Below are 144,179 nucleotides of genomic sequence, written 5' to 3' on the forward strand. Positions count from 1 at the left end.
GTCTTATATAATATACTGTTTATATAGTTGAGATGACTTCTATTAAGTTGGAGTTTATAGCTAAGCAGGGAGGAGTGTTGTGTATTTAATACTTTAGCAATATTTGAGTAATCTTGTATATTTATTGTTTGATTAAACGTTCTTGTTCGTTTAAATAATTACGAATTATATGTAAAAATGCATGAATAGCATGCGTCATCTTGCTACCATGTGATACGTGCGTGCCTCGCTTAAAGTAAACACAAAGTCAGACTCACATTTCAGATTTCTGTTTTATAACTTCGGACACCTAAGTTACAAAACATAGCACCATCTAACTGAGCACTTGCAGTCTCTGCGACAAGATAAATGATTAAAATCATCTTTACACTTAATTACATAGGTCCATGCTTTATTTAGGTGCAGAGGGAAGTGACAGTACATGTCTGGCATTTCATACAGTCTGCTAAGTGCTAGAACCAGATGTACTAAAATATGACTAGGTACATTGAGTCAGCTGCAGAATGTTTGGCCCATTATACGTGCACATTATGTCAAATCAGTGCAGCTTAGAACAGCAAAGGAGGAAATTGAACATCATTTAACAGGGAAACACAACTAAATCAAATACAGAAAGTATTAAAATTCTCCCAGGAGTTTAATAAATCTCAAAAGATTTCTGAAGGATCTAGTGGTCACAAAAGGCAACCAACTTTAACATTTGAATTAGCTGCCATTGTAATTAAAATGTGTTTCCTGAAGCTATTGAGTCACAGTGAAGAACTGTGTAAGTTTAAGGAAATCATTTCATGCCCTCCTGACATTCCAAGGAGTACTGGGTTAAAGAATTGTTCTGAAGCATGGTCCATGTATTATGAACAAATGCATCAGATGAATTGGGTACAATGAGATTCCATGAGCAAGTGTCAAATGGCCAGTCCCTACTTGTCTGTATTGCTTATTAAAGCACAACTGTGGAAAGGATACTAGGAAAGACTCCCTTTAAAATAGCACAATTGAATTATCCTTCTAATCAACTGAATAGATGGATCATCATTTTAATGTCTCATCTGCAAGGCAAACTATACACTGCATGAACATCAAATAAGCGAAAATCTGCAGATGCTAGAAATCCGAGCAACATGCACAAAATGCTGGAGGAACTCAGCAAGCCAGGCAGCATCTGTGGGGGAAAAAAAGGTACAGTCGACGTTTTGGGCCGAACCCCTTCAGCAGGACTGGAGGAAAAAAGATGCTGAATAGAGCTAAAAGGTGGAGTGATGGAAGAGAGAAACACAAGGTGATAGGTGAAATTGGGAGTACTTTACTCCTAATCTCTTTTCTCCAGTCCTGCTGAAGGGTCTTGGCCTGAAACATTGATGGTACCTCTCAGGTTCACCTATCAACTTGTGTTTCTCTCTCCCCTCACCTTCTAACTCTACTCCTAATCTTTGTTTTCTCCAGTCCTATGAAGGGTCCTGGCCCAAAATGTCAACTGTACTCTTTTCCAAAGATGCTGCCTGGCCTGCAGAACTCCCTCTCACCTTATCTCCTTGCCTACCCATCTCTGGTGCTCCTCCCCACTTTTGTTTCTTCCATGGCTTTCTGTCCTCTCCTGTTAGATTCCCCCTTCTCCAGCCCTGTATCTCTTTCACCAATCAACTTTCCAGGTCTTTACTTCACCCCTCCCCTCCTGGTTTCACCTATCACCTTGTGTTTCTCCCTTCCTTCCCCCCACCTTTTAACTCTACTCCTCATCTTTTTTTCTCCAGTCCTGCTGAAGAGTTTCCGCCTGAAACGTTAACTGTACTCTTTTTCCATTGATGCTGCCTGGCCTGCTGAGTTCCTCCAGCATTTTGTGTGTGTTGACTGCATGAACATCAATTAGCCAATCAGTCTTTCAGGCCTTCTTTGCCATTCGATTCAGTTGAGGCTGAGCTATATATTCACTCAATGGCCACTTTATTAGGTACAGGAGTGGAACTCCATGTGGTCTTCTGCTAACGTACCCCATCCACTTCAAGGTTCAAGGTGTTCTGTGTTCAGAGATGCTGTTCTGCACACCACTGTTGTAATGTATGTTTATCTGAGTTACTGTCACCTTCCTGTCAGCTTGAACCAATCTGGCCATTCTCCTCTGACCTCTCTCATTAACAAGGTGTTTTTCACCCACAGAACTGCAACTCACTGGATGTTTTTTTTTGTTTCTCACTCCATTCTCTGTAAACTCTAGAGAGAACGTTGTGCATGAAAATACCAGATCAGCAGATATTGAGATACCCGTCTGGCACCAACAACCATTCCACGGTCAAAGTCACTTAGATCACATTTCTTCCCCCATTCTGATGTTTGATCTGTACAACAACTGAATCTCTTTGATCATGTCTTCATGGTTTTATGCATTGAGTTGCTGCCACATGATTGGCTGATTAGTTATTTGCATTAACAAGCAATTGTACAGGTGTACCTAATAAAGTGGCCACTGAGTGTAGCTCTGCAATGCATTGCGCATCTCAATGTTCACATCCAATTTCTAACTTAATTTTCAGTGGAATAGTATCTGGACATTTTAAGGTAGAAAGTTCAAATTTTCACAGCCAGTTCTGTGCAATAACTAGTTCTTTGTTTCATTCCTAAATCCTTTTATTCCATATTCCTCCTTCAGAGGAAATAACTTCCCCACACACCTGATTTAATCCTTTAATCTTTTAGAACAACTGAATTAGATGATATCACTGGCTATAACCTCACTTTTATGTCTTGGTATTTTTAATTTCTCTACTGAAATAGGACATAGATTACTTATTAAAGTTCCACTGCCTTCTGTCCAGGGCCTTTCTCCAAACATTCTGTGCCTAACTTATTGAGAATTAACAACTCTATTGCGATTTTAGAAGATTAAATGGGACGTTATTGAATGGGTATAAAAATAACGTCTTTTGCCTGTCTGGTCATCTTTTCCCACTGACAGATCTTGGAAGGGTGTCTCCACCTTGGGAGTCTAGTGTCATAGGGGCAGCTGACTCCTCAGAACCTCTCCAATTCAAATGGTGATGAGGCAGAAGGAATAGTTGGGGAGAATATTGTTGGTGTTTGGTCATAATGTCGCTCTATCATGGTGAGCAGTAGCCTCTGAGTGATCCTGGTCTTTTCCTGCCAATTAATTTTGCATTCTTGTATAGAAGTGACTGATATATATGATAGAACATACCTTACATTTTATACTGTGGATATTAATTCACGTTGGGGTGCAACACTGTGGTGCCTTGGTGCTCTTCCTGTGACAACATGGGTACTGTATATTAGCTTCTTTCCACGTTCCAAAGATGTGCTGGTGTATGGATCAGCTATTGTAAATTGTCCCTTGTGTAGATCTCAGAACAGGAGAAAATCTGCATATGCTAGAAATCCAAAGCAGTACTGTATGCACAAAATGCCGCAGGAACTCAGCAGGCTGGGCAGCAGCTATAGAAAAGAGTAAACAGTTGACGTTTTGGGCCGAGAGCCTTCACCAGGACCCAGCTCTTTACTTCACTCCCCCTCTCCCGGTCTCACCTATCATCTACAGCCTTGTGCTTCTTCCTCTCCTCCCTCCACCTTCTTATTCTCACAACACACTGGAGAAACTCAGCAGGTCGGGCAGCATCCGTGGAAACGATGAGTCGACGTTTCGGGCCAGAACCCTTCGTCAGGACGGTTCCGGCCCGAAACATCGACTCATCGTTTCCACGGATGCTGCCTGACCTGCTGAGTTCCTCCAGCATTTTGTGTGTGTTCCCTTGTGTAGATGATTGACAAGAGGATCAATAAGGAATCTGATGGGTGAGCGATACAAGATGGGTCCCCAATCTGGGGTCCATGGATTCCTTGCTATTGGTTCATGGCATAAAAAAAGATTGGCATCCCTTGGGTTACAGGGAAATAAGGGGTTAATATGAATGCTCAGAGCTGGCATAGACTCAATGGGCTGAACGGCATCCTTCACATCAAAAGGGAATTAAGCAATATTTTCGAATGGAAGGATACAATTTTACAAATACATTAATCGAAGCTTCATTATTTTTTGTAGCTGGCACTAATTTAATTTAGGCATTGAATGGCTGAATTTAAACGTTGCAATGGTTAAGTGATTAAGGGTTCAGACTCTCAATCATATGCAGTGCTTTCTGCTAGTAAAGAATACAAACCTGGGAATTTTCAAGCTGAATCCTCCACTTGAATACAATTTGATTTTCAGCTGGAACGAGTCAGGGATGTAACTGCTAAGCATTGAATGGTGGTCTTGCGAGGAATTTAAAATGCCTGTGAATTAATGGACCTTTATTATTATGACCATTGCACAAATCCTGGTTAGTTTGCTGTATTTGTAGTTCATTCCAGTTATAATTGTTAATGCTCTTCATCTTTCATGCAGTCTATAGAATATAATTTGAGACTGAGATCACTTAATCAAGATTACTTGTGTGGGCTGTGTACCATGGCCCTAGGAATGGTTCCTGTCAAATTTATGTGTATAATACATGTGCTTATGCAAACTGAAATTTATCAAACTAAAATCCACAAAGTAGGAACAGTTGCAAACTTCCTGCTCCCACTTCTTTGTTGAGTGAATAGTCGGGTCTGGTCAAAGTTTGGTTTTCTGATGGGCTTCGATCACTTCTAACACGTTACAACCTATTCTCTGGTGCACAAGTCGGCACCCTTAGGTTGAGCACGGGGGACACCAGCACGGCAGCCAAAATAAATAGACTGAGTTGTAACAAGGCACATGCGTGTATACCGCCAGGGTCTCGGAGGTTGGATTTGTTCGGCACTGTTGCGTGTTTGCTGATTGCCAGATTCCATAGCTGGTTTGGAATGGAAATGTGTTGTACTACCTAACACCAATCTCTCCCAACTTTGACTCAAACAAATTTAAAGCATTAATGGCAAAATACTGCAATCCATTTGCCTCATGCAAAAAAAGACGTGGCCTTGGCAGTTGGATCTGTCAGTGATAAACTGGTATTGTCTATAAATTGTTGAATTACTGCTATATTGTGTCACTATTGTGCAACTAGCTAGTACTAGAATACCCGCAATGATTTAATTTATGGATTTACAGCTGAGTTAATTCTGGGCTCCAGATTGAAGAATTATATGAATACAACAATTAGTTGTATAACAATGCAAATTTTACTCTATTTTGAAAAGAATACAATGGGATTTCCTCTGGTTGGGGGGGGTGCAACTGTTACAATATTTATTAGGATGCCTACTAAAGATATTGCTGCAATGTAATGATTTTATCACATGTTGCTAACAAAGAGTTGAGGGACGTGAGTCGAAGGAAATTTATTTTCTTACTGCAGTCGCTGAATAGCAGCATTGAGCTTTATAACACTTTCAAATGCAGAGCAGATCCTTCTTTGCCAAGCTATGAATCAGCAACCTTATTACATCAATGTAACATTTCTCCCACTTTCCAGACCAGCAGCCCTGGGGTCTGAGTGATGATTGTCAATCAGCACTGTTCTGTGCTGTGGTTTGTACTCGGCAGAAACTGCATTGAGAATGCTTATATTCATTTCACATAGAACTCTTGCAGTCGACAGACAAAGGAGACTTTCATTACATCAGTCCACAGTAGATTTGAACTCGAAACCAAATGGCAAAAAGCCAGTGATTAAAACACTGCACCACCTTGTTTCCTGTCTGCAATTTCTTCTTGATTTCCTTGATTTCATGATTAGATTCACTTGTTGGTTACAAAATTCTGTAAGAGGTTAAGGGTGAATAAAACACTGAAAATATTTCACATAACAGAAGTTTAAACTGTGAAAAGATGTGCCTGCTTTTAACAGGACTATTGTCCACTGTTTCATTAGAATCAAAGCTATTAACAGGTCTTGTACAAATGTATTTGACATGCAAGACCCTAGTCATGTCTTCACTGTGAGCTGATAATTTGTGAGCGAAAATTTTACAACAGCATTTGATGAAAATCACCAGCTCTGTGTTTATGGATTGGCACGTGGTAAGCAGAATATATCTCTGATCGATCTTAAGATCCTTCTTTCCGTTATAATCTTGCTAATCATACCTTATTCAGGCTTGCAATAGATTTGGCAATTATTACCATCCCGAGATTTTCTTTTAGCTGTGAATCCTGACACTGTCAGTTATGTCAGCCTTGTACTTATGGGCCATAAGCTGCATGCACTGTCCAGTCTGATTACAAGCGACCACTGGCCAACGTCTCAATGGATTATAGGTTTTAAAGCAAGTCAAAAATTGTATAAATTCAAGATTCGCTCATAAATGTGGCTAAACCCAATGAACCAGAAGATAACCTGTGACGAAAACCTACTTCCTAAACCTGCCGCTTGACTGCTTGTCTTTTGCAGTATTTGTTTCAGTAGGGCTTTCGTTGCCTAGGAAACCAGTACATTGGCTATGCGTAAAAACAGTTAAAGAACAGTGCAATCAAAAGGCTGAGAATAAAAGAGTAAATCTGTGAAGCAAGATGGTCTTTTCAGGTTTGATTACCACTTCCATTTCTTGGGGGAAAAAAGATCATGATCTAGATTCTGTTACACTGCAGGAATAGTGGTTTCACTTAACGAGACGGACTCTCGAATTCTGTCATTGAATCTTTTATTGTTTGCGCGATTTGTTTTATTTTCTCTGCACATTGGGTGTTGGACTTTTTTTAATGGGTTCTTTTGAATTTCTTTGTAAGGAGACTAATCTCAAAGTTGTAAAACGTAGACATACTTTGATAAAAAATGTACTTTGAACGTTGAATCTAGTAACCTCTGGTACCTTGAGGGATTCTACCAAAAAGAGAAATCTAAGATTCAGAAAGGAGAGAAATATTTCTGGGGACGTTCTCACAATAAGTTGTTTTAGGTGATAATGCAGACTGGTTATTTCCCTCCTGGCACTGCATTGCTATTCTGAGACATATTTGTATTCTACTCCAAGCTTTCTCCCATTTTAACAGAATCACACCTCAACATCTACAGTACCTGTGCATGTAAGAACTTGCCTTGTATGTCATCATTGGAGCTGAAGATCAAACACAAAGAACAGTTCGCTCCATTTTACAAGTTATTAACTGAGGCTTACAATTCAGAAAACAGAATCTGGACCCATGTATCATGTCTCTGAGATTCTGGGAGTAACAGGCTTTTTTAACCATGTTAGTGGAAAACCAGGGCTTCTAGAAAGACCAAAAATGTGTATTTCTTGATCTCTGACTGTAAGGTAGGTGAATTTAATTTTTTTTAAGCATAACATCTTTTCAGAAGCACTATCTATAACTGGTTTTAAAAGGCAACAAGTAAAGGAAACCTAAGATGGAGAACAGATAGAAAAATAGGGACAAAGTGAATGGCACTTGGAGGGCTAGCACAGACACAATGGACCAAATGTCCTGTACTGTAAGACACCTAAATTCTCTTAAAGCAGCTATTGGCCTAAATTATTCTTGGATTTTCAGAATTCCACAGATTGTTTGAGAATCCATGATACATTTTCCAACTTTAAACTGGGTTACTAGGCTGGAATTTACCTTAGATTTGGAGACAGCAGTGTTGAAAGCATCTCACTATGTGCAAGTGAAAAACCATTTAACAAAAGCTAGTTAACACTCACTGGCACAGCAGATAATTCACTCTTTCTTCGAAACAACATATTTAATCACAAACTGGTTTGTTTTTAAATGCAAACACCTAGAATATAACACTCAGACAAGAGGACTTGCTGTGGCACCCAGATACAAACAACAGAAGTGGTCCATTTAAATGATGAACAAGTCAAATGTTTTCCTATTTTGGGGGCTACAGAGTTCAGATGATTCCTTCATCGAGCAGTTTGTTGACGCCATGACAGATTTTCTGCAGCGACTCTTTGTATACGCCATTGGGATTGTACAATTCAGAGAGAAATTCCACGTCTGCAAAGAGTCTGAACACGTGATCGATGCGGCTGTGGGATTTGGGGGTGAGGTGACGCTCAATCAGTTCGTGCAGTAAGTCCTTGCATTCGTTCAACAGCTCCGCCAGAATGCTTCTGTCAAACGTGAACTCAACCTCATAGAAGCTCACTGCTGTCATGGCAGCCTGGTTCAGCTTCTTCTTGAACTTATCCACAATCTCCACTTCGTCCTGGTTAAACTGATTGTTCCTGTAGAGGATCCCGATTTTCAAAGCAATCTTGATCAAGTCCTTCAAGACCTTGTGGGCTTCCTTCTTGTCGTTTGTGTACTCTCTGGTTACCTTGTACAGCTCGTCCAAGATGTCGCTGCTAGTGTCGTCAATGAGCATGTTGGCCACCACCTTGGTGGCCATTTTGGTGAGGATTTTCTTCTGAGCTTGTAAGGCCAAGCTTTTGGAATTAAAGAATTCAGTTCCTGCTGTGAAAATAAAGGATAAACAGAATGTTGATCACAAAGGATTTTCATCAGGCAGTTATATGCAAATCCCCAGCACAATAACAGGCTGTCAGACACCCTGTCCCCATTACACTCATCCTGTCTCAGCTTACTTTACTCTGACAGCAAATCATTTTACTTCCTCTTTTGCATACTAATGTGGATTCCCTTTGTAAAGATATTTAGCTCAATAATACCGTAGTAACAGATTATATCTTACTGGATATGTTTGCATCTGAATGTTGAAAAGTAGAGAGTTCAAGAACAGAGTGTAGAGCTGACGGCAAAGGTCTAGTTCAGGGGTTCCCAACCCGGGGTCCACGGACTCCTTGCTTAATGGTATTGGCCCATGTAATAAAAAAGGTGAACCCATGGTCTAGTCGGACACACCGCCGCAGTATTGAGGCTTTGTCTTCTAGATAACTGGTTAACTGAGGGAACGTTAGCTTGCAAGGACTGCAGTGGTCCATATAAATATTATTTTGAACAGCAGCAAAGATGCATCCTTAGTAACTGATATAATATTACTAAGTCGGGTAATCTAGTTGTTTATGGGAGTTGCTGTGTACACTGTCTCCCAATTTCCTATGATACAATAGTAATGACATTTCAAAGCTATTGCAAAGCACTTTGGGGTGGTCTTAAAAAGATAAGAGAGGTTCCTGTATAAAGTTGGGTTCTTTCTATTAAATATATTAGACTGATGAGTCATTTAGATAGTTGTGGATCAAGAGGCTCTTATCATGTTCAAATTGAAAAGAAAAGACGATTGTTCTGCACAACAACTCTTCATCATCATTCCAGGCACCCTTCCACAGCCTCAAACATGTCTTGAATTGTCCCTCTCTATTTCCACTACCCAATCTGGAGATATAGGCACTTTCATGATATCAGTCCAAAATTGGTCAGTTTAAACCTATGACTCCACGGCCAATTCTGCCCTTAAAGTCCACTGTAGCCTTAAATAGCATTTATAGTTGTTCTTTTCATATACTGTAGAAGACCCACAATGAATCTCACAATGCTAATGACTGTGATCTTTAGTCACTGTTTCTAACTACTAGAGAAAGAGAAACCCAAACATGATGGAAGACCGAAATAGAACAAATAATCGCCAGAAATAGCACAATAATTTAGTTCCAGCTGCTGAGGGTTCGAGCCCACACCAGGGACCGAAGCATAACAAAGGGCACTCATGAGGATGTAGCACTGTTTAGGGGAAGATGCCATTGCCTGTTATTTGGGAATGTAAAAGTTTCCATATCATGTCACAGAAGGGCAAACAAATTATTTAATTAGGATCTGTATTTCAAGACATAGACGAAAAATATTGATATTTAGAAAAACAGATTTAGTATAAAATAAAGGAGAGTGGTTCATTCCCATTCTAGTCTAAATGAATAGAAAGGGAAAGGGGAGCATCTGATGATTCATTTTCTGCCTGGTACTGTGCCATATTAGTCAAATGGTGAGGAAGTCATTGCAGTTCCAGCTTTAACAATTTAATGTGCTGGGAGCCTCTGGTTCGCAAATGAATCAATGCAATAGCTTAGATTTATATCCTCCTTTTTTCAGGAATCTACATGCGAGCAGCACTTGGTGAAGCATTGCTGGCCTATGAACAAATGCTATTGCCCTCCCGAAAAAGTTCAGTGTTTCAAAAAAAAAATGGTAGGAGTGTGATCATTCTAGTTGAGTGTGATGTTCTTCTAAAAGGTTGTCTGTTGGGTCTTCAGATGGCCATGGAGACTGACATGAGATCCTCAAAAATGGAGAATGCCTGTGTGTGATTTTGCTTCACATGGGAAGGCTGACACACAGGTGGTGCCTGGCAGACCAGGGTCAGGTTCCATTGGCATAGAATGCAAGACAACTGGGGGCCCTTCACTGCTGCAGCCTTCCTCAGTCTTCACTGACATTGAGATGAGTCATCATCCTCCACCAGGTCCATCACTGAAGTCTTGGTCGGATCATTCCTTGCCTAGAACCTCCTTCTTGACCTTAGTGCCATGGGTGACCGTACTAGGAACTAAGTGCCTGATGGCTAAACTCCAGGTGACATCACTCTCGGGATCTCAGGAGCTCACAAGACCCACGTCGAGATGGCAATCTTCAGAGAAGACTTCCATCTATTACCTTCCAGCTTCTGGTGCTATTTCCCTCCCTCATTGGCCTATCACCCTTCTTCATCTGGATTGGGATCCACCTACCACTTGCTAGCTCTTAATGCACGCTTTCCATCCACCCTTTTATATCATCTGTGTCCTTTCTCTCTGCCTTTCAGTCTAGATGAAGGATCTTGACCCAACTCATCAACTGACGATTTCTTATTTGATCATTCATAGGGAAAGCTGATATTTCCTGTCCATCTCCAACTCCAACCTATCAAATGTGTGTCAACATTCATTTTCAGTCAGATGGAATTAGGATGATAGATTTCCTTCCATCAATTAATGATGATGATTATGAAGACACGTAGTCCTCTTTTATTGTCATTTAGTAATGCATGCATTAAGAAATGATACATTATTTCCTCCGGTGTGATATCACAAAACGCAGGACAAACCAAGACTGAAAAAAACTGACAAAACCACATAATTATAACATATAGTTACAAACAGTGTAACAATACCATAACTTGATGAAGAATGAGCATTCTTCTTTCAACAATTCAGTTATTTCATTACTATCTTAACTATTTGCTTAATTCTAGCTGTATTTAATTATCCACTTGCCAAGATGGAATTTGAACTCCGGCCTTCTGAACAATGTCCCAGACCTCTTGCTTGAGTGATAGGGAACTCCAGAATTTCCTGTGTTAAGTGATGATGAGCTAACTTCGAAAGCTGCTTCATCAAAACAGTCCATTTATAACCTGTCACCAGTCATTTTAATTTTCATACGTATTTACTTCCTGCTTTTGGATGCTCATTTGCTTAGTGCCAATGAGATATGGGATGGGAGTGCTGAGAGATAGGGTGATGGATATAAAGTCCAGACAAGGTAAGCCATTTCACTTATCACCATACAGCCATTGGCTCCCTGTTATAAAGAAAACTTTTGGTACATTGGCCTTCATAAATCAAAATATTGAGTACAGGAGATGGGATGTTAAGTTGATGTTATATGAGACATTTGTGAGGCCTTATTGGAGTATCGCTTGTAGTTTTGGTCACCTACCCACAGGAACGATCTAAATAAGGTTGAAAGAGAACAGAGAAACTTTACAAGGATGTTACTGAGCCTGGAGGACTAGAGTTATAAGGAAAGATTAAATAGGTTAGGACTATATTACTTGGAACGTAGAAGATTGAGGGGAGATTTGATAGAGGTAAACAAAATTATGAGGGGTTAGACAGGGTTGATGCAAGCAGGCTTTTCCCACCAAGGTTGGGTGGGACTACAACTAGAGGTCATGGGTTAAGTGTGAAAGGTGAAAAGTTTAAGGGGAACATGAGTGGAAACTTCTTCACTCAGAGCATCGTGAGAGTGTGGAACGAGCTGTCAGTACAAGTGATTTCAATGTTTCAGAGAAATTTGGATAGGTACATGGATGGTTGGGGTACGGAGGGCTGTGGTCCTAGTGCAGGTCGATGTGAGGAGGCAGTTTAAGTGGTTCGGTGCAGACTAGACAGGCCAAAGGGCCTGTTGCTGTACTGTACTTCTCTAAGACTCTATGACAGCTCCCAGAAGACCACCTCCATCAGTCACTCTCCCTCTTTTAATTTCTCTGTGGTTCTGAAACCTCTACAGTCGCATGCCCTTCAATTCCCTTCTGATTCCTTTCTCTCATCTGCACTAAGGGATAATTTACAGTAACCCCAGTCAAGGTGCCAGTATATCTTTGGCTTGTGTCTGGAAATCGGTGCATTTGACAGAAACCGACACAATCACAGGGAGAACATAAAAATCCAATGCAAACAGCTTCAAACCGTGAATTTTAGAACCGTCAAGTGCAGCACTAACTCTGCCATCCCATGCCCAGACATGTCAGCTCTCTGAAGAAATGAGGCCTTAGTTGAATATCAATTGTGTGGAATCACATACCAGCCACAGTAATCAACTCATCCCATGTCTACCGGCACACTAAACTTCTCAGGAAGAATGAGGGCTACAGCTCAGGAGCTTGGAGTGCTTCACCAACTGTCTCCAGCTCTCCTCTATGCAAAGTCAACGCATTTAAAGATGTTTAATAGTGTACCGTGCATCATGCCTGAGACATACAAGGTCACCTGTCTCCCTGATCACTGCTGCAGGTTTTGCTTTTCACCCATAAGTCAGTAAAGGTTGCAAAAGAAAAAGCCGTACTTAAAAGTGACATTAAGTCACTTTGAAAAAGGTCAGCTTGGACAGAGCGAGGAAGGAGAAGTGACTTAGGGCGGTGTGTAGGGTTGCCAACTGTCCCGTATTAGCCGGGACATCCCGTATATTGGGCTAAATTGGTTTGTCCCATATGGGACTTCCCTTGTCCCATATTTCCCCCGCTAAGGTAGAGCGTTCCTATGAAACCGTTCGTAAGCCGAAATGGTGTAAAACGCAGGAGCAATTACTATTAATTTATATGGGAACATTTTTTTGAGTGTTCCCAGACCCAAAATATAACCTACCAATAACACATAAAACCTAAAATAACACTAACATATAGTAAAAGCAGGAATGATATGATAAATACACAGCCTATATAAAGTAGAAATAATGTATGTACAGTGTATCAGAATCGGGAAAATTAGGCCAAAACCGATTTGTAGAAAAAAAATCGGCACGTACATGCATGTGCACATCACTCATACACACACAGGTGCCCGCGCAAGGCGTCATGGTAGTCTTTCTCGGGGTAAACACAAGTGTCCCGTAAAACTGCTACTTTTGTCCCTTATTTGGGAGTGAGAAAGTTGGCAACCCTCGTGGTGTGGTAGCTTAGTGGTTAACACAAGGCTATTACAGTGCCAGCAATCCGCGTTCAATTCCACCACAGTCTGTAAGGACTTTCCCCTCGTGACTGTGTGGGTTTCATCCACCCGGATTCCAAAGACATACAGGTTACTAGGGTTAATTGGTCACATGGGTGTAATTGGGCAGAACAGGCCTGCTAGGTCGAGTAGGCCTGTTACCGTGCTGTATTGCTAAATACAAATAAATAAACAAATCAGGTTAGTCTCAGATCAGAAAGCACCCTCTTCCTTAATAGACTCCCTTTAAGTGCTTTTTCTCACCCAATGCTCCCATATGTAAAAATTCCTCAATGCTTTACTGAGAGTTTATGCAGAAGCTCACAACTTTACTTGCTGGTGGTGTAATGTGTCTCACGGGGCTCCTTAGCAACACTGCTACACTTACTGTACGTTTCCTAGGCTGATTCCACATCGTACTCAACAACATGTTACCAGTCTTGTGAAATACCTGCACATTGCTCTATACTGTTTTGTACACAATGCATATAAATTTCCTAAACAATCCACAGCAAGTAATTCAAATGTGGTCTCTGGATCGTTCAACAAAATGAGAATAACCATTGTTTAGATTCACATTCTATCAAAGCTGAGTAAATCCCTAATCTATCTATTTTTGTCATATTTTCTTGGACATGGGAGAAGGCCTTTCAGCCCATAGCTCTCAGAGAGATCCAATTTCCTTACTGCTTTGCCACGTTAAACAAAGTAATGCACAGCCGTTCTTCCATTAAGGGAATCCACCCTAACATCCCAGATTAAGTACTGTGGCGGTCAGCAAGTGGTGATGGGGACAGGATTGTAAATTCTGGGAGCCCCTCAAAATATGAAGATCGTAGATCTGCCTCTACAGCTACCTGAACACCCACCAATAGACAACGCCTTAACGTGCTCGACTCGAGAAATCACACTAATTGATGGAAGTGACAAAAGGTTTAAAGGGTCTGATTGAATCACAGAGCAGTTGCAAAGTGCCTGATGCTTCTGGTTCTTATGTCAATCTCTCTTAGTGATGTTGTTTGCAGGAGAAGTCTTGACCATTCTGGGTGAGCACTGCAGTTGATCCTGCATGTAAGTGGAAAACAGTGTTGTTTTAGCAGATCATGTACTCTAGTCCTGGAAGTAAGGCACACATAATGCTTTACAGTGCCACTGTAAAGTTCAATTCCCACCACTGTCTGTAAGGGGTTCGTATGTGATCCCCATAATTGTGTGTGCTTCCTCTCGGTGCTCCATTTTCCTCCCACATTCAAAGATTCGAAGTACATCTATAATCAAAGAATGTCTAAATTATACAGCCTTGAAATTTGTTTGCTCTCAGGTAGTCACAAAGCAAGAAACCCAAAAGAATCCAATTAAAGACAAAGAATAAAAATAAGAGACCAACACCTGATGTGCAAGAGAAAAAAAAACACCAATCATGCAAACAATTTAAGTGAATAACAATCTGAACGAAAAATTTGAGTCCTCAGATCCAAACTGTGTAGCAGCCCGGAGTAGGCCCAAAGCCTCGCTTATCAGTTCATCATATTAGTAGGCACGGAGCTCAAGAGCTGGGGCAGTCTTCATAGCCTCGGTGCCATGGACCTATGGGTTAATAAGTTGTGGGCATGCTATGTTGCTGCTGGAAGTATGGTGACACTTGCGGGCTGCCCCCCAGCACATCTTTGGACTGCATCGGTCGTTGCCGCAAATGGCACATTTCCCTGTATGTTTTGTTGTGTTGACGTATGTACGACAAATAAAGCTCATCTTTAAATCTTTAGAAATGTCGGCTGTTTAACAGTAATAAAATCATGTTCGGATCCGGCCCTGAGCTGATACTATTAGTCCAGAGGGAGACTGCCACTCTGTTAGCACTGCTAATTTTAATTCATAATACCTTGTTAACAATAATCGACTTTCCTATAAGAATCGGGTCTGGATTGATTGAGTGGCTGATCTAACCAGAGCGCTTGGATGCTCTCTGTTAGAGAAATAAATGTGTTTTTTTTCCATTTGAGGAAAAGTATTAGTGACAGCAAAAGTAGTTGAGGCAGAGTTCAGTCTGGATAGACCGAGGAGCGAGCGTTGATTTAAATATGAAATGAATCAGCCACAGGACAAATGTAGAAAACAAGGATGCCAGGAACAAAAACACTGGAGAGGGTCAGCACCATGTCAACCAGGGTCCAACTGTGAATGAGAACGAGAAGACAGCAGCAATCAACCTCCCCGCCCCCCGTTTTATGTTCATGACATAGAGATGGAGGAGAAGAGCAGCTTTTAGTAACATGAAATGGCTTGTCAGAGCACATGAGGGTAATTGAGGATAATGTACTGAAATGGGCTGGGAATTGATTAGGAAGCTGAAAGTGGGGAGGGAGAGGAGAAAAGATTGTACCTCCCTCAGACTGATAGGCTGTGACCAGCAGGTGTCGGTTCACCATTGACGTCAATGATTTGACTGAGGGGTCCAAATGCCTTACTTTCACATTTGCTTATAATACAAAACCAGGTGGGATTATGAGCACCAAGGGCGATCGAAAGAAGCTTCAAGGAGGCAACAGGATGAGGGAATCAGAGAAACATAGAAAATACAAATAGATGTGGGCCATTTGGCCTTTTGAGCCAACTCTGCTGTTCAGTACGATCATTGTTGATTAGCAAAAATCAAATACCCCTTTCCTGCTTTCACCTCTTTAACTCTGAGGACCATACCTAACTTTTTCATCAGTCTATTCAGTAACTTGTCCTCATTTGTCCTCTGTGTTAATTTTCACAGGTTCAGCACCCCTTGGATGAACAAGTTTCTTCTCATCTTATTCTAAATGGCCCACCTCCTATCCATGAGTAGTGATAATTCCAGTTCTGCCCTTCTGTAGACAGGAATATCCTTCCTGTATCTAGTATGCTCAGCCCTCACATTCTTCTATCCTCTGGCGAATATAATCCAATAATTATATAATATGATCCGTATCTCGGGTAATGATGAGTTTGAGTACAGAGAGGAAATTAAGAACCTGGTGGCATGGTGCGAAGACAATAACCTATCCCTCAACGTCAGCAAGATGAAGGAATTGGTTGTTGACTTCAGAAGGAGTTGCAGACCGCACGACCCAATTTACATGGTTGGTGCGCAAGTGGAACAGGTCAAAAGCTTTTAAGTTCCTTGGGGTCAATATCACAAATGACCTGACTTGGTCCAACCAAGCAGAGTTCACTGCCAAGAAGGCCCACCAGCACCTTTACTTCCTGAGAAAACTAAAGAAATTTGGCCTGTCCTCTAAAACCCTCACTAATTTTTATAGAAGCACCATAGAAAGCATTCTTCTAGGGTGCATCACAACCTGGTATGGAAGTTGTCCTGTCCAAGACCGGAAGAAGCTGCAGAAGATCGTGAACACGGCCCAGCACATCACACAAACCAACCTTCCGTCCGTGTACTCACTTTACACCGCACGCTGTCGGAGCAGTGCTGCCAGGATAATCAAGGACACGGCCCACCCAGCCAACACACTTTTCATCCCTCTTCCCTCCAGGAGAAGGTTCAGGAGCTTGAAGACTCGTACGGCCAGATTTGGGAACAGCTTCTTTCCAACTGTGATAAGACTGCTGAACGGATCCTGACCCGGATCTGGGCTGTACCCTCCAAATATCCGGACCTGCCTCTTTTTTTTTTGCACTACCTTACTTCCCATTTTTCTATTTTCTATTTATGATTTATAATTTAAATTTCTAATACTTACTAATTTTAACTATTTTTAATATTTTTAATATTTAATATTTGTAATCCAGGGAGTGGGAAGTGCAGAATCAAATATCGCTGTGATGATTGTGCGTTCTAGTACCAAATGTTTGGTGAGAATGAAGTATAAAGTATAATTCTAATCTCCCTTCATATGCCAAAACTGCCATCGTAGGAATTAACATGCCACATTTTCACTGAACTTACCCCCAATGAATGTGTAGATCAAAACTATACACGATACTCAAGCGCACACAAGATCTTGAGTAGCACACACATAATGCTGGAGAATCTCAACAGGTCAGGCAGCATCTAGTCAAAGTTCAAAGTAAATTTATAATCAAAGTATGTGTATGTCACTCTGAGATTCGTTTTCTTGCAGGCGTTCACAGCAGAACAAAGAAATATAATAGGATCAACGAAAATCTACCCACAAAGGCTGACAATCAATGTGCAAAAGAGGACACGTTGTCCAAATACAACAATAATAAACAGGTAAATAAATACGGAGAATGTGAATTGTAGAGTCCTTGAAAGTGAGTCCATAGGTTGTGGAATCGGTTCGGTGTTGAGATGAGTGATGTTATCCATGCCAGTTCAAGAGCCTGATGGTTGAAGGGTAACTACGGAGGGGAATAAACAGTTGATATTTTGGACCCTTCATCATTGATACTCAAGGTGCAGTTTCACCGAGGCCTTGTACAATTCCAGTGGGGCATCCCTGAAGCAATGCTGAAGTCTCTCACGGTGCTTGTCAACGTGTCATTTGCCTTCTTTAGTGCTTGCTGCATTCGCTTGTTTACTGTCATTGTACGAGGCCATCCATGTCTCATTACACCTTTCCTAATCTACCACCATTCTGACAATCCGCGCACACCCCCCCACCCCCCCGGGACTTTGATCCCAGTGTACAAGTTCAAAAGAAAGATTTAGTTTTTATCTTCATTGAAACTCTGAGCATCTGAAAGCTATAAGTAACAAAACTAGATTGGGCAATTTAAAAAAAGGACAGTGAATGGCCAAGGACAATAGCTTCATGCTGTTGCTGGCACAATTCCTGTCGGTCAACTGACCAGTGCTATAGATAGGGGTGGTTACACTTCCAGTGACCAGTGCTATACGATTGAGGTGGTTACACTTCCTGTTGGTCAGCTGACCAGTGCTATACGATAGAAGTGGTTACAGTTCCTGTCACTTGCATTATGTTTCTGTGAACGCTTTGGATTTATAGGGAGACACAAAATACTGATAGAAAGCCATTATCCAATTATTTCTATCCCCCTGCAATTCTTTCCTTTGAAGTGCTCGTCCATATTTTTCATTCAGCTGTTCAACACTTTCCATATTTTCACCCTCTTTGAAGGTTATCAATAAAGCTGCTTCCACCACTGTTTCAAGCCATGCATTCCAAAATTGTAGTGACCGTCAACTTGAGATTTATCTCCAGCTCCACTTCAGTTACCTTAAGTTCTGATTCTGCTGCCTGCAGAAACAATTTTCACTTTTTCACTGTCAGAGCCCTTCAACTTGATTGCCTCTTAGAGATCTCCCCTTAACCTTCTTTGTGGTAAGGAGAGAAGTACCACACCCCCTTGGTTCCCTCTGTATCTGCAACCCTCATCCCTGGTATCATATCAGTAGCTCACCCTGCACTCAAAGAATCTGGCACAATAATGACCAGGGATATGCAGAATTTAGATTGACTTTCTTATTTAAGCATTTTTACCGAGAAATTCAATTCCATTTAGCCTATGTAGCAGCCAATGGAATGGATTTCAGAGGCCGATGACAACAAAGTGACAGAACCATTGCTAATACTGGATTTGCAGGGTTCCAGGACATGAACTGTCCTCTTGTCTTTTGATAAGTATGTCAAATACATGTACATTGACTGGGTTTTGATGAAGAGGCTGCCAAGACTCACGGTACTCTGGTCCTTGACGCAATTAATAGTTTCATTGTGATAGTTATCAGGAGATATTGGGCACAAACAAGAGGAAATCTAAGGATGCTCTGGTACCCCCGATGTGGTTTCCTGTATATTGGTGAGACCGCTTCATTCACGAAAAAAAGTGGAATCTCCCAGTGGCCACCCACTTTAATTCTACTTCCCATTCCCATTCCGACGTGTCAGTCCATGGCCTCCTCTACTGCCGCAATGAGGCCACATTCAGGTTGGAGGAGCAACATCTTATATTCCGTCTTGGTAGCCTCCAACCTGATGGCATGAACACCAATTTCTTGAACTTCCATTAATTGCCCCCCTGCCCCCCACCCTTCACCATTTCCCATTCCCATGTCCCTCTCTCAGCTTATCTCTTTACCTGCCTATCACCTCCCTCTGGTGCTCCTCCCCCTTCTGTCCTCCTGTCCTATCAGATTCCCCATTCTTCAGCCCTTCATCTCTCTCACCAATCAACTTCCCAGCTCTTCACTTCAACCTCCCCCTCTCCATCTATCTCCTACTACCTTGTATTTCTTCTTCCCCTCCATCCACCTTCTTACTCTGACTTCTCATCTTTTTTTCTCCAGTCCCGATGAAGGGTCTCAGCCCAGTAGGTTGACTGTTTGCTCTTTTCCACAGATGCTGCCTGGCCTGCTGAGTTCCTCCAGTATTTTGCGTGTGTTGGATAGACCGGGCCTGTTTTCCCTGAAGCAAAGGGGGTTGAGGGGAGACATGATAGGGGTATATAAAACTGTGAGAGGCATAGGTAGGGTAGACAGCCAGCATCTGTTTTCCATGGCAGTGGTGTCGAAAATAGAGGCACAGATTTAAGATGAAGGGGGAGGAAGCTTAAAGGAGATTTTATTTATTTAGAAATAGGCATCCGTTAGTCTCGTGAGACCATGGATTTGCACCTTGGAAGGTTTCCAGGGCGCAGGCCTGGGCAAGGTTGCATGGAAGACCGGCAGTTGCCCATGCTGCAAGTCTCCCCTCTCCACGCCACCGATGTTGTCCAAGGGAAGGGCACTAGGGCCAATACAACTTGGCACCAGTGTTGTCGCAGAGCAGTGTGTGGTTAAGTGCCTTGCTCAAGGACACAACACGCTGCCTTCAGCTGAGGCTCGAACTAGTGACCTTCAGATCACTAGACCAACACCTTAACCATTTGGCCACGCGCCAACACACAACCTGAAATATAGCACAACCTGAAACATACCCTGCTGGCCCAACGAGCCCACGTTGCCGGATTACCCCCACGTGACCGATTAATCTACTAACACTTACGTCTTTGGAATGTGGGAAGAAACTGTACTACCCAGAAAAACTCACACAGTCACGGGAAGAACTTACAAGCTCCTTACAGACAGCAGCGGGAATTGAACCTGGGTCGCTGGCACTGTAATAGCAGTACTTTAACTGCTACAATACAGTGTCGCCCCTTGAGATCTGAAGGGGAATATTTTTTGCACAAATGTATTTGATACCTGTAATGGGCTGACAATGGAGGTGGATGAGGAAGGAACAGTGACATTTAGGAGACATCTGTACAGGAATGTAAGAACAGGGCACAGTGGGAGATGGAATTAATGTAGACGTGGGATTAGTACAGAAAGAAATGGTGGACAGTTAGACATAGTGGACCAAAGGGCCTGTTTCTATGCTGTGTACAGCCCGATGACTCTACACCTAACCTTCGCCCACAGACACACAGCCTTTGTCTGAGGCCTAATGAGGAATTAAGAAATAGCATTACTATCTGTTTCATTGGGACTGGGATGAGGATTATGTTTTAAACTAGATTCATGATAGCTGGACACTGTTACTGCTCAGAGATTAGGATTATATTAAAACAATGGCTGAAAAAGCAGATTTTTTTTCGAAGTAGCAGGGCAGTCCATGGTTTTCTCTAGTCACGCAGATCATGAGTTGGTGGTGTATTATTTCAAGACACAGAGGGTTGCAAGCCTATGATTTAATCTAAAAATGGCCCACAGCATGTACCGTGCTGTTATTTCATCGCTGACTAGATGAAGCTGAAAACAGAATGATTCCTTTTATGCACATCGGAAACCCTATTAAAGTAGGCTACACCAATTTCCACGGCTAGACCTGTGCTGGACTGGTTTCTGTGTGTTGTTACAATGCCAGCAGAGTATTTTATCCAAGGCACAGGCTCTATTTTTTTTGGCGTATAGTATTCTTGCTCCCTTACTGCAAAGGCTATTGGTTCAAGTTGCATTCCAGGACCTGAGTTTGAAGCTTTGGATGTTTAATGTAAGACTGAACAGCACTATAATGAATAACTCTGGAAGCTGCGCCTTCAGCTACTAATAATCTAAGTTCTGGAATTAATTTCCTCCTTCCTTTAGGAGGTTTCTTAAAATCCAGTTCTTTATTCAGACTTTACCCAATATCTGCTTGTAAGGCCTAGCTTTAAACATTGTTTGATAAGCCTCTTTGGAGATTTGGCTCTTTGGATTTGTCAGTCTTTATTTATGTATAGATTTTCATAGATTCTATTGTATTTCTTTATTTTCTGATAAGTGCCTACAAGAAAATAAATCACTATGTAGAATGTGTTGACATGTATGGACTTTGATAATAAATTGCTCTGACTCTTAAAGGCATTTTCTAGTAATTATTTTTTCCCTTTTTGTTGTTGGCCGTGGTTTATTGCTGCTGGTTCTTTGTATGAAATGTCACATTTGAGGCCCAGCCTGTTGGGTCTAGTTGATATTGACTTTCCTCTGTGGCTCCAGAGGAGGTGGGAAATGTCTGAGACCATGATCAACACTCCTTTCTGCTAAAACAGCTGCTCTCTATAAAATGGCTGCTGTGCTTACATTCGTCTTTGGACAGATTAGGTTACTCGATATCGAAAGTGTTAGGAATATAAGTAGTAGAAGCAGAATAGACCATTCAGCCTTTTTGTCTTCACTGCTGTTCAATGTTCAAGACTGACTTTCCCCCTCAGTACATATTCACACAGTATTTTTATATTTGCAGCTGAGGGTGATACTGAGGCGTATGTTATGAAGTTGGTGAGAAGAATACAATACTGAACTTTAGGATCTTATCTGGGTTCATTAGGTATTTAGTCCTTTTTAACCTTGTGTGGTACAATATTGGACATGAACTCACCCCTTCACATTCTAACAGGATCTGGATCGGCGTAGTGACATCAGAGGTCCCACACATTCTGCATTTCTAATGGACAAGACTTTGTTTTTAGCTCATGAAAAAGATATGGGTATTGTTGGCAAGGTGATCAGTTATTCCCCCTCACTAATTGCCCTTGAGGTTGTGGAGGTGAACTGACTTTCTGATTGCTGAGCGTCTTGTCAAGCTATTTTGGCCTGAAAAGTCAAATGTTCATTTTCCTCTGCTGCCTGATCTACTGAGTTCCTTCACCTTTTAGTGTTTTGATCCAGATTTCCAGCATCTGCAGTCTCTCTTTTGTCTCCGACCTTATCTCACTGCCTCTTGTGTTTTCTGTGGTTATGTTCTCCTCTTCCTTAACTTCAGCTGCTCTGAAGGCCCATGATTGCTGACTATGCCAGCCCTCGATTCTCTATAGATTGTCAAATTGGGGTTTGAAGATGAAACATCATTCCATCTACATATTTCCATCCATATCTATCCTGATCCTGATTGGGAAGAATGTAGATATAGACACTGACCATAGACATAATTATTCTTCATTGGTACATGACAAGGATGAGAGGGCTGCACGAGAATAGGCATTCATTCTCTGAAGTTTAGAAAAATGTGAAGTGACCTTGGAAAATATTTGAAACTGAGGGCTTGAGAAGGTAGTGGCAGAAAGGCTGAGTTCCTTGCTACAGAGTTTGAAAAAGGGGATGTTATTTAAGTAACGCACACAAAGTGCTGGAGGAACTCAGCAGGTCAGGCAGTGTCTATGGAGACTACAGCTGCCCATTCACCTCCTCCCTCACCTTCATTCAGGACCCTCAACAGTCCTTCCAGGTGAGGCGACACTTCATCTGTGAGTCTGTTAGGCCCTTCTACTGTATCCGGTGCTCCCGATGTAACCTCCTCTACATCATTGAGACTAGACATAGATTGAGGGACTGCTTTGTCGAGCACCTTTGCTCCATTTGCAACAGGCAGGCTTTTCCAGCGGCCAACCACTAGTTCTGATCCACATTCCCATTCTGACATGTTGGTGCATGGCCTCCTCTGCTGCCAAGATGAGGCCACCCTCAGGTTGGAAGAGCAACACCTCATATTCCACCTGGTAGCCTTCAACCTGACGGCTTGAACATCAATTTCTCTAACTTCTGCTAATTTCTCCCTGCTCGCCCTTCTCTCTTCTTCCATTTCCATTTCTAGCTCTTCTCTTCTCCTCACCTGCCTATCACATCCCTCTAGTGCCCAGCCTCCTTTCCTTTCTCCCAGGGTCCACTACCATCTCTTAAAACATTCCTTCTTCTTTGGCTCTTTACCTTTTCCACCTAACGCCTCCCAGCTTCTCACTTCATTCCCCCTCCTCCACCCACCCACCTTCTCCCTCACCTGGCTTCACCTATCACCTTTCAGCTTGTACTCTTTTCCCTCATCTCTTCTTCTTATTCTGGCTACTTCCCCTTCTTTTCCAGTCCTGATGAGAGGTCTTGGTCCAAAACATTGACTCTTTGTTCCTTTCCATAGTTGCTGCCTGATCTGCTGAGTTACTCCAGCATTTTGTGTGTGTTACTCTGGATTTCAGGCATCTGCAGAATCTCTTCTGTTTATGATGTTATTTAAGACCAGGATTAGGAGAACTTTTTCATTGAGGTGATTGTGACATTGCAGAAGAAGATTTGTTGTGTACATTCATTACCAAAAACATTAGGCTTTCAGGATTAAAGGGAATCAGGGGTATGTGCATTGAGCTGGAAAGCCGTTATGATCTCTGAGCTCCATCGTGAACATTTTGAACGGTGATGCAGGCTTGAGAGGTCATACCCTTCTCCTCTTCCTCTCATTGTAACTCTCTGAAGGTCTCAAGCAAAATCAATTTCCGTTATTGTTGTAAATCTTAATCACAAAATCTGTCAAATTTGTTCTTGCGGAATTGGTCATTTTGGATACTACTGTATAGACAAAAGGCCATTCTACATTCATCTGTATTGTGTCCTGCCTCTGCTGACTACAGATGCCAAGCCTGTACTGATTCAGCTTTGTAGTTGGTCATAAGGAGGAGATGAAGGCGTTGGCTGTCCACTCATTGGCCAGCACCTTTATTGCAAGGCAACAATGGCTAATACATCCTTGCAAGGCGAGTTGAAGAAACTTTAGGGGAGATGTTTTGAGGTAGGTTTTTTTTTTACATAGAGAATGGTAAGTGCCAGAGACGTTCTGTTGGGGTGATGGTTGAGGCTGGTACACTAGGGACATTTAAGAGACCACATGGGGTGTGTAGGAGGAAAAGGGCAGCTTGACCATGGAGTAGGTTAAAAGATTTGTCACAACACCAGGTGCTGAAGGACCTGTACTGTACTATACTGTTCTATTTTTTTTCCCCCCTAGAAATAATTCATGGTTACTGCTTTCCTGACCATTTCTCCCCTATCCAAATATCCAACATGATCTTCCTGAAGCATCCTCATTTTACTAACTTTAAAAGCAACATTTCCACCTTGTACCAATTCCTTCTTCCAATGAGCTCTGAGTTGTTGAACTCTCTACCTTGCCCACCCTCCAACGTTCTACAAGTGTGATGCCACTTCTCGTTCAGATTTTCTTCTTATCTGCTCTTCAAACTTGGTGTCTCCTGTATCAACAACTTTCCTTTTTGTTTAGTGACACAAGTGCTTGCAGATCTGAAGAAACAAACAAGAGATGCTGGAGGAATCCATTTTGCCTCTCCATCCAGACAAGGGTCTCGACCCGAAACATGAACTATCCATCTCCCTCCATGGATGCTGCCTGACCCACTGAGTTCCGCGAGCATCTTCATTGTGCTTCAGATTCAAGCATCTGTAGTCTCTTGCCTCTCCATTTTGCTACTCAGTCTAATTCAGGGGTTCCCAACCTGGAGTACATGGACCCTCGGTTAATGGTATGGGTGCATGGTATGAAAAAGGCTGGGAACTCCTGGCCTAGATGAAAAATCTCATCCAAAACATTGACTGTGCATTTCCCTCCTTTTATTCAGAGAAGGGGTTCCCAACCTTTTTTATGCCATGGACCCATACCATTAACTAAGGGGTTTGTGGGCCCCAGGTAGGAAACCTCTGGTTTAGAGGCTGTCATAGGGTCTCCACTCTGAAACATTAACTATTTAGTGTTTAAATTTTTAATTTTGCAAAAGTATTATTCAATAGTCCATTGCAACTTTAATTTTTCATTTAAAGGATTAAGAAAATGGATCACACAAAGATTTATCAAGTGATCAGTGCATTTAAACCTCTCATTTAGATTGTTTGATGACAATTTGTACAATAAACTCTAAAAATATACAGCAGAATAAAATTAGGATGCTAATGGCACTGAATAAGAGAGTCAATTGATTTACAGTAACAGGCAGTTATATTGCTAATCAGGGCTTTGAGTGTCACATTAAGGACAACAGTTGTTACTTGATTGATTATTTCAGCCTGCTCTAGGACCTGTTCATAAGGTTTAATTTCCTCTTATCTACTTTATGATGACTTGCTTGCCTCCTTCTTCTAAGGATTTGCCTTGCCTGCTTTATCTTGTGTGTGACAGGTGCACTGTAAGTAATTCTGTGCCCACATCAGTAGCACCCGTTCATGGAATAACAGAAGATGCAACTTAAAAAGGCATTGCAAACAGGTTGACCTCCTCTGAAGAGATTTATGACTGCTGGGGTCCAATGTGATAAGAAAAACTTGAAAACAATTGTGATTTCCAGTCCTGATGGAAATACTGAAGGTTGATTTTCATAGGAGCAGAATTAGGCAATTCAGCCCATTAAGTCTGCTCTGCCATTTCATCATGGCAGATTAAGAGAACAGTTATTAATGATCTGCTCACTGCATCTCATCTATTTCCAGACCTCTGCTCTCAACTTTTCCCCTGCCAGATATGATCATGATTGAAATATTCTGGCCTTCCACCCACAATCTCCATATTCAAAGGATTATCTGGAAAATGTGCCCACTGAACAGCAACAGCAGGTCTATGAAGAATGTTTGACCAACATATGAGGAATATACAAAGTTCTTTTAATTGCTGTAGTTTGCTAATATGTTAATTGTCTTAGTGTTTTTGAGTATTGTGATACACCAATAGATTTTATTTTATGTACAGCAAAACATACAGTGAAATAAGACCATAAATCATAGCAGCAGAATTAGGACTTATGGCCCAACAAGTCTGCTCCACTATTCCATCATGGTTGATTTATTATCCTCTTAACCCCATTCTCCTAACTTTTCCTTGTAACCCTTGATGCCCTTCCTAATCAATCATTAGTTAACTTCCGCTTTAAATACACCCGATGACTTGGCCTCTATTGTCATCTACGGCAATGAATTTCACAGAATCACCACCGTCTGGTAAAAATATTCCTCCTCATCTCTGTCCTAAAGGAATGTTCCTGTAATCTGAGGGTGTGCCCTCTGGTCCTAGACTCTTCCAGTATTGGAAACATCCTCTCCAAGTCCACTCTATTTAGGTCTTTCAATATTCCATAGGTTTCAATGAGATCTCCCCTCATAAAGATATTGTGACAGAAACAAAATTGTAATAATAAAGCTGATTAGTGCTTCCAGGTCCAATATCTAAATATTTCTTAAATGTAGTAATTGTATCTGATTCCACCGAACTCCATGATATTCCAAGAATCATTCAACTCTGTAAAAAAAGAAATCCCCTCAAATTCCCATGAAAACTTCCTCCTCTCATCTTAAAACCGAAGCATCTAATATTTGTCCTGAGGAAAAAATTCTATCTACCCTTACTATTCCTCATACAATTTTATATGCCTCTATAAAGTCACACCTCCACTTTTATGCTGGAGGAAAAACCCTAACCCAACTAACCTCTCCCCATAACTATAGTCCTCCAGTCCAGGCAAGATGCTAGTGAATCTCCTCTGCATTCTCTCCAGCACAACCACATCCTTCCTATAGTTTGGCAAGTGGAATTCCCCCTTCTCCAGCCCTTTATCCCTTTAACCAATCAACTTCCCAGCTCTTTACTTCATACCCCCCCTCCTGTTTCACCTATCACCTGCCACCTGTACTTCTTCCTCCTCTCCCCCACTTTATTACTCTGACTTTTCATCTTTCTTTCCAGTTCTGATGAAGGGCCTCAGCCCAAAATGTTGACTGTTCATTCTTTTCCATCGATGCTGCCTGGCCTGCTGAGTTCCTCCAGCATTGTGTGCGTTGCTTCGGACTCACTAGATGTTTTTTAAAATCTTTTTTCGCACCACTCTCTGTAAACTCCAGATACCGCTGTGTCTGAAAACCCCAGGAGATCAGCAGTTTCTGAGATCCTCAAACCATCCCGTCTGCCGCCAACAATCATTCCGTGGTCAAAGTCACTTAGATCACACTTCTTCCCCTTTGCTGATGTTTGGTCTGAACGACACCTGACCACCACGAACATGTCTGCATATTTTTTATGCAGTGAGTTGATGGCTCACGATTGGCTGGCGAGATATTTGATGAATGAGCAGGTGTATGTAATAAAGTGGTCACAGAGTAGATATCACAAACAAGAAGTATCTCAGCACTGATCCTGGTTACAGGACTTCCAACCACAAATACATCCTTCTACCATTACCCTCTGGCTCCTATCTCCAGACCAGCTTTGAATCCAATCAGTCAGCTCATTATGGATCCCATGTGCCTTAAAGCTTTGGACCAGCCTACCATGTCAGTCCTTGCTAAATGTCTTACTAAAGTCCATAATGAAGGCAGGGTCTACCACCCTGCCTTCATTAATCTTCTCAGTCTGGGAGTTTTTTTTCCACTGAGTGAGCTGCCAGCACATGGAATGATTTTATGGGTAACAGAACTGAAGATCCCTGGAGCTGACTGAGCAACTATGATCAAAGTATAGATCCTTTCTGGACTGATGAGTAACAACACTTGCAAGTTCACCTGCATGACACCCAACCCACTGGCTTGGAAAAGCATCCTCATCCTCAACATGACTGGGTCTACATCCTAGAATTCCCTACCCAAAATCACAGCAGAAATACCTTTCACTGTAAGAAAAACAATGCTTCAAGATGGAGACTTACCACTGCATTCTCATGACTATACAATACCCATATCCTGTGAATGATTAAAGAGACCATGAGCTGATTTATAACAAATTACCACCCCGATTTCTCACTAATGATCAGTCTTTATTGAAAGCATGACTTCTCCTGCATTCTGATGATCTCGATTGGTCATCACTACACTTTGCTGAACCCATTCCCAAGGAATATCATGCAGAAAGGTGAATGCCGAGCCTCTGCAAAGAAAAGTATCATTTTCTAGTATGCGGTTTTTCCTTTTACGTATGGTGATGTTAAGAGTATTTTTAGCCTTTATGGCTCATCATACGTTATTGCAAAATTGTGCAATGCATTACAAATAGAAATCTGAAACATAGAAGAAATTTGGAATAATTTTGAAGCAGTACATCAATCTCCAATTCATTTATTTCAACATCAAGGACGGGGGAAGGAGAGAGAGGGAGAGAGGGATAGGGAAGGGAGAGGGGGGAGGGGGAAGAGCGAGGAGAGGGGGAAGAGAGGGGAGGGGAGGGGGGAAGAGAGGGAAGGGGAGGAGGGGAGGGGGAAGAGAGGGGAGGGGAAGAGGGGAGGGGAGGAAGAAAGGGGAGGGGGAAGAGGGGAGAGAGAGGGGGGATGGGGAAAAGAGAGGGAGAGGGGTGGAGGGGGGGTGGGGAAAAGAGAGGGAGAGGGGTAGAGAGGGGGAGGGAGGGAGGGAGAGGGGAGAGGGAGAGAGTGGGAGGAGGTGGGGGTAGGGGGAGGGAGGAGGAGAGAGAGGGGAGGGGGAGAGGGGGGAGAGAGTGGTAGGAGGGTAGAAAGAGAGGGGTGGGGGTAGGGGGAGGGAGGGGTAGGTGAGGGGGAGAGAGAGGGAGCGAGTGGAGAGGGAGGGGGAGAGGGGAGGTGAGGGGGGGAGAGGGGCAGATCCTGCTTTTCATTGAATCACTGGAGGTTCATTTCAGACTACCAAGTTGAATTCTGAATCCTGACTCTGCAATCAGCACCCAAAACACAATCACAAATTTAAAGGCAGATAGAAGCATTGCAGTGTAATTTGGTATAGAATTACAAAGGTTAGCACTACAGCTTTCCCCACAAAATTTCTGATCTCTTGCCTGAATCTTGCTCAAAAAGTCTACTGTGCTCCAGCTGAGATTTATTCATTTATATACCAGCAAGTTTGGGGTTTTGGGGCAGGCATATCCAGACACTGTAGTTTTAAATCCACTGACAGTTCCCAGCTGGAAATCTGACCGTGTGTAATTTATTTTAAGAAGTGATCTGGGTATGAAACGTGATGCTGGGCATTCGAAAGAGAATGAGGTAAGTGTCTGGAAGGAAAGGATTTGTCGGGCTGGTGAGGCAGTCAGGGTAGCCCAGTTGCTGTTGTATGGAACTGGTGTGGGTGGGATGGGATGAATACGGTTCTTTCACTGATAAAATCATACTGTGTTTATGTCTAACACTGGACTTTGCAGGAACACAGACTTAATGAGTCTCCCCAGCATTTAATACTCAAGTGCCGAGAAAAGATTGAGAGCCTTGATATATGGCAAAGCCGGTAGCATAACTTTGCCATCAGTCGAAGGCTGTTCAGCAGTTTTTTGTGTGGGGCTTGTTCTGGTGTTCCCAGCTGTCCCAGATACATCAGACAAACTCTGCTACCAACAGGTTCTCCCAGCCAGTGGGTTCATCCTTTAGCATGCAAACTCAGTAAAGGAGGGGCAGTTGGGAGTCAAGCAGTAGGTTCACTTATCAAAATCTGTGCAATCGTTGATTCAATCTGGGAACGTGCCCAGGTGGTTTGATTTCATTTCTGATAGTGACGATGTCAGAAAGTACAGCTTGGCTTCTCTGAGCTGTTTTTAAGATGAAGCGTTAAATTGATTTGTTTTCCCTGGTCCTCCTCTCCACAGTTTGCAATTGACTGATACAAGTACTGCCACTCATTTAAATGCTATGCTGGAAATATGAAATTCAAAACAGAAGATGCAGGGGAAACTCGGCAGGCCAGGCAGCATCAATGGAGGGAGAAATAGTGTTATCACTTCAGATCGAGCTACACTCATTCAGATCATTGACCTGAAACCTTAACCGCGTTTTTCTCTCTAAGGATGCTCAAAGTTCAAATTTCAAAGTACATTTATTATCAAAGTTTGTATACATTATGTAACCTTGAGATTTGTCTCCTTACAGACAGCCACAAAACAAAGAAACCCATTTAAAAAGGAGACTGTCAAACACCCAGTGTGCAGAGAGAGAGAAAAAAACACATTGTGCAAACAGTAAATCTAAGCAACTAGCATTCAGAACGAAAGTGAGTCCACATTCATGAAGCCCAGCACAGCCGGAGACGGCCACGTCTTCAGCCTCAGTTCAGCGCAGAGTCGAGTAAACGTCACTGAGCGACAAGCCGAACCAGCATGGCCCTCTGGTCCTGACACCCTGCCTTTTCAACCTGGCCCAGCGTTTAAATCGTCCAAACACCGGGTTGTCTCTCGCTCTAGGACCCTGGCACTGTCGCTTTGATACGTTCTGGGCCTGGATCCCCACTGCCACATTTCAGCCCCTATCTGACTTGTGTGTTCTCTTGTTTTTTAAAGAATTCCTTTCATTCACCTGACATCTGTCTGCCCGGCACAGACACGAGTTTACACTGGAAGATTTCTCCCCCTTACAAGGTGCAGTGCGACCCACATGCAAAGCCTAACCCCAAGAAGACAATGGGAAACTTAAGAATTGCACAGATTTCTTATTCTTCAACCCAGACAGCTTTCTGTCTCTAACTTCTATTTGATATTAAAGAGGGAAGAATTAACTTAATCTAACCCACTGATTTAGTGGGTTGAGGTTTCACTTGCCAGCTAGCTTGTTTCATCCCCCTATGCCTACATGTCTGCGGAGGAAGTAAATGACACACTGATTTGGAAGTAATTTGTCTCTGAAGTACGTGCTTCACAGGGTCCACTCTGCATCCTGAGCTTCATGCCTCCCACTGTAATCAGCGGCAGTTTTTGTTGATCATGAGGTAACGTGACTTGACTATTGCACAGTTTTCTTTTATTATACAAAGCTAAGAGCGACTCCAATATTTGAAGTTTTTACCTTGACAATATTTCTGCATCCCGACCCCTCTCCCTCCTCCACCAGTTGCCCTCATCTTGTACACGGTTGAATTGTTGAATCTCAGTAATATTACTGATGGATGGTGTGAAGACTGCAGCCGAGACTGCAAATTTAGTCGCCATGGAGACAATAACCAGCCCTGGTTTTTCAAGGCATCAGCGTGGCGATCTTAGCGACATGTCTGGTTATCTGCTGGTGATTCTTTTTTAAACATTCACCATGCGCAGCATGTGCTCTGCACACTGGTCAGGCAGATCACAGGCCAGAAACAAAAATTGTCAAAGCAGCTCCATCCAGACAGATTTATTCCCATTTCTGACAAATAATTATGACCTTTCAGAGTGAAGTTGTCAACTTGTATTAGTTCTGAAGGAGTGTTATGGACCCATGCTGTCTGAGCAGTGACTGCTGCCAATAGGCAAATACTGCAATCAGATCTGCATCCAAAAATGTCTCACCAATCATTCATGAGGTAACTGATGAGTTAATCTGTTTAGGTTGGGGATAAATATTGCCTGGGGAACTGTGGGGACCCCTACTAGCAACACCATTACATCCACCCGTAAAGGCAGATGAGGACTCAATTTAACATCTAATGCATAAAACAGTAGGCCAGAAAGTAGTCTTTGATCATTCACGCTGAATGGGCTTTGATAGATCGCCCACCTGCCGTCTGGCCCTCCTTAATAGTTGGTTTCATGTGTTTCACAAACAAAACGATTTCTGATGTGAGGGAGGGTGCTACTTTGAGTTTTAATTATGAGTTTTAAAATTAATTAATAAAAATATCAAAAAAAATATCAACAGCCTTTCTTTAGAAAAGGCCTTAAGGAAATAAGATAACTAATCAAAGAACTTGGATGGATGTCATGTAATATATTTGTGAAGCATCAATTGAAGATGGACAGGACACATGCCAACTAATCAGGGAATTAATTAAGGTCAAAGTAAGTAAGTAAAGTAAATTTATTGTTACTAACGTATGGCATTTGACACCATATGCTACCCTGAGATTCATTTACTAGTTGAAACAACATCTAACCTGTATCTTAGATGTTCAGAGAGCCAGTATCTGGCATGGTTAAAGATCTTTTTTACACCTGAACTCACTTATAACATTTATGGTCACCTATCCAAATTGTCAACAATTATTAGAAAGTAATTGAAACAAAGTACTGGGAAAGATCAGCATATGTTCAATTTTCATTGCATATTATGCTTGTCTTTTATGTTCTTAGCTAAATGAGATTATGGCCTTCAAGTCTATTATTAGACATCTGTTTTTAATAAAGATTATTTTCTAGGCTTTAATTATAAACTCCTCAAGAAGTATGGTGCTCTTTTGTAACATACTGTATATGTTCACTGCATCTATGCAACCACATTCGATGGTTCTGATTCTGCAATTTCAGCACAAGACATTTTTCAACCACCTTTTGACATATGGCTTGGTGTGGAAACCCCAATGCTCATGAGCAGAAAAGACTACGAAAAAGTGGCAGACACAGCCCTGTCCATCACAGGCAAAGCCCACCCCACACCTACAAGGAGCACTGCCACAAAAAAGCAGCATCATTATCAAGGACCTCCAACATCCAGACAGTGCTCTCTTTTCTCTGCTGCCATCGGGAAGGATGCCCGGGAGCTTTAGATCACATAGCACCAGGTTCTGGAACAGTTATTACCCTTACAATCATAGTGTCATAGAACACTGCAGCACGGAAACAGGCCCTCCGGTCCATCTAGTCTGTGCCGAACCATTAATCTGTCTGATCCCATCGATCTGCACCCAGACCATAGCCCTCCATACCCCTCTCATTCACGTCCCTATTTAAATTTCTCTTAAATGTTGAAATTGGCTCTGCATCCACACTGGTATTGGTAGCTCGTTCCATACTTTTACCAGCCTTTGAGAGATGAAGTTCCCCCTCATGTTCCCCTTAAACATTTCACCTTTCACCCTTAACCCATGACCTCTAGTTGTAGTCTCACCCAACCTCAGTAGAAAAAAAACCTGCTCGCATTTACCCTATGAATGCCTCTCATAATTCTGTTTTCCTCTATCAAATCTCCTCTCAATCTTCTACATTCCAAGGAATAAAGTCCTAACCTACTTAACCTTCCCCATAACTCAGGTCCTCAATCCTGGCATATCCTTGAAAATTTTCTCTGCACTCTTTCAATCTTATTTATATTTGTCCTGTAGATAGATGACCAAAACTCCACACAATACTCCAAATTAGGCCTCGCCAACGTCCCAACAAAGGGTCTGAGGGAACACCTTGTCAGTCCCTGGGGATTTATCCACCCTAATTTGCCTAAAGGCAGCAAACACCTCCTCCTCTGTAATCTGTATAAGGTCCATGACCTCACTGCTGCTTTGTTTCATTTCTATAGACTGTGTCCATCTCCCGAGTAAATACAGATGAAGAAAACTTCATTAAAGATCTCATTCAGCTCCACACATGGATTACCACCCTGATCTTCCAGAGGACCAATTTTGTCCCTTCCTATCCTTTTGCTCTTAATACATCTGTAGAGACCTTAGGATTCTCCTTCACCTTGTCTGTGAGAGCAAACTCGTGTCTTCTATTAGCATCCGCCCTGATTTCTTTCTCAAGTGTTCTCTTTCATTACTTATATTCCTCGAGTACCTCATTTGTTCTTGCCTGCCTATATCCGCACCTGCTACGTTGCTGTTCTTCTCTGTGACTTGTGGCTCATTGGGTGACAACCTTGCCATTTCTTTAGCATTTGACTGCTTTTTATGAGGCCAAGTTGCTAGCCTGACCCTCAACCCAGCATGGATGAAAAGCATGCGAGGAGCTGGCTGGATTTGAACCTGGGAACACTCGCCTCGAAGCCCAGTGTGGATCCTACTACACCACCGGCTGGCTACACCTGCTATGTAACTCCTTCTTCTTCTTAACCAAGGCTTCAATATCTCTTGAAAACCAAGGTTCCATAAACCCGTTATCCTTACCTTTTATTCTGACAGGAACATATAAGCTTTGTACTCTCAAAATTTTACTTTTGAAGGCCTCTCACTTTCCAAGTGCACCTTTGCCAGAAAACAACCTATCCTAATCCCATTTGCCAGATCCTTTCTGATATCATCAGAATTGGACTTTCTCCAATTTAGAACCGAAACCCAAGGACCAGACCCAACTTTTTCCATAATTACCTTGAAACCAATGGCATTATGATGACTAGATGTGAAGTGTTACCCTACACAAACTTTTGTCATTATGCTCTGTCTCATTCCCTAACAGGAGATCTTGTATTGCACTCTCTCTAGTTGTGACTTCTATGTACTGATTAAGGAAACTTTCCTGAACATATTTGGCAAACTCTTTCCCATTCAGCCCTTTTACAGTATGGGAGCCCCAGTCAATATGTGGAAATTTAAAAACACCATCACAACTTTACATTTCTTGCAACAGTCTACAATCTCTATACAAACTTGCTCCTTTAACTCCTGCAGACTGTTGGGTTGTCTATGATATGATCTCACTAACATGGCCATACCTTTCTTATTCTTCTGTTCTACCCATAAAGCCTCACTGGACAAGTTTTGCAGTCTGTCCTGACTGAGCACTGCCTTGGTATTTTCCCTGACTCGTAGTGTCACCCCCCCCCCGCCCGCCCTTAATCCCTCATGTTCTATCACGTCTAAAACAACAGAACCCAAGAACATTCAACTGCCAGTCTTACCCCTCCTGCAGCCAAGTCTCACTAATGGTTATGACATCATAATTCCACGAGCTGATTGATGCCCTGAGCTCATCTGCCCTTCCTACAATACTCCTTGCATTGAAATATATGCAGCTCAGAACGTTAGTCCCACCATGCTTGACTTTCTGATCCTGACCTTGTACGTGGGCTTAACAACACCTTTCTCCACAAGCACTCCATTATTTGTTCAGGTGCTTTGGTTCCCATTCCCCTGTAGCTCTTAGTTTAAGCACCCCCCCCAACCCGTTGCAGCCCTAGCAAACCTTGCTGCTAGGATATTAGTCCTCCTCCAGTTCGGGTACAAATTGTCCCTTCTGTATAGCTCCCACCTTCCCTGGGAGAGAGCCCAATAATCCAAAAATTTGAAGCCTTCCTTCCTGCACTAGCTACTTAGGATACATGATCTTGCTACTTCTGACCTCACTAAAGCATGGCTCAGGTAGCAATCCTGAGACCACAACCCTGGCAGTCCTGTCCTTTAACTCAGCACCTAAATCCTGACCTCATTTTGCAGTACCTCATCACCAATCCTACCTATATCATCGGTACCGATGTGGACTACGGCCTCTGGCTACTCACCTTTCCACTTAAGAATCATCGCTCAACCATCAGGTTCCTGAGCCAGCATAGGTAACTTCACTCACCTCAACTCTGAACTGATTCCAGAACTTATGCACTCATGTTCACGGACTCTACAACTCACGTTCTCAGTGTTATTTATTTACTTGTACAGTTTGTCTTTTTTGCACATTGGTTGTTTGTCAGTCTTTGTCTGTAGATTTTCATGATCCTATTGTATTTCTTTGTTCTACTGAATACACCTGCAAGAAAATGAATCTCAGGGTAATTTATGGTGACACTAAACTTACTTTGATCTTTGAAATTTTGATACTAAGACATAGCTCATCAAACATGTCTCCATTCTATGATCAGCAGAGCTGGTGCTAAATTCTGATTCATACCTTTCGGCATTCATTTTGCACTCAGACTTTCACTGTCACCACTAAACTTTTCAGAGACAAGATATTAAAATTGGGAAAATAATCACCATAAAATAATTCATTGAAAGTGCCGTCACAGGAAGATGGGGTTGTAAAGAAATCTTTTGGCACATTAGCCTTTATAAATCAAAGTACTGGGTACAGGAGATGGGATGTTATGTTGAAGTTGTATAGGACGTTGCTGAAGCTTAATTTGCAGTATTGTGTGTCGTTTTAGTCACCTACTTACAGGAAAGATATAAATAAGGTTGAAAGAGTACAGAGAAAATTTACAAGGATGTTACTAGGTCTGGTTGACTAGATTCAATAGGTTAGGACTTTATTTCTTAGAGCATAGAAGACTGAGAGGAGACTTGATAGAGGTATACTAAATTATGAGGGGTGTAGATAGGGTAAATTAAAGCAGGTTTTTCCCCACTGAGATTGGGTGGGACTACATCAAGTGGTCAAAGGTAAGGGTGAAAGTTAAAAAGTATAAGGGGAATGTAAGGGTTGTGAGAGTGTGGAGCAAGCTTCCTGCATAAGTAGTGCATGCAAGTTTTATTTCAACGTTTAAGCAAAGTTTGGCTAGGTATATGGATGGTAGGGGTATAGAGTGCTATGGTCCTGGTACAGGGTAATTGGTGTAGGCAGTTTAAGTGGTTTTGGTATGAATTAGATGGGCTGAAGGGCCTGTTTCAGTGCTGTACTTTTCTATGACTCTAAAATCAAGCTGTCTTAGGAAAATACAGCAAATAGAAAATCTATTTAACCTATTACATTCGCACTAGCTGTCTTGATGAACTATTATTTGACACCAACACCAGCTTTTTTTTTTAATTTCTCTTGATGAATATAGCCAATTCTTTTTTGACAGTTACTCTTCAATTAGTACTTAATACCCTATCAAGTAGTGATTTCTCAATCCTAATCAATCATTCGTTCTTCGGGCATTGGCTGTTCATTTTACAGTGAAACTTTGAGGTCTTTATGTATTGAATCTTTGAGCAGTAGGAACATTAAGCAAGATGATAAAAAAAAACATATACCACTCTTGTCTTTTCAGCCGAGGATTGTGACCCCATTCATTTGACTGGGCCAGCTATGAGTATATTTAGCCTCTCAGGTCAGTATAACTAGGCTCTGTCCTTGGACGCAGTACTATGTCCAATACAAATAAGAAATCCAGATACACTGACATCCAGCATGATCCTGACTCTTGCATGAGTTTGCAATGTGTTGAAATTGTTGTCAAGGTAAAGTTCTCCAAAATGTATTATTTTGCAATTGCAGTGTTTAGAAATTGGCAAACACTTATAAACCACAACCCTTAAGTCAGAAGGAATAGCAATCTATTATGTTTTCTAACTTTTCACAATATGAAGTGTAACGTCTTAAGTAGGAGTGGGACATCATGAACATTGGCAGATATTCAGTCACTTTACAGACAATGTACAGCATTAGATATTGCGTACTGCCAGAATTGTGACAGGTGAAATGCGCAAATTCTGGAATGGTGTGTATGTAAGTACTGAAGGAAAATAAAGTGGATTGCCAATGAGGCTTCTATAGGAATTAATTGGAAAACATATTATCAGAAGAACAGCTTTCTTTAATTTTGATTGGCATTTTCTAACACTTTTGTTACATCTACCAGTTTTAATTCAAGTAATTTGTCTGGGATTGTGTGACGGTCAATGGAAATACATATTGTACATTTGACATTAATTAGTAGAAAAATGTATTGGTATATTTTACCCTGAAAGGAACATTAGTGTCACTATCAAAATTGATCATATGAACATTGGGGAAAATTGTGTCATTTTTCATTTCTTTTAATTTGTTTTATTTTTGCTTGGAACAAGAAAACACTTGTAGAAGGAGATCTGGGAGAGTAGGTGTATTATAAGCCCTACATGGTAACATTTTAGAAAAGTTTCTTTGAAAGGGTTCATGGATACTTCCATCCATTTTGAGCATGGAATCACTGAATAGTTTATTATGCTTATACTTATAAGCTTCTTCCTTCTTAATTTTAATAGATTTAGAAAAGAGGTGGAATTGAAGAGTGAATGCCAACATATTGACAAGTTATCACTGTCATTCAAGACAGTGAAGTTGGGAGTATTAATAACATGGGAATCATAATCATAAATCCAGTGGTTTAAAGAGGCAGCTCAATGCAGTTAGATATTGACCAAAAAATGGTTGCTTTGCCAGAGATGACCACAACTACAATAAGTCATTGGAGCATGAAATGTTTTGTCACAGGGGATGAACAAGGCAAAAATCATTACATCTTTTAAAGATGCAGAGGGAGACTTAAGGGTTGTACAAAGTAACCAAGGCTGTGAAACAAGTTTGGAATTTCTCTTTATAGGCACATTTTGTGTATGCAGTCATTCCTCATTTCCCACGGGTAGGTGGCAGCGAGTCGCGTTCTTGAAATGCTGCATTCCTTCTGGGGAAGGTACTCCCACAGTATGTTGGCCAAGGAGGTCACAGGATCTTGAACTGGTGATGATGAATGGCCGGATGTACAGTGTGTTGTGGAACTTGGAAGGAAACCTACGACTGACCGAATAATCTGTTCTTGTGAGGTGAACTTCTAGCATTGAAACCTTTGCCACAATTAATTGAATAAAACTTCACTATTTTCAGTGACAATGTATTCAAAGGCCAGTTAAGGATGGCCAAAATAATCTAGCCTAAATTGTGAGTGCTTGCTCATTACTGTAGAATCATTGATCATTTCCCCATTCAAACAGGCCTTTGGTCCATCGAGTCCATGCCGTCTGCACATCTTTGGGATGTGAAAGCAAACCAGAGCGTGCAGAGGAAACACACGCAGTCACAAGATGAACACGCAAACTTAGCAAAGGCAACTCCTGAAGCTAGGCTTGAACTCATATCTCCGCAACTATGAAGCAGAGGCTGTACTAATTACACCACATTTCCATCCTAGAATGGTCTCAAAAGAAAGACAAATAGATGCAGAGGTAGCCTTCAGAACCCCATTGAACTTGTTCTGCCATATAATCATAAGACCATAAGATATAAGAGCAGGATTAGGCCATTCAACTCATTGAGTCTACTCCAGAATTTGATCATGGCTGATCCATTTCCCTCTCAACCCATTCTCCTGCCTTCTCCCTGTAACCTTTCATGCCCTGACTTATCAAAACTCTATCAACCTCTGTCTTAAATACACCCAATGACCTGGCCTACACAGCTGGCTGTGGCAATGAATTCCACAGACTCACCACCCTCTGGCTAAAGAAATTCCTCCTCATCTCCATTATAAATGGACGTCCCTTTACTCTGAGGTTGTGCCCTCTGGTTCTAGAGATAACATCAAGATTAATGCTGACTCTGTTCCTCAGGACTCAGTATCCAAGTATCTAGTGATTCCAACTTCTCATATTATGCAGATGCTGAAAATCCACAGGCCTCTAAACTGCGGAAGAGTAAAGATTTCTCATCTGTTCAAAATGGATGACAATCTTATCCTGAAACCATTTCCTTGATACGTGACTCTAAGCCCCCTGCTAGAGGGGATAGTATTTTAGCAACACAAACAGAAAATACTGGAGGAATTCAGTAGGTCAGACAGCACCTGTGGAGGGAAATAAAGAGATGACATTTCGGGCTGAGAGTCCTGATGAAAGGTCTCGGCCAGCCATAGACGCTGCCTGGACTGCTGATTTTCTCCAGTATTTTCTGTGCATTGCTTGAGATTGCCAGCATCTGCAGAATCTCATATGTCTCTGGTATCTCAGCAATTGCCCTGTCTATCCATCTTAGAACCTTTTATATCTTAATGTGATTACCTAAACTCCTGTCAGTTTGGGCAGATTGAGAGTATTCATCAGTGAAAAGCAGGTTTAGTCTTGGAAGAAGTTCAGAGAAAAGCAAAAAACTGCACTGCATTTGGAATAGTTGCCATTGCTGGGCCTTTCAACAATATCGAGCCCCAAATTTGGCTAAGTAGTTGAGACTTTTATGCATACCAACTAAATTTGTATTTGGAAATTCCTCATCAATTACATACATACAAAGCTATTTTTGAACGTGGCACCCGTTGATTGGTTTTAATGACTATATGTATATATACTCTGCTCCTTTCAATTAAAGACCATTTTTATGACTAATTTAAGTTGATCAGTGTCGAGTCATGTTTATATTCAACCTAATTGAAAGAGTCGCAGTAAAGAAACCAGACAGTACATGAATTTCTCCAAGAGCTGGTTAGTATGAATCACAATTTGAAACGAACACATTAGAAACAAAAATTTTAATAAGGGCAAAGTCTCCCCGGCATAATTAAAATGAGTGGGCAGAAAAGTCAGATAGGGAGCAATTGTTCCACTTACCATCACCCTGATACTGATGATAATAACATGCAGTATATACACTGGATGAGACTGGAGGAAATGGGGCAATCTTGTGGAAGTTGTTTCCACTTTTGATCTTTACAGGTAGTAATGTGATCTTACTGGAGAAAGGTTTTCAATTTCTGTTGATTGAAAAGGAATGACGTCTTCTAGCAGCTCTTTTCAGTCACTGACTCGACTCAGAGACGCCTGAGAATTGAGCACACTTTATGCCCTCAGCCTCAGTTGATGTGGGGATACATTATAGCTTTCGCATATTGGAAGCAATTTTGACTGGTCAAGTGAACAGAGCAAAGAAAGAAACTACGTCTCCCATTTGAATATAATTCTCAGTATAGAATTGTCATAATTCCATGGTGACATTTACATCTAACCAACCGGACAATGCCTCAAAAAGGAAATCAGAAAATATTGTTAATGCTAGAAATCAGAAATAAATATAGAAAAATCATTTCCCATGGAGCCCTTACCTTCTGGAACAGAACAAGAGTAGGTTCCTCCTAGTCCTCACCTTCTACCCCACTAGTTTCTGCACTTTTAGAGCCATAGAAACAAGCCCTTAATCTGCCTTGTCCCATTGACCTGCAACTGGATTGTAGCCCTCCATACCCCTCCCATCAATGTGGCTATCCAAATTTCTCTTAACAGTTGATACCAAACCCACATGCATCACTTTTGCTGGCAGCTCATTCCACACTCTCACCTTCATCTGAGTGAAGAAGATTTCCCTCATATTCCCCTTAAAATTTTCACCTTTCACCCTTAACCCATGACCTCTAATTCTAGCTCATCCAACCTCAGTGGCAAAAGCCAGCTAGCACTTACCCTATCTCTATTCCTCATAGTTTTGCCTCTATCAAATCTCCCCTCATTCTCATATGCTCTGGGGAATTAAGTTCTAACCTATTCAACTTTTCCCTGTAATTCAAGTGTTAAGACCCAGCAACATCCTTGTAAGTTTTCTGAACAGATTATTCTCCATAATTTCCGCCCTTTACAAAGAGGATTCCACCACCCACGTCTTCCCTCCTCTCCTTCCAGCATTTTGTATGATTTGTTCTTTTAGTGACTCCCTGGTCCAACTCTTTTGTTCCCGCCAACCAACCCCCTCCTTATTACCACAGACGATGCCACACTTGTCCATTCAACTCTTCCCTTCCCACCACCTAGGGCCCCAAGCAGTCCTTCAGCGTGAAGCAGCGATTCACTTTCATTTCTTCCATTCTAGTCTACTGCAGACGGTGTTCCACGTGGTCTCTTCAACACTGAAGAAAGCAAGCACAGATCGGGTGCCTGCTTTGCAGAACACCTGCGTTCAGTCCACACCCTGAGCTCCCTGTTGCCTGCCACCTTCATCCTCCATGCCACTCCCACTCTGACTTGTAGGTCTGTGACCTCTCTGGCTGTTACAATGAGGCCCAATGAAGGCTTCAAGAACAGCATTTCATCATCTTTCTGGGCACATCACAGGTCTCTGGATTCTATATTTTCTGGTCACTTGATTTCTCCATCTGCTTAGTTGTCTATCTGTGAAATTGGCTCTTTTCACCAGTTTTGTAGTTACAGAACATCACAGCATTGAAACAGGCCTTTTGGCTCATCGAGTCTGTGCTGGCCTAGTCCCATCTACCTGCACACTGATATAACTCATCACATCCCTCCTATCCATGTATGTATCTAAACTCCTTTTAAATGTTACAATCTACCATTTCCATACTTACACCACTGGCTGAGTGAAGAAGTTCCACTTCAGATTTCTTTTAAATATTTCACCTTTCACTCTGAATCTATGACTGCCAGTTCTAACCTCACCCAGCCTGAGGGGAATAGGTCTGCAAGCATTCACCCTCTCTACATCCCTCATAGTTTTGAATACCTCAGCAAAATGTCCCCTCACTCTCCTGGGCACTAGTGAATGAAGTCCTCAACTATTCAACCTTTCTCTATAGCTCAGGTCCTCAAGTACTGGCAACATCTTTGTAATTTTTCTCTGCACTAATTCAAGCTTATTGATGTCTTTCCTCTAAGTAGGTGACTAGAAATGTGCATAGTTTTTTCTCCTTTTTTTTCTTTATTTTTCTCTGAAAGTGGGTAGCAACCTCTCCTCCAATGTCCAAAAAACAAAAGAGCTGATTGTGGATTACAGGAGGAATGGAGAGCAATTAACATCAACGGGTCTGCATTTGAGCGGGTGTGTAGCTTCAAGTTCCTCGGTATACACATCACCGAAGATTTCATCCAGACTGTACACACTGGCTTTGTGGCAAAAAAAGCACCATAGCATCTCTTCCACTTCAGGCAGCTGAAGAAGTTCGACGTGGGCCCCCACATCATCAAGACCTTCTACAGGGGCACCACTGACTGGCTGTATCACCACCTGGTACTGGAACTGCTCCAGCTTTGATCGCTGGGCACTGCAGAGAGTGGTACGGACAGCCCCAGCGCATCTGTGGATGTGAACTTCCTCCACTGAGGACATTTATAGCAGCAGGTGCAGAAAGGAGGCCCGGAAAATCATCAGGGACACCAGTCATCCCAACCATAAACTGTTTCAGCTGCTTCCATCTGGCAAACGCTACCACAGCATTAAAGCCAGGATCAACAGGCTATGGGACAGCTTCTTTCTACAAGCCATTAGACTTATAAATTCACACGTCTGTACATTGCGACGGAGTCATAAGGCAAAGATTTTTACTCCCTCACATTGTGGGATGGATGTAAGATTCCAGTAAGTTATAATTCTAATATGCCCAGTAATCTAGTCTGCCGGGCATGTCTTCTAGCTCTGTGTTTCGCTAGTCCTGCATTCTTCCCTCTATGTCCTCACTCTCAAACTTATTGATCATGTAAGATTGTTTACAGTTTATCCCCATGGTTGTCCCGTTTTACCCAATCAGAGATATTCCCTTTCCCCCACACTCCCTGCAGCTTAACAAGTTTAATCTCCTTCTCAGTTCTGAACGGTCTTTGATCTGAAACATTAACTTTGTTTCCCTCACCAAACAGTGATTATTATGACCTGGGCATAATTAGCTGTGACCTAACTCATCTATTTCTAAGATTATATGTCAGAGACGCGCATTTTCTTGACCAGTGAACAGACATTTTGTTATTCAGAGATGGAGTCCCTGTGCCTCATAGAATGCATTCAATGAAGCAGAGCTTAGGAGGGTTAATGGCGCCTAACGGCAACTCCTTTGCTTGCATTCTTGGAAACTGCTCTATTTCCATCTTTAATATCTCTACTTTTCCCTTTCAGGGTTCTTTTGAAGACCCTGACCTGGAGTTACACGCTGACTTCGGTTCTTTGCGGGAATGGGACCCACTCTCGGGGTTCCATAACTGGCCGTTGATCGGCACGCCAAAGGGTCGGCCTAAGAGTCCGGCTCGAATTCGGAACCCGTGGATCTCGGGGGTCTGGAGATGGGCGGAGGGTCAGTGTCATGACAGGAGACCTGTGTGCCGTCGGGGGAGTCGGGATATCTGCTGTGTGCCTGGCGACCCAGGATCTCTGCGATCTTCAGGCACAGAGCTCGAAAAAAGCCACGTAACGGACTTTTAACATCATACACCAGCAAGTTGTTTGTTATATCTCCCCGCTCGCCGGGAAAATGGAGATATCTCTTTCTCTCTTATTAGGGAGAGAGAGAACCTGTGGTATGTTGAATACCGGGTGAAACGCGAAGTCTTTGGGGTAACTGCAAGTCTGTGTCTTTGCTGTTGCTTTGCTTGCGCCTGAGTGCTCGGTGGCGGTGCTGATGCTTTTTTTTTGCTGGTGGGGGGAAGGGGGATTGTTGCTCGCTGCTGTTCACGTGCGGGAGGGAGGAGCTGGGGGGAAAACTGTTGTTCGTTCTTTGGGGCACTCCTCTGTTTTCATGGATGGTTGCGAAGAAAAAGCATTTCAGGATGTATATTGTATACATTTCTCTGACACTAAATTGGACCTTTGAATCCCTCTGAAGGTCATTTGTACTCTCTGGCCTGGAGCCTTTACATAGCTTGCCCATCTGGAGCTTACAGGTCAGTTTTCGGATATATCTCCATCTGTATCACATTTGGCACTGCTGAAACAGCAACTACGGCCCGGTGACTCTGTTATCTTTAAGAGCACACTTCAGAGAGCAGTTTATTTTTGATCATTTGTACTTCTGCCAGATCTGACTTGCTTGATGGGAGACGGACATTGGTTTATTGGCACATTGTCAATGTTCCAACTACCATAGAAATATTATTTGAAAATATTCTCCAAAGCTACAGAGAGGTGCATCAGCTGGTGACATCAGACTCTGGGAGGAGACATGCACCAAGGCTTTGGTTTTCAGATCAGTGGGTCCTTGGTTGAAAAGAATGGAAACGGGAGAGATATGCTATCAATATGGCCAGCACCAAACTCTGTACTTCACAGCCACCGGATGATAAGACAGTGGGAACAGATACATTTGAAGGTTGAAGCTAGAACTTTACCTTGAAGACTTAGATGCCATGGCAGAAAGGGTTTAATTACTCAAGATCAAATGACAAGTGCAGTAGTCTTAACTGTGGTTCCAGGTACCAGTCAGCAATCAGGACATATACCTTACATGTATATCCTTCTTCCCGTCCTCACACACCTAGCAAAGTGCTAACTCTACTCCTGCAGTTTATATCTTCCATCTTTTCCCGTGGAAGCCACCTCATCCGCTCAAATCACAACACTGATTGACATATACAGTATCTCAACGACTGGAAGGAGAAGAAAATAAATTGGGCCGTATAGTCTAAACTGATAATTATGATCAAAATACTTATTTATTTAATTAATTTAAATATACAGCACATACAGGCCCTTCCAACCCAATGAGCCTGCGCTGCCCAATTATACCCATGTGTCCAACTTGGGATGTGGGAGGAAATCAGAGCACTTGGGGCAACTCAACGCAGTCACAGGATGAACATACAACCCCCTTACACACTGCGGCGTGAATCAAACTCAGGTCTCTGGTGCTAAAAAGCGATGCGCTAACTTCTATTCTACCATACCGCCCTATATTGTTTTTAATATAATTTTCAGAGTTAAATTTAATCTCAGTTTGGTAGAGCCATATGATATGATTTTCTTGAAACTTGGTGGGGTGTACTTTCATTACCATGACTTGCTGCATTTTTTTTTAGCTTATGAGGACACGCAGTCCTCTTTTATTGTCATTTAGTAATGCATGCATTAAGAAACGATACAATATTTCCTCCAGTGTGGTATTACAAAACACAGGGCAGACCAAGATTGAAAAAAACTAACAAAACCATATAATTATAACATGTAACACACATCAAAGTTGCTGGTGAATGCAGCAGGCCAGGCAGCATTGGCCTGCTGCCTGGCCTGCTGCGTTCACCAGCAACTTTGATGTGTGTTGCTTGAATTTCCAGCATCTGCAGAATTCCTCGTGTTTGCGTAATTATAACATGTAGTTACAACAGTGCAACAATACCATAACTTGATGAAGAAGTCCATGAGTTCAAAGTTCAAAGTCTTTCAAATGTCCCACATCTCATGCAGATGGAAGAAGGAAAAAAAACTCTCCCTGCCATACCCGACCACGGTCCGACTCTGAGTCATCCGAAAACTTTGAGCTCTGATCAGCTCTCCGACACCAAGTACTGAACGCCATCTCTATCCGAGCGATTCGACCTCCATCTCGGTCGCCAACAGCAGGCAAAGCTGGGAACTTTGAGGCCTTCCCTCCGAAAGATTCCCGACCTCGCAGTAACGACAGCAGCGAACGAGCATTTCACAAATTTTTCCAGGTGTTCCTCTGTGCTTTCATGTCCGTCTCCATCATTTGAAAGAATCATTTTTATTTTATCAGAAAGTTGACTAGAAAGTTCATCAGAGGCCTTAATATGTTCTTGAAAGTAGGCGCATCTTTGTATGTTGTTTCTAAGCTCTCTTGTCTTGTTTCATGAAAATCTGGTCTGGTGACTATCTTGCAATTATGTGAGAGGGTGAGGGTCTCCATTGGTCAGAGCTGACTAGGGGTACAGTGTCCTAGCTGTGTAGATACACAAGCCTGGGCAGCATGATATGGCGAGCAAGCTGTTGCCTGTGTAGTAAGCTCCCCCTCTCCACGCATCTGATGAACGCAAAGGAACGGCAGAGACTGATACAGTTTGGCACCGATATGGTTCTGCTGGGCTTAGTAGCTAAGCGACATGTGACGGTCAGGAGCAGACTTATGTAAATTTTGTTAATTATCCACTGGGTTAGAACTAGAATCTTACTTTCAATTGAACTGCATAGTGCAGCTGTTTTCTTCCATACTTCCTTAAGCGCAATAGTTTTTCAATTAAACTCCACAGCAGATCTCCTTAAAAACGAACAAAAGTGATCGATGATTGATACATCTGGGCAATGATTAGGACAACCAGCAAAACTGAAGCGTATCTCTAATCTGTCTGTAATGGTGTAAAACTGAAGACAAGGAAAATCAAAGACATCTGTATGAAAAGTTCCTCTATAACAATCCTCCTCATCATTGGAAATCTTAGTGTTGTGAAAACAAAGAGACAGGGAAGGAAATTCAGGCTGGAAACACAAGACTTAGAACATAGACATCCACAGCACATTACAGGCCCTTCGGCCCACAATGTTGTGTTGAGCTTGTAACCTACTCTAGAAACTGCCTAGAATTTCCCTACCACATAGCCCTCTATTTTTCTAAGCTCCATGTACCTATCTAAGAGTCTCTTAAAAGACCCTATTGTATCCGCCTCCAGCACCGTTGCCAGCAGTACAATTCTAAGCACCCACCTCTCTCTGTGTGAAAAAATTTACCTCTGACATTCCCCTTGTACCTACTTCCAAGCACCTTAAAACTATGCCCCCTCATGTTAGTCACTTCAACCCTGGGAAAAAGCCTCTGGCTATCCACACGATCAATGCCTCTCATCCTCTTATATGCCTCTATCAGGTCACCTCTCATCTTCTGTCTCTCCAAGGAGAAAGGGCCAAGTTCACTCAACCTATTTTCCAATCCAGGCAACATCCTTGTAAGTCTCCTCTGCACTTTCTCTATAGTATCCACATCCTTCCCATTGTGAGGTGACCAGAACCGAACACAGTATTCCAAGTGAGATCTAATTAAGGTCTTATATATCTTTAACATTACGTCACGGCTCTTGAACTCAAGGGTGATGAGCAGGTAAGGAATTCAGCCCCTCAGGGATGGGGGGGGAGAGGGGGCACCATTGGGAGGTGATAGACAGGTGAGAAGAGAAGGGATAGGCGAGTCAGAATGGGTAAAGGAAAGGGAGGGAAGTGGGAGGGGGGAGAAATTACCGAGAGTTGGAGAAATTGATGTTCATGCCAACAATTTAGAGGCTACCCAGAAGGAATGTGAGGAATACCAGTTAAGTTCCTAACCTAACAGGGGAAATGATTATTGAGAAAATTTGGCTCAAACTACCAATGAAGAAATTTGAGATTCCGAGAAGTGGAGTATGCATGAATTGCCATTTTCAGGACCTCCCTAGCTTAGGGAAGCTTGGCTTATCCACAGCCTGTACATCCAAAGAACATCTGGGAGACCAACAGGATGGATTTGCCAGCTGCTGCTGTGGCTAGTTTATAAACTGTGTCCATGATTACAATTAGGTTTTCATTCAAGTTTTGAGTTGCCTTATCATACCTCCTCAAGTGGCTGATGGATACCATTCTCATGTTGAGGCGCAGATTATTGAAAGACTCAAATAAGAATCCCAATATATGCTACGAATAAGAATATCAGATTAGCACTGTAGAATATTGTAGCTGGCTTTGTCACAAGTTTAGTTCCAGTAAAAAAGGTCCGTCATTAAAATTGAGGAAACTAGATTCTTGACTTTCTCATTGGGAGACCACAATAACATCTCCTTCTCACTGACAATCAACACAAGCACATCTCAAGGATGCGTACGTAGCCCACTGCTCTACTCTGTACAGTGTGGCTGGTCACAGCTCAAATGCCACCTACAGATTCACCAATGACACAACTGCTGTTGGCTGAAACTCAGAAGGTAATGAAGAGGTGTACAAGCATGAGAAAGATCAGATTGAGTGGTGTTGCAACAATAGCCTCACACTCAATGTCAGTAAGACCACGGAATTGATTGTGGACTTTGGAAGGGGAAGTTGAGGGAACACACATCAGTCCTCATCGAGGTGTAACCAGCGGTAGGGGTGAGGACTTTTCCAATTCCTGAGTGTCAACATCTCGGAGGATCTACCCTGTGCCTAACATTGATGCAATTACAAAGAAGGCATACCAGTGGCTATACTTCATCAGGAGTTTCAGGAGATTTGGTATGACACCAAAGGCTCTAGCAAGTTTCTACAGATGTACTGTGAGAGCAGTCTGACTGGTTGCATCACTGTCTGGTATGGAGGGGCCACCGCACGGGATCAAGGAAAAGGAAGACTGTAGAGGGTTGAAGACTCAGCCGGTTTCATCATGGACATTAGCCTCCCCACCGTCGATGATATCATTAAAAGACAATGCCTTAAGAAGGTGGCATCCATCTTGAATCCATCACCATCCAGGACATGCCTCTTCTCATCACTGCTATCACGGGAGAAGTACAGGAGCCAGAAAGCACACACTGAACATTTTGGGAACAGCCTCTTCCCCTCTGCTGTCAGATTTCTGAAGTCCATGAAAACTACCTTATGATTTTGTTCCCTTTTTGCACTATTTATAAGTTATTTTATGCCCTGCACTATCTTGCTGCCATAAAACGACAAATTTCATGACATTATCAGTGATAATAAACCTGATTCTGATTACTGATTTGGGAACCTTCATCAGTTGATATCTTTCAGTAACATTTTGCTTTGCCTGCAACAATTATACACAAGCTGCTTGCAGCTGGCTCGTTAATTAATTATTAATTATGGGCTTTTGTTACTGGAACCTGTGTACAGAGATGGAAGCCAACTTGGTGAGTGGCACACAGTGAATAAGTGGTACAAATCTGGGGAACAGCATCTTAGCTCTTTTGTTCCACTCTTCCTAAGCCAGATCATTAAACTAATTTTCCCTCTTACATTTCGGAGCAGTTTTGACAATATTTACAGAACTGTGCAAAAGTCCTTTGCTTCAGTATTCACAAGTGAAAAGGACCTTGATCAGAGTGAGGTCAAAATAGAACAGGCCTGTGTGCTGGACAGTGTGGAGATTAAGGAAGAAGGATTGTTGGATCTTCTTAAAAACATCAAGATTGATAAGTCCACAGGGCCGGACGTGATATACCCCAGGTTGCTGTGGGAAGTGAGAAAAGAGATCACTGGAGTAGTAGCTATGATCTTTGAATCCTCTTTTGCTGCAGGGGAGGTGCCGGAGGATTGGAGAATGGCAAATGTAGTTCCCTTGTTAAAAAAGGTAATAGGGAGAATCCTGGGAACTATAAACTGGTGATCCTTACGTCGGTGATCTGCAAACTATTGGAAAGGATTCTTAAGGATAGGATCTACGAGCATTTGGAGAAGTACAGTCTACTCAAGGATAGTCAACATGGCTTTGTGAAGGGAAGGTTGTGCCTCACGAGCCTAATAGAGTTTTTTGAAGAAGTAACAAAAGAAATTGATGAGGATAGGGCGGTAGATGTGGTCTACATAGATTTTAGCAAGGCATTTGACAAGGTCCCTCACGAGAGACTCATCCAGAAAGTCATGAGGCATGGGATCAGTGGAACCTTGGCTGTTTGGATAAAAAATTGGCTTACAGGAAGAAAGCAGAGGGTAGTAGTGGATGGAAAGTATTCTGCCTGGAGGTTGGTGACTAGTGGAGTGCCGCAAGGATCTGTCCTGGGACTCCTGCTCTTTGTGATTTTTATAAATGACCTGGATGAAGAGGCGGAAGGATGGGTGAGTAAGTTTGCAGATGACACGAAGATCGGAGGAGTTGTGGATGGAGTTGTAGGTTGTCGAAGGTTACAAGAGGATATAGACAGGATGCAGAGTTGGGCAGAGAAGTGGCAGATGGAGTTTAATCTGGATAAGTGTGAGGTGATGCATTTTGGAAGGACAAACCAGAAGCCTGAGTACCGGGTTAATGGTTAGTTACTTAAGAGTGTGGATGAACAGAGGGCCCTTGGGGTTCAAATCCATACATCCCTCAAGGTCGCTGCACAGGTTGATAGGATAGTTAAGAAGGCCTATGGGATGCTAGGCTTCATTAATAGGGGGATTGAGTTCAAGAGTAGAGAGGTCATGTTGCAACTCTACAAATCTCTGGTGAGACCACACTTAGAGTATTGTGTTCAGTTCTGGTCACCTCATTATAGGAGGGATGTGGGAGCTATGGAGAGGGTGCAGATGTTGCCTGGATTGGAAAACAAGTCTTATGAGACAAGGTTAGCAGAGCTGGGACTTTTCTCTTTGGAGCGTAGAAGAATGAGAGGGGACTTGATAGAAGTCTACAAGATTATGAGAGGCATAGATAGGGTGGATAGTCAGTACCTGTTTCCCAGGGCACGAATAGCAAACACCAGAGGGCATATGTACAAAGTTAAGGGAGGGAGGTTTAGGGGAGACATCAGGGGTAACTTTTTTACACAAAGGATTGTGGGTGCCTGGAATAACTTGCCAGGGATGGTGGTGGAGGCTAAAACAATAGGGGTATTTAAGAGCCTCTTGGACAGGCACGTGGATGAAAGAAAAATAGAGGGTTATGGGATAGTGTGGGTTTAGTACTTTTTTTAAAGGAATATATGGGTCAGCACAACATCGAGCGCCGAAGGGCCTGTACTGTGCTGTAGTATTCTAGTGTCTAGTGTCACATATACTGTATATTTGCAAGATACATAGCTAGAGTACATAAGACTTTTGCACAGTACTGTATATTATGTTTTCTCAGTTACTAAATAACACTTAATACTACTGAGCTAATACCAAGCTAAGTAGTCTTATTTCTCGCAAACACGAGGAATTCTGCAGATGCTGGAAATTCAAGCAACACACATCAAAGTTGCTGGTGAACGCAGCAGGCCAGGCAGCATCTCTAGGAAGAGGTACAGTCGACGTTTCGGGCTGAGACCCTTTGTCAGGACTAACTGAAGGCTCTTATTTCTGTTTCCCAATCATCCTCCTATTTTAACCAACACACAGTACTGTGCAAAAATCTTGGGCACCCTACTATATATACACCTTGCTGTATATTGGTTAAAAAAGGAAGGTGGCATTGCATTTTTCTGAGTCCAGAGCAGTATTTTTATGTTTCTTTAAGGCCAGCAATAACCAAATTACTGCAATAAACTTTAATATCTGTTAATTTGTTTCTGTCATTCAGAATTATATCTTGGTAAATAATCATAAATAGAGGAACTTTGTTTCAGTTCAATCTAAAATAACTTTGGTGATTTTAGGAAAATAGCCTTCTTTTTAATGAAAAAGAAGAGAATACTTCGTCATCCACACACTAATAATCTGCAATTAATGATCTATTGCTGTTGTTAAGCCTTATATGCAGGTTTGTCACCTTTGTTATCAGTGATCTTCTAACCAGCCTCCAAAATACAATTGTTGATAAATTCCAACACACCTCCCAGCTCAAGATGCTGCTCACCTTGCCCTATTGAACTTTGTATATCAGTACATCAAAGGTACACAGTAACCAAAGCTGACTATGTTATCCTTTCAGCCCGATTCTCTCTTATAACTCTTAATAATATTGACTAACAAATGCAACTTTAAAATCAGCAATTGATTGAGAATCAATTATCACCTGCAGAAGAGGGTTCCAAATCAGTTGGTGTATAAACTGCGTCCTAATTCCACCTCTGAATGGCCTAGCCCCAGAATGGCTTAGACCCAGGCTGACCAACCAATGGAAAATGAAACTGAAATTACTTTTTAATTTTCAGGCAACATAGCCATAGGCCACCCTCAGGGTGGAGGAGCAACACCTTATATTCCATCTGGGTAGCCTCCATTCTGATGGCATGAATATCAATTTCTCCATCTGGTAAAAAAAAATTCCTCCCCCTCCCTTCTTCCTGTATTCCCCACTTTGGCCTTTTACCTCTTCTCACTTGCCGATCACTTCCCCCAGATCCCTTCCTCCTTCCCTTTTTCGTATGGTCCATTCTCCTCTCATATTAGATTCCTTCTTCTCCAGTCCTTTACCTTCCCCACCCACTTGGTTTCATCTATCACCTTCTATCTGTCCTCCTTCCCCTCCTGCCTCTGTTCTATTCCAGTGTCTTCCTCTCTCCCTTCCTTCCTAGTCCTGAAGAAGGATCTTAGCCTGGAGTATCGACTGTCTGTTCATTTCCATAGATACTGCTTGACCTGCTGAGTTCCTCCAGCATTTTGTGTGTGTTGCTTTGGACTTCCAGCATCTACAGATTTTCTTGCGTTTATAACTTACGTGATATCTCCCCTAAATTTAACACTTAGTGCCAAGGTATCATATTGATGCATCTATGCTGCACTCCTTCCAAGGGGAAAATTTCATTATTACTCAACTTCATTGTCCTTATTTTCATTTGTTTTCATTTCACTATCTTCCATCTTGGCTTTGTCTCTCTGCTTTACAGATCCGGTCAATTGCCAATTCCTTGTAGCCTTTATGGCAATAGTAGCAAAGGATTCCATGTGCAATACTCCTACATCAGCTCTTCCAAGGCAATTTTGCATTCTCTTACTACGGCTTTTCAACTTGAGAAGTCTTGAGTTTTATTAGGCCTTTGAGGAGGTTTGGTATGTCGCCAAAGACACTTGCAAATTTCTACAGGTGTACAGTGGAGAACATTCTAACTGGCTGTGGCACCGTCTGGTATGTGGTCCCACTGCACAGGATCAAAATAAACTACAGAAAGTTCAGTCAGCTCCATCGTGAGCACTAACCTTGACAGCATCCAGGACATCTTTAGGGAGTGATGCCTCAAAAAGGTGGCGTCGATCATTAAGGACCCTCACTACACTGGACATGTGCTCTTCTCATTGCTACCATCAGGGAAAGGTACAGGAGCCTGAAGGAACACACTCAGTGACTCAGGAACATCTTCTTCCCCTCTGCCATCTGATTTCTGACTGGCATTGAACCCAGGAACACTACCTCACTATTTTTTGTTTTCTCTTTTTGCACTACTTACTAAATATAACTAACTTAACTTATTAAATATATTTATACTTCTGTATGTTTATTATTATGTGGTGCAATGTACTGTTGCCTCATAACAACAAATTTCATGACATATGCCAATGATATCAAACCTGATTCTGATTCTGAATAAAGCATCACATTAAAAACAGTCTTACCTCTCATGGTTGTGGAGAGAAATTACCCTTTTTTAAAAACTTTAACTGAGAATCTCATTCTCTTATTTTCACGAGTCTTTGTTTAGTCATTCTACACTGTCAAACTCAATAATTTCTAATTCACTTCACTGAAGTCAACAACATTTAAATTAAAAGCTTTCATATAAAATAAAGACAAAATATCTAACAGTTTGCTATATTGTCTCTTGGCCAGAATTTAAAATTTCCTTGCAGCTATTTTTCTTCATCAATTAATGAAGCTCTATTCAAATGGAGATAGCCCCCGACCAGAGAATCTGGTTTGATTAATTCTTTCTTTAGTGCTTCAGTCAAATTACATCGACCATTTGTTCCCAGTTAAAATCCTAAAGGTTGAGCTTTTGCCAAACCTCTCAAACATTTGGACAACTTTGGAACCCCAGAGTCTCACTTATTCCTTTTAAAGTCATACAAACATTTAGGTGAATAAATGGAGAGAGAAGGGGAGTGTGGCTAAAAAACAATGAGTGTAGCACAAAGTGGGTCAAAGCCAAGATAAATCAAGGAATTACTTGGATCATTGGTATTCTTTTACCGTGTCCCAATGGTGTGAATTTAGTTTGTCTCAACTCGGAAGGAGAAGTGATGACAAAGGCTTTCAGTTTCTTAATAATCTTCCTTCAAATAGTAATTCTTTTTAATGAAATATTCAATGAATGTCAGTAAACTATTTAAGATTAGTATCCAATCATGAGGGACGGACTGCGGGGGGGGGGGGCATAAATACCAATGGTCTAGACATACCCAGGCATCATCCCTGAGAAAGATGGCAGAGTTTTCATCGAAACGTTGGTTATGATTGATACCTGTACCCGGCTATAAACCCGAGAAGTGTTTATTCATCATGTACGCTGGGACAGCACGAGATCCTTTTTCCTCATCTAATTGTTATAAGTATTGGACAATAATCAGGACCACAAGTCTCTTCTGAACCTGTGTTCAGTTTAATTGGTACTGATGTGGGATCATCATGTCTGGATGCTATATAATGAAGTGTACTTTAGACTTCAATTTGACTTTTAATAGTTTCCTAATTCGGATAAATGAGTAGATGTATATCTCTTATTTATTCATTCATAGTATATTGGATTTGCCGGCAGCAATAACATTTACTGCTTGTTCATAATTGTCTTGATAAAGTGCCGGTGAGTTGCTGTCTTGGCCAGCTGATGGCGTAGTGGCATCAGCACTGAACTTCAAGGCAGATGGTCCTGAGTTCAAACCCAGCTGGGTCCCTAACTCGGCAGCAGCGGTATCTGCGCAGAAGTAAGGCCTGGTGTCTTGCCATGAAAATCCTGTGGACCTATAGTCCATGAGGTCATGAAGAGTCGGTCTCGACTTAATGACTGAACAACAACAATAAGAAGAACTGCTATCTTGGAGCATTAGTATTATCTTGTTAAGGATGGTGACCTAATGGGATTGATAGTTCCAAATTGGGAACGTGTCCAAGGGACTTGGAGTTAGCATTATTCTCAGGTTTCTGTTGTTGTTCTAGGTGGTGGGGGTCACAAGGTTGGAAGGTGATGCAAAAGAATTGCCTATAGAGAATGTTGTTGATGGTAAACACTGGCAGAGAGAATCAAAATCCAAATCAGGTTTATGATCACTGACATATGTCATGAAGTTTGTCATTTTGTGACAGCCATACAGTACAAGACATAAATAAATTACTAAAAGTTACGATAAACACAAATAAATAAATAAAGAGTACAAAACAAAACCATTTTGTTTATTGGTTTGTGGACCGTTCAGAAATCTTCTGGCAGGTGGGAAGAAGCTGTTCCTAAAACAAAGTGTGGGTCCTCCTCCCTGAGAATAGTAAAGAGAGGAGGACGTGTCCCAGGTGGTAAAGGTCCATAATGTGGTAAATATTGAAGGTTGTGAATGAGTATTTTTGCAGCTTCTAAGCTTCATGCTACAAGTAAGAAATTATCTCTGGTTTTCAGTTTCATTCTCCTAGGTAGAATCTCAACACACTATCAACAAATTGACGTAGAATCAGCTCCAGAAGTAGGGAATGTCCTTAAATAATTCAATGGACAAGTTTGCAATGCCTTCTTAGCTCAGTTTAATTGCAAGCTTTAGAATTTTAATCTAATTTCTTAAGTCACGCAGATCAAAAATGAATTCTAGGAATCAGACAAAATCTGGTGAAACGTTTTATTCACACAAGTTGTGGACTAGCCTAATAAATTCTTTATGTGGTAAGTGACCAAAAAAGGCAAGTTCAGAGTGAATCAAGCACTGAGCAGCTATTCAGATTGGAACAGAGTGAAAATAACAGAAATATTTTAAAGGACCTTCCCAGCCAAACAAAAGTATCCTCGAAGCATTAACTGAATTGAATCCTTGATTCTCAGAAAATGGAATTTGGGACTTTTATGAACAAAAATAGGGAAACAGCTGAAGGCCAATGCCTGTATGTGAACCAGTGGTGTAGGCAGAGAAGGGTCTGCAGGCTTCAGAGAACTTTTCCAAATGGAGGTGGGAGAACCTCAGAAAAGGAGACCTGGATGTTACTCACCACACTAAGTGCTGAAATACTGGAGAGGAAGATGAGAGCATAGATTGAGAAATCAGAAATGGTTGAGAAATAGATTGGAGATGGCCCAAGAATGGAAAAACCCACAAAAAGTACAGGACACAGCCCAATCCAGCGCAGGTAAAGTTCCTCCCCAACATTGAGAACATCCACATGAAAGCAGCAACCGTCACCGAGAACTCCCACCACCCAGCCCAGGCTCTCTTCTTGCTGCTGCCATCAGGAAGGAGGTTCAGGAGCTTTAGGTCCCACACCATCAGCTTCAGGAGCAGTTATGCTCCTGGACTAGTGTGGATAATTTCACTCACCTCAACACTGAACTGATTTCACAATCTATGAACTCACTTCCAAGGACTCTAAAACTCATGTTCTCAGAATTATTTATTGAATTTATTTATTTTAAAAATTATTATTGTTTGTTTCTGTTATTTGCACAGTTTGTTTTCTTTTGCACATTGATTGTTTGTCAGTCTTTGTGTGCAGTTTTTCCATTGATTCTATTGTATTTCTTTGTTTGATTGTGAATGCCTGCCAGAGCAGAGTGACTTTGAGATGATGGTGACATATACAGTGTGTACTTTGATAATAAATTTACTTTGGACTTTGAACTTTGATAGATGCTTTTGCCTTTCTGAGATATTATGAATACTTCAGGAGAAGGCAATTTATCAAATGGGACAGTCTTCATCTAAACCTATATCCCAGAATAACTAGGGCAGTTTATAAATGCTTGACGAAGGAAAAGGAAAGGGCGATCCATTAATTTAAACTGCAAGGTGTGAGAATATCAATGAGACACTAATAAAGACTACAAGTAGAATATATCTTCAACCACTATTCAAAACAATAGATAATGAGAAGCAAGCAGTGTGTAACGATTTGGTTGCCTTCTAAATAACGTTTCACTTTTCAAATTAATGACTGCACCTGAAAAGGGGAATTTTTGTTCTGAAGTAGACCATCAGCAAAGGGATATTGGAGTAATGTTCAGCACATTGCTCCCAGGAAATTGCTCCTGGTGGAGGTGGAAGAATGCAGCTGGAGGATCTGCTACCTCTCAGCTCCAATCACTGGGGTTCACTTCAGACCGCTGCTGATGCCTGTGTGCTGTTTGTACATTCCCCCTGTTACTGCATGTGGGTCCCCCCAGTACTTTGTCCCTGTAACAGAATCGGTTTCCCCTCAGTACATTGTCCCTGTCGCTGCATGGGATTTCCCCTGGTACATTATCCCCGGTCACTGTATATGGTACATTGTCCCTGTCACTGTATGTGGTACATTGTCCCTGTCACTCTATGTGGTACATTGTTCCTGTCCACATGGGCTCCCCCCCCCAGTACATTGTTCCTGTCCACATGGGCTCCCCTCAGTACTTTGTTCCTGTCCACATGGGCTCCCCACAGTACTTTGTTCCTGTCTACATGGGCTCACCCCAGTACTTTGTTCCTGTCCACATGGGCTCCCCCCAGTACATTGTCCCTGTCCACATGGGCTCACCCCAGTACATTGTCCCTGTCCACATGGGCTCGCCCCAGTACATTGTCCCTGTCCACATGGGCTCCCCACAGTACTTTGTCCCTGTCCACATGGGCTCCCCCGGGCGCTCCAGTTCCCCCCACACCCTGAAGGTGAGTGGTTTGATATGAAAATTTCACACTGTAATTTGTCCCAAATATGTAGGTGACCAGGAGAATTCTGGTGGGAGTTGATGGGAATGTGGGGAGAATAAAAAGTTAAGTTTAGGGTTACTGGGTATTTGATAATTACCATGGACTTGGTGAGCTGAAAAACTTATGACTCCAAATCATATTTTGTGTTACGATATTCAAAATCAAGATGGTTTCTTTGTAATTGCTTTCTTCGTAATTGCACTTACGTGCTGGGCCCAGGACAAATCCTCCAAAATAATAACACTGAGGAACTTAAAATTGCTGACCTTCTCCAATTCCAATCCTCCAATGAGGAGTGGCTCATGGACCTCTGGTTCCCTCCTTCTGAAGTCAATAATCAGCTTCTCGGTCTTACTGACATAAGAGTAAGAAATTGTTGTTATGGGACACTCAGCTGGATTTTCATCTCCTTCTTATATGCTGATTCATCACCACCTTTGATTTGGCCTTCAACAGTAGTATCATCAGCAAACTTGAATAAGTCATTGGAGCTGTGCTTAGCTACGCAGTCAGAAGTGGAAGGCAAGTAGAGCAGCGGGCTAAGCACACAGCCTACGCGGTGCGATGGAGATCGCGGAGAAAATTCTGCTGCCAATCTGGACTGACTGGGGTCTGCAAGTGAAGAAATTGAGGATCCAATTGCACGAGGAGGTATCAAGTCTTGGAGCTTATTGATTAGGTTTGAGGGAGATGATGGTTTTGAATGTCGAACTGTAGCTGATAAGCAACACCCTGAAGTATGAATCTTTGTTGTCCAGATGTTTTCGGAGTTGAGTGAAGGGCCAATGAAATGGCATCTGCTGTGGACCTGTTGTGCCGGTAGGCAAATTGGAGCAGATCCAAGCTGCTTCTCAGGCGGGAGTTGAAATGTTTCATCACAAACTTCTCAAAACACTTCATCAGTGTGGATGTAAGTACTACTGGATGGTAGTCATTGAGGAAGGATTCCACATTGTTCTTAGGTACTGGTATAATTGAAGCCTGCTTGAAGTAGGAGGGTATCTCATACTGCCGAAGTGAGAGGTTAAGGAGCCCAGTGAACACTCTAGTTAGTTGATTAGCGCAGGTCTTCAGTATTTAGCCAGGTACCCCTTCTGGGATGGATACTTTTGTAAGTTCACCCTCCTGAAGGCTGCTTGCAGGACAGCCTCAGAGACTGAAGTCACAGGGTCATCGGGGGCTGTGGGAGTTCGTGATGGTTCCTCCATGTTTTGGTGGTCAAAGGCAGCATAGAAGGATTTGAGCTCACCTGGAAATGCAGCCCTGTTGTCGCCCATGTCGCTTGATTTAACTTTATAAGAGGTGATTGTATTCAAGCCCTGCCACAACTGTCGAGCATCCTTCACTGTTTCAAGTTCAGTCTGGACTTGGCACTTCGTTGTTAGATGGATCTTTGGAAATCATACCTGAGCCTCTTGTAACGTTCTTGGTCACCAAGCCTAAATGCCCCTGATCTGGCCTTCAGCAGATTGTGGCTCTCATGGTTCATCCAGATTGAGGAAGGCTCTGAATGATTTTGTGGGAACACACTCATTTACAGCTGTTTTAATAAAGTCCATGACAAATATGATGTATTCATTCAGCTCCACAAATTAATCCTTGAACATGGCTCAATCCACTGACTCGAAGCAATCCTGCAGCTAATTATCTGCCTTCCGCAAACACCTCTTTGTTATCCTAATCTCTGGAGTTTTGCCCTTTAGCCTCTGCCTGTATGCAGGTAGGAGAAGGGCAGCCATTTACTGAAATCAGGTCAGAGTGTGCAATGTTAACTATTCCTTATTTTAGCATAACAGTGGTCCAGTGTGTTACAAATTATATGGTAATTGGGCAGGGTTTTCTTCAAACAAAGCCAGTTGAAGTCCCTGACTATGTTGGGATGGAGTATTTCTTGTTTGGAGATGGCATCATGCAGTATCTCAAGCACTTGATTATAGTTGGTCGTTGGTCGTAAGTAAATTGCGGTCGGGATTATGAGACAGAACTCACTAGGTAAATGGAATGGATGGCATTTGACCATTACGTTTTCAAGGTTGGAGGAACACAAAGCACACTGGTGGAGCAAATTAAGAGAATTATATATTTTCTAATTACAAAGGACTTGACAAGGAAGCACTTCATCCAGACATTGGGTTCTAAAAGCAGAATACTTCCTTTCATCTCTTGAATACTGAAAATCAATTGGTATCCAAATATACGGGTATCTCATTGGTTCTTTAGTGGAATATTGTAAAAACTGCTTTACCCTTTCTATTCTGAACACAAAAGATGTGGCAGAAGCTGGAAGTCTAGAGAAACATGAACAAAATGCTGGAGGAACTCAGTCGGTCAGGCAGCATCTATGAAAGGGAATAAAGATTTGATGTCTCTGGCCAAAACTTGATGAAGAGTCTTTGCCTGAGATGCCGACTCTTTATTCATTTCATAATTGCTCCTTGACCTTCTGAGTTCCTCCTGCATTTCGTATCTTTCTATTTTATTTCCCTTTAGCATGGTGTTCGCCCCAGTTTGAAATTGATGGTCAAAGCCTGATGCACAAACATTGTAAATACATGTTTGAAAATTCATGTATAAAAATAGTGTTTCTTTTACCTGGCCACTTGACATGTTGAACACTGAAGAGAATTTGTGAACTTGACTTTATGCCTGTAAGCTGAATGGGTGATTTGACTCCATATCACAATATTGTGAAATGTTTTGTTTTCTGCGTATCGTGTTAAACACACTGCAACCAGATGGAGCTGATCAGGACTCCTTCGTCACTGAAACACCTCCCGTGATAATCTCAATTGACACAGCGTAGCTTAGTAAATGAATGCATTAAGGAGCAGTTCATCACCAATATGGAGTTTGACAAAGCCATTCTTCAAATTGTGATCATTACCTGCTTTGTCCAGGTAAGTCTAGGCTGATAGGGGAGTATCATTAAAACATATTCAATATTGAAAGGCCTAGATAGAGTGAACATGGAGCAGATGTTTCTTATAGAGGGGGAATCTAGGACCAGAGGGCACAGCCTCAGAGTAGAAGGACAACCCTTTGGAACAGAAATGAGGAGGGATTTGTTTAGCCAGAGGATGGTGAATCTGTGAAATTCACTGCCACAGATGACTGTGGAGCCCAAGTCACAAGGTACATTTAAAGCGGAGATTGATTGGTTCTTGACTAGTAAGGATGTCAAAGGTTATGGGCAGAAGATAGGAGAATAGGGGTGAGGGGGATAATTAATCAGCTATGATAGAATGGAGGAGCAAACTGGATAGGCTGAATGGTCTAATTCTGCTCCTACGTCTTATTATCTTGTATGGTCTTATAAGTCACAGGCAGTCGACGACAGCACAAAAATAAATTCACAGAACAAAAACAGACCAGTCCATTGGTAACTTAATCCTCATGTCGAGGGTGAAAAAAATTTTAAAAATATCTTTTACTCCATGTCTGAACAAAATCCAAGTTGAATATACACATGATCACAGCACCATGGACAACATAGCACGCGCCTAGATTCTAACATGAAGCTTAATAACAAGGCCAGGATGTCGGAATTTTGCCAACGTAATCAAACTTGGAGACGTGAATCATGACAGAAAACACTTGAAAACCTTGGAGACATTTAAATGAAAATTAGACACAGCAATAAGTGGACAGGGAATGAAAATCAGAAACAGCAGATGTTACAAATCTGAAATAAAAACAGAAATATCTGGAAACACAGAGTGGGTTAGACAACATGTGTGTAAACATTAACTCTTTCTTCATCTACGGATGCTGCCTCACCCTTTGGGTGTTTTTAGTTTATATTAAAACACAAGTTTCATATGCAAAAATGTTGGGCTGACCTTCTTCATCTGAACTTAACACAGTTATTACTTCAAAGGTTCATTTATTATCGAAGTATATAACTCGGAGATTCTTCTTCTCCAGATAGCCACAAAACCAAGAAAAAAAAGAACGACAACACAATCGTCAGTCTTCCAAACCCCCTTCCCTGCATGAAATGCAACAAGAATATCGACACCCAAACTCATCTACCCCCTCCCACATGAAATGCAAAAACAGCATAGGACTCCAAATCCCCCTCTCCCCACACAGTGAAGCTAACAAAAAATGCAACAAGAGCATCTGCACCCCTCCCACTACACGAAACCCCACAAGAACATCGACCCCCAAATACCCCTGCCCCACACAACAAAAAACTTTTTTTTTACACTCTAAACTACACACTTATCCTCTGGCAACATAAAAATATTGCAAGGATTAATCAAAGAAATATTTTCCAAGATATCTTTAAATGAGTTAACAATGCATAAAATATTTATACTGCATTACATTTTCTGAAACCCAATTCATTTCTAAGCAATGGATCCAGATGTTTCTAGTGAAACAGAGCAGTTTATTTATGAACGTTTAAATCCCTTGGAAACTAAATGAAGTAAGGCATGTGGTTTACAGTCACCAAGCATCACTGGAATTTATATTTTGTTTAATGTTTCTGAAATACCATGGGGCTTAGCTGTGATCTGAGCAATAAACTGCTTGTGTTAAGGTGCAATGGAGCATATTGGAGCCTGTTCAGCCCATTCATGGTATAGTATGACTGTTGCTATTGTGTAGTATCTGCTGTTTGTTCCATTTCCCAGTTTCACAAATGTACCCCAGTCTTGCCCACTCTACTCCAATCTTAACTAGGATTACTTTTTTAAGTCTTACCACTTAAGCTGAGACCCCAACTACAACATCAAAGCACAAATTATGTCTTATGTCATGTGAAGAGGATAGGCATTCTCACCTGTCCTTCTCAACTTGTATTCAGTGTTTAGCAGAGTGTTCATGTAATTTGGTTGCATTCTTATCTATTCAGTTGTAGCTTTAAAATCATCTACCAGGGATTTTCTTTCCGATCCTGCAACATTAATTTGGGAAGCACTTTCCATTTCTCATCTATGCTCTCCTCCCACATCATAAAAAGGACTCCACAACTCATGTTCTTAGCAGTATTTATTTATTTGTTTATTTATTATTATTAGTTTGTTTTTGTATTTGCACAGTTTGCCTTCCTTTGTACATTGTTTGTGGATTTTCTTTTCACTGACTGTTTCTTCATTCTATTGTGACTGCATACAAGAAAATGAATCTACATACTTTCCTAATAAATTTACTTTGAGCTTTGAACTTTTGAAATTTCGCAACTCCAGTTCCCTTGTGCTCACTAACAAATCTGCATCTCAGTTCCATCTCCATCATTTCCATCAACCCTCCCACTCTTTTGCAATTGGCCAGCATTCAGAACTGGATAGGCAGGAACTGGCTCTAATTCGATTGAGTAGAATGAGAATATTGCTGTTAATCTCCATCAACATCTTCAGTGCATAACCACCACCTCCTACCCGCTCACCAGAGTGTGTCTGAAACTGAACTTTTGACCCCCAAGGACTGCAGGCCACATATTTGCAACACCTCCAAAATGTGATCTGTTTTGCTCCTAACTTAGCTCAGCCGCTGCTGAAATCTCCAATTACATCCTTGTTACATATAGCCCAGTATTATGCTCAAGAGGTTTGAAGTCATCCAGAAGTATATTGTCTTGGCCTCCCTCATATTGGCCCATTGACCCATCACTCCTGATCTCACCGGTCCAACATTGCTTCTATTTAACTAATGGTTCAATTTTAATTTCTTATGTTTGCTTCCAGTTTGTCCAGGATCTTACCTCTCCTTTGTAATCTCCTCCAACGTTAATTTCTGAGATTTTGAAAAATATTCACTGATGGGATTTGCTGTATATCATCGATATGGGCCATCGACCTAACTCCTAACTGCCCTTGAACTAAATGGTTTGCACAACCATTCCAACGTGTAGTCAAGAGTCAACCAGCTGGTGTGGGTCTGGAGTCACACATAGGCCCAGCCAGGTAAGATCATCAACTATCCTTTCCAGGGCAGGGGGAAGGGGGTGCATGTGTTGAAAAGGCCATGTGAACTCTAGAAACAATCTGGCAATTTCTTTTTATTCTAAATTTAAATACATTTATTTCTTCTAATTGCCATGGTTGGATTTGATTTTTTTGTCTGGAATCATGAGGCAAGACCTCGGGGTTATTAGTTGAGTAACAATATCTCAATTCAGAACAATTCATTTATATATATTTCATTTTGTAAGCTATAGTATATTTTATGCATTGCATCACACTGCTGCTGCAAAACGACAAAATTCATGACATTTGTCAGTGATAATAAACTTGATTTTGATTCTCCAGCTTTGACAGCCTCATCTTCTGATGCAAGCTCACCTGGAGAATTTGCATCCCAAGATGGGGCTTCTAGATCTCTCTCTTTCTAAAGCTCTCAGTTCCTTCTCCTCATTTCCATTCATTAATTCAACCACAAAATATGTTTCCTTCTCCTAATATCCAAATTTGCCTCAGTGTTGAACTCACGGTTATGTTTCTGTGAAATGTGTGGGAACATTAAGTTAAAATGGTGTGTAAACATAATATGTTGTTTGAGCGGCTGTTTCATACGTTCAGTAAATGTTGGTTTAATCATCAGAGTGGCAAGTTGGAGGAAAATTCTTCCCACTGCCTGTAGAACTACCCTCAGTCAACCAATGTCAGTAAAGCAGAATATCGGCTTGTTACTGCTGTGGTGTTTGTGAGACTTTGCTGTGCAGTAATAGGCCGCTGTATTTGTCCCATTATGACAGTGTCCCACCAGCCGACCCCTTCAGGAACTTACTTCCCCACCTGTACAGAGTCTGGCATCCTCACAGTGGCTTCATCAGCTACCTCAAAACCGTAGAACCGGAATGAAAGTAAGTCATCCTCAATCACTGATGATACACTGACGAAAGGGCATGCAGGAGTGAGATATACTAGCTGGCTGAGTGGTGTCGCAGCAATATCAGTGAGACCAAAGAATTGATTGTGGACTTCAGAAAGGGTAAGATGAGGGAATGCACACTAGTCACCATAAAGGGATAGAAGTGGCAATTTCAAGTTCCTGGATGTCCATATCTCTGAGCATCTATCCTAGTGCAGCTACAAAGAAGACACAGCACTGGCTATATTTCATTAGGAGTTTGAGGACACTTGTTATGTTACCAAAGACACTCGCAAACTTCTACAGATGTACCATGGAGAGCATTCTAACTGACTACAACACTGTCTGTATGTGACGGGGGGGGGTGGGGGGGTGGGGGGGTGGGGGGAGGGGGCTATTGCACAGGATTGAAATAAGCTGCAGAGAGTTGCAAACAATCAATTCCATCATGGGCACTAGACTCCACAGTATCCAGGACATCTTCAAGGAGTGATGCCTCAAAAAGGCAGCATCTGTCATTAAGGAGCCTCATCACCCAGGCCTTGCCTTGCTCTCATTGCTACCATTAGAAAGGAGGTACAGAAGCCTGAAACCACAAACTCAGCGATGTAGGAGCAGCTTCTTCCCCTCTGCCACCCACTTTCTGAATGGACATTGAACCCATGGACACTACCTCACTAAACTACTTACTTATTTTTATTTTTGCACTACTTTATGTAGGCATCTGTTAGTCTCGTGAGACCATGGATTTGCGCCTTGGAAGGTTTCCAGGGTGCAGGCCTGGGCAAGGTTGTATGGAAGACCAGCAGTTGCCCATGCTGCAAGTCTCCCCTGTCCACGCCACTGATGTTGTCCAACGGAAGGGCATTAGGACCCATACAGCTTGGCACCGGTGTCGTCGCAGAGCAAGGTGTGGTTAAGTGCCTTGCTCAAGGACACACACGCTGCCTCAGCCAAGGCTCGAACTAGCGACCTTCAGATCACTAGACGAACGCCTTAACCACTTGGCCATGCACCACACTTTTGCACTTCTTATTTAACTATTAAATATATGTACATAATAGAAAAAACATAAATTACAGTAGGGGTGTGTGTGTGTATGTGTGTGTGTATACATATTTACTGTAATTCATGTTTTTTCTACTACTATGTATTACATTGTAATGCTGTCACAATGAAAAGTTTAACAACATTCTGGTGATATTAAACCTGACTGATTCCATTGAGACTGCCTAAGCCAATGGATCTGAGTAACTGTGTTTGGAAAATTATTCACTGGCCACAAGATGCTTTGGAAGATCCTGAACTTGTGAAGAGCATCATGCAAATACAACTCTTCCACTTATTAAATTTTCTCTTCTCAATGACAGGACAGAGGTAAAAAGAGCTGGCAGAAAATGGTAGTGCCCAGTGACACCAGATGAGCTTGTTTAGGGACGATGACACGATTCCATCTCGCGACAGGAAAGGAGACCACTTCAATGACGGTTTCACAACTCAAGTGGCTTAGAGAGCAGAGCCTGGAAATGACCACAGGCAGCAGCTAAACAAACTATGAAGCCAATGTAATGAATTAAATACGTAGGGTACAACTCATTGACGTAATCAAGCAATATGTTCAGTGCTATCAAATGCTGACTCATTTCTATGTAACTTTCCTTTATATAGCCATGCTTTCAAATGTATAGCTCTCAAAAATGTGTCTGAACAGTAGTTGAAAGTTCAAAGTGAATTCCTTATCAAAGTGCACACATGTCCACAATATACTGCCCTGAGATTCCTTTTCTTGCAGGCATTCACAGTAGAACAGAGAAATACCGTAGAATTAATGAAAAACTACACACAAAGAACGACAAGCGACCAACGTGCAAAATAAGACAATCTGTGCAAATACAAAAAAAAAATGAATAAGTAAATGAATAATACTGAGAACATGAGTCGTAGAGTCCTTGAAAGTGAGTCCATAGGTTGTGGAATCTGTTCAGAGTTGAGATGGGTGAAGTTATCCACACTGGTTCAATAGCCTGATGGTTGAAGGGTAATAACTGTTCCTGAACCTGGTGGTGTGGGACCCAAGGATCCTGTACCTCCTTCCCGATGACCGCAGTGAGAAGAGAGCATGGCCTGGATGGTAGGCACCTTGATGATGGATTCTGCTTTCTTGTGTCAGCACTCCTCGTGGGTGTGCTCAATGGCGGGGAGGGCTTTTTCTGTGTTAGACTGGGCTATGTCCACTACTTTTGGGAGGGTTTTCTGTTCTTGGGCATTGGTGTTTCCATACCAGGCCATGATGCAAATAGTCAGAAACTCTCCACTATAGAAGCCTGTCAAAATTTTAGATGATATGCAACTTCTTTACCTTGGGTGGTGTGAATTACCAGAGCTGAAATTGGGTTTTGTGACTTTGACATCAGCATGTCACAGAAATTACTTGCATTTATCTAGGACCTTGTAACAGCATTCTAAAATACTTCAAGTATTGTTTGTCCCTCTCAAACAAGTTTACAATTTTACATACAGTTAGGCTAGCGGCCTCTCAGAGCAGCAGCCGAGTTTCTGGCACCACAGTTGGTTTCAATGCAGAGCAAAGAAGGAAAGCGCTTGGGTGAGCAGTAAAGATGGGAGAAGCAGTACTGAGAGGAATAGACCAGTGCTTCTGTGGCAGAGAATGGGGCTCCATAGTCTGCCAGGGTTAAGGATGTTTTAAAATCGGGCACAGAATCTTCTGAACTGAAAGGGGGGGCGGGTGGTGTTGGGGAGGGCAGAGGAGGAGAGGGAGAACAATTAAAGATTGCACCATAATCTTTGTTTTCATGTTAATGCTAAGAAAACAAAGGTAGAAAGAGGGATAGGGTCCTGCAGCGTGAGTTTAGGGGGGTTAGACAGAGGGCTGTTGAGTAGAACCTCTTGGCTCACAATCTCAGGATTGTGCTGGTGAGGGTAAAAATAGGAGTGGGCAGATGAATACGTCACTAGAGAACCGGTACATTAAGGAGTGTGTAAGTAGTTAATTCAATGGGATCATGTCTGGATATCCTTCATGTCTTTAGCAGAAAGATATAGATGTGTGGACCACACTGCCAGGGGTGGCAATAGAGGCAGATAGATTAGAGGCATTTAGGAAACTATTACATAAACACATGGATGATAGAAAAATGGAGGGTTATGTCGAAAAGGTTAGATTGATCTTAGAGTAAGTCATAAGGTTGACACAACATTGTGGGCTGAAGGACCTGTACTATGTTTTAGTGCTCTATGTCCTATGTTAAATAAAGGCATACTAGAATAGGAGACATTGTCCGCATTATCCGCTTGCACAGGCAAGCACTGTGATTAAACATCATTGGGTAATTTTCTAAAAATACAGTGTTCCCAAATATATTAGATCCTGGAGTTCTGGATGCAGAGATATATCAGCTTTCTTAACAACTTCAATAATGCAATCATTAGGACTTTTATTTCAGCCAGCAAAACACAAACCAAGTTACTAAACTATCAAAATCATCACAATTAAAATTCTATTTCTGTCAGAATGAAGTGCATAAAGATTTGGGAAGGATCTGAGCAGGTGCAGCAGTGGGAGTCAATGGGCCTTTTATCTTCCATGTTCAAGATGGACCAGATTGCCAGTAAATGGGAGGGGGATCAATATCCTTGCAGAGAAGTTTCATCTCCCTACTTTGGAGAGTTTGATCTAATTTGGGGGGGCAGGGAGGTGGGGGGAGGTGTTGGGGTGCACAGTGACAGAGCAGCAGGAGGAGTCAAAAAGGTGAAAGGTAAGTCAGGCAAGTCCATGGTAGGATGGTCCAAGGTGAGATGGCAAATTGGTTCCAATATTAGTCTGTTGATAAGAGGCAGGCGAAGTGGTGGAAGTATACTGGAAGTTTGGAACCTGTTGTGTTTATTACTATTTATTATTTATTGTTTATGGTGCAACTGTAATAAAAACCAATTTCCCCCGGGATCAATGAAGTATGACTATGACTATGACTGTGTACTGTAGGAATGGTGCTGACACTCTTGTTTGTAATATACAGTGAATCCTGGTTAACTGGCCCATCGGTTAATTGGGGCATCAGCTTATTTTGGACTATTCTTCAAGAACAAAAACTAACCAAGAAAATAGCCAGGATTTCCTTAGTTTATTTGGGACACAATTTTGCTCAGTTGAGACAGGAGACTGTTGCTTAACAGTCGTGTGCACTTGTGTGATATGAGACACCATACCCTGCTTAGAAGCAAACTGTTTTTAGATAGCATCAGTTGCGTGTGTTTGTGTTCAAAAAGCAGTGATCTTTGTCACTGATAATCGGTGAGAAACAAGCAATAAGACAATTCAGAATCATTTTGCTCTCTGCGGTTTCGAGCAGTGAGACTTGGAGATGCCAGAAAGGGCTGGGAGAAAAAGTGAAACAATTTCACTACTTCAAGTTAGGAGCTACAAAGAATTTGAAGGTATCGGCAATCATCTTGACTGTTACAATAAAAATGAAGATTTGGAGGCTGCGATTGCCGAAAGTATTTTATGAAGGCAGTCCATTATCTGCATTCGGTGTGTGTGCTGGTTTTGTTCATTTACAGTCAGTCAAAAGAACACAGCGGCATATACTGGATGAATTCCTCCATTGATAACTATTAGGAACTAATATAGTTTTATAGCACTGTAGGAGCGCAGATAGAATTCTAATTTGTTCAGTATTTCATTTAAATACACAATTTGTTATTCAGTTAAATGGTAGTTTGTCTTTTTAATATCTTTTTAACTATTCTCATGAAAACTCTGGCCAATTGGGACTGCTACTCAATTGGGCCAAAATGTACTGGTCCCGAGGTGTCCCAATTAACAAGAACCCACAATATTAACAACTTGGCTATGAGTGTAGAAGGCATGATTAGTAATTTAATAGTGTTGTAGGTAGTGAGAAAGGTTGCCGAAGGCACAGCATAGCATAGGTCTGATGGGAGGTTGGGTGGAGCGTTTGCAAATGAAATTTAATACCAACATGGGTGAGAATTTCTCATTTTAATAGGGCATACAGGAGCAGGATGTATACAGTAAATGACAGGGTGCTAAGGATTGTTTATAAACAGAAGGACCTTGGGATTCAAGCCTAGCATTCCCTGAATGTAGTGACATATGTAGATGGGTTGGTGAAAGAGACATACAATATACTTGCGTTCATGGATCGCAGCAGAGAATATACAAGTGAGAACATAAAGTTGCAATTTTACAAAATCCTGGGTAGATCGTATTTCGAGTATTGTAAGTAGTTCTGGTTGCTACACTATAGGAAGGAATAAGATATGCTGTAAAGGGTGCAGAATAGATTCACTAGGACGTTGGCTGGATTAGAGTACATTAGTTATGTGGAGAGATTGGATCGTCTGGGCTTGTTTCCCTGGAGGGAACATTGAGGGGTGACCTGAAAGAGTTATATACATAAAGATAGGGTTGTTAGATAGATTTACCCTGAGATGTGAGAGAAAAGAGTTGTAAAGGAGATTTGAGTGAAATTTTTTTTTAGCCATGGAGTAATTGATATCCAGAACTCACTACTGGTGGAGGTGTTGGAGTCAGATGTTATCACTACAATTAAGACACTTAGACTGCCACTTGTAAAGGCAGGGTGTAAGATATAGGAGCAGAATTCTTTATTCGGCCCGTCATGTCTGCTCCACCAATACATCATGGCAGATTTATTATCCCTTTCAACCCCAGTCCCCTGCCTTCTCCCCCACAGCCTTTGATGCCGACTAATCAAGAACCTATCAACCTTCACTTTAAATATTCCCGATGACATGGCCTCCACAGAGACCTGTGGCAATGACTTAACCACTCACTGGCTAAAAAAAAAATCCCTCCTCTTTGCTTCTAAAGGGATGTCCTTGTATTCTGAGCCTGTGCATTCTGGTCCCAGACTCTCCCACTAATGGAAACATCCTTTCCATGTCCACTGTATCTAAGCCTTTCAATATTTGATAGGTTTCAATGAGACATTCCTCTCATTCTTCTCAGTATCAGGTATAATATCACTGGCATATGTTGTGAAATTTATTGTTTTGTGGGAGCAGTACATTGCAATACATAACAATAAAAACTGTGAATTGGAGGATATATATATATAAATGTGTGTGTACATGTATGATGTATCTGTATATGGGCTGACCAGTGGTGTCGTGGTATCAGCACTGGACTTTGAGGCAGATTGTCCTGAGTTCGAATCTGACTGAGTCCCAAACTGAGCAGCAGTGGTATCTGCATGGACTGCTGCTGAGCTGTTGTCAACTCATGGCGACCACTATGGATAGTAGTGAGGTAGAGTTTATGAGTTCATGTCCATTCAGTCTTCTACAGAAGAATAAAAAGGAGCGTAGAAAGATTTGGTCCTAATGCTCGCAAGAGGCATTAGTATAGATGGACAGAAGGGCCCATTTTATGTGTACAACTATGACTCCAAATTAACTTCTGTGACCTTACAATATCAATGAGTCTGGGTTAATCAACGAGAGTTTGTCAGCCAAGTAAGAAGTAAAAGAGGGACACAAGTGAGCCAAGCTTTCTCCCTCTTGTTGGGAGTGCACAATCATATGTTTGTGTTGGACAGCTGTCCGGTTTTCTGTGTGCAGGAAGTGACAGTTGACTCAGGTTCATCTACTCACACCAGCTAGCACTGTCACTGATTTCCAGCCGGTAACTGGGGGATCCGACGTTGTTTACTGGGGACTAAGGTCGCAAAAATTAACATTTTCATCATGAATCAGTAGAGATGATTCAAACAAATAAAGATGACTGAGACTGTTATTCTGCCAGCTGGCAAGCAAGTGTTAATTTCAGAAATATTTGCTCATTAACAACAAAGGCCGGAAGTCCTGGGTTTTTCCAAAAGGCATTAACACATTTTGAGATAGATATTGACATGGAGTGGAAAAGTTTCCAACATTTGATGCCTGCTTAAAAAATTTATACAAGTTCTGTGTGTTTCCTGGCTGCTTACCCATGCACCCCTACCCTACACCTAATATTTTCACCTCCACCCCATCCCTCCTCTTCCTGTCCACCCTGTTGCTATTCACCAATAACCAGATCAGTTTGCCTGCCCATAGTGATATTTTGTTCTACGCACTGCGAATCAAGAGCCCCTTTGAGGAAACTTAGCCTGCACCTACAAAAATATGAACTGTTTTATGCAGATGTGAAACAGGTTTTGTCTTTTATCCCATGCATGAATGAGTTCAATAGCAGTGAAAGGGAAAGAAATCCAGCTGAAGTTGGAACTTCTCCACATTTGTGAAATGAAAGGTAGATAAAAAATATATTTTTAAGAAGTGCTTGTCTGGGTCTACTTCCAATGAATTTGGGCTGACTCTGTTTTTGGCTGGTTTGATAGACACTTCTGGAGGACGGCATGCAATACTAATCAGAAGTTAAGAAATAAAAAAGCACAAATAACAGACTGTATGGGAAATGCAGCATCATTCTAAAAGCTTCCCCTGAAAGAGCAGGGTGCATTTTTTCTGTGTGCGCTTCGGTTACTTTAGAAACAGAAGTGGTATACGTTTTGTCTAATGAAGCAAACAGAATAGGAAAAGCTTATTTAAAGGAGCTTCAATTGTTATCGAGTGCCACACAACAGGTTCTCACATCTAATGTAGTTTCATGAAATACTTCCCTATAGATATAAAAAAAACTTACCTGAAGACATATCCCCTTCACTTAGCTCTCCAGATTCTGAATCCATTTTCCTTCCAATCCTTCTCAGTAACTAGTTGCTGACTACTTAAAGTGAACTCTTCAGTGTACAGTGGCTGCTGCCTACAGACCGAACCAGCACTGTAACTTAAAAGCAGATTGATCCTAAAGTGAGTCAGCATTGAGCTCTGCTGCCTCCCAGCTCTGCTTCATTTTTTTTAAGCACAGTGCAATGACTGGGCAGCCGGACGATTGGTTGTGACGTCTGACTGAAAACCATTCTCTAAAGGGACTGTTCGATGTGAAGGAAACTAATTTGAAACACAGAACTGCTTAAATTCCTCTCACACAGACTGTATATGAATAACAAGGATCCTAATGATTGACCACGAGGCTGCTTAAAGAAATAATGCATTGAAGATTCAAGCTGACTAAATGATTAATAAAGTGATAGTCTTGGGAGTCCAGCTGTTCCCTGGGTTAGTTTAGCACTGACTGTTAATAGTTAATAGCTTTAGATATATTTCTTCATAAGCCTTCAAAATAGCTCTGGAATTATTATGAGCAAAATCTTCATTTTTGCAGAATCCCTATTCAAATCACCGTTAAGAACAGTGGACAGTGGACTACTGAGTCTGTATAATAAGATGAGGCTCGTATTTTCAGAGCAGCTGCATTTAAATCTATTAAAGTCTGATTTTTCTATTCCATTCAGCTAAACTACAAAAAAAAATTGGCACACTTTTTTTGTTCCACTAAACCGCTCTGAAGAGAGAGAAAAAAATGGTGCGTGTGAGTCACTTCCCCTGCCTGTGCCATCGTTCATTAGAGTGTGATTGCTTCTGCACTGAGAGAAGATGGTACAGTCTGTACTATTTTGACACCGGGCCAAATACTGTGGTTTTTTTTTGCCGAATCTTTTCTGATGCAAGACCATGGGATCTGATGCATTTATGTTTTTAATTCCTAATCCGTAAATAAGATGCTTATTGAAGAGTTATTTTTCCAGCAGCTCCCTCAGAATTTAGAAAACAGTCCAGCGTCTGTTATTACTCAACAGCAATGAGAGAGATGGAATTCTCTGTAGTTTTTTGAAGCCGGGTACTGAATAATGACTGGAGTTTTCCCTCTGCTGTCCCCAAAGCTTTCACTGTTAAGCATCTAGATGGTTGTACATTGTATGTGAGCCTTGTTAGTGAGTGTCAGTCTGTTTAAGAGTAGGAGGCAGCGTAAACCTAGAGCCTTCTATAATCAGAATCAGAATCGGGTTTATTATCACTGACATATTTTGTTGTTTTGTGGCAGCCGTTTAGTGCAATACATAAAAGTTATTATGAATTACATTAGGAATATATAAAATATAAATATGTTGGGCAAAAGAGACCAAAACAGAGAGGTAGTGTTCACAGATTCATGGAACGTTAAAAAAATTCTGATGGCGGAGGGGAAGTGGGTTTTTCTAAAACGTTGTGTGTGCGTCTTCAGGCCCTTGTATCTCCTCCTTGAGGGTAGTAATGAGAAGACGGCATGTCCTGGTTGTGAGGGGCCTTCATGATTCGCAGAAGAAGTGACTGGATTCTGATCTGCAAGGAAGAACTCCAACATGACATTCCCCCTCAGGCCTTAAACCCAGTCAGTTGCAGATGTGCCGCCACTTACTTTGCCCAAACAAGCGTAAGTGCGGGCCTTAAGGATTTATTTGCTATGACTCCTGATTCATTGTTGTGCCAGCCACTGCAGAGCTGCCACTTTATATAAAGGGCTTTCTTCTTACGTTTCGGCCTCTATTTCATTATTTGTGTGAGCGGCAATACAAAAGAAACTTCCAGACACCACATGCAGGTACAATCCAAGAGAGGTACTAATAGTTTTGATTTAATACTTTTCCACATGAATTCTATTTTTCAATCTGTTTGCCTGTTTTATACCTTGATATCTTCGTGACCTCAATGATTTTTGAAGTAAATTGGTTCAGTCAAAACCAGAGAAGATAACACTGTTATTTTCTTTTCAGATTTTGGCTCCCATCTCCTGAAAGCACTGATATGCCTGTGTTGTAATTTGAAAAGAAAAAATCATCTGCAGTGATGGGGCCATTTTATGATGGGGTCATTTTCCCAGCAGGACTACAGAGTGGGGAAGTCCAGGCCAGTATTCCACTGTGTGTCATTTTCCTGAAGGGTGGTGAGGGTAGTGTTGGGGGCAGGCAGAGGGGATATAGGGAGGGGTCATGGACTGGGATTGGGATTGGAGCTCAGGTGAAATAAAAAGGGGGAGGCCGAGACAACAAAAGGAAAGACGTGCGGTAGGATGGGGGCCAGAAGAGATTAAATATAACAAGTGCTGTCATACTGGCTGAACAACAGGAACCAAAAGGGGGCATAATTCTAAAGTGATTGGAGGAAAGTATAGAAGGGATGGCAGAGGTAACGTTTCCTCACAGAGAGTGCTGGTTGCCTGGAGTGTGCTGGCAGGGTAGTGGCTAGAGGCAGACACATTAGGGACATGGGTGAAAGAAAAATGGAGGGAAGGGTTAGGTTGCCCTCGGAGCAGGGTAGGAGGTTGGCACAACACCATGGGCCAAAGAGCCTGCACTGTGCTCTGGGGTTCTGTGTTTATGTTCAAAGTTAAAAAGTAATAAACAATATGTTTGGTGAGCTGCGAAGTGCAGGAGTATATATCAGAAGAGAGAAAAAGGCTGAAGGCTGGAGGTGTGAAATATAATATTGGAACAGATGTTTATCTAAAGTTAAATCCAGAGGACTGTAATATACCAACTCTGATGTTGAGGTGCTGTTTCTTCAGATATAAATGAACTGTATTCAAAGTTCAAAAGTTCAAAGTAAATTTATTATCAAAGTACATATATGTCACTATATACAACCCTGAAATTCATTTTCTTTCAGGGATACTCAATAAATCCATAGAATCAGTGAAGGATCGCGCCAACTTGAACATTTAACTAATGTGCAAAAGACAACAAACTGTGCAAATACCAAAAGAAAGAAATAATTATAATAAATAAATAAGCAATAAATATGGAGAACTTGAGATGCCAAGTGCTTGAAAGTGAGTCCATAGGATGTGGGAGCATTTCAATGATGGGGCAAGTGAAGTTATCCCCTTTGGTTCAAGCGCCTGATGGTTGAAGGGTAATAACTGTTCCTAAACCTGATGGTGTGAGTTCTGAGACTCCTGATGGCAGCAGAGAGAAGAGGGCATTGCATCGGGGGTCCCTGATGATGGATGCTGCTTTCCTCTGATAGCGTTTTGTGTGGATGTGCTGAACGGTGGTGAGGGCTTTACTTGTGATGGGCTGGTCCATACATTTTGTAGGATTTTGCGTTCAAGGGCATTGCTGTTTCCATACCAGGCTGTGGTGCAGCCAGTCAGCATACTCTCCACTGCACATCATGCCGTACCCAGGACAGGTCCTCTGAAATAATCATACCAAGGAATTTAAAGTTGGTGCAGTGTACGGTGTAGGAAACTGAAGCCAAAGAGGTTGGAGTAAGTGTGGGAAGGAGACATAGTTTGAAAAGCAACTGAATGGAGGCATTCTCTAAAGGGCCACCTAATCTGTTTTCGCTTTCCCAACGTAGAATAATTCATATCATAAACACTGCATAAGACCATAAAATTTTTAATATAGCAGAATTAAACCATTTGGCCCATTGAGTCTGCTTCGCCATTTCATCATGGCTGATTCAATTTTCCTCTCAGCTCCAATCTCTAGTCTTCTCCCCGTATCCCTTCATGCCCTGACCAATCAAGAATTTATCAACCTGTGACTGAAATATATATATAAAGATTTGGCCTCCACAACCAACTGTGGCAAAGAATTCCACAGATTCACCACTCTCTGGCCAAAGAAATTTCTCCTTATTTCCATTCAAAAAGGACGTCCCTCTATTCTGAGTCTACGTTCTCTGGTTTTAGACTCCCCCACCATAGGAAACATCCTCTCCACATCGACTCTATCAAGGCCTTTCACTATTCGATCGGTTTCAACGAGGTCACTCCTCATTGTTCTGAATTCCAGCAAATACAGGCCCAGAGCAATCAAACGCTCTTCATTTAAAGGCATCCGTTAGTCTTGCAAGACCATGGATCTGCGCCTGGAAAGTCTTCACTCTCTAGGGTGCAGGCCTGGGCAGGGTTGTATGGAAGTCCAGCAGTTGCCCATGCTGCAAGTCTTCCCTCTCCACGACACCAATGTTGTCCAAGGGAAGGGCACTAGGACCCATACAGCTTGGCACCAGTGTCGTCACAGAGCAATGTGTGGTTAAGTGCCTTGCTCAAGGACACAACACGACACAAGCCTCGGCTGGGGCTTGAACTCACAACCTTCAGGTAGCTAGCCCGATGCCTTAACCACTTGGCCACGTGCCCACACTAAATGCTCTTCATATTGACAAGCCATTCAATCCTGGAATTATTTTCATGATCCTCCTATGAACCCTCTCAGTTTCAGCACATCCTTTCTAAGATAAGGGACCGAAAACTGCTCACAATACCCTAAGTGAGGCCTCACTAGTGCTTTATAAAGTCTCAATATGCATGCAGCGTGCTAAATTGGAAGAAGTACATCTACGGTCCCTTCCCTCTTCCTATGCAACTTAAAAGATTTTTCACCTCTGATTTTTCCTCATTATGATGAAAGGTCGTTGACCTGAAACACTAACTCTGTTTCTCTCTGCTTAGATGCTGCTTGACCTGCAGAGTATTTATAGTCATAGTCATACTTTATTGATCCCAGGGGAAATTGGTTAAATTGCAGAGCTGTCTGCTTTTATTTCAGATTTCCAACATCTGCACTGTTTTATTATTGTTTTCAGTAATTTAAAACTTGCTGATAGAAATCAATCTAACTTACAGTAGGTGGGTGGACTTTGGCTGCAGATCTGAGTTTGCTGAGAACTTGCAGCTGTTCTGAAGTCAATCCATTGTGCTCACATCCTGTTAAACAAACCGCTGTCCACACATCATTTACATTGCCGCCACCATCCTAACTACAGTACATTCCATTTGCACAGATGCTCCATGTCACTGACATCCTGTGGAACAAATAATGATTATATAGGCACCTGAAGACACAGCCACTGTAGTATATAATACCCCGGCAGTTCTTACCATAAATGCTGCATAATAGACACCTTATAATGCCATTCTATGGCACAAAGACCTTATTGCAGAGATACATAAGTGCAGAAATATATAATAAAACAACAAACAACTGTACAAACTCTGCATGGTGTAAGTATAATAAAGGACCTCAAATACTCATAGAATGGTGAGTTCCTCCAGCATTCTGTGTGTGTTGTCTCCTAGAATGGTTAACCAGTCAAATAATTTCTTCTTTGCATGGAAATCCAATAGTACAAACCCCATTTTTTTTTTGCTGAAGAAAAGCCCTCTATCCCACTTACCTCCCAGTTTTTGGCTCAGCTATCCCACCACACAACCCCCTGTACACACATTCCATAGAGTAAACACCCTATAGTATCTAAACTTTCCAAGACACTAAACCCTCATGATAATATTTCCTTAGTACAAATGCTTCCTCCTCCTGGAGAACTACAACCTTGTCCTAGGGTTTGGAGGCTTGCATGCTTCAATGACCTGGAGAGCTACATTGGCTGGAGTCAGGGTCTTGTGCTTTTGGCTCTTGGTAGGGTCACCAATGCCAAATAGGCCAAAGGGTAGAGGCTAGACTAAGAGTGGTCCACCAGCCCTCCAGGTTTGGGAGTTCAGCTCAGGGCTAACACCCCTGACTGGTCAAAGAAAAACTGTTATGGAACCAGCAATGAAGATTCTTTCAATGCAGCCAAGGACAGAAGGAGTTGGAGGAGCTTCATTGCTGCCCTAAATGCCAGTGGTATAATGGACAATTAATTAATAATTAACAAATGCTTCCTAATAAAAACGTACTGTGATGGAAATATAACCAATTATACAGTCCCATTCACATCTTATTCTCCTCTTAATCCCCTGGCCTACCCCCCTTCCTGATTCATGCTGCATTTTGGCAGAACAATGGACTGCAATATTCAGGTCTTTTGTCGCTCTCAGGACTTCCATTCCCATGGGTTTGAGATTTCTCTTCACTCGACTCTGAATCTGGAGCATGATACACAACTTCATGATTAATGAATTTAAAAGCCTGGTATCAGCTCCCTTTTTATTAATATCTTGGTAGTGTTTGTCAGGGCTATTTTTGTAAGTATAGAAATGTTGATTCCAGCATAGAGTGAACGCTTTGTTAATATACCTTCAACACATTATAATATTTTTTACCAGCACCTATATTTTTAACTGATATAAGAAAAGAGGAGAGTTCACCCTCTGTGATGGAACTAAATGAATGTTTAGTGCAAGTCTCCTATGGCTTACCTCTCTGCTCCTGTAACAACATATTCCTAAATAATCGTACATTTATTGCTCTAATTCTACCCACAGGCACATGCTACGGCAATAATGATAAATTAATAGTGGCTGGTCAGAAACATTGGTTACTCTGAAGAATGTTAACCCTGCATTGTCAACAATTGACAAAGCTTATATCTACCGAAGCCGAGTCCAATTTGGCCAGATCATCTCAAATTACAAATATAATCCATCTGCCATTTATTTCCACATATTCTATTTTATCTGTTATGGTTAGAGGGTTAATTTTCTTCCAAACTATTCCACATGATGTCACTGTCATCTTGGGGGGAGGGGAGGGCTACTGCACAGGATCGAAGTAAGCTGCAGAGAGTTGTAAACTTAGTCAGCTCCATCATGGGCAGAAGCGAATGTGGTATCCAGGACGTCGTCAAGGAGCGATGCCTCAAAAGGTCGGCATACATCATTAAGAACCCCCATCACCCAGGAATGCCCTCTTCTCATTGCTACCATCAGGATGGAGATACAGAAGTCTGAATGCACACACTCAACGATTCAAGAACAGTTTCTTCCCCTCTGCCATCCGATTTCTGAATGGACATTGAACCCATGAACACCATCTCACTACTTTTTTTTCTGTTTTTTCACTACTTATCTAATTTAACTATTATATATAGAAATCACAGATTTTTCTTTATTATTATGTTTTGCATAGTAATGCTGCTGCAAAGTTATCAAATTTCACGACATATGCTGGGGATAGTAAATCTGTTTCTGATTATAAAATAATCTAGAGAAGACATTTCTCATTTGTGCTAAGTATCACTATTGGTCAATATGTATCACTTTTTCATAGCACCCTTCTCCTGGTATTGGAACTAATACTCTATGGAATTGCCCCTTTAACTTTAGCATTTACACATTTCTAGCCCTGACCTCTGCTTATTCAATTAATCAGTAAATTTGAGTTGGTTTTAGTGTGACGCAAGTCAAAAATGTTTCCATTACAGTTTCCTTGGTATTACCAAAAAAGGTCAGTGAATTTTATGGACTCAGGTCGTTTAGAAGAGCATTAGACTTCAATATAATGCATAAGTAATAACAGGTATTGATTTAGTACTTATAAGGCTGTGAGAGTGTTGAAATAAGTTTGCTTGTAATCTGATATGATTGAGTTCTCTGATGTCAATAGGATTATAGGGAGGGGGAACGTCAACTCAGACCATGAGAGGCCTGCGTCGGGCATTTTCATGCCTTACAAGGCGCAGATTGGAAGGCACAGAGTAGGATTATAATTGTTTGCCATTACTGGATATGCACCTTAGTCATTTATAGAACTCTGTCAGCGTGAACATTTCAATCTGATACATACAGTAACTGTATTAAGTAAATGGGAGAAAAATGCTGTGAAAGAGACGCTACAGAAAGAGTAAATGAAAGGGGAATGATCAAAATTATTCAGTATAAGGGGGTAAGGCAGGATCGTTGGCAAGATATGGGATCACCATGCTTTTTTGAATGCTAGTATAAGGGGTTGAATGGCCAGCTCCTGCCACTAGGTTGTAAAAGAGAAGAGACGAGTGCAAAGTCAAAGGACTTGATAAGGCAGTTTGGGACTATGGACGTTTAATGGACAAATATCTGTGGTTGATAAAGGAAGGGGTTGGGGAGGGGTTCGCAAAATGCTGATGAGGGCAGTCATGATGGGACTTAAATACATTGAAGAGAATTTTGAGGATATGTGATACCGAAGAACTGAGTGTTCAGGCTGGTAAGGATTTCAGAAAGTCTGGACACTGAAGAGGACTTATTAGACTTCCAGTCCTAACTGGCATTTGACCCAGTGGAAGCATCACTCCCTTGTTTAAACATGACCACATCTGGTGCTTTTGTGCACGTACAGCTGAGTTCAGGCACATTTCCACTCACTAAACGCTCTTCCAGCCTTTTTAAAAATAGGCCACAGCTATAACAGTGTGATCACCCGTTGATATTTTAACTATTGTTCAAGATTTTTTCAGCATTAATTGTTCACTTTGCTTAATTTAACTGCACTGTGATAGGTCTGATAACAATGCAACAAAAAAGAATAGTTCTGCTTGCTAATAAAATTTGAATAGCCTGACGGTATAAGCACAATAAGCAGGTTATCGGATGAACTGCATGAAGAATTCAGGGCAACTTCATATTTCATGAACACCAAAAATGTTGTTTCACATCAAATCACATCCATTTATATCGACGTATATACAGGGTAAAATAGTTTGATTTGAAGGATCTGCACAGAAAATATGAGAAGAATTACTATTCAGCTGAATGATTTGATTTGTTGAATTTTGACAGTTTGGACACTTCAGCCTCAAGTGAGAGTCAGCTTCTAAGCTCTATCAGTCTACAGGACCCTAGGTAGAAAAAGGCAATTCCTGCAGAGTTTTATATTTAGAGAGCTATAAATAAATTATCCAGATATCATCTGAACCAAGAAACACTTTTTAACATTAAAACTTGTTTATGCCTAAATTTTCCAGCTTAGACAGCATTTCATTGAATTGAAATGGTCGCTCCATAGATGCTGCCAGATCTGCTGGGCACTTTCAGTTTTTTTTTTGATTTTATTTCAAATGTTAGGGTAGGTAGCACAGTGACACACGTTGTAGAGCTGCTGCCTTGTAGAGACAGAGACATGGTATTGAACTCATGCACCGTCTGTGTGGAGTTTGCCCGTTCTTCCTGTGGCCATGTAGATCTCATCCACGTGCTTCAGTTTACAACCTTGTCCCCAAGAGTCATTGAGTCATACAACATGGAATCAGACTCTTTGGCCCAACTGGTGTAGGCCAGCTAAAATTTCCTCCTAAGCTAGTTCCACCTGTCCATATATCTCTAATCCTCTCCTGTTCATTAATGAGAATGAGGGCATCTCCGAGATGAAGAGTCCTTATTGATGTTTGCCGCCTTCTCAAAGCACCACTTTTTGAAGAAGTCCTCAGTGGTGTGGTGTGCTTGAGAAGGAGCTGGCTTGGGCCAGCTGGTGGCTCAATGACATCAGCGCAGGACCCTGGAACGGAGGTTTCCGCGTTCGAATCCAGCTGGAGCCGCTCCCGAGTACGCTTTCCATCCGTGCCGGGTTGAGCGTCGAGATCGCAACTCGACCTCGTAAAATAAAAAAGGAAAAAATACTGCGAAATGTCTGTGTGAGGAGTGGCTCGTCACACAGTCTCTCTCTTGCTCCGCGACTTATAAAGGCTTGAAAAAGACATCATCGCGCACCTGCAGGGACACACGCACAGGCACCTGCACACACACACACATGCACTCGCCAAAACAAAAAGAGAAGGAGCTGGCCAATTCTACAACTCTCTGCAGCCTCGTTAATCGTGTGCGTTGCGGCTTCCATACCAAGTAGTGATGCAACTAGTCAGAATGGTCTCTTTGGTATATCTGTAGAAACCTGCAAATCTTTGGTGACCTACCAAATCTCCTCAAACTCCTAATGAAGCATAACTGCTGGCATGTCTTCATTGTAATTGCATCATTTGGTGAAGTGGTAATCACCACTGGATCAGTAATCCAGAGACCCAGTTATACACTGGGGACATGAGTTCGAATCCTACCAGGGCAGATGGTGAACTCGAATTCAATAAAAATAAATATCTGATTACCATGAAACCATGACGATCCATCTGGTTCACCAATGTCCTTTAGGGGAGGAATCCTGCCTGGTCTGGCCTATATGTAACTCCAGACCCACAGCAATGTGGTTGATCCCTAAAAGTAGGGATGGGCAATAAATACTGGCTCAGCTGCCCATAAAATGAATAAATAAAAAAGATTATAGATCCAGGATAGATCCTCTGCTTGCTTCAATGTGGACTCTGGGCTAACCTTTAGCTGGGTGTCCAGCTCTCAACTCTTTTTCGCTTGGATTATTCAATGCAGTCCGCCAGCTGTACTTACTCAATTGCTTTGAAAGCATTTGAATCTCGTCCTGAGACTCATGAGGCTATCCAAGGTGTCACACTGATATTTGTGAACTGTTAAAAGAAATTGCTGATTTTTTTTTTGTCAGCTGTCACATCAAAAATAGTTAACAGTCACAGAAATCTGCGGAAGATTGGTACACATTCAGATGTATTTATCACATGTACATTAAAACATACAGTGATATGTGTCATCTGCGAGAACCCACACTGGATAGAAGCTTCCTTCATTGTGCTATCAGAATTTGGAACAGCCTTCCAGATGCTGTGGTTGGAAACATCTGCGATGATGGGGGTCCAAGCCTTCAAGAGTCGAGTGCACAAACACCCATCATCTCTGGGAGGGAAGTCGCATGCTTCCTCTTAAGCTATCATGAAGGGGACCAGGATGGCAACGCTTGGTTGTTGGTTGGTAGGGTTAATACCTGACTTTCAAGAGCGCTGGTGAGTTATGTTCCGGCTGGACTTAGTCCTTAAACTGCTGGAGAACAGTGTGGAAAGAACAAGTGCTGTTTTCTCCCGGTAGGGATTAGTTTTTATTTCCAAGTGCACCTGCCACGTTTTGTCACCCTGCAACCTTATCCTTCAATATCTTTGAATTATGGAGGACAGCATGTGTATAAATGTCTCTGTCCAGCAGACTTCATCAAGATCATCATTACTCCAGTATTTCTACCATTTTTTAATGTTTCTTAATTGTACATATGATTTTTTTTGTGTTTTATCGCTGAGCAGCAGTGAACCATTTGATTGCCTATCAGACTTCTCTTTGGGAACTGGTTGACTTGATCAGCATTTCACGATTGCCCTTAATAAAAAAAAAACAATGGGGCAGCCTACAAGTTTCACTATATATTCCGGTGCCACCATAACATGCCCTCAATAACAACACAACACAGAATAACACAATCAGTAGAAACAACAACAATGATAGAACAAAGAAGAGATTAGCAAAGCAAGCCCCTTTCCCACTCTCCCATCCCGTCACATACACAGGCCTCTCTGGACAGGCCATCTCTGGGCCCCCAGACTTTCAAGCTCACAAACTTTGGCTTCCAGCCCCCAGTCAGCCAGTGCAGGAACAGGGTGCAGGGTGCTGCCACCAGCTCAACCCAACACCAGCGGCAAGGCCGAGGTTTTCACAGAGAGCCTGAGTGCATTACCGTCGGAGTGCAGTATGAATGCCCACCATGTAAAGCAGTGGTCCCATTACCAACAACTGCCTATGTCAAAAATAATCCAATGCCATTTTGCTAACATAATTTTCTCCAATCAACCTCCTTTTTCTCCACTTTGATGCCCTCTGTTACTAACTTCCAAACAAAAGGATCTATTCTATCAGCATGCTGCGAATGGAGAGATACGGATCGAATGCAGGCAGATGGAATAAATTTAGTTTGGCATCGTTGCCAGCACAGATATAGGGCCTGTTCTTGTGCTGTAATATTCTATTAGCCTTCTAGGACAGCGATTCACCACCCACTGCAAGAGGAAACTGCAGAGAGTAATGGACACAGCTTGGCACATCTCCCCTTCATGGTCTCTGTCTTTACATCTGGCTGCCTCAATGAAGCAGCCAGCTTTAAAGCAGTCATCAAAGATCCCACCCATCCCAGACACTCTCTCCTCTCCTCTGTCCTATTGGGCCGAAGATACAAAAGCCTGAAAGCAGGTACCACCAGGATCAAGAAGATTTTCTACCCTATTCTTTTTCTAAACTATCTCGTTAGGACCTTACACCTTACTCTCTACCTGCACTGGACTTCCTCTGTGGCTGTTACACTTCATTCTGCATTCTGCTATTATTTCACTATGTACAAGCTCAGTGCACTGGGTAAGGAGTTGAACGATATAAATAAAATGCAAGTCAAGCCTTTCATTGTATCTCGGTACTTATGACAATAATAAACCACTTTCAGTTCCAATTTCTATTTCAAAATTCTTATGCAGCTCAGTTTAAAATAATCACCTTCTTATCTTGTAGCTATGTCCCCTTGTTCAAGATTTTATGACTGTGGGAACATCTCAACATCTACTGTGCCAAGACATGTTAGGATCTTATATGTTTCAATGAAATCGCCCATCATTCTTCAAGACTCTGAAGAATACAGATCAGGTTTGATCCTTTTCCAGCAGTGGAAAAATAATATGTGAGAACCTTGTCCCTTAACTTGAAACTATTAGCACTGATGTCTGTTTCTGCAAGCTTTTGTACGCTCATTAGCAGTCTGATTTCATTCTGCAGCAGGCTGCTGTGTTTTGAAATCAAACCCAGCTCCAAACCTCCTTGGTTATACAGCACTGCAGACTGAAACTGTAATTATTGCTTTATTTAACTGGAGACAGATTTTCCCAGTGGCAATCGGTATAATTAATATAAAGCTTCTCCAGAATGGAGGGGAAAATGCACTGCAACTCACTTTCCAGCCTAAATCTTTTCTTTAAAGTTTCAATATTTAAAAATAACCTAATAATCCTAATGTTGCCGATACACTGAGGTGCTGGCTTCTGCAATTTTGCCTCCCTTGAGATTTTTCAATTCTGCAGCTTATCAACAGGTTCTTTACACATTGACATGCTGACAGCAAATATCCAGAAGAGATGGGCACCTGAAATTTTTATTCCTTTCCTTTCAATGCAATGTGTGAAATCTAAATATATACATAAACATGAAGAGGAGAAATGACTGACTCCAGTTGTATAGGGCCTTGGTAAGACTGTATCTTGAGTGTTCACTGAAGAGTGGTCTTCTACCCAAAGGAAGAATATTCTTGCTAAGAAGGGAATGCAAGGAAGATTCACCAAATATTCCTGAGATGGCAGCACTGATCTCAATCTGGCCTCTTACCTCTTCTCACCCCTGCCCATCACCTCTTCCCGGGTACCCTCCTCCTTCCCTTTTTACTTCCCACTCTCCATCCTATCAGATTCCTTCCTCTTCAGCCCTTTACCTTTCCTACCTACCTGGCTTCACCTATCACCTAACTATCCTCTTTCCCCTCCCCCTACCTTTTTATTCTGTTACCTTCCCCCTTCCTTTCTAGTCCTCTAGAAGGGCCTTGGTCCAAAACATTGACAGTTTATACTTTTCCAAAGATGCTACCTGACTTGCTGAGTTCCTCCAGCATCTTGTGTGTGTTGCTGGAGATAACTGGGCTTATGTTTGTTGGAGTTTAGAAGAGTTAACTATATAACCATATAACAATTACAGCACAGAAACAGGCCATTTCGGCCCTTCTAGTCTATGCTGAACTCTTACCCTATCCTATTCCCACCGACCTGCACTCAGCCCATAACCCTCCATTCCTTTCCTGTCCATATATCTATCCAATTTAACTTTAAATGACAACATCGAACCTGCCTCAACCACTTCTGCTGGAAGCTCGTTCCACACACCTACCACTCTCTGAGTAAAGAAGTTCCTCCTCATGTTACTTCTAAACTTTTGTCCTCTAATTCTCAACCCATGCCCCCTTGTTTGAATCTTCCCCACTCTCAATGGAAAAAGTCTAACTACGTCAACTCTATCAATTCCCCTCATAATTTTAAACACCTCTATCAAGTCTCCCCTCAACCTTCTATGCTCCAAAGAATAAAGACCTAACTTGTTCAACCTTTCTCTGTAACTTAGGAAATGAAACCCAGGTAACATTCTTGTAAATCTTCTCTGTACTCTCTCAATTTTGTTGACGTCCTAATTAGAGACCTCATTGAAACTTTCACTCAGTGAACACTTTATGAGGTGAACACTTGTATCCTAATCAATCTTGTATCTCATCAAATGTGGAGAAGTTGGAGCTAAAACCCATTTTAAGTTGTAGAGTAGGGAAGAGTGGCATCACAGTGAAGGAGTTGGACTGATGTGTCAGCGAGCAGTAGAAGTTTATAGTCAAGCGTCGGTGAAGCGGGTTGTTAGAGGGTGGGCGAAAGACAAGCTTTTGACTGAGAAAAGGTTTGACTAGGGGTGGTGTAAAATAGGTCGGGTAAATGAACTCTAAAGGAATCAGAAGTCAAAATAAAATCCATTTTTTACCTAACAGAATGTACACTTAATGGCACTTTAGTAGGTACACCTGTATGGCTACTTGTTAATGCAAATATCTAATCAGCCAATCATGTGGCAGCATACAGAAATAGTCAACAGATTCAGTTATTACTTAGACCAGACATTAGAATGGGAAACAAATGTGATCTAAGTGACTTCGAATGTGGAACGATGTGGTGGTCTGAGTATCTCAGAGACTGCAGATCTCTGGGGATTTTCATGCAAAACGTCTCTAGAGTTTACAGAGAATGGTGCGTTAAACAAGAAAATTTAGTGAGCACGAGTCTGTGGGCAAAGAAACCTTTTAATGAGAGAGGTCAGAGGAGAATGGCTAGACTGGTTCAAGCTGACAGGAAGACGACAGTATCTCAAATAGTCATACATTACAACAGTGGTGTGCAGAAGAGCATCTCTGAATGCTAAACACAATGAACCTTGAAGTGGGTGGGCTACAACAGGAGAAACCCAAGGGTATACACTCAGTGGCCACTTTATTAGGTACAGGAGGCACCTAATAAAGTGGCTATTGAGTGTATATGATGAAAGGACTGGACAGATTTGGTGTAGGAAAGATGTTTTGTGTAGTGTGAAACTAGATCTAGAGGTTATGAATTTAGTACGCTATATAGGGTAGAGTATTTAGGACTGAGATAAGGCAAAATCTCTTCATCTAAAACAGGGGTTCCAAACCTTTTTTATGCCATGGACACTTACCATTAATTGAGGTTTCCATGGACCCCAGATTGGGAACCCTTAATCTAAGGAGTGGTGATCGTGTGGAATTCTCTAGCATAGAAGAGAGTTGAGACCAAAGCATTAAATATCTTCAAGAAGGAGCTGGATGTGGAACTAATAGCTAAAGAAATCAATGAAGAGAAACTGGAAAGAGAGGAATCTGGATACTCAGCAATTAACTTATTTACACAGAGTTGGTTTGAAGAGCTGAATGGCCTACTTCTGATCCTAATTGTTGTTGGGCAAATCAAAAGAGCTAATTAATGATTTCAAGAGGAAGAATCTGGAAGTCCATGAAGCAGTCATCATTAGAGGAATGAAGGTGAAGAGGGTCAGTAGCATTAAATTCCTTGGTGTTAACATATCATGAGGATCTGTCCTGAGATGTCATCTCAAAAAGGCATGACTGTCCATCGATTTTCTTGGAAGTTCTCATAGCTTTAGCATGTCACCAAAAGAACATAAGCTTGGAAAAACTTCTATAGATGCACAGTGTAGAGTATCCTAACTGGTTGCATCACGGCCTGGAATGGAAGCCCCAATGCCCAGGGATGGAAAAAGCTACGGAAGATGGTGGATACAGCCCAGTCCATCATAGACAAAGCCTTCCCACCATTGAGTAAGTTTGCATGGAACACTGCCACAAGAAAGCAGGATCCATCGACAAAGACCCCACCATCCAAGCCATGCCTCTTCTCACTCAAACCATTGTCTATGCATAGAAACAGTTTAGGTAATGCATGTAACTTTACATTTAGTGTTGGACATTTGAATTAATGCACACTTCAGTGGTAAGATGAATATTGGAATCTTAAGGGCAAAGCCAAGATAGATACAGAAGATTCCAAAGTGTTTCTCACCATAAACACTCACAAAGGACCTTATCACTATAGTAGGCTTATTTTTGGAGTAGCATCTCCACCTGCACTCTGATGGAAAACCATGGACCAGGTGCTACAAGGCTATCCAGGCACTCAAGTGTTACTTAGATGACATCATTGCTACTGGTGAGGATGAGAAGGAACATCCCCAAAATCTCAATACAGTCTTAAAAAGATTAGAAGATTATGGGCTCAGACCACAACGTATAAATTCTTTAAACCGGGCTTCAGTTACTGTGGTCACACCACTGATACATAAGGATTACACAAGTGTGCTGAGCAAATTCAAGCAGTGGTCATTGCCCCAAGGCCAAAGTGCATGTAACAGTTGTGGTTCTTTTTAGGATTTGTCAATTACTTTAACAAGTTACAGCCAAATCAGGCTACTTTGCTCTACCCCTTGAACTTAATAATACAGATTGGGAAGAACTAGTAATGGACAAAGTAGTGTGAGGTGGCCTTCCAAAAGGTAAAGGAAGTAGTGATGTCAGACACTTTACTCACATATTATGATCCACATCATGCAGTGAAGCTCCCCTGCGCTACCTCTCCTTATGGTATGGGTGCAGACACATCACATGTTATGAGTTTTGGAAATGAACACTCCATTGCCTTTGCATCATGTTCCCTTAATGTTGCAGAAAAAATTATGTAGAGATTAACATAGATGCCTTGTGTCTGGTTTGGTGTACTTGTATGGGAAACAGTTTACCCTCATTACTGATCATTAATCACTAGAGTCCATGTTCAATCCACAGAAATGTGCTCCACTAACAGCAACACCACGAATGCAGAGGTGGGTTCTGTTTTCCTGGAAGACACAAGTACAGGATCGAATTCAAGATGACAACTAATCATGGAAATGATGATGGATTGTTCCATTTACCCTTGGAAAAGGAAATACCTGAGAAATTTACAAAGGAGGACACTCTTCTTGATGTACTGTCCATAGCACGAATCTAAAGTCTCCCCATTACGGCACAGATGATCCAAAGGAACCCAGAAAAGATCCCTCACTGTCTTAGGTCTATATGGCAACCCAAAATGTCTGGAATGTGCAGCAGAAATACCAGTTCCCTGTGTTTACCCACAATAGGATGAACTTGCCCTTGACAGGGGTTTCCTTATGCGGGAATTGAGAGTTGTTGTACCATCCAAGCTGAGAGCTAAGGTATTGGAGGAACTACATATCGGTCATTTAGGTGTGGTCAAAGCATAAGCAGTGGCTCGAAGCTTTGTCTGGTGGCCTGGGATAGATCAGCAGATCAAGCAGCTTGCCAAGCACTATTCGGGTTGCCAACACATCCAGAAGATGCCAAGAGGAGCTCCTCTCCATCCCTGTACTGCCCTAGCACAGGATTCATGTAGATTTTGCAGGACCATGCAAAGGCACCAATTTCCTGGTCATAATGGATGCAGCTACAAAGTGGCCAGAACTGTTCCCAATAGCCTCCATTACACCCTCGTGCATGGCTGATAGGTTGAGAATCCTCTTCTCAAGGACTGGTGTTCTAGAACACTTTGTTAGTGACAGTGGACCACAGTTTGTTGCGGAAACAATTTTAGTCATTTCTGAAGCTGAATGGAAAGCACCCAGCTACAAATGGCTTGGTGGAAAGGTTTGTCCAGAGACTAAAGAACGCACTGCAAGTAATGTCAGCGGAACACATTACATTGATACTGAATCAGGAGCTCGCCAATTTCCTCCTTGCATATCACAGTGCAGCACACTCCACAACCAAACAATTCGACAGCGCATGCTGCTCCTGGGTTGTTCCTTCTGCTCCTCTTGGATCTCCTTATACCCAGTCTTAGAAGGAGTATGCAAGACAAATAGCTGAGACAAATTGAGGACTCCTCAAACAAGGAGGTGCGATGTTTCATTCCCGGACAAGCAGTCCTGGTGAGTGACTACAGAAGTGATAAAAATGGCGACTAGGAAAGATTAAGGACAGATTGGACCACTCTCCTACACAGTGGAAATTGTGTCTGATATCATCTGGAGATGACACATTGATCAATTGAGGAGAGCAAGCACATTGCTAGAGAAGAAAGGTGTCCCAAGCTGTCAGAACCACTATTGTAGTGCAGTCCCTGAGTGACCTCCTACAATCACATTAGAGGAGGTCCCCAAACCTGAGATTATTTCACAGTTGCAAGTCTCTCCTGTCAAGCAGAATGCTCTTCTTTGTCAGGAAAGACGTTATACCACAAGAGTAAGAAATCCTCCACAGCAATTAAATCTTTAGGGACAATTTACTATGGTGTGGATGTCTATATAGTAGTTGTATTATATACTATACCATATATATGTATATAAGTTGAGATTCATTTTATATTGAGTTGGAGTTTATAGCTAAGTGTTGAGGATTCAATACTTTACTAATATTAGATTAGATTATGAGGACACGCAGTCCTCTTTTATTGTCATTTAGAAAGGCATGCATTAAGAAATGATACAATGATTTTCCAGAATGATATCACAGAAACACATGACAAACCGACTGAAAAACTGACAAAAACCACATAATTATAACATATAGTTACAACAGTGCAAAGCAATACCGTAATTTGATAAAGAACAGACCATGGCACGGTAAAAGTCTCAAAGTCTCTTGAAAGTCCCGTCATCTCACGCAGACGGTAAACCTCCAGCGCTGCCAACTTGCCGATGCAGCAATATTTGAGTAATGTTGCAAATACATTGTTTGATTAAACATTCTTTGTTTAAATAATCTGTTTTGGATTATATGTAAATGTACGTGAATGGCATAGGTCAGTATGCCAAGTCATAATTACACACCTCACGAACGAAAAGGAGAGTTAAAAGTAAGTAGACAGGCGTCTCCCAGCTCCTGTGTTTTTCTTTCAATCCGTTTTTGTAGTTACAAAATATAACAGAAATATTTATATCTAGTGTCATGGTTTAAAAGAAAATATTTGACCTTTTAAGATAGAGATGAAGATACAATTTTTTCTCAGAATGTTGTTAACCTTTGAGATACCTCAGAGCAGCTAAATCACTGAATATATTCAAGTCTGAGAGACATTTTAAAGACCAAGAAACATTTAACAGGTATGTGAATAGGAAAAGTTTTCAGGGGTCTGGGCCAAATGCAGGTAAATGTGACTAGCTCAGCATGGATGCATTGGGCTTAAGGTCTTGTTCCTGTGCTGTATAACTCCATGACTAGGACTCTGAAAGATATAGATGCTTGGTCGGTAGGAAAAGTGAAAGTTAAGAGAAACAGGCAGGAAAGTGACCAAAATTTAACCAACCATGGCCTTAATGAGTGATGAAGGAGGCTTCAGGGGCTGTGCAGGTTCCACTTTTCCTGTTTCTATGTTCCTTGTGAGGTCCACTCTCCATATAGAGGGGAGCTCGTGAAGAAGAAACCACTGTTCGTGTTTAGCTTAAAAACTTGTTTTATTGTGCATGACAGTTTGGAGCTTACAGGCAATAGAATATTGTTCCTGGAGATCCAAGCACAATTGTTTAATTTAGGGATTTCTTTCGAATGTTGCTTATATGATGCCACATGGCTGAAATGCTGCTTTTGCATGTGACAATAAACTCAACTTTGACTTTGACATCTTATTCAGCACTACCTTATTGTACTTGATGTGCTCTGTAGTTTCTAGCCCAGGGTGTACGTTTTTTGTGTAATAACTGATTATCTGAGAGATTGCTCAGCAGTAGTGTTACATCTTCATTTCTTAATTTATAGCACAAAATTTACCTCTGCTCGGTTACGTTCAGTGATGTTTCTTCCCTCGGGTCATTAGGCCTCTGAACTCCCTGACGCATTGTGTTCAAAGTGTTACTGGTTAATCTGTTCCACGCATTACAATATTTAATTCATGGACTTCAGTTTGTTACTTATGTGTGATTCATCGGCAGATTTTATCCTTACTTTCATAAGCTATCGTGTGTAATGTGTGTTATGCGTATTAATGTGCTTTACACCCTGGTTCAGAGAAACGTTGTCTTGTTTCTATACACATTATATGGTTATATACATTATATACATGTACATAGTTAAATGGCAATAAACTTGACTTGTCTTGACATGGTCCAATTGGCAAACTTTTAAGAAACTTTCTTATTTGTGATCGGTTGCTGCTTGTAAACCTTTAACTCATGCTTTTGGAAAAAGCTAAGTTATAAAGGTCAGAAGAAGGTTCAAAGGTTCATTTATTATCAAAGTATACAACTGTGAAATTCTTCACTTCTCCGGGTAGCCATGAAACCAAGAAAGAAAAAGCAAAGAAAGGCAGCATGATCATCAAACCCCAATCCCATCTCCCCTCAAAAAAACATGAACAAAAGTGGAACAGGCATATCAACCCCCAAATCCCCCTCCCTGCACAAAGGGTGAACAGGACGGATCAGGCACATTGATCCCAAATCCCTAATCCTGCACAAAATTAAAACAAACAAAACAGATCAGGCACATCGAACCCCAAATCCCTCCAAAAGCAGAATGCCAAAGCAGAAGAAATGAGTGAATTTCTTTTTATAAGCTTTGGAATTCAGAACGTTGTGATATCCAATGTATGATGGACACATGCTAGCATTGAGAACTACAAACGCACAAGTGTCTCTCTTGTTGTGCTGCTAACACTGAGTCACCGGGTGTACTGTTCAGTATTAAATTATGCATAAGTGGATCATGGCAATTTCATATTGTGAACTCGCATTTTATTACAAGGTATTATCATCTTTGGAATAATATTATGCCATTATACCTACATTTTCCTGGCCTTGCTCATTCACTAATGTAATGAGTATTTTGCAGGAAAATAAAAGATCTGAGTTTTTATTTAGCCAGCGATAAGAAGCTTTTAGCCTTTCTCTTGTGGTAGGGAATGAAACACAACAGGAACATGTGTCTTCTTATAGCTTTGTCAAAAATTCCATCAGCTTAGTCAGGTGAGGTAACTGTTGGAGATTAACCAGCCTCTTAATTTAAGCAGGCTTGTGTTAGGGATGCTGGTCTGCACTGATTGGAGTTTGATTTTCTTCATGTTCTGTAGACAAACGTAAGGGACAACTTATTGGCAATGTCCAAGTGAATCCATCTATTCCATCATATCCACAGTATTGCCTTCCAGTGCAGAAAGTGCAGTACGCTGGATAAAAGACTCCATTATTACTAACTCTACTTTTATTGCCAAATAGATTCAAGTCCAATTAGTAAGTGTACTCATGTATATTGTTTGAACATTTACAAACTTATGACTTACCAGAGGCAGAGACATAGCCCGAAGCATCACCACATTTGGTTTAGACACAGGGTGCTATATGTTTTAACATTAATGAACACTGATATATTAGCTGAGAAAATAATACCAGCTAATCTTGAGGTTTGAGGACACCTTAAGGAGATTAATGAGCAAGAATAACTTAATTCAATATTCCACATTAGCAGATGTTGTCTGTAAGATCATTAAGAAATACATTTTGGAATACAAAAACTGAGAAGCTGAGACATGCATTTTAATAACTTAAATAGTTGTTGTCAATAATAGACTACTTCGAGTTTTCAAGAAAGCAATGGAAATTAATTTATTCAAACACTGGTTGTAAAATTCAGACTTTATTTTGTTCTATATCCAAGAAACTCATACTTGTTGTTTTAAATTGCCAGTAACTGCATTTGTGTATATGGACATTTTATGAAATCAGCAGAAATAAAATATCTCCTCTTTATGAATATTGTATTGTATTCTGGTCTAGCCTATAGAATGGCTTGTACCAAAAGTAATAATTTAGATGAAACTTAGAAAGAAACAGAATTAGTAGAAAATCTGACTTTGGGAAAGGGGACGGATTAAAAGAGAAAGGCTATTCAGTTCAACAGTATCCAATGGAATTTGGAGCCTGGCCAGGCAGAGTCAGAGTCAGAGTCCTTCCGTCTGTTGCAAATCTGTAAGTTATGCCACATTGGATTACAGTCAAATAAATAAACTGAAACTAAAAATGGCACAAAGTAAAAAAGAAAAACTGCATGGAATTTTCATTTAAAAACACTGTTTTTTTAATATCCATAATAGTTCCATTGAAGAGCAACTGACGGGATCAGACAATGTCTCCTAATTTAGTGTTTTATTTTGTGCTCCAGGTACTTAACTAGTTATTGGAGTGCATATCAATAGTTAATTACAAATAAATATTTGATATTATGTGGAAATGTTTAGAAACTATCTGAATCTATTCTAAAATGGGCTGGAGAAAATTGTGCGAGGCTATGGTCTTTGAATTTACAATGAACATGCCAGTGGGGCTACCTCACCCCTACAGTGGAAGGAATCTGATATTAGCTTCTGAAGCATGCATGGTAATCTGGAAATTCCCTGGTTTTCATATGATGCCTTCTTTTTGAAATCTTTGCTGCAGAAATCATTGAACAAATAAGAATTACAGGAATTCCTAACTCAAGCCTTCTGCAAGTTCCTAAAAATTCTACATCTTGTTGTATGAGGAGGAAAAGAGACACTAGTGGCATTTTAAGCAATTACTGTGATGGTGGTGTAGTGGCATCAGTGCCGGACTTTGGGACGTAAAGGTCCCGAGTTCGAATCCAGCCGGTGCTGTGCTACGAGCTGGTGATCTCTTTGGAAACTCACCAGGCAGAAGGCAATGGCAAACCACTGCTGTAACTTGTCTCATACGCGTCACTACGTCAGAGAGGCGTGGAGGGAAATTGTCCACTAACCGGAGAAACTCCGGATGCGACGGACCTTTCCTTTTCACTGTGTAATAGCCTCTGGCTTTAAAAAAGTATATATTTATAGGGTAACACACACAGAATGCTTGGAGAACTTAGCATGCCAGGCAGCATCTGTGGAAAGGAATAAAGAGTTGACAGGACCGATCCAAAACATCGGCTCTTTATTTGTAGACGCTGCCTGACCTGCTGAGTTCCTCTGACAGTTTGTGTGTGTGTTACTCTAGATTTCCAGCATCTGTAGAATCTCTGTGTAGATATTTTTATGTATGGTTTGTTTTATCTGCGAAATAAATCTACCAATATTTCAAGACTTTATTAGATGCAAAATTTTCCTCTATTCTGTGCACTAAATAGAAATGGATAGGTGTTGAATTCTGCTTCTGAAATGCAAATCTACTGACTTCAGTGAAACTGAATTTCAGAAGTGAAATTCAATATGTGTACATTATTAAAATGCCTTTTTAATGTAATCACAAAGGCCGAATCTTGATCTCAAATCTTCTTAAAATCATGAAATGGAGATACAATAGACTGCAGCGTCTGCAATCTTGAGCAAAACCAAAGGTTCAAAGTTTAAGGTAAATTTATTATCAAAATACTTACAGTGTATGTCACCATATACTACACAATGATTCATTTTTTTGCAGGTGTTCATAGTAGAACAATAGAATCATTGAAAAACTATACACAAAGACTGACAAACAACCAACGTGTAAAAGAAAACAAAACTGTGCAAATACAATAATGAATAAATACCATTGAGAACACAATTTGTAGAGTCCTTGAAAGTAAGTCTTTACAGTATTGTGCAAAAGTCTTTGGCAGATATACAGTAAATAGTTAAGATACCTAAGATTTTGCACAGTACCGTATTTGTCAACGTGGAGCGGAGAGCGAGTTTGTAAATCTGGCGGGAGCAAAGGATGTTGGGAGTGGCGAGGATGAAGTGCCACAAGAGAGGTGTGGGACAGGTGGCAGCGAAGGAGTGCCAGGGGCAGGGGGCTGGCACCGGTATAGACACATTAACTCTGAGACAGAAGACATCGATCATTTGGTTCCAAACAATTGGTTTATTGATAATTTCAGGATGTCTTTCTGGAGCTTCCCGTTCCCTCCCCTCCCCTTTTTCCCACACTCAGTCCACATTAGAGACCCATATCAGGATCAGGTTTATCATCACTTTGTTTTTTTTTGTGGCAGCAGTACGGTGCAATATATAAAATTACTACAGTGCTGTGCAAAAAATCTTGGGCACCGATTAGAAAAAGGGGAGGTGCAACGAGACCTGGGTGTCATTATACACCAGTCATTGAAAGTGGGCATGCAGGTACAGCAGGCGGTGAAAAAGGCGAATGGTATGCTGGCATTTATAGCGAGAGGATTCGAGTACAGGAGCAGGGACGTACTACTGCAGTTGTTCAAGGCCTTGGTGAGACCACACCTGGAGTATTGTGTGCAGTTTTGGTCCCCTAATCTGAGGAAAGACATCTTTGCCATAGAGGGAGTACAAAGAAGGTTCACCAGATTGATTCCTGGGATGGCAGGACTTTCATATGAAGAAAGACTGGATGAACTGGGCTTGTACTCGTTGGAATTTAGAAGATTGAGGGGGGATCTGATTGAAACGTATAAGATCCTAAAGGGATTGGACAGGCTAGATGCAGGAAGATTGTTCCCGATGTTGGGGAAGTCCAGAACGAGGGGTCACAGTTTGAGGATAGAGGGGAAGCCTTTTAGGACCGAGATTAGGAAAAACTTCTTCACACAGAGAGTGGTGAATCTGTGGAATTCTCTGCCACAGCAAACTGTTGAGGCCAGTTCATTGGCTATGTTTAAGAGGGAGTTAGATATGGCCCTTGTGGCTACAGGGGTCAGGGGGTATGGAGGGAAGGCTGGGGCGGGGTTCTGAGTTGGATGATCAGCCATGATCATAATAAATGGCGGTGCAGGCTCGAAGGGCCGAATGGCCTACTCCTGCACCTATTTTCTATGTTTCTATGTTTCTATATATGTGTCTAAGACTTTTGCACAGTACTGTAGGCTGTGGAATCAGTTCAGTGTTGAGGTGAGTGAAAAACACTGGAAGAACTCAACAGGCCAGGCAGCATCTACAGAGGGAAATGGAGAGTTGACATTTTGGATCGAGATATATATGTTGCCTGGCCCATTGAATTCTTCCAGTGACTACTGTGCTGTTTAAAATCACAAATGTCATTTTTAATTTAAAAAATGTTTCCAGCTTTCAGCTTTTGCTTCATTTGTGTGTTTCAACCTTTATTTTAGACTCATGGATGTTTAGAACCTTAGCTAAAAATACTGCATTTAGCTTCCTGGATTGCTGTCAATGAGAATTCTTCAATGTGATTGACTGCTCGGAGGATTTGTCAGCAATACTGTTGCTGGATGTCTGAGATCTTCTTGAGCTGACATCAGGAGAGATAAAATCGTGTATTGGATATCATTAAATATTAAAGGGTTCTTTGCTTAAGGATGTCGATGCAGTGTTGCATTCCTGCAAACTGAAAAGTCTTGGATATTGTATAATTGGGAGTGTAGAGTAATTATGATTCTTTTAATCTTATAGCTTTTTACGGGTACTGTAGTTTTTTAAAAGGACTCAGTCATAGTGGGGAAAGTCTTCATTACATGGTTCAGCTTGCAGACTGTGAAGTTCTAAACTAAACTGAAGACTTTAAATCTTATCCGATATAGACTGCTACTGGTATTCTCACTAAAGGGAGGTTATACTGCCCAATCTTCAAAGATGAGTTCCCTCCCTTGTTTATCCCCCACAGCAAATTTAATTGCCAACATTCACTATATGAGCCCCATCAAGGAGAAGATGCCTCCAACTAATACAGTAGTTCAAACACACTTCACTTATTTTCAGTAATGTATATTTAAATCAAACCAACATTCTTAAAATACATTTAAAACTCACAGAGGATTTCTAGCTTATAAACTATTTCTAAATTACAAACCGTTTCTAAAACACAAAGGATTTCCAAAACACAGTTACAATTTCTATCAGCTAAAGTGGATACTAGGAAGCCACAGATAAACTAGTTGTCCATTGCAGAAACTGAAGGCAGAGGAATGGATTCTAGTTCACCCCGTGCTTCGGTCATGTTTCTTGATGTTCCTGGACCATTCCTAATAAGCCTGGACTGCTCTCTAAATTTATGCCACTTGAGACACTACGTACACATGTGATCAGAAACCTTTTAACACAGGTGGTCTAAGAGCTTCTGGAGAAACCATTTCCAGGTACCCACAATTAATGCTGTGAAGCTGACTTTTTTGAGTATAAAAATCTTCCAACTATTAACATATGAGCTATTGATATATTAACTGATAATGTCTATTTGGTCTATAAGTTTCCTTCAATTAAATAACTTATCCAGCATTCTCTGGTTTGAGATGACCCAAATTTAAAAATAAACAGTCATATCACATCTCTTATGCTGTGTGCTGTGGGCCAGCACGACTGTGTTATAGACAGTGCTTGTTTGCAAAGCTGTCTTTTTAACTTCAAATTTATTATTGAGTGTCATTTACATTAAGAGCTGATGATTGGCAACCATATACAACAAGCAGCTAAACAATAAATATTGGTTGGAAGTCTAACTTAATCAAAAACAACACTTTGATCTTTACAAGTGTCAGCTGCTATGTCTAGAAAGCTGAGCTTGGCAAAAAGAAGAGCCTCTTGGCCCAGAAACGGTGAATATCCATCACATTGAGTTGACACAAAACTTTAGAAACCAAAATGACAAATAATGGCAATTTCAACTTGAGGGGACAACAAATGAACAAAATCTTCAGATTGCTCCAAAAATTAATAAGCATAAGCTGCACAGGTAAAAGTATATTCCAGCTGCAATCTTTTTGGCAATGCAGAAGTCATTAGTTAATGGAAAATTACAGCAGGTGGTTACCTCAGACATTTATGTTTATCATTAATATACCTTTAAGTCAAAAGGCAACTTACATATTAGCTGGTGGCTTTTTGGAAAGTAGCAAGAAGCTTGCACTCTCTCAGCTGTTTGCAACTTGTTACCTGTAATTTAAAATGGAAATATGTTTAATGTTGTTTGATAGTCTGATAGCATACATAATCCAGCATAGAGCAGTGAGAATGATTGATATAACAATGGAAAATGTGGAAAAATTAGCACTGGAAAAGATTATATATGTTGCGGATGGTAATTTATACTAAAACTCAAATATTAGTTGTGGATTAGAATAAATCATTTCAAGGGCTAGATTGAAAGCCTCCAATAAAGGGTGAAGAGATTATGAATCCATGGCATTTCTGTTTGATATCTGTGGTGTTATTTAGTAGAAGCTTTGACAGCACAACAACATTCAAATTTCAGAATTCAAAGTAAATCTATTACCATATTACATATATGTCACCATATATTATTCCGAGATTCATTTTCTTGCAAGCATTCACAGCAGAACAAAGAAAGACAATAGAATCAATGAAAAACTACACACAAATAACCAATATGCAAAAGAAGACAAAATTTGAAAATACATACTAGTAATAATAATAATTCTATACATGGACAATTTGAAATTATATATTCCTTCATCAGTAAAGCTAAAGCAATTAATTCAAATAGCTGAACTATTTTCTAAAGAGATGAACATGAACTTTGGACGAGATAATTGCAGAAAACAAAGTGCAATAGATCTAGTAGAATACAAAACAGAGCTGCAGGATACCATAAAACCAATGGGTGAATATGAAGCCTATAAGTATCTGGGATATCAACAAGCAAAGAAAATCGATCATCGTGTGATAAAGGGAAACCTTCAACAGAATTTACTCCCATGCTTAAGAAATTCTGCCAAACAGAGCTCAATAGTGAAAATAGATCAACGACAATAAGCACTTTCACTACACCCATACTAACATATTCTTTTGGCATAATTTTGTGGTCTGAACTCAATTTAGAAAATCTACAAAGTAAAATAAGAACTGAAATGACAAATCTCAGAAAACACTATGTACACTTGAATGCACTTAGATTAATACTACCTAGGGCAGAAAGAGGAAGAGAAATAACAGACATAAAAAATTTACACACCAGTCAGATAAAACAATACCGGACCAGGTGGTTAGCTCAAAAAATGATCAAAAATATATTATAAAAGACCAAAAAAAAACAAGACGATAAATGCAGAAAATGCCAAGAGAAACCAGAAACAATCCACACATTACAAGATCCTGCAGCAGTTTAACTCAATCTGATTACTTACACAGGCACAATCAAGTGGCAAATATCATTCACCAAAATCTTGCTTTAAAATACAAACTCATAAAAGACTTACTATAAATATAAGCCTGATCCAGTTCTAGAGTCAAAGTCCCCCAAATTATATTATGATCAACCATAGTAACTGTCTGGAAATAATAATACAGGATAAACAAACAAGAACAACTTACTTGATAGAAATAACCAATCCAAACACGAAACATACAGAGATCAATAAGTGAGAAACTCCAGAAATATGCTGAATTGAAAGAGGAAGTTTAAAGACTTCGGACCATGAACAGAGTCCCAATAGTTTTCCCAATAGTTGTCCCAATAGTAATATCTACAACTGGTATCATCTCAAAATCACTACACAGTGGCATTAAACAATTAGGCTTACACAACAATGCTGATGTAAATCTTCAAAACCCACAATACCAAATACCACTTGAATAGATCCAAAGTTCCTAGCAATTGAGAAATGAATGTGTTTGGCAATGCCTATACATCAGGTTTTACAAGCTTGAACTGAGAAAAAAAGTTTAATAATAATAATAATAATCACAATAATAACAATAATAATAATAATAGTGAATGAATGAATGAATAAATGAATAAACAAACAGGTAAATAAATAATAGAGAGCATGAGTTGTAGAGTCCCTGAAAGTAAGTCCATAGGTGAGTGAAGATGTCAGTAGCCCAATGATTGAAGTGTTCGTAAACTTGGTGGTATGAGATCTAAAGCTCCTATACTTTCTGCAGCAGCAAGAAGAGAGCTTGGCCTGGATGGTGGGAGTCGTTGATGATGGATGCTGCTTTCTTGTGGCAATGCTCCAGAGCTGGGTGTCCAGCACCTATTATAGCCAGCCTGCACCTCATGAAGGGGAATTGCATTTTGGTAGGAACAGGTGATGGTAGGCAGTTTACAAGTGAGGTTCCTCGGGGAACTGTGAAGAGTAGTGTACATGGGAAACAGTGAGATCCAAAGCTTCTGTACATTGCATTGAAGGACTTGCTACAGAAGGTAGTGTAGTTGGAGAATTCTGTGTTCATACCAAGGGGCTGGAGACTACCTAGATGGTAGTTCATACCAAGGGGCTGGAATCTTACTGGTTTTTCACCTGGAACCTACCAGCCTTCTCCATCCCATCCTCTCCCCACCTTCTTTATAGGGCCTCTGCCCTTTCCCTCTTTAGTCCTGATGAAGGGTTCTTGCCCAAAACGTTGACTGATCGTTTCCACAGATGCTGCCCGACCTGCATGTTGTGAGTGTTGCTGCAGAAGGTACTAAGATCCCAAGGTTATATCTGTGTCTTTTTCCTTTGAAGCTCCCAACAACTACAACCTAAGCAGGTAGTGCAGGAAGGAGGGAACAGTGAAGTTGCAGATATGACGTCCATCTTTGGTTGCTTGCAATAAACACACATTGTAGATTCAGTTCCAGAGTTCAGTTCATTGAAATCATTGTTTTTGCAATGTCCAAAGGTCAGGAAAGGTGCAATATTAATGTTTCCAATATCTTTTTGTCAATCCTCTGACAAGCCCACTGTTAACCTGTTGACCAGCCAGACCTCCACTGTTATTGTGTTGTCTTGTTCCCATTAGCTCTGTCTTTACTGCTGTTTCCATCACCCAGCTCTATTGCTAATCCAGAATTCTTGGTTTAGTTATTGCTGTGTGCCCTCTTCATCTCCCTAACTACACACAGTTCTTCATCTCATGCCTCAGCTTGCCAGCATTTTGACGATTTCACTGTTCCAATTCCTATTACTATTTCAAAACCTCACTATTTTGTTCTTGTTGATGCCATTATTACGAGGTTTTTACTGTTCTCATTTGTGCCAAGTCCTATTACTGGAAGTCTTCAACAGAATTAGACTGTGACATTGGGCCAATAATCTATTTCTAGGGTGTCAGCTTCATTTGTTTAGACCCCTCTTTGTAGCCTGCGTATTGATTCCTTCAGGCCCTGGTGATAGAATAAGATCAAGTAGCAAAATGCATCTAGTAATTCATTAGCGTCTTTGAAAGGAGGCCCAGAACATGTACATCAGCTGATTATGCATTAAAATCATTGAGCTACCCAGATAAATGGGATGGAAATCCTAGAAGCTAAGAGAGCTCAAAGCAGATAAACCCAGTAAGATGGATATGGTTATTCCTGAATGCAGAGAGATAATGGATTTCATTTTACGTTTATTTATTCACAGGATGCTTACGTTGCTTGTAAGCAGCACGCATACTGTCCGCCCATTTCAGCCCCCTTAATCCCAGGAGGTAGGTAGGGGGTCCACAGCTCTAATGGTTCTGGATTCACATAGGCTAGAGCAAGAAGGGTGAAGATTTTGTCTTTCTTGAACAATTGTTAATCAGACAACTTTTAAAAATAACCTGGTCACTTTGTCATCAGTGTTTCCGAAATCAACTCTTTTGTTCCTGATGTACTTAGTTAGATTTTAAGTTGAAGGTAAAATCATGGTAAATTGATTATCAAAGTGTGTAACTGTCAGCATATACTACCTTGAGATTCACAGGAAAATAAATAAATTTAATAGAATTTATGTCCAGTATCCCTAATGTACTGGTAGGACAGAAACTCATACCTCCAGCTAAATGTTCCAAGTTTCAGTTTTTTTAATATATATACATTGTTACTTGATTTTATTCTGTCACTGTTGTTATGTTAATGCATATTTACAAAGTATATTGAAACACATAAAACACTGGAGGAACTCAACAAGTCAGGCAGAATCTATGGAAGTGAATAAACAGTTGGCGTTTTGGGCCGGGACCCTTTTTCAGGACTGGACAGGAAGGGGGAAGATGCCAGAATAAGAAGGTGGAAGGGGGGAGGGGATGGAGTACAAGCTAGAAGGTGATAGGTGAAGTCAGAAAGGTTTTAGAGGGGGAATGAAGTAAGAAGGCAGAAGGTGATAGGTGGAAAATAAAGGGCTGGAGGCGAAGGAATCTGATTGGAGAGGAGGGTGCACCATGGGAGAAAGGGAAGGAGGAGGGGCACTAGGGGATGTGATGGGCAGGTGAGGAGAAGAGAAGAGGTAAGGGCAGCCAGAGTGGGGAATGGAAGGAGAGGGGGCAAATTGACGTTCATGGCATCAGGTTGGAGAATACCCAGAAGGAATATGAGGTGCCACTCCTCCAACCTTGGAGTGGCTTCATTGTGGCAGAAGAGGAAGCCATAGACTGACATATTGGAATAGGAATGGAGATTGGATTTAAAATGGTTGGCTGCAGGAAATCCTGCTTTTGTGGATGGAGCGGAGGTGCTCAGCAAAGTCCTTCCTCAATCTATGTCGGATCTCACCAACGTAGAGGAGGTCGCATTGGGAGTGCTGGATACAGTAGCTGACTCCAACAGATTTGCAGGTGAAGTGTGGCCTCACCTGGAAGGACTGTTTGGGGCCCTAAATGGAAGTGAGGGAGGAGGTGTAGTACTTCTGCTTCTGAGGATAAATGCCAGGAGGTAGATCAGGGGGGGGGGGGAAGGGGGGAACGAATAGATAAAGGAAGTGTGGAGACAGTGATCCCTGCAGAAAGTGGAGAATGGGGTGTGGGGCAAAGATGTATTTGGTGGCAGAGTCCCATTGAAGATGGTGGAAGTTGCGAAGAAGGTTCTGTTTGTTGCAGATGTTTATAGGTTAAGCTAGTTTACTTATTTTTGAACAACAGTTAAGGACCCAACCACACTGGTGGAACTCGAGTAAAATATAATGGTTAAGTATAATAGATATTCTTCCTGAAGAATGTTATTGAACAGATAACAGATTTCTTCCAACAATCACCTGTTTTGTTTTTGTTCATATCATTGATAGACTTCATATACTTAAATCCAAATTTCCCGGCTGCCATAGAGAAATATCACTGGATATTGGTACTTTAATTTAACCACATTGAGTCTAACCTTACTCACACAGAATTTTGTTTCAAGCTCTCAGATTAAATGATCCTAGGTGAGGTGGCATGGTAGGGTTTCAACTGGCTGCTATGCCTCTCAGTGGACAAATGGGAAGATGTACCACTGTAACAAAGATCACCATCCAGTAGTTAGTGCTGAAAAGTGGAGATGGGTGGACAGTGGATGAGAAAAATAACACGTGCAATAAAATACACATGGTATTCTCCCTCTCCCAACAGGCCTGAAAGCACCTGCCTCCATGCTTAAGGGCATCTTCTATCCTGCTGTTCTAATATTATGAATGGACCTTTTCTACGAAGAGACCTCACTATCTAACTCATTATGTTCTTGCACTTTAATTTTTGCCTGTACTCCACTTACTTTGTAAGGGTAACACTATATTCCACATTCTCTTGTTGCTTTTTACCTGTATTACCTAAATACACTGCTGTTGTGAAATGATCCATATTGACGGCATGTAAAACAAAGTTCTTCACTGTAGCTTTGATGGTGTAACAATCAGATTCACTCATACAGTCAGTGGGCCCAGCCGACCAAATACACACACTTCTTCCACCGATGTTTGCTTCTTGAATAGCTTAGAGAACCATACAAGGTTCAGGCCTTGCTTAAATACTCGTGGAAAATAACTTTTTATCTGGGGGTCCTACATCCTGCAAAATTCAATGCTTCTGGGGCAAATTCAAGGACATAGATTAGAACAAGATTGACAATGTAAATAAACATCACAAATTTTGTGCAGCCAATGCATCAGCCTCAAGCTAGAAAGAATACCTAATCTCCTGCAAATCGAAAGCAAACACAAATGAATGGAAGTCGTGTTGGAGAAAGCAACATTAAAAGTAACAGTAGATCCATGCAGGGGTTAACGTTCCTGTGCTACAGCTTTTGCACATTTTTAGGGAATTCGTCAACATTGAATGAATGGGGGGATGGAGCGAGAGTGAAGAAAGCCCTTATCAATCATTGCCCTTCAGGTGAGAAAAGGGGGTCAACTGTGCCAGGATGATTTATAGGCAAGTGCATGCGATAGAGCATCTGCCTAGTGTAGTCCCTTCTGACAAAGAGTCCACAATATACTACTGGTGCTGTGAAAAATTTCATAAGGTACATTCGGACTGCTAGTTTTGTGCTGATAGCTAGCTGCTGTTTTGAAAGAATACAAACTTCTAATGTTTCAGGCCTTCTGAAATCTGAATCAGGTGTAATATCACCAGATATGTCCTGAAATTTGTTACCTTTGCAGTGATAGTACATGATAAATATAGAAAAAGATACTGAATTACCGTAAGTATATACACCTACTGCAAAATATGCATAACTATTTATATACATAAAATAGTTAAATTAAGTCAAATAATGCAAAAACAGAAATTTTAGAAAAAGTAGTAAGGTAGTGTTCATGAGTTTAATGTCTATTTAGAATTTGGATGGCAGAGGGGAAGAAGCTGATCCTGAATCGTGCGTGCTTTCAGGCTTTGTACCTTCTTCTTGAGGGTAACAATGAGATGAGGGCATGTTGTCCTGGGTGGTGGCGGCTCTTAATGATGGCCGCTGACTTTCTGAGCCACTGCTCTTTGAAGATGCATAATATTGGAGAAAATTGTGTTAATCAGGGCAGTGTAGTCTATATAGTATGCATTAGCTTTCCGAGTTTTGTGACAGATGCAGTATTTCTCAATCATATTCAAGGTAGGTTCTATGGTTTTACTGCTGTAATGACAGTCTTGTCATATCTTCCGGTGGAGATCAGAACTGCCACACTACAAAATGGGGATCAGTATTAATGGCACATGTGTGGCCTATAATGCTACACTTGTACCATTAATGCTGGCCCCCTTCTTGCTCACGAACATGTCGTTTCAATTATTAGAATTTGCTCCTTAGCAGGGACATCAAGGGCATACTTAGGACTTGTCACTGAATCGCTCTTACTGCCTGCAGAGAGAATTTATAGGAAAACAGTCACATGAAGGGATATTAATTGGAGAAGGCAAAAACTTTTTCAGCCTCAGGCAAACTAAAAATAGTTCTCCATTATTTGTCAGGTTTTGCAAGGACACACTGGGGAGAGTTGTTATGGTAGGAGAGTTGCAAGGGGAAGAACACAACATCAATTAGGCTCCTAAACCAGATGTAATTCTGAAACATTTCCAAAAAACGCAGGTATTGTTAGCTCTGTTTTGCAACACTATGATTTAATCTTAGGAATGCAAATGCAGTACCTTTAAAAACTGGGTTATTGTATCTATTTCTGTTGTCAGGGCTCCTTGTTTAAGTACCATTGCTGAAAAAAAATCGTATTAACCAGTATTTTATTTCAGAGTTATTTGTGGGAAATTTTGTGGCGAGAAGGGAATACTTCAACATATTTTGAGTGCATGCAGAGTCAATCTTTCCAGCGGCATGTACACTTGGAGACATAACAACGTTCTCAAAGTTGTAACAGAAGCGGTTGAGCAGAGAGTACTGCAGCACAACTTATCTCATGCCCCATGCTGCACAGAATATCGCATATCATTTGTGAAAGAAGGCTCCAAGTCAAGGGTGTACAGCACAGGCTCACGATCAAGCGTACTTTCTTCAGCCAATGATTGGTGTGTCAAGGCCAACCTGGACGGGAAAGGCAGTTTCCCGGAGCAAATACCTTTCACCACATTGCGTCCAGATGTAATCGTATGGTCTGACACCAGTAGAGAAGTGGTTATTGGTGAACTCACAATCCCCTGGGAAGACAACATCGTAAAGCCCATGAGCGCAAGTTAACCAAGTATGTAGAATTAAGATCAGAGTGCAGAGACAGAGGGTGGAAGGTCTCATGCTATCCATTTGAAGTAGGCTGCCGTGGGTTTATTGCGTTCACTTTCCAGAAGTGGCTTCGTGACCTTGGCTTCACTAGAAGAGAGATCAAGTCAACCAGCAGGGCTGTAGCTGAGGCAGCAGAGAAAGGATCAGCATGGGTGTGGACCAAGTATGTCCAGAGGGGCAGATAGTCAGAGTGTATACATATCTTGCAAACCCTTCAGTAGTTGCATAGACACCTGAAGAGTAGACTATCTGTTGGATGGAAGTGACCAACAACTCTGATAGAGGCAGAAGCCAAGTTTTTAAGCTCACCAGTGGGAGGTGGTGCTTTAGCACTGCTGGCCCACCACCTCGAGGGAGTCTTGATCATAAGTGGGCCGAAACGCCTGAAGACAGGTGGCAGATCAACTGATGATCCCACTGGTGATAGCACAGGACAGTTAACATCTTAGTCCACGTGTATTTTGTAACTCTGCAAGATGACTTCCAGGTTCAACTCTGAATGAGGCACTTTGGATAGTTATGAAGGATGCAGAAACTTGGAAAATAAATACTGACAATGCATGAAACTAATTTTTCAAGTTCAATTTCAAGTTCCTTTTGTTATCATTCAACTGTACACACGTATACCACTAAACAAAGCAATGTTTCTCCAGACCAATGTGCACCACACAGTGCATATAACTCACACAAACAAAACATAAAGTAATATTGCCACAAATAAATTAACAAAATATAAGGTGCATTTATGACACTAAAGCTATACCAAATATGTTGAATGAAGCTTCTTAGAAAGATCAGAAGGATGCAATATTTTGGAAAAGAAATCCCAAATATACAAGAAACTAATTTATAGCAACCATTCCTCAAGAGCCACAACCTCAAGGAGAAGATAAGATTTATTTGACATTTCTGAGTCCTAGTTTCATAGTTGTTTGGAATGACTGATGTTGGCTCTGAAACTCCAACATGAATCAACATATCCTAAGAATGAATTTGCCGAATTTAACCGAATGATTTGCTGAACCTTGCGGACGTCATGCACTGCCTGTCAAAGTAGCTCACTAGGAGAGATTTAATCACTTACTGACAGAATTTCTAGACTGCTGATTCTCTGTTCTAATAAAACAAAGGTTCGTTCTTGTCTTTGTGTTGCGTAGTTGCTTTTTCTTCAATGGAAATGATTTGGGAGCAGCTTGCACCCCCCATGGATATTGTTCAGCATGAGTGATAAAGCAAAACAGTGGGAAGAGAATATTAGAAAGCAATCAACCCGAAACACTAGCTCAGCATCTCTCCACACAGATACTGCCTGACCTGCTGAGTATTTCTAGCATTTTAGACATAGAAACATAGAAACGTAGAAAGCCTACAGCACAATACAGGCTCTTCGGCCCACAAAGCTGTGCCGAACATGTCCCTACTTTAGAAATTACCTAGGGTTACCCATAGCCCGCTATTTTTCAAAGCTCTATGTACCTATCCAGGAGTCTCTTGAAAGACCCTATCGTATCTGCCCCCACCACCGTTGCCGGCAGCCCATTCCACGCACTCACCACTCTGCGTAAAAAACTTACCCCTGACATCTCCGTTGTACTTACTCCCAAGCACCTTAAAACTTTCGTGTTAACCATTTCAGTCCTGGGAAAAAGCCTCTGACTATCCACACATTTTCTGTTTTATTTCATAGTATCTTGCTTTTGCAGGAAGGTAGGAAGTAGTTATGTAGGAACTGTTTTGGCCACCTTTTGCTTGCACTATAGGGCAAGAGGAAGTTGCCACAGGGCTGCATGGATCTGAAGTGGTGCATTGAGTTGAATTGAATTGACTTTATTACTTATATCGTTTACATACATGAGGAGTTAAAATCTTTACGTTGTAGCGATGTGCTACACACAGCGCTAGAATAACCACACGGAGTCGGTGAGTTGGAGTTGCGATGAAAAAGGTTTATTCAAACTTCGCGGCCCGCTTTAAAGCCTTCCCGTTCCCGCCCTTTTTGCTGCCTGCCCTCTGCCTGCGCGCGCTGTTTCGTGAGCCGGTTCGTGGGTGTCAGAAAGTGGGTCGCCACATAACCCCCCCCCCCCAGAACCGGCGATACCTCCCCCAATGTCCACAGTCTGGATCGGCCTCTGTTTGGGAGGTCTGCCCCTGCGCCGCGGTGCCTGAGCCTGGACCGGTTGCGCCAAGTCCACATGGGCCGGTTTGAGTCGGTCCACCGTGAAAACCTCCTCTCTCCCCCCAATGTCCAGCACGAACGTGGACCCGTTGTTGCTGATCACCTTAAACGGCCCCTCGTAGGGCCGCTGTAGCGGTGCCCGGTGACCGCCCTGTCGTACAAAAAGAAACTTACAGTTCTGCAGGTCTTTGGGTACGCAGGTCGGGCTCTGTCCGTGTTGTGAAGTGGGTATGGGGGCCAGGTTACCGAGCCTCTCCCGTAGTCTGTCCAGGACTGCTGTGGGTTCTTCCTCTTGCCCCCTTGGGGCTGGTATGAACTCTCCTGGGACGACCAGGGGCGCGCCGTACACCAACTCGGCCGACGAGGTGTGTAGATCCTCTTTGGGCGCCGTACGGATTCCGAGCAGGACCCAGGGAAGTTCGTCCACCCAGTTAGGCCCCTCCAGGCGGGCCATGAGAGCCGATTTCAGGTGACGGTGGAAGCGCTCCACTAGTCCGTTCGACTGTGGGTGGTAGGCAGTTGTGTGGTGTAGCTGTGTTCCTAAAAGTCTGGCCATAGCAGACCACAGGCTGGAGGTGAACTGGGCGCCCCTGTCGAAGGTAATGTGGGCCGGTACCCCAAAGCGTGCTACCCATGTTGCGATCAGTGCTCGGGCGCAGGATTCGGAGGTGGTGTCGCTGAGCGGGACTGCCTCTGGCCATCTGGTGAACCGGTCTATCATAGTTAGGAGGTACCGCGCTCCTCGTGACACTGGCAGGGGCCCCACGATATCCACATGGATGTGGTCGAACCTCCGGCGGGTGGGTTCGAACCGCTGCGGTGGAGCCTTGGTGTGCCGCTGCACCTTGGCCGTTTGGCACTGCATGCACGTTTTGGCCCATTCACTGACCTGCTTACGAAGTCCATGCCACACGAACCTGTTGGAGACCAGCCGGACAGTTGTCCTGATGGAGGGGTGCGCTAAGTTGTGAATGGATTCGAACATCCGCCGGCTCCAGGCTGCTGGGAAGACGGGGCGGGGTTGGCCAGTAGCTACGTCACATAGTAGGGTCCTCTCACCTGGGCCTACGGGGAGGTCTTGGAGCTGCAAACCGGAGACTGCAGTCCTGTAACTGGGGATCTCAGCGTCTGCCTACTGTGCCTCTGCCAGCGCTGCATAGTCCACCCCCTGGGACAGGGCCTGTATGGTAGGTCTGGAAAGTGCGTCTGCCATGACATTGTTCTTTCCAGAGACATGCCGGATGTCCGTCGTGTACTCGGAGATGTAGGACAGATGTCGCTGCTGGCGGGACGACCAGGGGTCGGACACCTTAGTGAACGCAAAGGTAAGCGGTTTGTGGTCTGTGAACGCGGTGAAGGGCCTACCTTCTAAGAAGTACCTGAAATGCCGGATTGCCAGGTATAGTGCCAATAGCTCCCGGTCGAAAGCACTGTATTTGAGTTCGGGTGGTCGTAGGTGTTTGCTGAAGAACGCCAGGGTTGCCAGCGACCCTCGATGAGTTGTTCCAGCACTCCACCGACTGCTGTGTTGGATGCGTCCACCGTGAGGACAGTAGGAACGTCCGTTCTGGGGTGCACTAACATCGCGGCGTTTGCCAAGGCTTCTTTGGTTTTAACGAAAGCAGTTGCGGCCTCTTCGTTCCAGGTAATGTCCTTGCCCTTACCCGACATTAGAGTGAACAAGGGGCGCATGGTTCGGGCTGCTGAGGGGAGGAAACGGTGGTAGAAATTCACCATACCCACGAATTCCTGCAAGCCTTTGATTGTGTTGGGTCGGGGGAAGTGGCGGACCGCGTCTACCTTGGCGGGCAGCGGGGTTGCCCCGTCTTTAGTAATCCTGTGGCCCAGGAAGTCGATGGTGTCGAGTCCGAACTGGCATTTGGCTGGATTGATTGTAAGGCCGAATTCACTCAGGCGGGAGTAGAGCTGGCGGAGGTGGGACAGATGCTCCTGCCGACTACTGCTGGCTATGAGGATGTCGTCCAAATAGATGAATGCAAAGTCCAGGTCACGTCCCACCGCATCCATTAGCCGCTGGAAAGTCTGTGCGGCGTTCTTTAGACCAAACGGCCTTCGGAGGAATTCGAAAAGTCCAAACGGGGTGATAAGTGCTGTTTTGGGGATGTCGTTGGATGTACAGGGATTTGATGGTATCCCTGGACGAGGTCTACCTTGGAAAAGATCCTTGCGCCATGTAGGTTTGCTGCGAAGTCTTGAATGTGCGGCACAGGGTAGCGGTCTGGCGTTGTAGCCTCGTTCAGTCTGCGGTAGTCACCGCATGGTCTCCAGCCCCCCGTTGCCTTGGGCACCATGTGAAGGGGGGAGGCCCATGGGCTGTCGGACTGTTGTATGATCCCTAATTCCTCCATCTTCTTGAACTCCTCCTTCGCCAGTTGGAGCTTGTCCGGGGGAAGCCTTCGAGCACGGGCGTGGAGGGGTGGTCCCTGGGTCAGGATGTGGTGCTGTACTCCGTGTCTGGGCATGGCTGCCGTGAACTGCGGTGTCAGTACTGATGGGAAATCCGCCAGGACCCTGGTTGGACAGCGTGATGGAGTCCAGGTGTGGGGCTGGCAACTGTGCTTCACCCAGGGAGAACATTTGAAAAGTCTTGGCGTGGACTAATCGCTTCCCTTGCAAGTCGACCAGCAGGCTGTGGGCTCGTAGAAAATCTGCCCCCAGCAGTGGTTGGGCCACGGCGGCCAGTGTGAAGTCCCACGTGAACCGGCTGGAGCTGAACTGTAGCCGCACCGTGCGGGTGCCGTAGGTTCGTATTGTGCTGCCATTAGCAGCCCTCAGGGTGGGTCCCAGTTCTCTGTTGCGGGTGTCGTAACTCGTTGGAGGTAAGACGCTGATCTCCGCTCTGGTGTCGACCAAAAAGCGGCGTCCCGACTGCTTGTCCCAGACGTACAGGAGGCTGTCCTGATGGCCAGCCGCCGTAGCGATTGGCAGCGGTTGGGCCTTGGCGTTTCCCGGGAATTTGCAGGGCGGTCTGCAGCGGCGGGCCTCCGTGCCCCACCGCTGGTGGTAGAAACACCATTGTTCGTTGGGCTCCTCACTCCCGTCGCCGGGTTTTGTAGGCTCTGCTGCAGGGCCCGGTCTGGTCTGTCGTTGGGCACGCGGCTTGGTGATCTGTGCGACGGATGCCCCTCTCTCTTTCCTGGCATTCCACAGCACATCTGCTCGGGCTGCCACCTCCCGGGGGTTGCTGAAATCTGCGTCGGACAGCAGCAGGCATATGTCCTCGGGCAGTTGCTCTAGGAACGCCTGCTCAAACATGAGGCAGGGTTTGTGTCCTTCAGCCAGGGCCAGCATCTCGTTCATTAATGCTGACGGCGGCCTGTCTCCCAAACCATCCAGCTGCATTAAGCGGCGTGCTCGTTCGCGCCGTGAGAGTCCGAAAGTCCTTATGAGCAGGGCTTTGAATGCTGTGTATTTGCCATCCTCCGGGGGCGACTGTATAAACTCCTCAACTTGTGCAGCAGTCTCCTGGTCGAGGGAGCTCAGCACGTAGTAGTAGCGAGTGGACTCCGAGGTTATCTGCCGAATGTGGAATTGCGCTTCTGCTTGTTCGAACCATAAATGGGGTCGCAGCGTCCAGAAGCTTGGCAGTTTTAACGAAACTGCGTGAACAGATGCAGCGTCGGTCATCTCTGGTCCAAATATCGTTTGGGCCGTCGGGGTCACCAATTGTAGCAATGTGCTACACACAGCGCTAGAATAACCACACGGAGTCGGTGAGTTGGAGTTGCGATAAAAAAGGTTTATTCAAACTTCGCGACCCGCTTTAAAGCCTTCCCGTTCCCGCCCTTTTTGCTGCCCGCCCTCTGCCTGCGCGCGCTGTTTCGTGAGCCGGTTCGTGGGTGTCAGAAAGTGGGTCGCCACAACGTTATGTCTCCATTTAAATGTGCAATGTGCACAATAAGTATGTAAAGGACCAGCATATCATTTGATTAAAAGACTGTTAAAACTGTATGCCCCGTTGTTGAACACATTGGCTATAGTACCAGATTATGCAGTTACGAATAAGTATTGTTACTTTGACTATCATAGACTGAAGTGTCTCCTCGCAGTTCAAGTTGAAAAGATGGTAAATATCTCTGAATGGTTAGTGATATACATAACATACCAATCTATGTTAATGGGCTCTGTCATAGTTAATTAGAAGCAGAGTACACTTGATTTATCTCCAAAATGTCTAATCCACAACACTTCAAACCTCTTCCTCCTGGGAAGGATTCAAGTGAGGTGGGTGGGGTTCTAGGCCAAGGGAGAAAATATGTTGAGAGAATCGTCACCAGGAGACTCCTGTATATTTCCATATCGCTCAGAGTTGAACCATAAAGTTCTGGGAATAGCTGTTGAATTTCTCTTCATGATTGCTATCTTGTGGTGCGGGGACAAATGGCAAAACAGAAAAACAGGAGAGAGCTGGCCTTGAAAGCAGAAGTGTGAGAAGGTCACACTTTTTTTTTATTATGTTGCTAGGTGACCCATGTAATGTTAACCAGAAGAGTGCGAATGATGATGACATCAATGCTACTGTCATGCTTGGCAACGAGCACTCTTCATGTTCATCATGGTTTTGCACAGCACTGTTGTAGGAAAGAAAACCAGGAAGGAATACAAATGATTCAGACCAGGTGGAATCTGAGCAGCTAGAAAAAGAAACTGGAAAAAAAATATATGTGCAGCAGCAGGGCAAAGACTGGGTATCTTGTGAAGAGGATTTCATTGCTATCTTCTGCAAAGTCTCTCCACCATCCACAGCAGTATGATAGAATATTCTCGCTTGCCTGGACGATCGCCAGGAGGTTCAAAACTATCTAGGATAAAACAGCTCATTTGATTGGCACCCTGTCCACTCCCTAGCCTATGAAACTAAAACAGTCAGCCTGACATCAGAAGTAGGGAAGATGTTAGAGTTTATTATTAAGGTTGTGATAACTAGGCACATGGAAAATAATGATAAGTCTGTGTAGAGTCAACATGGAATAATGAAAGGGAAGTCATGTTGGACAAGTAGTTTGGGAATCAATTTTTTCACCTTGTAATCAACAGAATAAAAGAGGACGAACCAACTGATGGATCTTTAGAACAAACTTCAGCAGCAATTGGATTTGGATTAAAAGGAAAGACAACAACTGGGCTGCAAGATGAAGACATGAGAGGGGGGTGTATCTGGGACACCAGGTAGCACTGCTAAGCCCTCTGGAGACGTTGTGGGCTTATCAACGAAACGTCAAAGAAGAGGGTGCCCACCTGATGACCCCGATGACATACCTACCCTCCCTCCTTGTCACCACTCCAAGCCCACTGCCAACATTGGGAGTGCTGACTTACCATAGGGATTGAAACATCGAGTCCTAGTAACTCTACTACATGAAGTGTCAAAGAAGAAATTAGCAATTAGTGCCTGTAAATGATCATAGTATAGTGTTGCAGAGTGGCGAATGGTTAGCAGAGAAACAATAAGGTTTAGGAATAAATGGGTCATCATTGGGTTAGAAGGAAATAATGATAGGACATTCTTACACACATTGATGATTTGGATGAGGGAATCAAAAGTACTATATTCCAGTTTAACCAGGTGACTATCAATTCTGTGAGAAAGACATAGAGAGGCTTCCGAGAGGTGTAGGTAGGCTAACGAATTAGGAAATGGCATGGCAGTAAATACGATATAAAATTTGTTAAAATATTTTGTACATAAATCATTGCAAGTTAATATAGTGGTTCAGAAAGTTATCAGGAAGGCTAAAAAAAGAAATCTATAGAGCTTTCTTCCTAAAAGATTTGAGAATAAAAAGTAGAGATATCTTGCTCCATTTAGATAAAACCCTAGTGAGAGGATATTAGCAATATTACCTGAAGGTCTGTGCAGTGGAGGGAATGCAATGAAGGTCATCAAATGGATTCCTGGGATGGTGGCTTTATGGTATGAGGAAGATTCAGCGGACTTGGCTTGTTCTCTCATGAGGCTGAAAGAACAAGAGGTGACATTATTGAAGTGTACTTAGTGGGCTCGACAGGGAAACTGGATAATGCTTCTCCTGGCTGGGTTACTTACAACTAGAAGGTACCATCCTAAGGTAATGAATCAGACATTCAGCAGAGAGATGCGAAGAGATTTCTTCACCCCGGGGGCAGTGAAACTTTGAAACTCAGTATAAAAGAATGCTTTGAAGGTTCATCCAGTGAGCAGATCAATCAATACATTTTAGATATTAAGATGAATCAAAGGATAACGGGGTTAGTGCTGGAAAGCAGTACTGAGATAAAGAATCAAATATGATTTTAGTGAACAACAAAGTAAGTTTGAGACCAGATGGCCTTTCCTGCTCCTATTCCTTTTGTCTTTCCATAACCATGAGTGTTCTTGGCAAACTCTTACAGGAGTGGTTTGTCATTTCCTTGTTCTGGGCAGTATCTTTATAAGAAAGGTGACCCCAGCCTTTATCAATACTCTTCAGAGATTCTCTCCCCGGAGTCAGTGGTCACATAACCAGGACTTGTGATATGCACCGGCTGTTCAAATGAACGTCCACCATGTGTTCCCATGGCTTCACGTGACCCTGATCTTGGGGGCTACACCTTGCCCAAAGGTGACCTGCATGAAAGTGGAGGGAAGAAGCAATTTACACCTCCTTTGGTAGAGATGTATCTCCACGCCGCCACCCAACATGTACCCGATATGTAATGTGTAGCATCTACAAAATAGACTGTAGTTTCTCACTCCAGCTACTTCAACATCACCTCCAAAATCCAACAAAACACTCAGAGGGACATGGGAGCACCATCCCGAACTGGAAAGATATTCCTTCATTGTTTCCAAGTCTGAATTTTGGAATTCTCAATAGGTTTCAATAGGTATATTTAATATCAGAGAAATGTATACAACATACATCCTGAAATTCTTTTTCTTCGCAACCTTCCACAGAAACAGAGGAGTGCCCCAAAGAATGAATAACAGTTAAATGTTAGATCCTCAAAGCCTCCCCAACTCCCCCCTCCCATGCATAAGCAGCAGCAAAACAAAGACCCCCCCCCACGGAGCACTCAAGTGTGTAGCAAAGCATCAATAAAGACACAGACTTGCAGTACCCCAAAGACCACTCGTTCACCCAGTAATTTGACATACCACAGGCTCTCTCTCTCCCTAATAAGGGAAAAAGAGATGTTCCCATTTCACAGCGAGTGGGGAGACGTAACAAAACAACTCTCTGAATAATGGTGTTAAAAGTCTGTTGTGTCGCTTTTTACGAGCTCTGTGCCCAAAGAATTCAGGTCCCTGGGCACACAGCCAGCAGCCAGCTCGCTGCTTTCAACCTCCTGTATGTTGCCACGACACATTAGGCAGTAGCAGCGGACTTGAATCAGCCTGTCTCCAGAGCCACGAGAATCCGGCACCCTGAAGGTTCACTAGTCTTCCAGGCCACGTCCTTGGGATATCGAAAAGCGGCCGGTCGTGGGGTCCTGAGAGAGGGTCCCATTTCTGCAAAGAACCGAAGTCAGCGTTTAACTCCAGGTCAGAGTCTTCAAAAGAATCTTGAAAGGGAAGAAACCAATAGTGGAAGTATTATCCCCAGAAGTGTTACAACTGCTCGTGGAGGTAATTAAAGACAGGTAATAAATATTTCTGTGCTAGTAATGCCTACGATCTCAAAAATCATTCAAAGGTGGAAGAGAGTTTGATCTTCAACTGGTAGAGCTAAGTCTGTGAGAATATCACCTGTTATCACGATGTGATAACTAATAACGGGGTTAACTGTTATCACTAATATCACGATGTTAATAGTGAAACAAGTAAACTAAATTCTAACCTTGTAGCTACTCAGGAGTGGAGAAGACTGAGGGAAGACCTGATAGAAGATTATAAAATGATGAGAGACATAGACAGATGTAGGGATGTAGGCATTACTAGCACAGAAACATTCATTACCTATCCTTAATTACCTTCAGGGGGTAGTGGTGAATTGTCTTCGTCAGCTCTTGTAACGCTTCTGATGATGGTGTTTCCACTATTGGTAATGTTCTCCCAGGATTGAAAAGTCTAATACTAAAGAGCATACATTTAAGATGAGAGGAGGAAAGTCCAAAGGAGATGTGTGAGGCAAGGTTTTTTTTTTGCACAGAGAGCACTGGTTGCCTGGAATGTGTGCCAGGAGGTGGTGTGAAGGCAGATATGAAAAAGGCATTTAAGCGGCTCTTAGACAGACACATCTTTCTGTCATTTGAAAATATAACAGTAAAATCAATTATGCACTGATTGGAAATAGTGCAGACAATAGAACAAGATAAACTATCTGATCAAAAAGCTAAAACATTTTGGAAATCTGAAATAAAAATAGAAGATGCTGAAGATGCTCAACAAATCAGGCCGCATTTATGGAAAAAGAAACTAAGTTAATGTTTCAGGATTTTATTAACTTATTATTAATATTTTAGGTACACGAGCCTTCATCAAAATTTTGAAAATGAGAAATGAGGTGTTTTTAAATTGTGGAGAGGGGTAGATGTAGTAAAAAAAGGAATATGCGTGATAGTGATCAAGGCCAAAATGATTCAGATGGCTGAAATTCGTACTCCCAGTGCTCTTAAAGGCAGGGTGACTCATATCTGATAAACATAGTCAATCTGCCTGGAGGGTTAATAAATAAAGGGAAATAAATGAGGGCAGTAGTAGGGGGAAAATTCTAGATCTGCAAGGTGCTGAACACAGCAGTTACTGAAAACCTGAAATAAATGAGAATGCAAGAAGAACCGAATGGGTCAGGCAGCATCTATGGAGGAACACTTCATCAGGACTGGAAAGGAAAGATTAAAAGATTAGAGATGAAAGATTAGCTTCATTTGTCATACGTACATCAAAACATATAGTGAAATGTGAACACCTACACTCTGTCCGCCAGAGAAAGCAGCATCTCCCAGTGGCCATACATTTTAATTCCACATCCCATTCCCATTCTGACATGTCTATCCACGGCCTCCTCTACTGTCAAGATGAAGCCACACTCAGGTTGGAGGAACAACACCTTATATTCCATCTGGGTAGCCTCCAACCTGATGGCATGAACATCGACTTCTCTAACTTCCGTTAATGCCCCTCCTCCCCTTCTTACCCCATCCCTTATTTATTTATTATTATTTTTCCCCGTTCTTTCTCTCTCTCTCTTTTCTCCCTCTGTCCTTCTCACTATAACTCCTTGCCTGCTCTCCATCTTCCTCTGGTGCTCCTCTCCTCCCATCCCATTATCCTCTCCCTTCTCCAGCCTTGTATCCCTTTTGCCCATCGACTTTCCAGCTCTTAGCTCCATCCCTCCCCCTCCTGTCTTCTCCTGTCATTTCGGATCTCTGCCCCCCCCCCCCCACTTTCAAATCTCTTACTATCTCTTCTTTCAGTTAGTCCTGACAAAGGGTCTCGGCCCGAAACGTCGACTGTACCTCTTCCTAGAGATGCTGCCTGGCCTGCTGCGTTCACCAGCAACTTTGATGTGTGTTGCTTTGAGGAAACATACAAACTCTTTACAGAGAGTGGCAGGATTGAATCCCGACCTTCCGATTGCTGGTGCTGTAAACGTTACGCTGGAATAAAAGGACAAGGGGAGGGGGAAGAGGAGGAGCTGGCAGGTGATAGCATTTTCCTCCATTGTTGCCACGTGATGCACTGAATTCTACCAGCATTTTATATGTGTTGATTCAGATTGTGTCATTGAAGTATTCAGCAGGTCAGTTTCATAGGTTTCATTGGTTTAAAGTGAGAGGGAAAATAGGAATTATAGGGACAATGTTTTTACGCATAGGGTCCTATGTACAGTATGTGGAATGAGCTTCCAGAAGAAGTGGTTGAAGGAGGTACAATGGCAGTTTCTAAAATACAGTCAGACAGGTAATGGATAGGAAAGGACTAGAAGGCTTTGGATTAAATGCTGGCAAATGGGAGTCGTTTGGATGGCCATCTTGGGTTAAAATGGGCTAGCTGGGCCAAAGGGCCTGTTTCTATGCTGTATGGCTCTATGAGATCAATACTGAATTCAACAATATAAGATAACCAGCTCTACCTGATCATGCCTTAAATGGACAGTTAGTCTTGCAAGACCATGGATCTGCGCCTGAAAAGTCTTCACTCTCCAGGGCGCAGGCCTGAGCAAGGTTGTATGGAAGACCAGCGGATGCCCATGCTGCAAGTCTCCCCTCTCCACGACACCAATGTTGTCCAAGGGAAGGGCATTAGGACCCATACAACTTGGCACCAGTGTCGTCGCAGAGCAATGTGTGATTAAGTGCCTTGTTCAAGGACACAACACGTTCCCTCGGCTGGGGCTTGAACTCACGACCTTCAGGTAGCTAGTCCAATGCCTTAACCACTTGGCCATGTGCCCACCTATGGACAGTAATAAAGTGTCATCCACATTAATATTCAACACAAGAAATTCTGTAGATGTTGGAAAACCAGAGCAACACATACAATTCCTAGGGAACTCAACAGGTCAGACTACATCGACAAAGGAGATCCCTTCCAAAATTGCTGCCTGACTTGCTGGCTTCCTCTAGCACTTTTATGTCACCTTAATATTAACTCAGATTTTCTCTCTTCAAAGATGTTGGGCTGCCTGATCTGTTGAGCATCTTCAACATTATCTGTTTTATTTGAGATATCAAATACAAGATTGCAGTAGTCTGACTGAGAGAGCAACTGGATGTTGTGATGATGCTTTTTCAATCAATGAGTATATAGTTATCTGTCACTATGCAATAACAGAGTAAAACTAATGATAATTATCTTTCTTCAGACAATTTGCAATCCAGTCTTGGAAGATATTATCCAGATAATCTCAGTTGTGCTTTTAAAAGTCAAAATCCACAATCATATATCCTTTTCAGCTCAGTTAACTCATTTTGTGGTGCTCAGGGAGAAATTTGGTATATTACTTGTTGAAAATGTGTACTTCCTATTTTTTTTCCATGTAAAGTTTGTTCAAAGGTAATATTCTGTTCTTGTGAAGCTGCTGCCTGTCATATTCACCCAAAGTTCCACAGAAAGTTAAATCTACATTATAGCAGATTAAAAATAAAAGCTAGACCACTTATCTCTTACATTTTAAACTCTGATAATGGACCATTTGGTGTGCAAATGCAGAATCCTTTGTGATCTGTCCGAAGGATTAAGTCAGGGCACACACACCTAATTCACTTACTCCTGCCTCATGCCTCCAGCTGGGATGGCAATGTGGAGATGGTGAGTGTTCATACCAGTGCTGAATCCGGTAAACATTCTGACTGTTTCATCACCGCCAGGTACTGAGACTCCAATGTACAGTTCCATCATTCTTCCCCACCATGAGGACAGTACATGGCCACTTCTCATTTCTACCATCAGGGAGGAGGTACAGGAGACTGAAGATGCACCCTAAACATTTTAAGAACAGTTTCATCCTTTCTGCCGCTAGATTTCTGGATGGTCCATGAACCCATGAACACTAACGTGTTATTCGCCCTTATTTAATTATTTACTTTTAATTGTAACTTACAGTTTTTTTTAATGTCTTGCACTATACTACAGCCACAAAACAATGAATGTCAGTGATAACAAACATGATTCTGATTTCTGAACTCCCGTCTCGATGATTCAATGGCTCAATGGTTGAATTTAATGTCAGAGAATCTCTACAGCTACAACCGGAAATTCTTACTCTTTGAGCCATCCACGAAACAGAAAGAAAAAACCCAGAGACTGAATGACTGAAAACTGTTAGAACCCCAAAGCTCCTCTCCCCCTCCCTTGCACAAGCAGCAGCAAAGCATCAACATGCCCCCTCCCTCCACTTGTTCCAAGCCCTCCCACCGCCCACCATACAAGCAACAGCAAGCCCCAAAGGACCACGATCAGTAGTCCATCAAAAACTAACTGTTCATCCCAACACCTTGACATCTCAGAGTCCCTCTCTCTCTCCCTCACTAATCATGCGAATGCGGAGGCCTCCAATAGCCGCAAACTGTCTTCTTGTCTGATCTTCTTGTACATTACAAGTGCATCTCATTGTGTGGTATTGGGTTCACTGTCCACAGAGCCCAAACCTCAAAGGAGATTTAACCCCTATCTGATATAGGTATCAATAGGCACCCCCACTATAGGGAGGCTATACTACGTCAGCCTACCCTTCAAGAATTAACTTACTTCCTTGTCTAGACTTTGTGGTAAGGCCTAGCTGCCAATACCTACCATTTGAGTGGTGGGTCCCCCTCCCTACCAGGGAAGAGATACTCCACCTAACAAAGTAGTTCAAACACAGTTCCATCTAACGCAGTGTGTTTTGTTTTTTAACGATACACACTTAAATTAAGACAAATAGTTCTTAACATACATTTAAAACTCTGAGTGTTTCAGATTTATGAAAGATTTCTGAATTCCAAACGATTTTTAAACTACACAGGATTTACAAACACAGGTACAATGCTTATGAATTAAAAGAACATACCAATGAGTTGCAGACGATTGAACCGTCCATCGTAGAAACCAAAGGTTGAAGTATGAATTCTAGTTCTTCTTTCTGTCATTCTCCTTGCCATTCCCAATGCAATCCAATTCTTTTTGTCATTTATACTGTTTTGCTACTAGTAGACATTATCTCCATGTGATATTTTCCAGTTACTGTTGCTAGGACAAAGTAATTCACACAGATGACCTAAAAGCTTTTGGGGATAGAGATCCCAGACACCCAAAATTAATGCAGTGAGGGTTGACTCTCTGAGTACACAAAAATCCCAACTGTTGATTGATCATACCTGTGACCACATGTGATGAGCTAAGATACCGTATAACATCAGTCTGGTCTGCAAACTCCCTTGACCAAAATAACTTAGCCAATGTTGACTAGTTTAATGCAGGCCAATTAACATAACTCTATGCCTTACGTCTGGCTGATGCAGACAGTGCTATTAGTTTCCAAAGCTGTCCTTTTAACTTCAGACTGATTATTACTTATAACTTACATTAAGACGTGCAGACTGGTTCTTGTTTACAACTAGAAGTTGAACGAGGAATGTTGGTTAGAAGATTTGCTTTGTCACTAACAATTCTGACCCTTTAGAAAGGGCATGTTGTTGTGCTAGGAAGCTGAGGTCAGCAGTTAATATCTTGGTCCCTGGAAAGTGAATATTCATCACATCATAAAAGTAGTAGCAAATATTCCATCACCGTACTCAGCCTTGTGAATGTTAGACAGGCTTTAGGTATTCAGGAGGTGAGTCATTTGCTGCAGAATAATTAGCCAGCTGGTTTTCTGACTCCTGACAGTAGTGGTGGTGGTGGTGGTGGTAGTGGGGGTGGGGGGGGGTCATTGAATCTCAAGAGGAAGTGGTTAAGATCTCTCTGGCTGGAAGTACTGATTGCCTGGCACTTGAGTAGCACAAAATTTATGTTCCACTTTTCTGCCCAAGCTTGGATCTTATCCAGGTCTTGCTAAACAGTGACAAAAATGGCTCCATGACCTGAGGAACTTTAAATGTTACTGAAAATTGCAATTGTCAGTCGTCAGACCACCATCTGACCTATAATGGTTGGATAATTATCAAAAGAATGGTTGAATTAAGTTATTGACGATGGTTTATTATTGAGGAGAGCTGGGCTTGGAATACAGCTCTGAGAAACACTGGAAATGAGATTGGAAACCTGTGGGAATGAATTTCTTTAAGCAATCTGTCTCTCTTTGTGTCTGGTAGAACTGCAACCAGTGAGCAGTTTTTCCTCGGCTCCCAATGACTTCAATTTAGCCTGGGACTCTTTGTTAAAATACTGTCAACAACTGTCAAAGGAAACTTTAATTTAGTTTGAGGCCTGCCCTTTTGCTGCTGGTGAACGATAATTAGTTGATTGCCTGTGGACCTTGACAGAGCAATATAAATACTTGTCATTCTCAGATTTTTTTTTGATACTTGAAACTTGCACACAATAAAAATTAAAATGCAGTTTTCTCTGTGTTTCTGTGGGTTATGTGTCATAAGCCATGAAGATTAGAATATTGTTCTGAAATCTGGAACGATCAATGTGTATGGTGTGAGCTGTATATGGTTCGCTGGAGGTATTTGTCAGATGTTGCCTCAGTCAAAACAATAGAAGTAATTTATAGTGAAGAGTAAATTTAAAGCAAATGTCAAAATAATATACAACATAAGGGAGAAGTGAAGCACCAAATTACATTAATGTGAGTAAGGACTATCTTTTTCTGTTTGGTTCATCTGTATTCACATAAAGGTACCGATATACCACTGGATATATGACATGGCATTTTGGTTGGGGGCGAGAGAAGATGGAGCTTAATATAGCAATAGCTGTTAAAAATGTGAATACAGTACTCTTCTGTCTGTTCCTACATGTTGGTTATGTGTCCATTAGCATTCAGTTCCATATGTTCCCACTATGAGTATGTTGTGTCTGTGTTTTGTGTGCTAATTATATATTCTCAGCAATAGGAGGAACATATGGAGATTTGGATGCTATTTTCATTATGTGGCATCCAAGTGTTTATGATGTTCACATTTGTGAACTACTAAACCATTTTGGAGTCCTGAATTTCTTAGATATTCTCAGCATTAAATACAGAATTATTTTATTTTTGCACATATTGCTGAATTACAGAATGAGTTAACTGTAATTGTCTTCATTTGCAATCAAGGGTTTTGTACAAAGATTGATGCAAGCATGCAAGTTATAATTAAGATTGGGTCACTCAGCTCCTCGGGCATGTTTTTCTATTTCATAAGGTCACGGTTTGTCTGATTGCAACCTTGATTCCACAGTAGAAAAGGGAAAAGGAGTGGGAAGCACCACAGAGACATTCTGTAATGATCAATAAATCAATTGTTTGGAATCAAGTGAGCTTGCTTGGTGATTCAAGGCCTGGACTGGTCAAAGAACACTGAGGCTGTCTACAAGAAGGGTCAGAGCCGTCTCTACTTCCTGAGGAGACTGAGGTCCTTTAACATCTGCCGGACGATGCTGAGGATGTTCTACGAGTCTGTGGTGGCCAGTGCGGTCATGTTTGCTGTTGTGTGCTGGGGCAGCAGGCTGAGGGTAGCAGACACCAACAGAATCAACAAACTCATCTGTAAGGCCAGTGATGTTGTCGGGATGGAACTGGACTCTCTCACGGTGGTGTCTGAAAAGAGGATGCTGTCTAAGTTGCATGCCATCTTGGTCAATGTCTCCCATCCACTACATAATGTACTGGGTGGGCACAGGAGTACATTCAGCCAGAGACTCATTCCTCCGAGATGCAGCACAGAGCGTCATAGGAAGTCGTTCCTGCCTGTGGGCATCAAACTTTACAACTCCTCCCTTGAAGGGTCAGACACCCTGAGCCGATAGGCTGGTCCTGGACTTATTTCATAATTTACATATTACTATTTAACTATTTATGGTTCTATTACTATTTATTATTTATGGTGCAACTGTAACGAAAACCAATTTCCCCTGGGATCAATAAAGTATGACTATGACTATGACTATGATGTGCCTGTACCTGCACCACCTTCCGCCCCTTTCACTCCTTCTCTGCCACCCGTCCCACACCCCTACTGCAGCTTTCCAGCCGTTCAATTCCCAAAATCTTCGCTCCTGTATCTAACTCTGCCTTAACACTATTCAAGGGCTGTTTCGACTGCTCCCTTTTTTTATAAAATTGTTTATATTCTGATATACGAATTAATTTAATCTATATGAATATAGAGTAAGGAGTTTGTTAATGTGATTCAATATACTGTATCTGGTATTATTATTTTTTTTTCTTTTGTTTTATAATATGTACTTTATACTTTATACTTTATTGTTGCCAAACAATTGATACTAGAACGTACAATCACCACAGCGATATTTGATTCTGCGCTTCACACTCGCTGGATTACAAATATTAAATATTAAAAATAGTTAAAATTAAAAATTTAAATTATAAATCATAAATAGAAAATAGAAAAATGGGAAGGAAGTTAGTGCATAAAAACCGAGAGGCAGGTCCGGATATTTGGAGGGTACGGCTCAGAGCACTGCTCTGACAGCGTGTGGTGTAAAGTGAGTCCACGGACGGAAGATTGGTTTGTGTGATGTGCTGCGCCGTGTTCACGATCTTCTGTAGCTTCTTTCAGTCTTGGGCAGGACAACTTCCATACCAGGTTGTGATGCACCCTAGAAGAATGCTTTCTACGGTGCATCTATAAAAATTAATGAGGGTTTTAGGGGGCAGACCAAATTTCTTTAGTTTTCTCAGGAAGTAAAGGCGCTGGTGGGCCTTCTTGTCTGTGAACTCTGCTTGGTTGGACCAAGTCAGGTCATTTGTGATATTGATCCCAAGGAACTTAAAGTTTTTGACCTGTTCCACTTGCGCACCACCGATGTAAATTGGGTCATGCGGTCTGCTACTCCTTCTGAAGTCAACAACCAATTCCTTCACCTTGCTGATGTTGAGGGATAGGTTATTGTCTTCGCACCATGCCACCAGGTTCTTAATTTCCTCTCTGTACTCAAACTCATCATTACCCGAGATACGGCCTACAATTGTGGTGTCATCAGCAAACTTATATATTGAGTTTGATGGAAACTTGGCTACACAATCGTGGGTGTACAGTGAGTACAGCAGGGGGCTGAGTACACAGCCTTGTGGGGCACCAGTGCTCAGAGTGATTGTAGAGGAGAGCTTGTCCCCTATTTTTACAGCCTGGGTCCTGTCTGTGAGGAAGTTGAAGATCCAGCTGCAGATCTGAGTGCTAAGGCCCAGGTTCCGGAGCTTAGGAATCAGTTTATTTGGAACAATGGTGCTAAAGACAGAGCTGTAGTCAATGAAAAGGAGCCTTACGTATGCGTCTTTATTCTCCAGGTGTTCTATGGAGGAATGTAGGGCCAGAGAGATGGCATCTGCCATTGACCTGTTGCTCCAGTAGGCGAATTGCAAAGCGTCGAGGTTGACCGGTAGGCTGTTGTTGATGTGTGCCATAACCAATCTCTCGAATGTATTCTCTTGGACTCTGTATTCTTCTATATAGAAATCAATAAAAATATTGAAAAAGAAAAAAGACTGCCCTTTGAGGAAGAGACTCATGACCTTCTGAAAACAAATCTGCCTCATCCTCTGTTAAACAGAGGACCATTTTCACCATACCCACCGTATTGAGACTCCTGAGGATCAGGTACACTTCAATCAGATTGTTCCCCACCCCCTTACTTTTAAACTCTTCCATTGTTCCTCATAAAGGTGGAAGATGCTAGGTTTCAGAACGTAAAACTATGCTAACATTGTTGTTTAAAACTAGGGGGAAATACCACCCCATAGGCATTCACCTATTAAATTGACGTTAGACCATGCCTGTCTCATTTGCTTCTTAGTACAGGTATTAGGGGCTGAGGTGTCTACAGAAGAGGTGATACTGTGGAGAGAAGTTTAGGCAATGGATCTGTGCGATATAATTTCCGTCCAGCCAGAGGGGATCTGGACAAATCCAGAATAAAATCAAAACGAATGGTGCAAATTTGTTTGTATGTCTTTAGGACACAGCCACCAAGGAAAACATCCTGACTCAGTAGATCTAAGCCTATGACTTTTAACACTCAAGCTGAATATTGGAAGATGTAAAATGTGTAACTTACACTAAGTTTTGTGCTTTTATGGCTGATCAAGGATGAATTTTTAATGAATTGCACTAATGTTCATTTAAATACACATCAATTGGAGTGATTTAATAGCATTTCATTGCTTTGCAATTTGATTCAGACTTGACTCATGTTGAGACCATCCTCTTCATTATCTATCATGCTCAGACGATTCCAACACCCTTTTATCTGTAAATAGAGGCAGTAAGCTGTTGTGATATTGGGCTGTCGGATTATTTTTCTTGTAGTTTATCTTTCTTATGCTTGCTTGTATTTATTTAACATCATATACTGTATGTTTGTGGTGATGGAGTGGAGATACATCTCTACCAAAGGAGAGGTAAGGCACTCCTTCCCTCCGCTGGCCTGCAGGTCACCCTTGAGCAAGGTGTAGCACCTGCCTAGCCCCCCAGTTAGGGTCACGTGAAACCATGGGAGCAGGCGGTGCATATTGCAATTCCTAGTTTTGTGACCACTGACACCAGGCGGACAATCTCTGAAGAGTACTGATAATGGCTGGGGTCACCCGTCTTGTAAAGACACTGCCCAGAAGAAGGCAGTGGCAAACCACTTCTGTGGAAAAATTTGCCAAGAACAACTATGGTCAAATAGACCATGATAGCTTATGTCATACAACACATAATGATGATGACGATAGCACATACCAATGTGTGGTGAGTTTTCCAGTAGTTGCAGTGCAGTTGGCTCTGTATTTTTCTAGAACTTGGTTTCAGTGGCTGATGTCACATTACTTGAATTTGGCTGTTTTGTTGGGTATCATGGAATCTCTGTTATCCATTTTGGTGTAGAAGATCACAACTACTTTTTAGTTTGCTCTTTTCCTTGATCCTCTTGATACTTTCCCTTCTTTCTTCCTTTTGTAACACAATAAAACAACCATATGCAACAAGTTTTATGCCTCATTCTACAATTTTGAAGAACTTTTGGATCACAATAGTATCAGGATCTAATGCTATTGGACCACATGGCTGATTTATTTCTCATTTGGCATCCAGAAACACAGACACTTCCCTGTGGAGATAATTGGATGGTGATTCCCTGGCTGTTCTCCATCTCTACCAAATAAAGGAGATTGGAGGACAATTTTAATGTCCCCTACTGTCACCCAGCTGAATCAAGAAAGGAAGGAGGGACCCTAAGTCATGTTGGAGCCTTGCATCTGCAAACAGTTTCAGATAAAAATAGAACACATGGTTTCAGCTGCATCAAATATGAAAGCTCTTTTATGGAAATTAATGACTCAAATTGAGGAAATATGTTAATTGTAGAGTTTTCACAACTGGAGGACTTTTTGGCAGATTCTTCTAATTAGTTGCAGAACTGAATAGAATTTGTAGTGTGGTGCCTGTTCCAATGTACCATGTTTTCCAAACTTACTATCAGCTATCATCCATTAATGTAGAAGTCCCAAACTCTGATCTTCTTACTGATTTCATTCATGTTGACCTCTGCAGGGAAATGAGAATGTGCTTTTAATTTCTCAAGTGGGTGGTCGGGTGTTGGGGATGGTGGTCAGCAATTCAAGTCATTTGGGTTTAGATGTGTCCTAGACATGCATTACTGTATGTTTGTCACTCACAACTTACACGTTGGACAGGCTAATGACTCTGACTATCACCCATCTCCTGGAGTTCCTTTTCCAGCTTTCTCTTCAACACCATTGCTACTTTGCATCATCAGAATATCATTGCCTTATTTTAAAGCATTTTTCTTTGGGGTTGATTTAAGTTGGTTAGTGTGATATTATTTTAGGCTCTTGTATTTGATTTAAGCTTGGGGTTGATTGTTATTGGTTTCTTTCAAAGACAAGAGTGTAGATTTCATTTCATGAGGAGATATTGTTTCAGTATCAGATGTCTTGTCAAACTCTCTTACTTTCCATGGTATGAAAACTTGAATGTTGTTTCTTGACTCTTCCTTTTGCATTTTTAAAAATATTTTTACTTCTCTTTCATACATTCTCTCCTAATGTTAGAGGTTTCCACAAAATCTGATTTATATGCACGGTAAACTTTTTTTTCACTGTGAACTCATGGCCCTCAGCTCCCATTCTCCCATTCTACCTTCTCCCATTCTGTCTTCTCCCATTATCTGTTTTGAACTGTGCAATGCCCTGGTTCACATCTTTACTGTCATGCTGTAAGTAACTCATTTAGCAGCTCTGTAAGAGCTGTTGGTTCTGCTTTCAGCCTGTTCGGGTTATTGTTGAAGATAAGGGATGATGTGGAATGTGTGCCATCCGATTAGCGGGAGGTTTTCTTGGTGAGGGACAATGAGGTTGGTCTTGGGCTGTTTTTCGAGAGGAGATGACGAGAGAAGACACTGGGGAGAACCGGTTGTAGCATACGATCCGGTGGGAGACCCGTTTGTTCGAGATGGATTGCGAGCGATGTTCAGAAGATGGTGTGTGCTTTCACGTTGACCAAGGACCCAGAGTGTGAGTGACATAGAAGTTCAAGATGAGCTCCAACTTGTGCACATTTGACTGTTTACTTAGACTGGGCCCTTTTCTTTTTGATGTTGTTTACTAACCCTTCAGTTAAGATTCATAACTAAATGCATTACTAAATGACAATAAAAGAGGACTGCCTGTCCTCATAATCTAAGAATCTAATCTAATCTAATAACAATAATTCCTTTAATTATATGCAGTGTGCCGTCTGTTATTTCATGGCATTAATTTGTAATAGGCAGCAAATGACACAGCATCCACACAAACCGAGGTTTGGGGTGGGATCCAGTGTGCCTCAAAAGTTTGGAGGGGCCGAAAGTTGTCTTCCCTAGACTTACGCAGCCAAGGAAACCGGGGTGTTTCAACTGCATTAACCTGCTTCCTTTACTCGGAATGATGTGGAGGTTGGCAGTTTCAGAAGTCACCACCTATTTCAGTCTACTTACGTCTTCCTATGTTCTGTCCATTCCTGTGTTATAGTGAGATGTTTATTTTTGTTCAAAACTTTCTTCATGCCTGAGTACACTAAGCCCCCTATGAAATGTCTCATGAACCTATAATCCATTTTCAAAGATATCGTCAGGACTTTAATAGCATTCACTATTTTCTCAACTGTTAAAAAGAGCCGTGCTTTCTATATTGCTGCGTTTCCATCACAGATGCTTTTCAACAACCACAGCCTAGCTGGGGGTCTCCACCCAAAATGTCGACTGTCCATTTCCTTCCACAGATGCTATTTGAACTGATGATTTCCTCCAGCAATCTGTTTCTTAGATTTAGATCCTTGCATCTGTGATCTCTTGTGTCTCTAGAAAACCATTGAATGTCAGGTTACATTTTTTGCATAAACTTTTAGAATATGCATCCTCTATGTCTTTGGGTCTCCTTGCTCACGAGGGCTGGATCCAAGTCGTCTTTGCAGCCACATTTGTATCAGTCAGGTGTTAATTTAAGAGTTAAATTCAGCATTCCCACTGTTCATATATATGGGGTTTCACTCAATAGACCATTGCCAACATCTTCTTGATCCTAGAGGCTGGTTTCTTAATCAGACCAAGATGGAAACCTGTGGCTTCCATCTTTGGGACCAGTACCTCTATGATGCCCATCTATGTTTACACCAAAATATGCCTTTTGTGTTTTATATTCTGTGTTTTCAATTTTTTTTTGTTGTAGCAGTTAGCGTGATTCTTCTTGCGCGTGGTCGGGGTAGTGGTGTTTGATGTTTCTCTTCCATTCTATTGGGCCCATGGTTCTTTGTTTTGTAACTGCCTGTGGGGAAGATGAATTTCATAGTTGCATACCGAATATGTACTTTGATAATAAATGTACTACAAACTTTGAATTTTGACTGTGACTGCACTATTGCCAAATTTGCAAGCATGAGACCTTAGGATTAAATACCTTTTTTAGTAACAATGACTGAAGTTTAAATAATTGTCAGGTTTCCATGGGATTTTTTATGCAACATTGGAGAAACAAACCAGACCTCCTTTAAGCTATCAACAGAGCTTCACGCTCTTGGTGCTAAATTGGAGCTATCAGTTTAGATTATTGTCATTAAAATCTTCAGGGGAATTGAACCCATCAGCTCTGGACCTGAGATGAGCTGTGTCAAAGCTAAATCTGTCATCAAGGACTGCTATATTTGTCATTATAATTTACTTTAATGAATATCATACGGGGTCAGCACTCGAAATAAAATGACTGGGCATGAAACCATTTGGATTCAATAGGATTACAATGCAGCTGGAAAATCACATATTCAGATGCAGTTTATTAATGAAATGATAGTTTTGAAACACCTGTTTGAACAATGGCTAATCAACACAGTTTATGTTTGTAGTGCGAAAATGTAAATTTTATGCAAATGATATTCAAAAGGTTAGCGGAGGTTAGGCTGCGTTACACATCACTTTATCTGGTGGATTTAATTTTGCGACGAATTTGACTCAGGACTACAAATGAAGTTTGTGTTCATTTAAGATGGATGGAATATTTTCTTTCTATGTCATGCACCACAGCAGTGCCAGGCAAACGAGAAAGCAGCTATTCACCAATCCTTAGCAGCACACACAATATGCTGGAGGAACTCAGCAGGTCAGGCGGCATCTACAGAAAAGAGTAAACAGTCAATGTTTCTGGCCGAGACCCGTCTTCAGGACGGAGAAGGAAAGGGGAAGACGCTAGAATAAAAAGGTGGGGGGGGGGAGGGGAAAGAGGTGAGCTGGAAGGTGAAGCCGGATGGGTGAGAAAGGCCAAGAGCAGGAGAAGAAAGAATCTGATAGGAGAGGAAAGTGGATGATAGGAGGAAAGGAAGGAGGAGGGGACCCGGGGGCAGTAATAGGCCAGTGAGGAGAAGTGAAAAGTCAGAGTGGGGAGTAGAGGGACGGAGAGGGGAAATGTGTTCACTGGAAGGAGAAATCGATATTCATGCCATCAGGTTGGGGGGTTCCCAGACAGAATATAAGATGTTGCTCCTCTACCTTGCGAGTGGCCCCGTATTGGCACAAGAGGAAACTATGGATTGACACATCGGAATGGAAATGGGAATTGTAATGAAATTGGCCACTGGGAAGTTCTGCTTGACGTTCATTGGCATTATAATTGTTGAGATCCCACAATCAGCCTCCCTGGAAGAGTCATTATCGACTAGAAACCCAACTGATCCAGCCGCATAAATATCATGGTCACAAGAGCAGATCGCTGACTGGTGACTAATGTGCTAACATGCTAATAGAATACTGTGCATTTGCCTGAATGACTGCAGCTCTAACAACTCTCAAAGAGCTCAACTTCACCCAGAACAAAACAGACTACTGAATTAGCAGCAACAAACAAGATGCCGATGGAACTCCTTGGGTTAGGTGGCATCTGTGGACAGTTGCAATATTGGGTTGAGACCCTTGATCTGGAAAGAAACAAAGTGTATAAAGAGCCCACGGGAGTGAGGTGCAGCAAGAGCTGGCAAATGATATGTGGATCCAGGTTAGAAGAGGTGATGGGCAGATGGAGGAGGCAAGAGTAGAAATAACGAGAAGAGGCTGGTAGATGATTGGCAGACCATAAGATGATAAGGCCATAAGACATAGGAACAGAATTAGGCCATTCAGCCCATCAAGTCCTCACCATTATATCATGGCTGATTTATTTTCCCTTCAATCCTGCCTTCTCCACATAACCTTTGACACCCTTTCTAATCAAGAAGCTATCAGCCTCTGCTTTAAATATACCCAATGACTTGGCCTGTTCTAAAGAGTACGTTCTTCTACTCTGAAGCTGTGCCCGTTGGTCTTAGTCTCTTCTACTATTGGAAATAACCTCTCTACATCCACTCAATCTAGGCAGAGGCAAGAAAGAGTTGTAGGTGATGGAAAGGAAGATGGAGAACTGGCACGCTATCCACTATCTTCCATAATCGGCACTCAGCAACTGCAGTGAATACTGTTTATAAACAGCACAGTAATTGCTGGGATTTCCTTTGTTTACTTGGGACAACTGTGCTGTTTAATTGGGGCAGGAGACTGTTGCCAAACAAGTTTTAAATAGCGTCAAGCACACATACCTGTGTGGTCGTTAGACGCTACACCGTGCTTAGAGAGAACCATTTTTAAATAGCGTCACATACTCGTGTTTGTGTTCAAAAAGCAGCGATTTTTGTCAGTGATAGTTGCTGAGAAACAAGCAGCAAGATAATTCAAAACCGTTTGGATCACTGAGTTTTCAAGCATTTAGGAGTGAAGGTGAAATGGTTACACTACTTCAACAATTTAAGAACTACAAAGAACTTGAAGGTATTGACAATCATCCTGAATGATACAATGAAGACGAAGATTTGGAGAATGCAATTGTCAATAGCATTGTAGGAAGGCAGTCCATTGTCTGCACTAGGTGTCGGCGCTGGTTTTGTTCATTACGTACACTGGATGTAACACTACTGGGCTCCATCGATTACTATTAGGGACTAATACACAGTTTTATAGTACTGTAGTACTATTGGTAGTGCTCTATACTACATTTAAATACGTAATTTGTTACTCAGCTTGTCTTTTTTACGCTTTTTAATCTATTTCCATGAAACTTCGGCTAATTGGGACAGCTGCTTAATTGGGCCAAAATGTACTGTTCCCGAGGTGCCACAATTAGCTGGAACCCACTGTATGTGAAATCTAGCCTAGATCACTCAGCAACAATTCAATGTAAGGGAATCAAGATAATAATCCCTGGAAATGGAAGTGACGGAAGTATGATGGGATGGGATAAAATATAGACTCTCAAATGATTCATGTTATCAAGTTGAGAGCAAGAAAAGATCAAGGTTGCTGAGGTGGCCAGAATTGTCAGTCCACTCCTCGGTGCTGAATGGCCCCAGACTGCAGAACTGAGTTCCCCAATAACAATAGTGTGTTGAGTTACAGATGGGATTGTGCAGCTAAGGGCCATGTGGCAACGGGGGGAGATGTGATAACTCTCCTCAATTACTTTGCATTGATTTATTCGTGCATTTGAGCTATTTATTAGTCATTTTTATTTATTTCAATTTAATAGTTTTTGACTGTCTCTGAATGCTGGTTGACAAAAGTTGACTTGGACATTTCAGCAGCAAGGCCCCTTCACTGCCCCGCCAGATTGTGCACTTGCTTTGTGGCACTCAGAGGACCAACAAAATCGGTTCTCTGTGCCCAGTGCAAGTAAAGTTGGGTTGGAGGCAGTAGGGTAACTTGGATGGCAACTTGTGACAGAGGCCCTTGGCTCGCACAATGTATCCATGATGTTAGAATGTCAGAATGGTTTGCAGTAATAGATATACAAGAGTGCAATGATTAAAGACCCTCCCCAGCAGGGACATGCCCTCTTAGCATCGCTACCATTAGAAAGGAGCTACAGGCACCTGAAGATCCACAATAACATTTTAACAATAATTTCTCCTCAGCTTCTGGAGTTTTGAATGATCTGTGACACTACCTTATTATTTTTCATTTGCATTATTTATTTATGTTATGACTTCTAGTAATTTTTGTGCACCGTACTGCTGCCATAAAACAACAAGTATCCTGGCGTATGTCAGTGTTAATAAATCTGACACTGATAATAGGAGCCATGTATCTGTTGTGTAGTTGCTTGTTGTTGCCGTTCTGATTCTGAAAGCTGGTACAGGTGTGGAGTGCAAGATGCCTCGAGTCAATATGATCATGGATGATCCCGGGCTGCCTCAACTCTTCTAATGTGCCAGTTCCCCATAATAATGTCCCTAATGTTCATCTATTTTAATAATAGTGGTAGGCACATTGCAGTTCAGTAGGATCACATTCAACAAGCCCCTGGTCTGAGGACAAAGTTCTGGCCATCTCCATAAAAAGATTTTCTCCTTGTCTCGTGAGTTGTACAGTAAGTTAATTTGCTTTCTCACAGCCTTTTTCCAAGAATGTGACCCACTAATTTTGGGCACTCCTACTTAGGCAAACACCAACTTCGTACCAAACCTGTCAAGCACCTTGGGAATTCTGTGCATTTCAGTGGGATCACGTTGCTCGTGCTCCTGGTCTGAGGACAAAGTGAAGTAGTTGCTTAGATTAAAACCATGCTCAGATGGTCACTTTGCCAATCATTTCCTTCATTCTCTATACATCACCTTGTTGCTTGCCGTCAGGCTTGTTAAATGTAAGCACAATGAGGCAATTTCATCAAGTTTAGATCAGATGGATGATGGAGCATTTAGTGATGGATGTCACTGCTAACTTCCAATCTCACCAATTATCTACAGATATTATAAGACGTGAAATGAAGAGCAAGAGGATAAGACGTGAAAGAATAGGACCTTTCAAGTGCGACAGTGGGAAAGTGTGTATGGAACTGGAGGAAATAGCAGAGGTACGTAATGAATACTTTACTTCAGTATTCACTATGGAAAAGGATTTTAGTGACTGCAGTGATGACTTTCAGCGGACTGAAAAGCTTGAGCATGTAGATATTAAGAAAGTGGATGTGCTGGAGCTTTTGGAAAGCATCAAGTTGGATAAGTCGCCGGGACCGGATGAGCTGTACTCCAGGCTATTGTGGGAGGCGAGGGAGGAGATTGCTGAGCCTCTGGCGATGATCTTTGTATCATCAATGGGGACGGGAGAGGTTCCGGAGGATTGGAGGTTTGTGGATGTTGTTCTCTTATTCAAGAAAGGGAATAGAGATAGCCCAGGAAATTATAGACCAGTGAGTCTTATTTCAGTGGTTGGTAAGTTGATGGAGCAGATCCTGAGAGGCTAGTTTTATGAACATTTGGAGAGGTATAATATGATTAGACAATAGACAATAGAGACAATAAACAATAAGTTCAGGAGTAGGCCATTCAGCCCTTCGAGCCAGCACCACCATTCACTGTGATCATGGCTGATCATCCACAATCAGTACCCTTTTCCTGCCTTCTCCCCATATCCCTTCACTCCGCTATCTTTAAGAGCTCTATCTAACTCTTTTTTGAAAGAATCCAGAGAATTGGTCTCCACTGCCTTCTGAGGCAGAGCATTCCACAGAACCACAACCCTCTGTGTGAAAAAGTTTTTCCTCAACTCCGTTCTAAATTGTCTACCCCTTATTCTTAATCTGTGGCCTCTAGTTCTGGACTCCCCCAACATCGGGAACATGTTTCCTGCATCTAGCATGTCCAATCCCTGAATAATCTTATGTTTCAATCAGATCCCCTCTCATCTTTCTAAATTCCAGTGTATACAACCCCAGTGGCTCCAAACTTTCAACATATGACAGTCCCGCCATCCCGGCAATTAACCTTAGGAATAGTCAGGTTGGCTTTATCAAGGGCAGGTCGTGCCTTACGAGCCTGATTGAATTTTTTGAGGATGTGACTAAACAGATCGATGAAGGAAGAGCAGCAGATGTAGTGTATATGGATTTCAGTGAGGCATTTGATAAGGTATCCCATGCAAGGCTTATTGAGAAAGTAAGGAGGCATGGGATCCAAGAGGATATTGCTTTGTGGATCCAGAACTGGCTTGCTCATAGAAGGCAAAGAGTGGTTGTAGACAGGTCATATTCTGCATGGAGGTCGGTGACCAGTGGTGTGCCTCAGGGATCTGTTCTGGGACCCTAACTCTTTGTGATTTTTATAAATGATCTGGATGAGGAAGTGGAGGGATGGGTTAGTAAGTTTGTCGATGACACAAAGGTTGAGGGTGTTGTGGATAGTGTGGAGGGCTGGCAGAGGTTACAGTGGGACATTGATAGGATGCAAAACTCAGCTGCAGATGGAGTTCAACCCAGATAAGTGTGAAGTGATTCATTTTGGTAGGTCAAATATGATGGCAAAATATAGTAGTAATGGTAAGACTCTTGGCAGTGTGGAGGATCAGAGGGATCTTGGGGTCCGAGTCCATAGGATGCTCAAAGCAGCTGCGCAGGTTGACTCTGTGGTTAAGAAAGCATACGGTATATTGGCCTTCTTCAATCGTGGAATTGAATTTAGGAGCCAAGAGGTAATGTTGCAACTATATAGGACCCTGGTCAGACCCCACTAGGAGTACTATGCTCAGTTCTGGTCACCTCACTACAGGAAGGATGTGGAAACTATAGAAAGGCTGCAGAGATTTACAAGGATGTTGCCTGGATTGGGGAGCCTGCCTTATGAAGACAGGTTGAGTGAACTCGACCTTTTCTCCTTGGAGCGACGGAGGATAAGAGTGAACTGATAGAGGTGTATAAGATGCTGAGAGTCATTGATCGTGTGGATAGTCAGAGGCTTTTTCCCAGGGCTGAAATGGCTGCCACAAGAGGACACAGATTTAAGGTGCTTGGGAGTAGGTACAGAGGAGATGTCAGGTGTAAGTTTTTTATGCAGAGAGTGGTGAGTGCGTGGAATGGGCTGCCAGCAACGGTGGTGGAGGCGGATACAATATGGTCTTTTAAGAGACTTTTGGATGGGTACATGGAGCTTAGGAAAACAGAGTGCTATGGGTAACCCTAGTAATTTCTAAGGTAGGGACATGTTCGGCACAACTTTGTGGGCCGAGGGCCTGTATTGTGCTGTAGGTTTTCTATGTTTCTTTTTTCTATTGCTTTATATACAAAGAAACAAAAAGAATGTAAATGGTCCCAAAGAAGGTTCTCGACCTGAAACATCAACTGTTTATTCCCTTCCATAGATAGTGCCAGACTTGCGAACTTCCTCCATCATTTGGTGTGTTGCTGAAGATTTCCAGCATCTGAAGAATCTCTAGTGTTAAAGAATCAAATGCTGTGACCCCTGAATTCTGGGTCCTCCTACTTAGCCAAACACCAACTTTGCATCTAATCTGTCGAGCACCTTGGGAGTTTTGAGCATTTCAGTGGGATCACATTTTTCACGCCCTTGGTCTGAGGACAAAGTGCTGGCCATCTCCATGAAAAGATTTTCTCTCCATCTTCCTGTTCATACACTGGATTTATTTGATTCTAATGATATTGCAATTGCTTTCTTTCGGACTTATATAAGACCTATGATTATCAGCACCTGCAGCTTTGTTTCTTGACACGCAGAATGCAGAAAAGTCAAGATCTTAGTCTCAGTGGAAACACTGTAGAAGCTTTCAGATTTTTTTAGTGGAAAACTATTGGAGCCAGAGGATCTTGAAATCCTTTTCTTCTATTAATTAGCCCCCATGTGTCGATCAAAATATTAGCCTTCTCTTCAGGGCAAACAAAGTTTTTCTATTGTTAGAGTGAAACTTACTTTTGAAAGCCCCCAATATTCTTTTGTATATTGATTGTAGAACACATAAGCAGTGCATAGATTGTTCCATGAGCATGAAAAAAGTTATTCTTCTCAAAGAACATATGAGCACTTGAGCAAAAACAAGCACATACAGTATGTCCAGTGAGGATAATGGTAGTCCCCTGCTGATAATGAGGGTTGATTGGCAGCAAGGGAGGGATGGGAGACAGACACTGCTGGGCTGGTAGTGTGTCCTGAGGCTGATGGGATCAGAAAGGCCAGATAGAGTCACCGGGACTACAGATCATGAAATGTGAAGCAACATACAAAACGCTTCAGGAACTCAATGGGTCAGACTGTATCTTTGAAGGGAAATTGACAGTTGCCATTTCAGGTTGAGATCTTTCAGGAAAATAGATGTTGATAGGCCTGCTGAGTTCCTCCAGCTTTTTGTGTGATGCTAAACAGAGGCCAGAGCTTTGATAATAAATGCACGTTGAACTTTGAGCGGTTTTAAGGGTCAACTCTCTGGCCTTTCTCCCCTTCAAATTTGCTAGTTCCTGTCAGCAATTCTTCCAGCTCTGTCAAAAATATCTTACTTCATGTTGGTCCCATGTGAGAGATGCTGACTTCATCCAGATGCACTCAGTTCAAGTTCATTGTCATTTAGCTGTACACATGAATATCACCAAACAAAATAACGTTCCTCCGGCCCAAGGTGCACAACACTTTACATACAAATCACACGCGTAACACATATTGTAATATTACCACAAATAAATTAACAAATACTAAAATGTTTTCCAGAAGAGTGACATTGAGCATAAGGTGCAGTTGTGACAGAAGTTAAAAAGTAAACAATATAATGCTACTGGTGCTTCGTACTGTATGTGAATAGAGCTGGGTGGTGGCAGTGAGATCAGTAGTCTTACAGCCTGGAGGAAGAAGCTGTTTCCCATCTTAACCATCCTTGTTCTAGTGCTACAGTACCTCCTATCTGACGATAGGTGTGTAAGAGATTGTTGGATAGATGAGGCGGGGTGGGGTGCTTCCTTGGCAATACTTAGGACCCTGCGTATGTGGCTCTCCTGGAAAATATCTTGGATGGGAGATCATCTCAGCAGCAGTCCTCTTTTGTTGGCCATTGGTTTTCTCCTTTATACTCTAAAATCTTGGAGTCATAGAGTCATAGAGAAGTAGAGCACAGAAGCAGACCCTTTGGCCTATCTAGTCCATGCCAAGATCATTTAAACTGCCCACTTCCATCAACCCGCACTGGGACTATAGCCCTCCATATCTCTATTATCCACGTACCTATCCAGATTTCTCTCAAACGTTGAAATCGAGCTCACATGAACCACTTGTGCCGGTGGCTCATTCCACACTCTCACGACCCTCTGAGTGGAGATGTTTGTACTAAACCACTTTTGCTTCTAATGTGGCATTCATGCTTATCATCAGAGTTTTGTAGGTTCAGGTCACATCAGGAACTTCATGATCAGAAAGTTAGCCTAAAGCAATTCAGCTTTCTGCCTTGAGTTGCTGTCAGCTTCACATTGAACATGTCAAATAGTTCAGAGATCAGAAAATATCCGCAAGAAATATAATGATTCATGCAGTAACCACTTCCAATCTCATTTTCTCTCACTGGTAACAAGTAAAAAACAGATTGCATATACTGTGATTGATAATTTTTTTGTGAAAATGACATTGAGTAAGTTTCCAGTTCTTTTTGTTGTTAAGAAATTTGCACTTTAGATAAATACCAACAGTATCAAGGTGAACTGAGCTAGAGAGAAGGAGTAAATTTTGAAGAAGATTTGCATTAACTTTTTTAAGACTTGGGTATTCTGGAAAGACAGACTGAAACTACTCGAGGCAACTTGGAAAAAGGTAGGTGTCATGATTTAGGCTGGCAATGTCGGAACCCAAGTGTGGAGGAAAGACAGTCTCTAATGTAGAGATGTAGAGACAAAAGGAACCCTAAACAAATAACAACCCTTATTAAACAACGATGAACCAATTCAGTACTCTAAAAACCTCAGAGCCCAATATTTTTCTTGAGCGACTTGCTCTTTGTAATGCAGTCGCCTGGACTTTCTGTTTAAAATTTTGATAGCTCAGGGATTCCACATTACTGGCATTATTTAAGCACATGCCCAATTAGTGCTAACCATAGGGTCCTAGTTTTGAGAACGTTATATCTCACGGTGTTGCTCGATTGAGCCACAGACGTTCTGTAGTAAATCTTACAAAAAAAGTCTGGTCACCGTCTCTATATTGGAGCCCATCTTTCCTCTGCACTTGGAATCGGACATTGCCGGCTCACATCGTGACAGTAGACGTATTACACTGCTGAAGAAGTCCGTGTGCCCTACTTACAGATGAGTTCCTTCTTCTGTTGTGAAGCATTTTGCATTTTTATCATCAAGTAGCATTAAATATTTAGCCATGCTATAAATATCTACCAGACATGGATCTGAGATATGGCCGAAATAAGATTCAGGTTGTATGCTCCTGTGCAGTATGACAGTTTTGCTGCTGTTTTATGCACATATATTTCAGTAAGTTCCCATATTATACCTAGTCTCTTTAGCCTGTTAACTGACAATATTTTACCTCGCAGTTTTCAACAGTACTGATGCAAAGTTACATGATAGTACTCAGCATCACATGGTCATAGAGCACAGGAACAGGCCATTCGGCCCACAACTGTCAACATCAATACCTTTTATACTATCCCATTTGCCTGCATTAATTTCACATTCTTCTTATGTCCTGCTCAATAAAGTACCTGTCAAGATGCGTTCTAAAATACTGTTACTGTTTCTGCTCCCGCCACCTCCTCTGGAAACTTATTCCAAATACCAACTACTTGTGTGCAAACCTCATCCCTCAGACCCCTAGAAACCTTGTCCAGCTCACCTTATGTCCTCTAGTTTAGATGCTCCAACTGTGAGAAACAAACACTAACATTTCCATGCCTTTCATAATCTTATGTGCTTCTCTCTTGTCACCACTCAGATTCTAACGGAGAAAACTGACACAGCCTATCCATTTTTTTCTTATAATTGGAGCCCTCCAGTCCAGGCAACATCCTTGTGAATCTTATCTCTACCTGCTCTACCTTAACTATATCCTTCCTGCAGTGTGGTGACCATTACTGAACATATGGAACGGCACAGTAGCACAACGCTTTACAGTACAGGTGACACAGGTTCAATTCCTACCACTGCCTGTAAGGATCTTCTATGTTCACCATGTGATCCCATGGGTTTCCTCCAGGTGCTCTGGTTTCCTCCCACAGTCCAAAGACGTACCATTTGGTGGGTGTAATGTTCAATCAGGTTCGGGGTCTGGCAAGTGAGACTGACTTCAAATCGGTATATTAATCATTTATTTACAAACATTAAAAATTTGACCAAACATTCATGTTCTCCAAGTTACAGACACTACAAAGCTGAATATTGAACAAACATACATACATTCAACAAATCTATTTTGTTAAATGAGTGTGCAAAGCATGCCTTCACAATCGTCTTGCCTTAAACAAAGGAAGAAGAGAGCAGGTCCTTTCTATGTGCTATTTTATATACCTAGGATATTTGAAACTGGACACCAGACAGCTAACCAATGGGAAAAACAGTTGCAGTTTCTAAACTAACCAATCACAACACAATCGGTTTTTGACAATCTGAATAAGGTATGCCCCCACAGGACAGTAGGTTATTTGGCCATTGTAAATTGTCCCGTGATTAGGCTAGGTTTAAATTGGGTGATTGCTGGGCAGAGTGTCTTGAAAGGTCAGAACGGCTTATTCCATGCTGTATATCAATAAAGTAAAATTTAAAAAATATATGGCCTAACCAGTATTTTGTGTAACTGTAAGGTACTCCTTACCTCAGCTAATGAAGACAAGGACTTTTGACTTCATTGCTTCTAAATACCCTACAACTGTAATGCCCTTAAATGTAAAGAAATATCTTTGCACACCTATTTAGCAAAACACCTGGAATATTATTCACCATTTGAGCTATGATGATTCAGAAAAATCATCCTATGCAGGCCGTGCGTAGTCTTCAATATATAGTCTAGTCTGACCTGGCTACAAATTAAACTAAAATCATTTAATTTGAAATGCTGCAAAAGGGCAGTTTTCTAGATATTCTAATGGTAGTTCATCAAGTTCAACAGAACTTTCACGAGGCAAAGTTGTAGACCGAGGACATATAGAAATTTTTGCTGAATTCTAGAAGCAGAAATGTCAGGTAAATAAGAAATTACCGTATTTGACTTGTAGTTGCTGAAAGGGGAACATTAAAGCTCCACTTTACTCTCCCCAAACTGATTAATTTTAACCTTATCTGTAATGTGAATCCCAAGTCATACATCTGCAAAACCACCATCCACAATCTGCAACTCTCGTTTCTAATACTTAACCTCACTCTTACAATAAAACACCTTGGAGATTCTTATCCTCATTAAAAACAGAAGCATGTCTACACTTTCAACCTAATACACTTTCTATTGGAAACTGGACCTCAAATATAATGAAAAAAATCTGTTCAGAAAGAATAACATGAATTAAAGAGCCAAATAAAAATTTGTGGGAGATGATAATAACATACACCAGATAGGCAAAGCTCTTGGTGTCATCAGATTCAAACTCTAACCCAATTATTAGTCTAGGTCCAGTCTGGATGAAGGGTCTCAGCCTGTTTATTCCCCCCCCCCCCCATAGATGCTGCCTGACATTTTGAATTCCTCCAGCATTTTGCATGAGTTGCTCATTTGAGGCATCTGCCGAATCTCTTGTGTATATGTCAAGGGTGCTGTGTGAATTGCTAATATGCCATTTTAAGAGGAAGTACGGAAGTGTGAAGTCAAGTCATACTCTGAAAATGTTGGCTTGAGTTCTCCTTGATTGTGCTAATGTCATAGTCAAAGTCTGTGCTTGATTCTGATCTTGGCCCCCCCACTATTCTCCACTGACATTAGTTCTGAAAAAAAAAGCTCTTTTTAGGTCCAGTAGCTTTTCTCATCAGCTTTTAGAATGCAGCCATATACTAAATTTAAAGCATAAAGTGTTTGCTATTTATAGATGCTGTGGAACACTTGTGGCTGGAACAGTGCAAAATAGTAACATGCACTGTGTTGTACACAGCACACACTCTCTGCTTTGTAGAATTGAAACATTGCCGAAAGTTCTGCCTGACATATTTCACCAATTAAGCCTGCTGATGCTATTGCTAATAAATATGTACTGAAACACTCTCAATCTAATGACTATACTGTTGGCTTGGACTTAACTTCGGTAACCCATACACTTAATGAAAGGAAAAAGTCGACCCAACACCACAGACCCTTTCATCACTTTAGTACTGATGAAGTGTCTTGGTCCGAAACGTTGATTCTTTATTCCGCTCCATAGATGCTGCCTGACCTGCTGAATTCATCCAGTACTTTGTGTGTGTTACCAACACAATATTTGTTTCCAATGTTATGGGATGCTAAGCCTCCTACTCTCCTACATGCTGAATAAGGATGTAAAAATTTTGAAAAGCTCTTTTTGTACCATGAGAATAATTTTAATAACAGTGGCTGGTTACGTGTGATATTGTCAATAAATTGGTAACAGGCATTATTTTGAAACATATTGGCAACTTTCATCAAAAACAAGTTCAGTTTTTATGAGTTGTAATGTTCAATATTGATATTAATAAATTTTAATTTCTTTTTGCAATCAAGGGACATGCTTTATATTAGATTTTCTACCAAAACAACAGTAGCCAGTTTGATCTTAGATTGCTCTCATAAGTCAGTAAGTTGGAACTCTCATTATTTTCTTTGAAAACACTGGAATTCAGTCAATCACCCACACATTTTTACATTTGACCTAAAAAATCATTTCAGTAAAGAAGTGGGCATTAGATTATAC

The 144,179-nt window shown here is 41.8% G+C and overlaps 1 protein-coding gene across 4 annotated transcripts; it reads right to left on the reverse strand.

Annotated features, from left to right (window-relative positions):
• Positions 1-5,167: 5,167 nt before the first annotated feature.
• On the reverse strand, positions 5,168-72,698 carry tnfaip8l3 (tumor necrosis factor, alpha-induced protein 8-like 3). Of its 4 annotated transcripts, none has more exons than XM_063065991.1 (3): positions 72,490-72,698; positions 35,721-35,897; positions 5,168-8,377 (listed from the first exon to the last, which is right to left on the reverse strand). In XM_063065991.1, exon 3 carries the CDS (start codon positions 8,310-8,312, stop codon positions 7,812-7,814), a length of 501 nt encoding a protein of 166 aa, XP_062922061.1. In that variant the 5' UTR covers positions 8,313-8,377; positions 35,721-35,897; positions 72,490-72,698; the 3' UTR covers positions 5,168-7,811. The 4 variants fall into 4 exon arrangements, with proteins under 4 accessions (XP_062922061.1, XP_062922060.1, XP_062922058.1 ...); XM_063065990.1 differs by having other exon boundaries at positions 35,656-35,897; XM_063065988.1 differs by lacking the exon at positions 35,721-35,897 and having other exon boundaries at positions 5,168-8,374.
• Positions 72,699-144,179: the final 71,481 nt, after the last annotated feature.

The sequence above is a fragment of the Mobula hypostoma genome, chromosome 13 (genome assembly GCF_963921235.1).
Source record: "Mobula hypostoma chromosome 13, sMobHyp1.1, whole genome shotgun sequence".
NCBI lineage: Eukaryota > Metazoa > Chordata > Chondrichthyes > Myliobatiformes > Myliobatidae > Mobula > Mobula hypostoma.

Coding starts and splice junctions, on each gene's coding strand:
- tnfaip8l3 (XM_063065987.1), bottom strand. CDS start 72,535: ATGGATTCAGAATCTGGAGAGCTAAGTGAAGGGGATATGTCTTCAG. Junction 8,378..72,489: donor TGAAGGGGATATGTCTTCAG/GTAAGTTTTTTT, acceptor TTATTTTCACAG/CAGGAACTGAATTCTTTAAT.